The sequence below is a fragment of the Limanda limanda genome, chromosome 19 (assembly GCF_963576545.1).
Source record: "Limanda limanda chromosome 19, fLimLim1.1, whole genome shotgun sequence".
Lineage (NCBI taxonomy): Eukaryota > Metazoa > Chordata > Actinopteri > Pleuronectiformes > Pleuronectidae > Limanda > Limanda limanda.
The window spans coordinates 1,287,597-1,409,019 of NC_083654.1; the positions used below are offsets into that span (position 1 = coordinate 1,287,597).

Sequence of the window (121,423 nt, forward strand, 5' to 3'; positions counted from 1 at the left end):
CCTCAGCCCCTCTAAAAAAAGAATAGTCTAGACACATCAGTAATGAACAATTCCAATACCATCCACATAAAAACAGATATTGGCTAAGTCTTAGTATTACCAGAGCACAGTGCTGCATTTGTCACAGGTAATTACACATCTGAGAGGACAAAAATAACATGTGGACTTCCTCAAGGCTCCATTTAAGGGTCTCTTCTGTTCTACGTCTACCTGCTCCCACTTGCTCAGATTATGGAAAACAACAAAATATGTTACCACAGTTATGTAGATGATACAAATTTACAGAATCATAAAACACGGGACGAGATGTTAAAACTGTCCATTGTGCCAATAGATGGTATGCACTCACATGAGATTTGCCGTGATGTTGACAGAGTGGCATGGGAGGTTTATTTCTTAGACTGGGTTAAGATGTCAATTTTGGGACACATCCTCAGTAGTGTGCCTTCAAATCAGTGGGTGTTTCGGCCTTTAATCACTAAACACTCTCATCAAAGGTGGCCAGCTAAAGGGTGATCAAGCCTTAGCTTGTGTCCCATGCCCAATTAAGATTTCCCACCGGACCTTGCAAGGCAGGGGCGTCCTCTTCCCTGAGCCAGCCCTACAGCTGACCGCATACCTCATATGCCCTCCTCAAGTTGGAGGGATCTGAATTGGGTTCTCAGGTGGGGGTGGGGGGTCATGAAGTTATAGCCCAGCAAGGGTCCTTCCGTTTGATCCAGATCCACTGGCTGCCTCTTTCAGCTGCGTGAGAAACTGCTCTGACGGTCTGTCGCAGAGCCTGTCCATGGATTACAAGTTCTTTCAGCAACCTGATGGTGGAAGAAGCCACGAATCCTCTGCATCCCACTTCAACTGGCCAGACTTTTGCATTCCAGCCACGCTGAGTTGCGTCTGCTGCCAACTCTGTGTAACGCAGTTTCTTACGCTCGTAGGCCTCTTCAACAGAGTTTTCCCACGGGATTGTGAGCTCTATGATGTACACAGCCTTTCATGAAGGAGACCAGAGTACCATGTCTGGCCTAAGGTTGGTAGAAGCAATCTCAGGTGGAAAAATTAGTTGCTGGCCAATATCGACAAGCATCTTCCAGTCCCTGGCCATGGCTAGGTGTCCAGTTTCTGGCTTCGTAGGAGGATGCTTGGGCCTTTTCTGTCCCTCCTGGATGAATGTTGTAGTTTTGACGGGATTGCTTGTTTTTGGAGGTAATGAATTAGTTGCACTCCTCTTGGTCTCAAGTGCTGCAGCCAGGCTCTTGAGGACCTGATTGTGCCTCCAGGTGTAGCGGCCTTGTGAGAGGCTGGTCTTGCAACCTGTCGTTATATGCCTGAGAGTCGCTGGAGCTGAGCAGAGGGGGCAGGTCGGGTCCTCGCCATACCATTGATGTAGGTTTTTTGGTGATGGAAGCACATCATAAACAGCTCTTATGATGAAGCTGATGTTGCTTGCCTCCATTTGCCAAAGCTCACTCCAGTTGATCTTTCTCCTCTCCAAGCCTTCCCACCACGTCCATTGCCCTTGTTTAGCAAGAGAGACAGCCTTTGCACTTCTTGCAGTCTCCTCCTGTCTGCGCACCTCCTCGACCACCACCTTCCTGCGTTCAGATGTTGTTGCCTTATGAACCCCTGGTGGTATAACTATACCACCAGGGCGCTATTGCCCAATAGAAATATTAACTAAGTGCATTGAACAAACCAATGACTGGATTAGTTAGATTTTTCTTTAGTGAAACCAAAATAAAACTGAAGTAATTGTTATTGGCGAAAGGGGCGGATGATTAAAAGTTAGCACTCAGCTTGTATCTAAAGTTAAAAACCACAGACCAGGCCAGGTGTAAAGTCATGGACTCAGACCTTAATTTTAACAGCCACATGAACGCAATTACAAAGTAAGCTTATTACCACCTTAAAAACATATTGAGGATTAAAGGATTTATGTCTCAGCAGGACTTGGAAAAAATAAACCATGCATTTTTCTTCAGTCGACTTGACTATTGTAATGGCCTGTTCACGGGTCTCTCTAAAAACTCATTCAGAAAGCTGCCGTTGATCAAAATGATCGTGTCCTCACTAACACCAACAAAGTGGATTGTATCACTCTAGTGCTGATATCTTTACATTGACTCCCTGTCTGTCAAAGAAATTACTTCAATTCCTGCTGTTGGTTTATAAAGCACTGAACATTTTAGAGCAAAAATATATTTCTGATCTATTGCTAAGTTACTAGCGATCCAGACCCCTCAGGTCGTCTGGAACAGGTTCTGCTTTCTGTCCCCAGAATCAAAACTTAACATGGAGAGGCAGCTCAACAAGCTCCCAGAGACCTGAAGGTCCACCACAACTCTTCTGTTAAATCAGTGATGAAGACTTAACCTGTTTGCCCCTGCCTTTCATTAAATCTAACACTGCACTCTTACTTTCACTCTTTATATTTCGTTCGTATTTTTCATATTATTTATTTACATTTTATTCTCAATGTACCTTTTTAAATTTCTTTTAAAAGGCTTCTTTTTATATTGTCATATGTTGCTTTTACAATTTGTCATAATCCCTTTTAAATTGTATGGAAAACACTTTGAATTGCCTTGCTGTTGAAATGTGCTGTACAAATAAACTTGCCTTGTCTAGAATTAAACGTCTCTTAACTTTGATAAACAGCTTAGTAGTGTTGTGAGGGGTAATTTTCATCAGGTTGACCAAGTAACAGTCATCCACGCTTTCATCACCCTGTACATGGAGTTGACCAATTCTACCCTCTCTTGATTATAAATGGTTCAAATTCTGCCGAGAGACTTGATCTACAAAAACTGGTACAAAACGTCAATAAACAACTTCTTTATATATGTATATATCTACTTTCTTCTGATTCCACTATCTGCTCCCAGGTCACTCATGCTTTCTTAACAACTCCTCCACTCTCATCTTCAAACACATGAGCATTATTTATCTTTTGGTGTCCACGAGCTCTGCAATATTCTTCTGTCCCACATGACATCCTGTCCTATAGTTAGTATTTCCTCTATGTTTTATAAAGTCTTACTCTACTTTTTTATCTGGCTTTTCGGTCAGTCTGAGTTGGTGTCCTGATGTAACACATAAAACTGGTCACAACTGAGGATATTTTCCAGTAGATTTTTATTGAGCAAATATGAGAATCTGTTTAATACTTAAGATCACGCCTGCTTGCACCAAGATAATAATAATGCTGGTATAGGAACATCAGTTCTCCTGCTTATTCATGCAATTATCTAATCAGGCAATCATGAGGCAGCACTGCTATGCATCAAATCCTGCAGATGAAGGTCAGATGTAGACTAAGAGCTTTAGTTAAGGTTCACATCAAACATCAGATTTTCACACACCACATATCTCTGGAGTTCAGGGCTCAGGAGATCTGGGATCAAACCACTATCCATAGTGACAGTGGTTTGATCCCAGTCTACAACTGGTTTCATGAACATGACAGTGAGTTCAATGAACATCAGTGACCTTCGCAGTCACCAGATGTCAGTCTAGTAGAACCCTTAGGATGTAGCAGAACAGGAGATGTGCAGCTCACAAATGTACGGATATGATGGGATACAGTTGTGTGAACTCGTGTGCTTTTCAAGTGTATAAGTTAGATATAAATTGCACATTTGTTATTCATATATATGCATAAGTGAGAAGCAATTATTTGTTACAATATACAATGACTTTAATTCTGGCCAAGTGTCAACTTGGTACATATACATTTTAAAGGTGAAATATTTACTTTTGTCTTTAGTAATGACTTTGTCCTACTTCCTATTGTATTCTATACAATAAATACTATCAGTCAGTAACAGACAGCCATGCAGTGAAACAACAAGTATCCAGCCAGCAGTCTTTGTCGTCTCTCAGAGGTAGTGGAAACACAGACTATCAAAGCTTAAGGTAAATATTGTTGGACGTTCTTTTATGTACTCTTTTCTGACACTGAAATAATAAGATAGACATCAATTTTCATATCTGTATATGGTTAGCGTAGAAATGCTCAGTAAATACTTCTTAGTATAGACTACATAGAGGCTACATCTATTAACAGGCATCTACACTCTGTTGAGGCCGCATTACGCATGTAAGGGGGAAAAAAAGCCTGGAAAAAATGTAGGTAATTGCATATTGATATGTATGAGGAGATCATCTCTAAGCACTGGTAAGGATCAATACAGCGGTGCGGTGGATGTCTCAGAAGGCTACTGAAGATCAGCCTTCATGTACTGCAGTGAACTGCCGGCATAGCTAAAAACAGCTATAGAGTTCAAAAGAATCACTGAAGAATTTGTTTGACTAGACAGCAAATACACTGATAAAGAGTCATTTTAAAATAAATTGTTGAAGCACATCATTAGAAGCAACGAAGAACTTCTAAAGGCAATCATCAGAAATTGCAGCAACCATAAGCATACAACATGGGAGACATTGAGGAAGCTTTACTCTTCATATCACAGCTCCACAGCTCAAAGAAATCTATCAAAATAGAAGTTGTTCCCAATCCAATAATGTGCTCATGGAAGGCCTTGAGAAAACAGCTGACATTAAGGACATCTGGTATATTGTGAGACTGCTTAACTCCTCAGGGTCAAATGAATACTGTCTAACTTGGATTGCCACTATGCTGGTTTGAACTCGGGTCAGACTCCATCTCCCCAGCAGCTCCAGCTCTGCGACAAGACAGATGATCCACAGAGCGAGGTGAGGCGTTGTTGGCTTGGTGACCGCAGCAGCACGCCACCACATCAGTGAGGTCGGCCCGGAAAGACGGAGTGTAGAAGCCATAGATGACAGGGTCACAGCACGTGTTCAGGTTTCCAAAGACAAAAAGTATGTGATGTATGTACTCAGGTGTGCGTTGGATAATTGCTGGTTGGAACCAGTACCAGATCCCAAGGATGTAGTAGGGTGTCCAACAGATGACAAAGGAGCTAACAATCACAATAGTCATCTTGAGGGTCTTCATCCGGGCTTTAGGTATCATGTCTGTCCCACTGCGTCTGAGGCATTGCTCACCATCTGCATAAACACATCATAGGCAATAACTGAAATATAGCAAATTTGATAATTCAAAGTACATAGGCTATCACTCTATGTGTGAGTGTGTGTGTGATTGGTTGGAACTGTAATGCTGATATTACCCCTTCACAGTTGGACATTCCTAAATCTTGCACATAACCAAGTGCAGCAATTAGCAGATTTCTGATGCAATGTGAAGATAGAAAACTTTGCGTTTATTGTACTTACTATGTCCAACTGAGACAATTAAAGATCATGTCTTTTATTTCTCCCAGGCTTGACTATTGCAATGCACTTTATTTGAGTATCATAATGCAAAACATTGAAAGACTTAAATTAAATTAAAATGCTGCTGCTATGCTTTTAACACACACTGAGAGAAGTGGTCCAATTACGCCAATCCTGGCTCTTTTTTCACGGGTAGTTTAACTGTGAGTTATAGAATACATTTTAAGATTTTACTGCTCTTTTTAAAACCCTGAATGGCCAGGCTCCATTCTATATATGTGACTTCCTAACCCTCTATCAGTCTAAATTCTGCCTGAGATTCTCCAACAGGGCCCTGCTAACAGTTCCAAAATCTTGATTTGCCACTAAAGGTGAGTGGGCCTTTGCTATCCACGCTCCACAACTTTGGAATTCAGTCACCAAAGTGCTTGCTAATTGTGGGAACTGTTTTGGGGACATTTTTAAAGTTATGACCTTCTATGTAAAGTGACTCGTGACTTTTTATTAACTGAATAGGCTTGGACCCTAAAAAGGGGGTGTGCCAACTTGGTATATATGCAAGATTGCTCCAGCAAGCTTCAACTATGACAGTATCATCTTTTCTGTGGTTAAAATACTATTTTTCAACACCTTCTACAGCTGAAGAGACGTGTAATGTTATGCCAGTTTTAAAGAATAGTTAATATAATACCACATTGGGTATTATATTTATACTTTTGTCAACCATTTCTATCAGTAACAGCATTGTACCCACCACGTGAATTGCTGAAATTTGGGAAAACAGTGAATTCAATCATGTATGACAGGTCAAGAAACATGAGCATTCAGACGATCACACTGTTAATAAACCAACAGTTAATCCAGATGATCTAAAGCACTTTATTTGAGTGTGCGCTGTCAGCAGCACAACCTATTGTGCTGATTATTCCTACTAAAACACAACCACACATATTTAGGTCATCAGCTACATCTTCTTCACCTGTTTTAACACTGTTTTAAAGGACAAGTCAAATCCATGAATCAGGATTAATTTGGGTAGAGGAAATCACTGCAGATCTTTTTAGATTTACTCTGTTGAACTGTGATATCACACTGACAGAGACTGACTTTCCCTGGTCCCTGAACTGAGCTCTATAATGTTATCATTAACAATGGGAGATGAGGAAGAACAAAACTAAAGCTAGTAAAGCTGTGATGCCTTTGAATGGGTGCAAAGGGGTAAATAGGGTTAAAACTTGTTTTAGACCTTCTGTCAGGTCACACACCTTTTCTCTTGTGCATCTGCCCATTGATCTTGATGAGGATGCGGGTGTAGCAGAAAGTCATGACAAGCAGGGGGAAGACATACAGCGTCACAAAGTGAAACATGTTGTATGCCGTCTCCTGCCAGCGATGCTGGAAACTTCCATGGGTCACACACTGAGTGAAGTCCACTCCATCAGCCTTAATGGCCCGAAAGATGAACAGCTGAGGATGAATAGAGTGTAAAGACATGAGCAATGCATGCAAAAACAAGTGTAGTTTGTATTCATTAAACAAACTTTTCAATCAATTTTGTTTATATTAGGACAAACTACACAAAAAGCAACAGGGTGAGGGGATGTCTTGGACTCCATGTTGTGCATTAAAGTCATTTGAATGCACTCTTAATTATACCACGTCACGAAAATGAGGTTGTCACTGACTGCTCTGGAAGCAGATGTAAAAGGTGAAGATAGTTAATTGGGTGGACATCATTAAGATGCTGAGGGAGGTTGGTTGGTAACAGTCTGCTGGATGTGATGACACTACTCTTGCTGAACTACTGAGCATTCAGTGGCTGTAAGTGGCAGGGCTGTGGGTTAACACACACACTTAGTGACAAGGATGTGGGAGAAAGCCACAGCTGCAGTGTGAAGAGTCACTGCCACACAACCTATCATCACTTGACTGTACTATTCTAAAAACAATGAGTGTATATTTTATATTTCTTATTGTCAACAATCAATGATTCAATCTGAACAAAGGAACATGTGTAATTATATTCTGACGCTGACTTAATTAAATTTGTTTATCTATTTATTTGAAAAAGGGAGTTGGTGTAGAAATAGTCATTGACTTAATAATTCAAAGGAGGATTTTGTTTTACCTAGAAAATGTCTAGGCTCAAACCTACCACAGTGGGTTGCTTTCACCATGTGTGCTTAGTTTTCACTCAGTTTTTTTGCTGTTTCACAAAACTAAACATTCCTTATGATAGGAAAGTAAGTAAACAGATGTGTTTATCAATCATATGATCTAGACTGCTTTTGTTTTGTTTGTGCACCAATATATAATCACTGTGTGTGTATTTGGTATCAGTGACTGTCTTAAACCAGGTGGCTGTCTCTGCAGTATAGGCAAACAGGTGATTTCTGAGCATGTGTTCAGTTTGCATTAACAAACTTCCTGTAAAACAAGTTTGAGCTGCTGAGAGACCGACACGTCTGACCTCTTAAAAGATAGTCCTGCATGGTCCTATAGGTCAGGGCTGGTATCTATAACGTTTATAATTTTCTAGCCACAAGGACAATATATGTAATGCCAGGGAATTAGTTGCACTAAATTGAATGATCTCAACACAAAGTGTGCTCCAGCAATATGTGCTGTTTATAACAATACAGCCTTCAACACTGTGAATGGCTCACTGATGATTCACTTTAACTCTGACGAATGCCATTTAAGGAAAAAAAAGAACATCTGATCAATGGCACTTTCACATACAATCAATACCTCAAATCTAATGTTGTAAGTGGAGCACCAAATAAACTATGTTTGTTACATAAACCTATAGACCATGTGTACTTAGACTGGTGAAAGTGATTAAGACCTAGCACGTAGTGTACCTGTGGAGAGGCCAGCAACACACTCAGAGTCCATGCCACAAGCAGCATGCGTTTGTTCCTGAGCCCAGCGTCCAGAGAGTCCAGAGGATGGAGGATAGCCCGATAGCGGTCCAGACTCACCACTACCAGTATGAATGCAGCTGAGTGCATGGCAAAGAGCTTGAGAAAACACAGCAGCTTACACATGACATCCCCAGCATACCACTGCACTGTGATGTTCCAAATGGCATCCAGTGGCATCACCACAAAAGTCATCACCAGATCAGCTGATGCTAAACTGGCAATGAGTGGCCGAAGGTGTGCTGGCAGGCGATAGCCTCGTCCCCAGCACACACTAATGAGGACTGACAAGTTACTGACAGCAGCAAACGCAAACAGCACCAGTGTGGCTGCTACACGGCAGCGGGCTGCCACAGTGAAGGAGGGAGCCTTCCAGGGTGGAGGAGAGGGTGGAGCAGACAAGTTAAACAGAGAGAAGACAGAAAAGTTCTGTAAAGGCTCAACAGGTGTGATATTCCACTGGGACTGGTTTCCTGCCATCCTGTGACAAAGAGAAACAGAAAACAAAGCATAATGCTGATTCAGTCACCATAAGTCTATGACATTGTATATTTTTATAGTATGGTGAATACTTGCAGAGCAAAATGTATTTAATGGGCCATTTGGTCTTTATTTCTAAGACAAGCGTGAAATGGAGAGAGAGAAAGAGCGTGGAGGACACACAGCAGAGGGCCAGGTCAGATTCTGATAAATTTTTTCTGGTTGTTCACCTCATGGACAAACATATGAAGTGATTTGTTCTTACTGCACTCCTAATTTAAAAGCACAGGCTATTTGGAAGAAAAATAAGCACACTGATGAACAACCTGAACTCTAGCAAGTTTTCCAAGACGTTTGGAACAAGCTACCTGCTTAGTGCTGAGCTTAACTGGAGCTTTGAAGGCAAAGGAGGGTAAATTAACATATAGTACTTTAACAACCACTCAAAGTTTCACACAACAAATCACATTCACTCACTCATAGCGTCACAGCCATCAGATGCAATTTGCGTTTCAGAATCTTGCCCAAGGACACATCACATCACTGTAGGGGCTGGAGATCGACCCACCAACCTTCCATTAGCATTAACAGTGGAACCGCTAACTCCTCAGCCAGTCACTCAAAATGCTGATTCAGCTCTTTACTGCACTTCGAATGAGGTTTAGATCCCTCTCTTCTACATGCAGAGTTGCTCCAGAATGTCAGCTGTAAACATCTCTCTGAGCTCACTCCGGAGCTTGGGTTGAGGTCTCAGGTCTGACTGGGCCACTCCAACATGTGGATTTTCAATCTGTCCAGGCCCAGAGTTAAGATGAAGCTGCAAATTGGTAAACTTTATGCACACAGTGGTGTTTCTGCTCTTTTTAAAAAAAAAGAAGTGTCTTCTCCTCCAACCCTGCCATGGCCTTGTTGTATGGTTGACTCATGAACAGCTCCAGTGACTCTTTAAACATTTACCTAATTCTCTGGGTATCTTCTTAACCAGTGGTCACTCTGCATTATTTCAGCTTGACACCCACATATAGTGAGAGCAGCTTCAACTAAATCATCTACATGTATGGAGTGTGTAAAACTGTGAACTAAATACAATTCTTGATCAACAGTCTTCTGCTAGCTTTAATTGTAAATGTCTGGTTCACATTAGCAGCGACAATATGTTTTGACTATTTTTCATAAATAAATTGTCTGATGATACATGGACCCCATACAAACAATTTGCATAAGTTTACTAGCTCCTGACTCCTGAGAGCTGAGCTGTTGACATACCATTCATTGTACTCAATATAATGAAATCTGTGTTGTTAGTTAAAATAGATTGTGTTTGTTCTCTTATTAAACTTAGAAATAAATATACAATTGCAAATAAATGCAGATAATTCCCAAGGTTTCACTTCCCCCTGTCATTTATACTTTTGGTTGATTTTCTATTTTTGAATCTGTGTTTTACCATTCTGCAGAAATTGTTTGTAAATGCTACATATGTCAAACTTTAGCTTGTAGCCTAATTGTTTTCTTAAATTAGAGCCTGTTGTGCACTCTGGGCCATAATACTTTTTCAAGGGAAGCAAAACTATAAATCTCAAATAATGACATCCCAAAAAGATAGTAACAAATGGGAAATTGAAATGTAAGAAAAATAAATAAGAATAGAGTCCATAAAAAGGAGAATATGAAAAAAAAATCCCAAGACATAAACCTGGTCAAGAGCTAAGCCAGAGTGTTGGAGCAGGAATGCCATCTGCTGACCAACCACGGTAGCTCTACCTGTGATGCTGCGCCAAAGAATGAATGAATGAATCACTGTAACAAGATACAGGTCTCTATTGAGACTCTCAAGCCTAATGTTTTCCTCGTCTGTGTTCTTCAGGATGGCGGTCTAAGCGGATGCCGTCTCTTCTTTCTATCCCTTTCCACATTTTCAGCTCCACATATTCTACTGCATTCCCCCGACACTGGGGTGGGCACTCACACCCTTCCCATGTGCACAGGCTGATACTGATTAAAACACACTAAAAACAACAAACTACCTATCTCAAATCAAATAAGCACTGGATCTCTAACACTTTGAAGCACAAAGGAGCAGCAGGGATCTCCTACCTCAGTGTGTTGGTGGCCACATGAAGAGAGAAGCAGCGGAGCGGAGCTGTCCAACGTGCTGGAGCATCACTACCTGCTCTGTCGTTTACATTCCTCACCGACTGACCAAACAGAGCTTTGCATGTGATCAATGATCGATGCGATCAGTCGAATTGCTCCAACTCACCTGCGCGCGCATACTTTGCACTCCACAGTGAGCATGGTGTGCATGAAGCAAAAAGGATCATTGCCGATTGGTTAATTAAGGTGGGTGACGCGCCCGGGGTGTTGCGGCGGACGCCACCTTCGTGACAGAGACATCCTGGGGAATTTCCAGTACATGTATGGACCCTTCGTGCAGAGGTGAGGACAGAGGAGCAGGAGCAAAGCATGATTTCATCACATCCAGTTTTCAGCGCGATTAATTGAAGAGATTCTGTCAATAATTCTGACCGCCTATTGACTCTGTCTTTGTTATGAATCGATTTTTCAATGATGATGTGTTCTCCACCGACAGAGTCCATTTGAAGGTTAAATGAATGAATATCTGCACTGTGTTTCCATGGGATCTGACATCAACAGAAATACCAAATGTTCAGGAGAACTAACAGTCTGAGCTGAGGTTGAACAAACGTATCAGAAACTATACTGTCATGTTTGTATGCATGTCAGATTAGGGTGCATTGATTCTGTAATGTCAAAAGCTAAATAATGACTGGTCCAGCACTTATTTAGATTCAAGCTTTTTGTATGTTCTCATGTCATTCATTATCAGCATAAGATATGGTCCTAAAGCTTTATGTGTGCTATTTCAGAAGCAAAACAGTCCAATTCTGAATTGTGTTTATTCAGAGTTTTCAAAATCATTATCTGTATAAGTCAAATATTGGGTGATTAGTGCTGGTATTTGTCTATAATCAGCACAGACAGAGTTCATAAAGGCACTATGGTATCCCATGACCTTGATTGCCTTCCACTTCAGCAGCAGGATGAGAATCTGCATCCTCAGGGCCACATACAGCCTGTGAGACAACTTATAAATATTTAAAAAACAGGTCACATGATATCATTTAAGTTTTGCAATAAAAAATAGCGTAAATCAAAAGACTAGTATGTCCTTCAGGGTGGTCTGTCTGTCATGGTCACAGTCAAGGGAAACACACACATAGCTGCTAACAAGCCTCACATGATGCCTGTCAGGACAAGAAAAATAGATGTTGTGTCTCAAATAGAGATAAACAAAGAAAAGAAAATAGATTAAGAGAAGCCATTTGGAAAAATTCCATACATAATTACAGCTGGACACATGAAGCTAAACTGGATGACAAATGAAGGACAAATGCTCTTATTAAGTTAATACTCTTCAGTGTTCAACAAGCAGCCCTCACAACGCCACAGTCTGACACACAACATCACACAGCCAGGTTGCATCATGAGCTGAGATGCTTTATTCAGAGGGAGAATTTCTGAGAGAGCCTTGTTGCTGCTGTGGACCTGCTGGAACCAGACAAAGTAAAACAATTCAAAAGTATCAGTTTATGCTGAAGACACAGGAGTTCACTACTCCAGCGGGGAGATGCTAAGCAGGAGCGGGATGGTCTCAGAATTTAGAACCGGAGGCCAGCGTCACCCCTCTGGAGAATGACTGGGAGGCTTTGTATGATCTTGGCCCCTCTGGAGTCTGGCGAGGACACTGAAGGTCTGGAAAGGTGACTGGCCATCAGAAGGTTCAGCCTCAGGTCTTGTAGGTCGCTTGACAGGCAAAATATGCTGAGCTGGAGGTGATCACCTGAAAATAAGGATGGACATCAGCCGTTGAGATCTGGTAGTGGGTCAGCATGGATTGCTCACTGGTAATCGGGGAGAAATGTCAACATGGATTAGTAGTGGAGGTTTTGTTCTCTTGTTATGAACTTAACCTACCCAGATGTCAGAGATGCACCATAAATTACCATGGTGATTATGGATTACAAAATAATACAGAGGAAAAGTCATAATTCTAGCAGTCCCCTACTTTTATTTTTCAATTACCGCACAGTCCCCCACCTCCACTCCACCAACCCTCATGAGGACTGGAATATAACAGCAAGGCTCTGTTTTATTAGTGTACAGTTTAAATGTCAGTGGGATTTTGAATGTTCATTTCTGGAACAGGACCCAGAATAATTTTGTACTCTGCGGCTCTCTGTGGGGCCCAAATCAAGTTATGGACCAGAGGCCCCTCAGGAGGTTTATCTGGCCTTGGCTACTACAACCAATGTAACAGTGTTATTGTTGAAGAGGAGAACATGTGAAAAGCCACTTCTCTATTTATATGGCACTCTTAAAAAACGGAATAAAAAACTAACAAACCAGTTGGTTTAAGGGTTTTGTTGTTGAGTTGTGCATCTTCGCTAAGATAGACAATCTTTTGGTCCAAGCTACCGCAGTGATGAACCAACCATATGCAGTGGGCGGGGTTTGTTCTAACTTGTGTTTCCGGCACACACACAGAAACACGCGCACATGACCTAGAAGCTGTGTTTGGATGCTGCTCCGCTCTCTGCTGACTCTCTACACACACAGGTACATTTATATTCGCATTTTTACCCACAGGCAGTGACATGTGTTGTGTTTTGTGCGACGAGGTTTCATCTTAGATTTGCCGTCGGCCTCAGCCGGCAGAGTTACCCTGCTAAGTACTGACAAAGCGGCTGTGCTAGCGGCTCGGCTAACTAGCAGTATGTTCATCTCGTTTCAGTGCCTACGTCAAACTCGGCTTCCTGAAGAAGTGCCTGCCACTGTTCAGCCTCTGGAAGACGAGACGTGTCGCCCCGAGCCTCAGTTATCTGTTCATATCTCAACTCTACAAAAAGTAAGTTGATGCTAATATTTGCTAGGCCACTACTGCCTTAACTCATGGCAACACTGCAGTGCAATATTCGCTTGCTGTTCTCAAACATCACTACTAGTCCAGGCAAAGTAGCGTTTTACGACCGACTAATTGTAAAATTATTTTTTTCAGCATAGATCATTTCTATGAGGTGTCTAGAACAACATACTAAAAGTCCTAAGAAATCCTAGTTGAGGAAATATGTTTAATTCTCATCAATTTGTGCCAATAAGGCCAGGCAACAATACACCCCAATGGGGCTATTTTTTTCCTTTACTTCTATCAAAATGACACTTTGCACAATGAAAGTAAAAAAAAAATGACTTAATGAGTTATACACTAATCGAATATGCCCAAAGTACGCCCAAATAGGCTTCATTTTTTCCTTTACTCCTACCACAATAAAACTTGACATAGTAAAAGTATAAATGAATAGTAACTTTTTTGTATTAAAAGTTTCTTTTGAAATCAATTTGAATATGCACATGAGCTCAACACTTATTGGATATGTCCTAATTTGCATAGGCAGAAACACCATTCATATGTACGACAAATACATCGGCCCAATCTTCATCCAATCATCCTACTGCCAATGGGTGATAGCAATGCTGCTTTTAGACTGGCCTCTAACCTGAAAACCGCCTGGCTTGGTAGTAACTGCCAGGGGTATATCCCCGCTGGTATATTTTAGATTTCAGGAAGTTCTTTTCAGTAGAACTTGTAAAACACATTAACTGTACTTTGTTTGAATTAAAACATTTTTTCTCCCTCATCTCCCAGCTTGGCTCTGATGGCTGAATCCAAACCTGTGTCTGTCCAGGTTGGAGAGAAGAGAGGCTGTCTCGAGAATAAAGAAGACACACCATCAAAGAAACCCAAAGTAGAGAGTGATGACGAAAATGGAGGTGATCCCCACCAAGATGAAAAGGAGGAGCCTGAGGGGGAAGGGAATGATGTTAAAGAGGAGGATGGCGAGACCTTTGCTGATATGATGAAGCATGGCCTCACAGAGTTGGATGTGGGCATCCTGAAGTATGTCAGTGAACATGAGGGCTTCTCAGGCATCCTAAAGGAAAGGTTTGTACTCAAAAGTTAGCAATTTTGTTTTGCAGAATTTGCCTCGAAAACTACTGTTTGTTTGTTTAACATATGTTTTTTTGTGGTCTGTTCTCAGATATTCAGATTTTGTGGTGCATGAAATCAGCAAACTTGGAAAGATAGTGCATTTGGATGACCTCTCTATCCCTGCAGAGCCTGAGGTAAGGTATTCATTTCAATTTCAATCCCCAGTCTCACTGTTCTTTATTATTAAGACTTCAGCAACATGGCTAATCATTTCAATTGTTCTATTATTTGTTGTTGAATCCAGTCAGAAATATCTTAACCTTGTCTGCAAGTCTCTTATTTATCATACATTCAAATTTGATGACTTGGTGATTAAAAGGAAAGTGGTATTTGTGATATTTATACTGTTTGCAAAGATAATGCTTTCTGAAGTTTTGTGTTTCTTCCATTTCAGGAAGTACAAGAACCTGAGCAGCAGCCAATGGACACTGACGTATTGACTGAAGAGCAGAAAAAACTTCTTGGAGAGCTGCAGCTCTTCAAGAATAAAGAGGACAATGTCTTCATTGAGGTGAGTTTATTTTCACTGCACCACAGTATGACATCACTTAAAATTCCATCCAGAGTTTTACATAACATCTTTACCCTGCTCCTCAACTTTTGTAGGTGATGGATGACACAAAAGAGAAAAGGACACTGGTCCACAAAGCCATCAAGACTCTGTTTCCTGGTCTGGAAACAAAGACAGAGGAGAAGGAAGGTCACAAGTTCATTGTAGCATATCACGCTGCTGGGAAGAAAGCACTTGCAGGTACGTGGAGAGGAGACAGAACCAAGTGCTCGTATGAAAATGCCTGGATAGATGTATAACGATCATCAGAGAAATAATTTATTGCATGTCTGTGTTATCTGCTGCAATGCATGTGGTCACAGCTGAATTCGACCATTAAAATGTAACGCATGCACTTGAGCATGAGCACAATCAACACGCCTGCATGATTCTGCACCAGATCTTAACTCACTGGTTTTTCAACCATTGGTTTTTGGTTAAAGATGGACCTTGTTTTTCGGTGGAATGCTCTAACCATGACACGACTATGACATGGTTTAGTTAGACAGAAACTTTATAGATCACAAGTAAAACTGCAATACCATGGTTCTTTGAAAAAAGCAACAACACCATTGTTGCATATACTATTTTAAATACCCCGCTCCACTCGCAGGCCTGTGCATGAGATCTCACCTCTGACTACTCTTCCAATCGTGTGTAATCATATCTTTCTTAGTAACATTATTCTATCCTCCTTTTGCTCTTCTCTGGGGGATAGAGGGCAAAACAACTACAGGTAAGAGCCTATTCTCCACACACGGAGTTAGGTGTTGGTAACTATACAGGGTTAATATACTCTTCAAATTGTAAAAAGCTGTTAAAACCTTAATTTGTTTCCATCTTTTATTGTAATATAGTGATTGAACAGAGGTGAGAAAATGGTCTTAATTAAAAGCTGAGGTTTTTGGCACACGGTTAGCTTTTATTGAGGTAAACATGCTCAGAAACATTTTTAAGGAGAAAATCCCTATGGAGGCTTTCTAACAGATTTTTGTCTGAATCATAACAATTCTCACTTCAGTAAAACTACTTCTCTGTGTCCATAAAAGCTCCTAGGAAACACTTTTGGCCAAAAAACCGTGGCTGCTTTTGCCACTTTGTCTTATACAAGGAGAATAAAGACACTATGGATGCCATCAATGTGCTTTCAAAGTTCCTCAGGTATGATTGCAGTCCTACAGTCTTGTTGTCCAATTAGCTGTTCGTAGTGAAGAACTGTCTTGTGTATAATGATGCATGTCATTCTAGGCTCAGACCCAACATGTTCTCATACATGGGAACAAAGGACAAGAGAGCCATCACTGTGCAGGAGATTGCTGTGCTCAAGTGAGTGTGTGGTTTTGTAAGGAAATCACTTGTGCTTGTAAATTGTGCTCTGAATGTGTTTGGTTGTATCAGTGGTTGATGGGTTTCTGCTGTCTTTATGCATATGATAACTGCATGAGCTTGTTGCAAAGGATCAGTAATGAAGAAAATCTTTCCACTGTGTCCCGTCAGGATCACAGCGGAGAGATTGGCTCATCTCAACAAGTGCCTCATGAACCTCAAGCTGGGAAACTTCTGCTACAAAAACCATCCTCTGAAGCTGGGGGAGCTGCAGGGAAATCACTTCACTGTGGTGATCAGGTCAAGAGATGTTAACCAATGTTTCAAATGACTTTTGTTAACCCTGTGGTAGGCTTGTCACAATACCAAAATTATGACTTCGATACTATACCTGCCAAAATATCACAATACCCGATACTTTCGATACGATACCACAAATACGATACTGGTATATTTATCTATGATAGTAACAAATAAAACATCTGTAGGGTTCCCTTTTTTACCAGCTTGTTCCTGCCCAGCTTTTTGAACACTTAACAAATGGCATTCATATTAGTATTAGCCTACAGCAAGATATTAATTAAATCTACATGTGACATCATAGTATTGATTATACACGGCTATGTAGGCCTACATAGTTTGACAGAGAATCACTTTCAACAAGCCAAAGACGGTCGGCACAAGCTTGTGCACATGAGGCCATGTCTCCCCTGAGATCGCTCGCTGTGAGTGAGGGCTGCTGCATGTGTGACAGTTGGGCAGCCCCGCCCCTTGCAGTCAATGCGTGACAGGGAGCGGAACAGTGAGTGCGCTCTGATTGCGTGCTATTTTAATGAAGTGCCAGTACTAAAAAGATGGTTAACCGTATCGTTTTCAACGTAAGGGTACCGTGGTACCTTTTTAGTACCGGTACACCGTGCAACACTACCCTGTTCCTTTGATTTGTTGGGATTGCTGGTACACTGTAAACTGGACTATATCCCACAGAGCTGTTAAATCTTATTCAGGAAAAGTTAACTGTTGCTGTTTTTGTATATCAGGAACATCTCAGGAACAGATGAGCAGGTCCGTCAGGCCCTGTCATCCCTCAAGCAGACAGGTTTCATCAACTATTATGGCATGCAGCGCTTCGGCACCACGGCTGTTCCTACACAAAGCGTTGGCAGGTAGGGTTGTAACGGAGAGATACTGGCATGAATTATAACAAAATGGTATATTTAACTGTTGTTTTCTCCTTTTTGTTTGGGGCAGGGCCATTTTGAGAAATGACTGGAATGAGGTAGTTGATTTGATATTGAAGCCCCGTCCCGGAGGTAATAAAAAAAGGAAGAAAGAAATAACTCTCTTCTTACATATGTGAAGTATTTAACATTTTCCCCATCTTTGCTTTTTTCAGCAGAGAAAGAGTTCCTGGTCCGCTGTAGGGAAGAGTGGGCCAAGTCTCAGGACCCAGAGGCTGCTCTGAAAAAGCTGCCCAACAAACGCTGCGTGGAGGGCCAGCTGCTACGAGGCCTATCTATGTATGGCAGGAAGAACATCGTCACAGCCTTCGCACTGGTTGGTTTTTTGTTCTTAATGCCATAAGGTTGAAAATGATTGCAAATTGACCAAACAATATGACTGATATTTTAACTAAATTAATGAGTTCTGGGTTTTGGAGGCATACACCATCTCTCCATTTAAGTTGAGACTTTTTGATAAAGCTTGTAGTCAGGGCTGTCTCAGGTAAGCCCTGAGCCATCCCTTAGTTATGCTGCTATCGGCCAAGACGGCTGAGGGCAACTCCCATCATGCAGCATAACCAGTCTGACAGAGCTTAGATGTGACACAACTGTTTTTGGTCACTTTTCCACCTACCTCTCCTCACCCAATTTTTCTCCACTCCCCCCAACTGGTAGAGGCAGGTGGCTGATGTAGAAGACACTGACTGTGTGGTCTTTGTGAAACAAACAGTTTTACTCTAATTATCAGGAACCTGTGTAAAACACTGAATCAACTTTCCCAGGAAGTTGACTTGCGGGAATTCTTTCTTGCTTGCATGCAAGACAATACTCTTCTCTGTCTGATGGCTCCTGTTTGTTTATTTTATTCTAGATCCCCCGTAACAACCGTCTGATGTACATCCACAGTTACCAGAGCGTGGTGTGGAACACTATGGTGAGCCGCAGAATTGAAGCCTTCGGCCTGAGGGCTGTAGAGGGGGACCTGATTCTCAGAGGAAGTAAGTAATTCCCTATTTCCAATGTTTCTGCAACACGTTCCCAACAGTTCACGTCACATTTTACATACATTCATGAGCATCGTAATAATCTTTTCATTTCACTTTTAGCAAGACTGCAAATATTGATTTCTGATAACTTTAAACTATCAATTTAGTCAGCTAGGGTTAATAATCCTGGAAAAGCTATGAAGAGAAGGCTGCACTTTCAGAATATTTTGCTGCAGATGGATCCCGAACAGGGAGGTTGTTGGGGACAGGTTCGCCAGCCAACCATTTAATTTGGTCTGAAGGAAATTATTAGTCGTTTTTATTTAATTGACTGAGACAAACATCAATCGTGTGAAAATGCACTCTGCGTCATTCAGTGTCCCTGTAACCGCATTCTCAGTCTTGTGGTGTGATGAAGTCAATGCTGTGTACTGATTTTTCTCTGATATGTTCATGAAGCCACAGCACATGTGCTGTCTGCAGAGGAGGCTGAGAATCACACCATCCATGATATTGTGATGCCTTTACCTGGGTTTGACGTCATTTATCCCACCCACCATGGTAGGAATTAGCTGTGTGCTATTGTTTAGTTTTTTTGCTTGTGACTTAAAAGTATAACCACTAATTTTGTACATGAAAATGGGCACACACTTAAAGTAGAGCTGGACATTAACCGAAAATGTATAAAAAAAATATAAAATAAGTTCAACATTTTGTGCCAGGCAATTAGAGTTAAAGTGACCAGAACAATCGTATTAAATAATTGTTCATTAATAGTTATCAAGGTAAAAGTTTGAATACCACCCAGCTTGAATGGATACAAATATAAAAAAGATGCTGTTGAAAAGCTTAATAAAATAAATACTCAACAAAATAAACAAAAGGGGGAATATAAATAAAATAGTAAACCTAGAATAGAATTATCTCAGACTTACATTTTCCTTATCATTTAATTTTGTTTTGTGTTTGTGTCAGTGGGTAAAGGTTACAAAGAGCTGCTCACTGCTGACGGGCTCGACATTGACAACATGAGACACAAAGTGAAGGACTACTCTTTGGCTGGAGCTTACAGACGTATCATTATCAGACCCAGCGAAGTCAGCTGGTAAGGCCTTTCACTGCATGAAATATAAAGTATTAGTACAAAAGCAGTTTATCATGATAACATTCACTGTTACTGTTGCATCAGACCGTTCTACTGTCTAACACTGTTAAAATATCAAGGCTGTCACTAGCCTTAACTCTGCATAGCACATTAAATAGATGTGTTGCGATGTTTTTGTGTATTTGTTGCAGGGAGGTGATTCAGTACGACGACCCCAGAATTTCCCTGGTGCACACTGATTTTGAGAAAATGGAGAACAAACCTGCCCCGGTCTTCAAAACAGGTCAGATGGGTCTTAGTTCTACGGAGTCAATCTGTGGACCAATGCTTTGCAGTTAAAACCATTTCTTGGGGCATTTATTACAATTGTAGAGAGTTAGTGAGGAAAGAGGGACTCACCTGAAAAACAACAGAACTTGTAAACTTAGACACTGTATGGAGAGCCGGAGGAGATGGTGGGGCGTGCTCTGTTTGTCTTTACTTAATTGTGAGCGGATTACCTGATCACAACGACCAAATTCTTTAAACAGAATTTGAATAGGAAAGCTTTTTGATCCATTTAAAATGTTGATTATTATATCCGTGATCACTATGAGAGGTTTCCACTGTATTATTACACGTGTAAATTTAGAAAACAGAATATGTTCTCAGCAGGTTACAGTAAATAAAACAATAATTGTGAAATAAGTTTTAGAACAAAATTGTTAAGTGATACAGCAAATAGTAAACAATAAAGAATATTTTCCCAAAGATCGGTAAAAATATGCCTACACCTTAAAGGGGACATATTATGAAAATTCCACTTTTGTAGTGCTTCTACACGTTAATTTGGGTATCTGGCATATCTACCGTCCCAAAAACTCTGGAAAAAAACAACTCTAGAGTGCGTCCAATGGGATTACGACCACAATACACTTCATAGTCACACCATACCCATGTAGGGAGCCTCGCTACATGGCCTTGGACCACCATCGCCATCATCACCACCGGAGCCGGTGAGATGATGGTGGGGGGTCACCATGATGAGTCAGGTGGGCTGAAGCCTGGCTGCGAGAGTCCCAGCGCAGCCCCGCAGTGGGAGCTTGAGCTAACGTTAGCTCGTGACCCGTCAGACATCTAAGTGGCCGCAGTGGCAGAGACACGTCCACCAGCAGCGAGCCGCTGACGTGGAGCCAGCAGCCAGAGGACAGCGAGCCCGAGCACCGTGATAGGAACGCCTCGTGCTGAGGAGGGGGCTGTGGCTCCTAACTTACCCCGGTCGCCAACTCTGCTTCTCCGCCAGACCTCCGCCTCTAACCCCGCTCCCCGGCTGGTTAGCTTCCCCCTCGGCTAGCTTCCCAGCTAACACCCACCGCCCTGGGGCCATGTAGCGAGACACTCATGGAGCTCAACCCAGAGCTCGCCATCATCACCATCATCTCACTGGTGGGGGTCACCCCCACCGCTGACAGCCCAGGGCGGCCACATAGCTCTATAGCAAAACATCTGTCAAGGTTGACTCTGATAAAATGGTCTTTTTGACGTCTGATCTCATAAGTCAGATTTTCTTTTAAGCTGTCTTTTAGGGGTCCTTGGGACATTTTAATGTCATGAAATCTTGAGGGCAAACTCTTCAATTTTTTCAAATTCAGTTCACATTTCATATAAGGGGTAAATAGGTCCTCTCCTCCTCACAAACGAGGCAGGGTTTATACAATGCCATTGCTACTTTTGCCAACTCAGACTTGCAGTACATAAGAACTGTTATCAATACTGAACAGTCGTCCAGGAATAAGGATTTGTCCAACTGCAAACAAAAATCAGTTCTGAATTTCTAAAATGTTGCGTTTTGTGAATTGCTGTTTTTCCTAAATGTTTTCTGAAATTCACGTTTGTAGCTCTAGGTGTCTGATATTGTACTCCCTCTACAACGCCTAACACAGTATAACTTTCCTTTACCCACCAGAGGGGAAGCACCGGGCTCTGCGTATGGAGTTCTCCCTGCCTCCTTCAACCTATGCCACAATGGCGATCCGAGAGGTTCTCAAGTTGGACACAAGCATCAAAAAACAGACGCAGCTCAACACAACCTGGTTCAACTGAGACCAAAACACACAGAGCAGACTGCTTCTGGCTGCAAAGCACCTGTCTACTGTGGCTACTTTAAGTGTAGTGTGTGTGTGTGTGTGTGTATGAGCAAATGATCGGGTTCTACATGGATCTATGTATCTTTGTAGAGCAACAAATACTATTATTCAACCTTTTTTAAATAATGTTTTTACTTGCTCTAAAATATTTTCTGTGCTCAAAAAGAATAATTTGACAATGATTTAATAACCATTCTGATTTCAGGGTGCTCTCACATAGTGACTCTTGCTGCACAGGGTGATCTGATCTTTGTATAGAAATCAGAATTTTTTTATTTTAAACTTAATGAAAAAAGCTTGAAGATAGAAATTAAAATCATTTCAATGTTGAGTTTACCATGTGCAGTCATTGTTTATTGTTTGTGGGGCTTTGATTGGTTGAATTGTTTACTCCATACAGAGAGGAATGTGTGTCTCCCCAAGTTTTGACCATTAATATATGATGCAAACACTGTCTCCCTCTACTGGCCATACGAAACAAGTGTCTTCCCAGTGGATGATCTGATCTGTATTTTGAGCTCTTTAACAGTCTGCTGCTGGTCAAAATGGGAACTCTGGAGGCAACCAGCGCCTGCAAACCAAACACTTATCATATTATTCACTATGGTCTACCTTCCTACTTTTGGATCAGTTCTGTTTTGAATGGTAAAGTTAATACATTAACACATTTCCCACTGGATTCTGAGGAACAACATGAATAAAGTCACCTTAAAGACTCCTGGGTAAAAAAACGTTTTTATTATTGTTACATGCCACTTTAATTTGGCTTTGGCATTCACATTTAATTTCATAGTTTGTAATCCAAATGTAACCAAGCACTGAAACCAAATTGAGCTTTTTTCTATTCTGATTAGCTCAGAAACATCCTACCTCATTGGGTTAAAGAAGCTTTGCTTAAAGCTTTAGTGTTTCAGTTTGTGTCAAACTGTAGGACTAATCTGTGTGCTGAACAAAAGGCCTACGCAGACAGGTGTCGTTCCCAGTCCTAAAGAGGGTAAGTGAGCATAAGATAAAGTGAATGGACGGTACAGCAGAGTACAAGAGAAGGCCAGAGAATACATGGGTTACTCATGGCAAGTTCAGGCATTATAAAATCTTTTTCACTTTTTTTACCATCAAATCCGACAGCAGAGATGGAGCTTTCAAAAGAGATTTTTTGTAATAGTACAGTATATTTCTTCACAAATGAAATATACAGTGCAAATTAGGAGAACAATTATTAGTTTAGTTATTGAGCAATTATTGGATGATCACAGAAGGATGAATACATCAGGCCCCAATTACATAAAAATAATTGACTATTTACTGATTTTTTTAGGGGAACATTTAAAAATAATATATTTTAAAGTTTTATTTACCCATGAAAATTGCAAAATTAAGAATAAATCGGGTTGAATGAATATTGAATCAAAGGATTTATTCCAAATCACTTCCAAACTGTTGTCCAAAATTCCAAAATTAAGCTATACTTGATCTGATGGTCCATCTTCATGCTTTCAGTGTAGGGCGCTGTTAACACTATTAGGAGCCACACAGTTGTCGTAGAAGATCTGAAAAAAAGTTCAGATCCTCTTCAGGAAGTCCTCCAGCTGCTGCACCGTCATTTCCTGAACCTTGTTATTCTGCCTGTCGTTTAGCCCATGAGCTGCAAATGCAGGGAACTTCGAGCGCTCGGAGGAGGGGGAATTGTGGTCGAAATCAATGCAACAGTAGGCCGACCAGAAATAGCTGGGGATGCCCAGGCGTTTGATGTTCTGGCGGCGTATTGTGTGACCTAATGTGGTGAATCCGGTGACCATATAGGCCGTGCCTCTGCAGTAGTTGTTGAGACGCCTACGTATGATGTGCTCATGCTTTTTCCAGGGGCCCATGTTGAACTCTTCCACCTGAGGAACCACATTGGTCAGAGTGTAGGTGGCTGCTTTGTCATCAGGATGGGCCTGGTGCTCATCTGGATTGAGTTGTCCACGCTCGAAGATCACAGACTCAGAGTAGTCATCGAGGACAGCCTGTCAAGCTTCTAAAGATTTTGGAGCATTTTCTGAAGGCAGCTGCTGCATTTCCCTTGAGCCAGACACTGTGGACAGCTGCCAAGATAAACAGTTTCATTATTGCAATCTCAAAATAATATAAACTTAAACTAGATATCAAGACCAAATAAGACTAATTCCTGAAACAATTCTCTCTGTTTTCCCATAAAAACACTCTCCTAAGTAGGTTAACTGTCAAATCCAGAAACCATTCCTACCTGTGGCTCATACATCCAAGGCACATCAGCCTTCTTGGAGCCATCCGAGCGTTTGAAGGTGTACGCAGAATAAACAGGGATGTGGCTGAAGGTGTCGTACAGAGTCGCAAATCGTGGTTTTCCCTCATAGAACTGGCAAATCTTATTGAACGACTGCTCTTCAAGCCCTCGAGGCAGCGTGCCCATGTACAGGAACTGTTTACATCCAGGAGATAGATTTTCCTTCACCTCTGCTCCTGCCATCATGACTAGCAGATATATGAGGGATTGATGTGCTCTGCCGACAATCATGATGAAACGTGAACCACTGTGCATTCAGTCCCTCTGAAAAGCTGTCGTGCTGTGTGGACTCTGTCTGCTCTGTGTGCGTCATACCATCTCAGGTTTATCATGCAAATGCTTATCTCCTTTAGTGCACAATCCATTACTCTGTTTGAAAAGTAACAAGTAACCAGAAGCCCTCACGTTATGGTGGGAATTATAATAATAATAATACATTTTATTTAAAGAGTGCTTTTCACAGTACTCAAAGATACTTTACAAACGTTAAAATTACTATAGAAAGCTAATACTAAAAACATAGAGCACACAACACACATCGCACATTCACACAGTAATTCTGAAAAGGTGAGTTTAGATTTTTTTAATTGGACATTGTTATATTGGTGCAGTCTCGGATGTGTTTGGGGAGAGAGTCCCAGAGGGAGGGGGCAGCTACGGAGAAGGCCTTGTTGCCCCAGGTCCGGTGCTTGGTCCTGAGTGGATAGGACAGGAGGTTAGCATTGATGAGTGAGGAGAAGGACTTTGTATTGGAATGCGCTGTGGGACGGGGAGCCAGTTGAGATTCTGGAGAACAGGGGTGATGTGATCACAGGAGCTGGAGTGGGTGTTCTGAATGACCCTTAGTTTATTTAGTACTTTGGATGATGTGCCATAGAGAATGCAGTTGCAATACTCGATTCTGGAGGTGATGAAAGCGTGGATCAAAGTTTCAGCAGCAGAGCAGGAGAGTGATGGGCGTATACAGGCTATGTTTTTTAAGGTGGAAAAAGGCAGTTCTGGTGATTTGGTTAACATGGTGTTCAAAGATGACTACGAGGTTGCAAATGTGTGGGGAGGGAGAAAGAGTGGAGTTGTCGATGGGGAGGCAGAAGTTGTGACTGGTTTTAGTGATGTATTTGGGACCGATGATGATCATATCCGATTTGTCAAAGTTTTGTTTGTGGAAGTTGATTTGTATCCATGATTTAATGTCAGTGAGACAGCTGGTCAGAGTGGAATGATGGATTTAGTGGAGATGTAGAGCTTGACATATCAGTGGAAGGGGGGGCCATGTTGACGTATGATATTACCTGGGAACAAGTAGAGGATGAACAGGAGAGGACCAAGCACTGAACCGTGGGGGAGGCCTTTGGAAAGAGGAGGAGTGGAGGAGGTGCAGTTGTTGATCAAAATGAAAAAGTGTATTAAGAAATCTGTATGGGCTGATTCACTTGACCAGTAACTCCTTAAGAATCAGTAGAACTTCAAGCAAGTTTCAAGGACTTAAAAACCTGGATGAAAATTTGAGCAATTTTCTCTTATTAAACTCGGATAAAACCGAGGTTCTAATACTTGGTCCTAAACACCTTAGAGACACATTATCTAATGATATAGCTGCGCTAGATGACATTGCCCTTGCTTCCAATGAAACAGTCAGGAATTTGGGAGCATTCTTTGATCCCCATTTGTCCTTTAATTGTCACTTAAAACAAATTTCTAGGACTGCCTTTTTTCACTTGCGTAACATCTAAAAAATCAGACATGTCCTTTCTCAAAAAGGTGCAGAAAAACTAGTCTACACCTTTGTTACATCCAGACTAGATTAATATAATTCCTTATTATCATGCTCCAGCAGTAAGTCGTTAAAGACTCTGCAGCTTCTCCAAAATACTGCAGCACGTGTCCTGACGAGAACCAAGAAAAGAGGACAAAATTCTCCAGTATTAGCTTCAAACTGGCTTCCTCTTAAATCTAGAATGGAATTTAATATTCTCTTCCTCACCTTCAAGACCCTTAATAATATGGCACCATTATACATTAAAGAGCTCATAGTACCATATCAACCCACTAGAGTACTACGCTCACAGAACTCAGGCCTACTTGTCGTCCCTGATGTCTCTAAAAGTAGAGTAGGAGCCAGAGCTTTCAGCCATCAAGCTCCTCTCCTGTGGAATCATCTCCCACTTTCAGTTCGGGAGGCAGACACCATCTGTACGTTTAAGAGTAGGCTTAAAACCTTCCTTTACGATAAAGCTTATAGTTAGAGCTGGTCCATGCTTGTCTTAGACCTGCTCTTAGTTATGCTGCTATAGGTCTAGAATGCCAGGGGACACATGACACACGGAGCTTCTCTTCCCAGCTTCTCCTTCCTCTTCTCAATCTTTATCACATTGAAGAAAGGAATGTCTCACCAATACATGTTACTGACTTGACTTCTTCCCCAGAGTCCCTTTGTCTTATCGTCCGCAGACGCAGGGCAGCGGCTGCGGACACATCGTGGATTATGATGGAGGATCACAAATCAGAGCTCGTGATAGTAATGGTGGATCCTGTATCGTGTTGGCATCTGATAATGGTGGTGGACCATTATCAAGTAGGCAGCTGATGGTGAATCCTAATGGCGGCAGAGGATCATGATTGTGGACTATGGTGGCATCCAATTGTGATTGTTGAGGAAATTTTGACCATCCTCACACATTACTGTATATGCCACTATACATAATGTATAGTGTACTGTATATTATATTATGGTACAGGAGAATAGCCCCTGTGTAATTCCACAGATACTCCCTTCTCTCTCTAAGCAGCACCCAAGGTCAGGTTATATGTTGAAAGTGATGTTGCAGGGCTTTGGCACAAGTTCACATGTCTGTTTGCAGACCCTAACAATTGTTTTATTAATGAGAATTGTAAACTCTTGATGTAGTCTGTAAGAGTCTGTCCTCTCTGCAGTGAAATTGTCACCCTGTTGTTTCCCACAGTGATGCTCAGCCTGCTCTATTCTTCCCAATCTATCACTTGTATTTACTCTTTCATTCTTCAGTATGTTTTAGTGAGTGAAAAGACCATTGACCTTACAAATATATTTTTCCGTAACAACAGTGTGACCTCTACTCTTGTGGAAACAAACACTTCCCGTATCTATCCTTCCATTTTAGTGACTACTGTGGTCAAGAAACATAACTTTTGAAAAAAGAGTAACAGTGGAGATGAGGAGGAGCTGACCATGAGCATTGTAGAGCATAGTGAAATGTACAGTATTTGCCTTTGGAATGTGGTAGACATAAGATATAAAGTTGCATAAACTTAAGATGCTCAAGTCTAAACCAGCTAGTGCTGTTCCTTTAATGTATGGGTTCTCTTAGTATTAATGACAAAAGTCCCCTGGGAGTCAAAAAAAGATAATATCATAATATCATTGCAATTTAACAGCATTGAATGAAGAATAGTAACACAAGTCACACTGTAGCCCTACACTATAAGTGAAGTTCAAATAGAGAGCACTAGAGGGCTCAGTCTGCATGGTAGTGGCTATGAACAGCTGCTACCAGCAACATCTAACTTCATTCATTGCCAGTAACCAAGGATATCCAAATGTGTATCATGGCTGCACTGTGCCTCTAGATGAGTCCTACAGCTTCTACTGTGGTTTATCATATGGTCAACAAACACTACTTCCCATTCCCAAAATAAGCTGTGGAAGAATGTTATCATACGAATAAAAGCTCGTATGAATCACATGACACGCAGTAACTGCTGGAAAGAAAAAAGGATCACGTACAGAAAAAATAACCATTGTAAGGTATATGATGGATTATTTATTATATCCGGTATGCAAAGTAGTTCAGGATGTCTGGCATCTTATTTGTGATGACTCCATGTTGTCCGTGCATGGAGGGCCGCAACTCTGTGAAAACCTATTTTTACCTCACAGTTTTTTTTTTACATTTAAACACCTCCAGTTATGTCCATGTATCACCTTCCGCTCCCCATTTGGGAAGTGTGCTATAGTTACGGCGTTGCAACTATGTTGCATGCCTGTCAGAACACAAGGACAGACAGTGGAGACACAGATCTAATGCTTTGGGCAGCATCAGTTAAGTGAGACCGATGACGTTTCCTGTCACAGCTGTTAGCTTTGTTGGGTCTTTGTCATGTACATGCGTGCACAGGGAGCTGTTAGAACCCCGTTCAAACAAGAAACCGGGTTTCTCTTCCTGATACCAGTCAAGAAACTCAGCCAGGTAAAATCTACGCGGTTGAGTGGACATCTTCTAACAATCATTTAGTGAGTGGGTGCAGACCTCCTCATTGTTTCTTTAGCCCCATCGGAGGTAACATGGCTCCATCCAGACTCAGACAACAACACTAGTAGCAACCAATCAGTCGTTGTCTCCCCCGCGGAAACCAGCGACCAATCAGCTGTCTGAGTGCGTCAACTAATGCATGCCGTACGACCAATCAGCTGTGTGTCTGGGTCTGCTGGGGAAACAAATGGCCAATAAGCTGCCTGTCTCCTTTACACGGAGCGACTGCTGGACCAATGAGCCGCGTGTCTGGCTGCACCGACGGGGTGAGTGTGTGTCGAGGCCCAATCAGCGGTTTAGTGCTGCCTGCCGGTGCCGGGGACTGGTGGTGAGGAGACTCTACAGCGCTGTCAGGACCGGACCGTGAACCCGGAGACGGTACACACTGAGGCGAAAGGAGACACAGGTGAGTCCGAGGATGTTCGCGAGGCCTGGCTCCGGCTGAGGATGTTTTGAAGTGGCAGCGATGGGGTTTCTATGGCGGCAGCACGGCGAGTAGTGCCGTTGTGCAGCCGATGGATACGCTGATGTGCTGATAGACAATAGAGCGGCTTCTCTTCGCTATTTATTGATGCAGACTGACATGTCTGCGACCAGCAGCCGTCGCCGCGAGCTGTCCATCCACATTGAAATGTCTGGAAACGTAGTAGGAACATTTAGGTTGGTCCAAATCCTCCTTGGGTCTCCGTGTTTCGATAATAACCGAGCTGTTACCGGAGATGTTTGAATTACGGTGTGATGGGAGCGTTGAGCTGAATGCCTCCAGTCGGTTTCATTGTTTGATCCAGAGTCTCTAGGGGTTAACAGACTAGAGAAAGAGGCAACCTTCTCCAAATACTTGGTAATGCTCGTTTAAAGGGCACCGGGATGAGATGGGATGTTAGGACGGTTGTAACTGGCTAAAGCTGTGTGAGGTGGCGGATTAAAAGGCGTTAGGAGGAGGCCGGGGCTACTGATGGCTCCCAGCAATTAGGAAGAAAATTTTGAAATGCATCAGCCATTTACGTAGAGACTCAACTGGCTTCATATGCGCCTAAATGGCTGCCTGGCGCCTGACAGCACAACCAACGCGTTACTGGAAGGGCAAGGCTTTATTCAGGCTGCGCGGCGGATTAACGGAGGTAGATGTCTGGATGACGTTAGAGACAAAACGGGAATCAATATTTAATGTGTGCTGCCTATTATTCTGCAGTGTAGAGGAGCTCATTTTGTGTCTGCTGCTGCACTGCTCCTCCACATTTACATGAGTCACAGGCAGATGGATTCGCATCTGACTGCTATCACTGTCTCTGCCGTTCTGCTATGCAGCCTTTACCGTCTTTGAGGTGGAGATAGGTTCAATGAGGTGAAGAGAGAACAGCAAATTATACCGTCCTCCATTGCAAGCCATTAACAGGAGCTGGTCATGCCAGGCTTCAGTTAGATATATTGATGTAGTGTCATACACAGCAACTGCAGGTAAGGTAAAGTTGCCTTATAAAAACGTGTATTTTTGTCACTGGGAAAGTTGACAGACAGCAGCATGGTCACTTTCACCCTGCTCAGCAGTGTATCACTTTCAACCAGCTGGTTGTTTCTAGTGGTGTCTCCTTCAGGACACAGTGCTCACTTCACAGATGTGAGCGTGGAGGTACAGCAGCCCCACAGCCTTTGGTTGTGAGATAAAAGTTGGCAGACCTTGACAAACTCAGCCCTCTACTCACATAGTAAAAGTGGGTCCATATGAATGAAAGGTCCTTGCAGTTGAAGAGTGTGAATGAACTGTAGTATTCTCAATGGTGGAGTCCTTCCATTTCCTATTTCCAGCTCAGAGTCCCCTGGCAGCCCCAGCAGCATACAGATGAAGCTCATCGTACTGTATGACAGATTTTACAGTGCGTGTAGAGTAATGCAACATCAATTTTGATTAATATACAGTCAATGCAATTAGTTGTCCATGTTTTTAATCCCCTTTAACTGGTCCTGGTTTGATTTTGTTTTTATGGGTATATCAGGAGACTGGATTTTAATCTATCAATCAATAAAATTGTATTTGTAAAGCCCATATTCACAAATCACAATTTGTCTCACAGGGCTCCCTCTCCCAGGACGGACAAAAGTGCAATAGATGCTGCGTGTAACTGAACACATCAACAAAATGATTTTGCGGCATTGACTAGAAGAAACAGTTTGTTACATAATGGAGAAGTGTATCATTGTTTAAAGATTTTATATATTAGAAAATGTCTGATAGAGATGAAGGGAGCAGCAATGACAACTGAATTAAGGAGTTGTTGTCAGTAATGGTAGAGTATGTGAGTAGACATATTGTATATGAAGCAATCTTGTTGTAATCATAGTCCATGATCAGTTGCTACCAAGATCAGGATCCCCCACCACAATCAGATGCTCCCACAATCCACCATCATTAACAGGCTGTTAATGCTACTACTCGTTTCTACAATGGTAAATGGTTTTGTATTTATATAGTGCTTTTCTAGTCTGATGAAGACCACTCAAAGCTCTTTACAGTACAGTTTCACATTCACCCATTCACACACACATTCATACAGTGCATCTACTTGCAGCACTTTGTTATTCTATGGGGGGCTATTGAGGGTTCAGCATCTTGCCCAAGGACACTCGGCATGCAGATGGTTCAGACTGGGGATCGAACCGCCGACCTTCAGGTTGGAGGACGACCGCTCTACCCCTCAGCCGCCCTCAATGTAAATGTGTTGCACACTATATACTTATTATTTACTTATCACTGGCAGCTGTCTCTGAGACTCCCATCCTTAAAGTTGTAGTTCACCCAGTAAGGTAAATTCACTTATCTACTATGCCGTTGCAGGGGTGTTTGAGTCCAAAAAACACTTTTGGAGTGTCATGACTAAACGGTGTTGCAGCAGAATCTAATACAATTGAAGTTATTAGTGACCAAAGCTTCAGATAAAACAAGAAAAAAATACAGAAAAAAACCTAACATGCCTCCATACTGCTCCTTTGGTGTCATCTTAGTATCTGCAAGCCCGGACATTCAAATTCCACTTGAAACTGTTATTTCCACCGTGTTACAGCCTAATTGTTCGCTGATATCCTCTGACGAGGTGCATTCAGGGACCGTTGGAAATGCTACGGTCCAACCTCTGGTGGACTTTAATTGCTTAAAACATTGTGTACATGACCTCTTTTCGAGTCAAATATGAATGTCGGGGCATGCAGACACCTGGATGACAACACAATAGCAGTATGGAGGCATGTAATGCTTTTTCTGTTTTATTACGTCTGAAGCTTTGGTCAGTAGTTACTTCAATTGTAATGGATTCTGCTGCAGCACTGTTTACCCCCGAGACTCCTAAAGTTTATTTGATTGTGATAATAATGGCGGATCCTGTATCGTGTTGGAATGTGATAATGGTGGTGGACCACGATTGAGGTGGCAGCTGATAGTGGATCCTGATGGCGGTAGTGGACAATGACTGTGGACTATAGTGGCATCCCATCTGGAAGGTGGATCCTGATTGTGGTGGCTGCTGACCATGGACTATGATTACAACTGGACTGCTTGATATACAATATTTCTCTTCAGATACTCTACCATTACTGACAATGTTGCATCAATTCATTGACCTTCCATTATGCTACAAAGTGTTTATTCTAATCAATTCTGCAAATACCCTTATCTTTCTAATGTTCTCCTTCACACGTGTCATCTATTGCACTTCTGTCCGTCCTGGGAGGGTAATCCCCTACATGTGGCTCTCTGAGGTTTCTATGTTATTTTTACCATGTGTAAAGGTTTTTTTTTTGTTTTGTAGTGTATCCTTGTTGAGGGTTAATGGCAGATGATGTCACACCTTGTTAAAGCCCTATGAGACAAATTGTGATTTGTGAATATGGGCTATACAAATCAAATTTGATTAATCGATCTTTGGAGGGTCGCACAGACCTCCATGTCATAGCAAATGGTTTCCTGACTGCTGTTTAGTCCCGGGATGAAATTCTCAGAAATATTGTATGAACTTATGCTTGTGCAGTGGGCCATGGGTTCCACCTGGTCCAGGACAATGCTAGGCCATACACACTACTGAGTCCCATTATGAGTTGCCGTGATGAAATTCACGCAAATTGGATCAGCCCATGATTAAAACATTTTACTTTGACTTTCGGTGTGGTTTTGACTCCAGCCCACAATGGGTTGGTGGTTTTGGTTTCCATTGACCGTTATGTCATTTTGTTCTCGATGTAGTTGCCCAAAAGTTAGCAGGTTTCATTTTCAGTCAGTCAGTGAAGGCTGCATGTCAGGTTATTAATCAGTGTATTGATAATATTATAGTGTTGTTATAACAACGTTATTATTCAAATAGAGGTTCAACAGAATTCAAATTAGATCAGAGAAAATTACTAAAGTCACTTTTTGTAGCATTCAGCGGTTATTCACTGTTTATGGCATCAGCCACAGTGAACTCAGAAAGAGCTGCAGGATCAGGTGAAATAGAGTTTGGTTTGTAAGACACAGATGGACAGCACTTTTTCACTGCCAGAACAGTATGTTATAAATGGTTGATGGTGCACATGGTAGATCAGAGATAAAGTCCCCTTGGCTTGTGATGTGGACCAGCCACGTGTACCATACAGAGGTGTATACCAAGCTTAAAGCTAATGTTTGCAATAGACTTCAGAAGTGAGCATTATGGTTGAAACATGTTCTGTATGTGTTTTTCAAATTCTTCATTTTTTATGTACAATAAGCACATTTGTAAAATATGTATACTTAAGCTAAAATGTAATATTTTGTGATTCATGTTTTTCATTGCTGCTGAGGAAGAAAAGCATAATGGCCAGAGGAGGCCTAATGTTAAGCCCTTAGTAAGCTCAGAACCAAGTACTTGTCAGATCACCAGACAGCATCTGGAACCTCCCTTCCAAGGTCTTTATTATACAGGCTTTTTTGATTCGTCACACATCTACTACATGTGAACAACTGATCACAACGGACTTAAAAGATGAGCTATCTAGATGAATGTGTTTAAGCCCCATTCAGTTGTAACATAGATAACATACAGTTAATTCACACAGAATTTTTGTAGAGCAGTTAGGGGAGAAGTGGGATACAGCGTGCGTGTGCGTGCGTGTGTGTGCGTGCGTCTGTGTGTAACATCTGCCTGAGGCTATGGCCAAGCTAATAGGTTCTACTTTTAAAAATGCATCACTTTTCCTTTGTGTAAGCCTGGCATCCACACTACTCTGGACATCAGACAATTGGAAACACATTGTAGTTTGAAAACCTTTTAAAACAAACAATGACTTAGGAAAGGATGGAAATAATGACAGACACCCACTTTCACTTCCTGTTGGGATCTTATCAGTCACGAGTCAACTACCAGTGGTGAACAGAACATGGATAATCAATTACAAGCATTGCGAGCACTTACTTTCATGAACAGTTCAACCACATCGTCAGTCCAAGAAAAGCAATCCCTGCTCTTACTTTTCACCATTGCTGTCCATTATACAACTAAGCAACCATGTGTAGAGTAGACTCAGACTGTCTGCTTCCTGTTTACACTGATAGCACAAATACCCAGTGTATGTGAATGTGTTAGTATGGACAGGGGGTATAATGGGCTGATAACAACTCAAAGTGTCACTTACCATGATGGCCTGTTGGACGCTGAGGACTGCTTAGTTGGAAATGGCCTAAAGGCTATAGGAAGCTGTAGCCGCTACACAATAAGTGATGCATCAGACAGTCAGTCGACAGTTTGAAGTTGCTTACCTTTTATAGGTCTTTTTCACCGTCGACATTTTGTCATTTTGTTACTCATAACGTTAATGATGGCTGTACTCTTTTCTCTTTGGCTGCTAAATGCGCCACCATGTTCACCAGCTACTCTTTCTGACTGTCTGCTGAGCAGGTATCGTACTGGAAAGTGGCTTCATCAGCGTCTGTAGCCTGTAGCTTATTTTCAGCTGGAAGCAGATTGTGTGGGCTGTTTAACTACACCTAGCTAAAAGAGGCTAAATGCTCAATAAATGTAGATAATAATTCATCAGAGATTCATTGCTACAAGTTTCACCTTTTACATCACAAACAGCTGTTTGATCCCTTGCATCATATTGATTATAGCACATGTTCAATATGATAGACTGAGGTGACACTTGATTGTATAAGCTTGTATTAAGCTTCCACAACAGGCTGAGTCATCTTCTCACCTGTCATGTCAAACCATTTCAGTTCTAATTTTATAATTTAAAACGATCAGCTTTACAATCTTACAGTCAGGACCTTCAGTATTTTTGATCAAGAAGCTCTTAAAAAACGTGTGCCAAAGTCTGTAGGCTACAGTCTTTATATCAGTGTGTCAGAATCACATTTAATACTACAGATCTGCTTCTAAATATAAGTGTTATTGTATTGGACTCAGCATATACATAATATCAAAGGATTCAGATTAATACTGAGGTCAAACACACTTAATCAGGCCACCCCTTGCAAAGGCTACATCCATGCGACTACTACATACATGAAAATACCTATCACATGACCACAAGCATACACTGGGCAAGCCGATGTAGACTGAAAGGCATTAGTTTGCCGATGTACACAGGAATTGCTCAAATATTTGCTTGTGTCCCATGCATGCAAGTAGCTGTATCGTTGTAAAATGCAGAAGACAACAGAGTCAGAAACACTTGTAATGGATTATCCATGTTGAATTCTTCACTGATGTTGGTTGGTTATTTATGAGATGGGGTCATGTGACGGGAGCCTTGTGAATCGGTGAAGGCTAAGTCATGAACAAAAATAACCATTCAACAAGTGTCTAATGTGATTGTTTCCAAAAAATTGCAGTTTCTGCCTGTCCAGACTAAAATTCTGCCCCGCAGTGTTGGTTAGCAGCGTTTCCAAACCTCTATGTTTTAGCAGCTTTAAACATCCAGTAGTGTGGAGTGGACACACTTTGGCATATACTTTGGCACTAATTGATTTGTGTAATTTGAATGAATGTGTAAAGCAGGGGAGTGGTATGTGTGGTTGAAGGAAGAGTTTCATTTGTCTCGGTTGTAGAAGTGGCCCAGCAGTCAGAGGCAGTGCAGATGTGACTAATCCAGCTACTGAATAAGCAGTGTGCACATCATTGCTGCATTGCTGTGCTGCTGCATTTAGCCAGGTGCTGCACAAGGTCACCTCAGTCAACTTGTCTGAATACAATTCTCCAAATGCTCCCTTTACATTGAAGGGCACTTCCAACAACATTAGGACTAGGTGTCATTCCCATTTGAGTCAAAGCGGCATTGGAAGCAGGAATTTAGTACTGGTACCTTTTTCAGGACTTAAATGTAGCACTTTGATCTAATGTTATGGTAAATGGCCTGTATTTATATACCACTTTTCTAGTCTTGATGACCACTCAAAACACTTTATAGAACAGGTTTTGCTATTCATACACACACACACACACACAGTGTATATATGGGTAGCACTTTTTCTATAAGACTGGCACATGATGGCAATTTGGGGTTCAGTATCTAGAGTAGGACCCGCTCTACCCGCTGTAGAGGTTGCATAGTGCCAATTGTAATGTTTTGCCATAGTATGCCATAATATTTGTTCGATAGTAGGGTTTCAGACTTGCTGAAACTCGCATACTAAATAGCATGTCGATACGAAATTTCAGACACTGCCAGTGGCTCAGGGTTAATGAAAGCTAATGTCAACCAAGAAGGTTAAAAAAGCCCAGTTATCTTTAACAACCACTGGTTGTTGGACTAATATCCGACTGTCATTTAGGCTCATGAGGAGGTTAGGTGGGATGTTTCATCATCAGTCGATTTAATATGTGTGTATGTTCATTTCGGACCTAAGGAAGACAATCTGTGGTTGACACATTGTCTCAGTCATGTTAACAGGAAATATAAGTTGTCTGTAGTAGTGGTGAAGCATCATAGTGTGTGTGTGTGTGTGTGTGTGTGTGTGTGTGTGTGTGTGTGTGTGTGTGTGTGTGTGTGTGTGTGTGTGTGTGTGTGTGTGTGTGTGTGTGTGTGTGTGTGTGTGTGTTATTAAACACAAGAGACACACTTACTCTGTCAGCATAGTTCTCTCATGTACTGACCTCAGAACAGTGCTGACAGCCGGTGCTTGCTGCACCCTTGGATGTGGTCTGTTAATATTAGCTTTCTGAAAGCCAAACTACAACAGTAGAAGAGGAACAGAGTGAGGCCAAGGATGTTTTGTCTATTGCAAATCTCCTGCTGTGGCCTCAGTCATTCCTCTGCTATGAACCGAGTAATGAGGTTATGATAAGATAAAAGGCACCAATAATGAACCTCATAAAACAATGAGCATAAATGAACAAGAATTTTTAGTTAGTTTCAGTTAGTAGCTTTTCCTTACTCTTGTTGAAGGTTAAGGGCAGAGGATGTCACACCTTGTCAAACCTCGTTAAAGCCCTATGAGACAAATTGTGATTTGTGAATATGGGCTAGACAAATAAAAATTGATTGATTGATTGATATGCCTGCAGTGTTCCCAACCCTTACTCAAATGACACAATCCGCTCTAAGTTAAAGAGAATAACTGTAAGTTGTTACTATCCACCTCTGTCCACATTTTTCCATTCATTTAAGTTGTTTTTAGTCACAGTTCTGTAGTACTGTGTACCTTAAATAACTGATATTTGGCCTGTGGGATATGACCAAAATATCATGTCTGTATAAAAAAAGAGATTATGATTCGTATGCATGTGTCCTTCTTAGGGTTGCAAAGGGGCGGAAACTTTCGGGAATTTTGGGAATTTAAAAAAAAATAATAAAAACTACACAAATTAAACGCTGAGCAATAAAAACATCATTCAAAACTCTATTTTAAAGATGTATGGAATGCAGTTCACACTGCACGTTGAATTTCAACCCTCCACTGTGCATTCTTCCATCATGCCCAGATAATTCCCAGCATCCTGCACACTACAGCAGGGCGATTGAGGCCTGCTGTAGAGTGCAGGACTAGTCAGGTAAGTTTCGATGATATGACTAGGGAAAATATATTACATGCTGCTTGAGGATTGTTCATCTTTTCATCTAGCCTATTTCCATTAATTTATCCATCAATTGTAAAATATTTTCACAGACGATTCCAATTGTTTGGCTAACTATTTATATCTCTTGCATTGCATTAGTGTTTTTTTTACAAACTTTTTTCTCATCTTATTCTACAGAACAATGCCATGTGCACTATCTCATGTGTGGAGACATTTCACCCCATCCAATGTAGAAGGAAAGGCTGTGTACATTTGCAAATACTGTGCAAAGACCTATGTTATGAATGACACAAAGATGCAGAAGCATATAGTCAAGTGCCCAAAGTTTCCTCAGGGCTCAAATCAGCCTATAACGAAACAAAATGTTTATATTTATGTCTGTATATGACAAGGTAAATACAGTTAGTATAAATTATCCACAAAATTTTCAGTTTATTCCCGTTAATTCCTGTTAATTCCCGTATATTCCCGTTAATTCCCATAGAAATTTTCCAACTTTGAATATTCTCGGAATTTTGCAACCCTAGTCCTTCATGTGTCTTTGTCGGGCCTCAACTAAAAGCCTCTTCAGCGTCTGAGTCTGGGCTTTGTTTTGACCGCTCAACTGTACTTTTATGTGTATCATCTGTTGACTATGTACTGACATGATTCTTGTGTAGGTGCTAAAAGAGGTCAGTGGTATTTCAAGGCTCTTGTGTGGACTGGTCTGTGGTTATTTTCTGGTCAGTGTCAGTCTTTTCAGACCCAAATCCTGTCCATAGACACCCTTTCTTTAGGTACAAGCTCCTTGTTCTGTCCGCACTGGTCACAGTCCTTCTGTTCTGAATGACCTTGTTGTGTGTCACATTCACTCTCCTCCCTGTTTGTTTTTGTTCGCTTCATGCAGATTCCCTGCCTGCATCAGTGTTGTGTGGAAGAATGCAAAGATCCTTCCTTTAGAAAAATTGTTAAAGAAAGTGATATGTGGAACAGTGAAATTAAAGGTAGATGTTTGTTGTCGCACAATATATCTGGTCTTTTTGTACAGGCATATTGTCACATTTGCTCCACATTGTCTGCAAACCAGCACTAGCATCCAGCAAAGATGCAGTGGCCCTTCAACTAGTCCATAATGCAGTGTAATGGGATGGTGAATTTGGTCTCTACTCTAGGTTTGTGTAATTCACTGATGGAGTCTGTCAGGGATTAGTATATGTAATATACTGTGCAGATGAGAGTTGTGTTTTAACATGTATGTGCTCATCTGGTTCTTCTTATTGTCTGTGCCGTGTGTTGATACTCCTCCTGGCTGCCATGTTCAGCCCCATTTTAAAATGTCTGTCTACCTTTGTGTGCTTCGCTCTGACTAAATGTCTCATGTTCCCGCTGCTTTTTTTCTTTCTTCTTTTTTCCTCTCATTTGGCTGGTGAAACAGTGCATGCCCCACCCTGTGGTCTGAAGTTCTGCTCTCACTCTTTTCTTGTCAAAGTGCCAGCTCCTGAAGAAAGAGATTTTCCTCTTTCTGCTCTGGAAACACCGTGCTTGCTCCTCCCACCCTGGCTCTCTCTCTCTGACTGTCTTACTGTGTGACGTCTTGACCACTAACGGCTACATATTAAGAGATAATTCCATACCCTGAGGTTACAAACCGGCTCAGACTGGCTCAGTGCGTTTTGACTGCGCTTTGTTCCCTGGGTTAAAATAAGTGCATTAAAAAAATGGAGAGAGAAGAAAATTACGTCTGTGCCTTTGTTGAAGGAACACAAGACTAATTTGCAGCAGTTAAACACCGACAAGAAAACACACACCTCTGTCGCCTGACAAGAAGGAATCATCTGCCACCATTTTCATTTTTTTCTGATGGTGGCTTTTGATAAAGGAAACACAGACAGACTTCTACAACACAAAGGATCACATTGGTCCACCTGACTGCTTCATGATCAACAAATATGATTTGGTGCTATTAATCCACAAATACAGGTTACTCTGTTTTAACCAATCTTATCAGTTTAACTGGTTTCCCCACATTGTAATAGAATAAATTGGAAGTCCAATTGTTCCTCATTGTTCTGACTAATTTTTTATGACAGCAAACGAAATGTGCCTGCCACTTATACATAGAAAAAGTAATAATTTATAGGTATGCTTGGGTTTCGTAATTTTATTGATTGTTATTCAGCTTATCAATTTCGGTTCTCGTTGATTCAGGTTTTCGATTTCAATAAAAAAGTAGGGCTGGACGATAATACAAATTATCTCAAGATAATTAGTTTATTTCAGCCATTTTTGTTAACTATCACAATAAGTGTCACGTTAAGATTTATTTTAAGTTGAAAGAGAGATTTGTTTGCTCCTGAGGGAAGGTTGTGGTTTGAACCCTTCTTTATGGTAGAGAATGCAAAACACTTGATTAAAACCAACAAAACAAATAGTAAATGGGCCAATTATATGATATACGTCCTGACTGTGCTTGAACAATGTATAAACGAGGCAGCTGTTGCTCAGGAGATGGTATCAGTATGTCAGTGGTTTGATCCCCCTACCCCACATCCTGCGTGCTGAAGTGTCCTTTGGCAAGATACTGAACCGGCTGTGCTGGCAGTGGGTGAGTGGCCTATGAAAGATAAAGTGCTGCACATAGATGCACTGTATTAATGTGTGTGCGAATGGGTGAAGGGCAAAATAGTATTGTAAAGCGCTTTGAGTGGTCATCAAGACTTTGTGGTGAAGCACTATATAAATACAGGCAATTTACCATATCGATATTATACTTTTGTTATATTGCTATTGCCACTGACGAAAATTGTAATGCAATGGTTATCGATTTTGTTTTATTGCCTAGCAAAAAGTGGGTCAAATGATTAGATAACAAATTATATTAATTCTCTTAGAAGTAAAAATATGAGTAAAGGGACAATTGCTGAATCAAATTCTCAGAAGCCACTGCTTCTTTGAGGTTGATTACCACCTCAACATTCAAACATAGTTTGTATTTAATGTCGGCTTTTTTAGGGTTAGGGTTAACCCTAACCCGACACTGAAGTGTTCCTACACAGCAGACTTAAATGATGAGGGAGGGTCTTCACACTCCTTTTTGTCTGCGGTTGCTATGACCACGAGCCTACAGCACATCTGGTCCTTCACCAAAGTTGTCCCTCAGAATTTTAGATGCAAACAGATAAGCTCTGCACTTGGACTCCCTGTCGCAGAAATTTCCGTTTTGGATACATGTACCATTACACCCCCTACGGTATATTAAGAGAGATTTGGCCACTCAAAGTCGAAGAGGCCCCCAAAAAGTAAAAACTTCATTAGAACTATCTCTTTTAATTAGCATCCGAGACACATTCAATTTTAATTCAATAGATTTCCTATGTGTCCAAATCAGTATGAAAAATGTCATCAATATCTGTGACAGTACGGGCCAAAAGTGGGATGATTTGACGGTGAATACAGTGATAACTGAACTTAAACATAACATCACATGCATTTGATGCGCTACTTCTTGTCTTATGTCGTATTCATAGGAAATCTTCAAGCCTTTGTTAAAGAAAAATACAAATAAAACCTGTCAGTGAGAACTCAAGTGCATTCAGTGCAAAACACCTACCTGGTGTCTCTCAGATCAATTTCCCTGCCTCTGCTTGAGGGACTGGAGATGCTTGCTGGCTGAGCAGGCTGACACAAGCTGCTTTCAGACATGCACTGGACTCCGCAGATGGCTCCACCTGGCCTCGTAGTACAAAGTCCGTAGAAACACAGGAGAAGTCAATGAAATCATAAAACGTAAAGAAACAAATATCTCCCAAGAGAGGTTGTGGTGATAAAAGCTGAAGACGGTGTCGGGGTGCTGTAAACGAACAACCTGTGAATTGATGGAATGAAACTGTCCTAATCCAGTTCGAAAAAGCTTACAGAGACAGAAAGCTGTAGCTATTTATTATTTATTATGAAAATAATGTTTAAACATTGTTAGGTGGTTTGTTGAGTGTAGCAAAAACGCCAGTTTTAGTTCATTTATTTCCCTAATTTTTTCAGAAGTTCAAGAAAAGCAATAACTGTGAGAAAGCAGGAACACAGGAGCAGTATGAAGGAATTTTATGGGGGTTTTTCATTGTTTTCCCGTTTGAATAAGTGGTTTCCATTAACTTCAATTGTATTGGGTTTGGCTGCGTCGCTGTTTACCCTTGAAACTCCGAAAGTGTTTTGAGGACTCACATATTTCACCCAACCCTCCGTCAGCATAGTGGTGAGTAGATGATGAAGGAATTTTCAATTTTGGGTGAACTATCCCTTTAACTCAGGGATGCCAGGGTGAAATTGGACAGGGGGCCAGATTTTTTCAAGCAAGACCTCAGGGGGCCGGATTACACTTTCGGACTGAAAAGGCCAAACACTGACTCAACACATGGATAGGTAGGTTATTTGAAATTATTCATGAAGGCCTACACATCAATAAGAAATTGCATCGGCACCAAAATAGCCTCACAATGAGGCCTAAAATTACATAGCCTAAAGCAGGAGACAGTTACCCTCTAAAAACGTTACATTTTCCTATCCATGCAAGTAGCCTACATTTATAAATTAGAAATGCAACAAAATAGACTAGGTGCCAACAAAACACATTTCCTATAAATAACACAAGTGTAAACTGTTAATTACTTTTATTATATTTATTGAAGGCTTGCACATGAAAACAAGTCAATGCAAAATAACGCCAATTAAAAGAAGGCCAGGCCAAGTAGGCCTAAACGAGTCACAGAAAGAAAGCGCCAGAATAAAGTAGTCCAACATTAGACCATGTGATTGAATATCCAGTAGGAATTAGTAAAACAAAACGGTTCTTGAAAAAATAGGCAAATATGAGCTATCTAAAAACTAAATTGGCTCAATAACAGATGAGGCACATTAACTTTGCCAGTCATCACCAGTCACCAACCCATATTTCCACACACCCATGTGCCTTTATGGCACTAGCCTGGCTATCAGTCAACCCCAGCCCCTTTTATTCCCTCCCCCCCATATCACACTGGAAATTATAAAATATATCATACTCTCTGTATATTCTTTGTATACATAAGTCTATATACACATATTTATACATGTGTACATGTTATAATTACTATTATTATATCACTATTACTATTATTAGTATATATACTGTTGCTGCCATTATTACTATATACTGCTTTTATATTGGTATAATTACTATCATATATAAATATATATTATGTTATATTATATACTATATATACTGTACTATTCTTATATACTGTCTAACAATAACATTACCATCTGTTTTTTATTCTTTCTACCTCAATATTTTTTATTTTATTCTATTGTATTGTATTTTTGTATTTTATTGTATTCAAATGTACCGGCTGCTATGACAACTTAATTTCCCTTCGGAAAGTAATCTATCTATCTATCTATCTATCTATCTATCTATCTATCTATCTATCTATCTATCTATCTATCTATCTATCTATCTATCTATCTATCTATCTATCTATCTATCTATCTATCTATCTATCTATCTATCTATCTATCTATCTATCTATCTATCTATCTATCTATCTATCTATCTATCTATCTATCTATCAACACTCGTCTTCTCCCTCCACTTCCTCATTCACCCCTGACACGCCAACGAACCAGCCAATGAGAGCCTGTCATCCCACACAGCCATTGGTCAAGAACTGTCACATGTCCGACCCCGACCTATTCACAGACACTCAGGACATCTCAGTACTTATTCAACACGGTGTACTTAGCGGAACATTCATAACAACCACATATCAAGCAGTCAAACAGAACAGAACTCAACTATCAGTTCGTTACAATATGTATTAAAATAAAACGAACCTTCGTGTGTATCTCGACATTTGGAGAATACGGCTTGCTGTTTCTGTAGCGATGATGCTAGCTCGTTTAGCTTTTGAGTCCGGAGTTGCCCTGTGTACTCGCCGTATTTCTCGGCGTGGGTCTCGTAGTGTCGTTTGATGTTGTACTCCTTTAGTACAGCCACTTGTTGACGACAGATAAGACACACGGGTTTGCCTCCTACTTCCCAAAAGAAATAATTTTCTCTCCATCTATCCTGAAAGATGCGAGCTTCAGTGTCGACCTTCCTCTTCTTTGACAACATCTCGATCAGCACTACCGGCGCTGCTGCAGCTGAGGCGGGCAGCAGCAACAGACCGACTAACGGAGTCCACCGAAAATTTTAATTTTTTTTTTTTTTTTTAAATTCCATCAAAATTAAATTAAAATTTATATTCTCCCCTTATCACCCTCGGGCCGGATGTGATGTACAGTCGGGCCGGGTCCGGCCCGCGGGCCGTAACCCTGGCATCACTGCTTTAACTATTGGCTTTAGTCTCTTTTGCTTTCCAGCCACTTCCAGGTTTGCAAAGTTCCAGACAATACATATGTGATGGCTCTCCTCATAAGAATGTCCTTTTAAAGCAATAATTGTATCACTCTTGAATAATGCAATTGCAATACTGTTAATTAAATAATAGATTTAATCTACATATTGAGCAATTTCTATTAAGTTTATTTTTCATTTTAAATCACGTGGTTGAGGTCATGAAGCAGGGCAGTAGCTGTAATGAGCAAAAACCAGATGCCAACCACAATTAGTATTTTTGTCACCCTTTTTACCCACGACAAGTTTTCAGATCTGAATAATGATGATAATAATAACTGATATCAGTGTGAATGCTATTAATAAAATTACACACAAAGGGTGCAAAAAGTGAGGGTGTCTATACACTGTAAAATGCTAATGTAGATTGTTGGTAGATTGATTTAAGTTGGCTACAACAGCTTGAAATCACTCATGAGCACTAACAGCTTAATAGGAGTGCCTCACCTGCTTTACCTTAACTCAACACAGTAAAGAAATGTAGCAGAGTACAGTGCAGTAAATATACACAGCAGAGTTCAGTAAAGGAATGTAACAGTGCAGTAAAGGAACGTAAAAGTGCAGAAAAGGAACGTAACAGTGCAGAAAATGAACACATTAGAAAGCAGTAAAGAAACTCAGCAGACTGCAGTACAGTAACGGAATGCACCAGATTTCAATAAGGAATGGATTGTATTTAGATTTTTCTTTATATCAATTTATGCAATCTGTTGAAATATGCCAAGATTAGCTCCAACACTGATTGTTTGGATCAGCTTGGTAAACCTCTAGCAGCAACTAACATAGTTAAATTACAGATTTATGTTTTAAGTAATGGATTCATTTTTGTCAATCAAATGTCAAAAGTAATGGCAAATTGAAGTGAAATCTCATGAAACTTCTTGAGTCTGACAACCAGTCCACAATAATGTGGAACAGTTTTCATGATGTAGAGGCTGCAGCCAGTGAATGTTTGACAATAGTGAAAAAACTGTTATCAAGATGATCACCAGAATAGATCTGTGATGCGTGGTTAACAGACGAATGATGTGAAACATTCTCAGTAATGTAGATGGCGACCTCTGTGGTGTGGAGTGTATTGGTATGAAATGAATCCTCCACAAGGTTTCTTTCTTTCACTTCCTCTGCGATGCTCTTTGTCTCCAACGGCACACTAAACCCTCCTCCTCCTCCTCCCCTTTGCCCTCTACCACTGCCCCCCTCCCCATTCATCAGTACTCTCCACCCTCACACGCACATGCACACCACCACCCCTCAGGCGACAGCAGAACAGGAATTGATTAGCGGCATGGCATAAAAATAGACGACTGGTTGTCATAGCAACGCCCACAATGAGCCGTTGTCTTGTTTAATAAAGAGCTGTGTTGTGTCTGAGCACTAGGTTGAAGGTGTGTTGCCTTACTGCTGTCTATCCAGGCACGAGGTGGAGGTGTGTGTAATTATCACACTGCAGTCTTGGTGAATGAACCCTGTGTACTAAGTCAACACACCAGTCACTTCATCCAAAAACAAAGCGCAACCAGCGTCCTCCTCTCAGCTCTCATTGGCTCTAAATCTGCATCCTACAACCGCTCCACATGACCAATTACAACTCTGTTGCTATGGGCTCCATTCTGATTGGCCTCATTAGTATCAAAAACTAGCCATATGCAAATTTTGTTCATATTCCCAGCAGCCCAGTCATCAACATCCTTTACTGTGTGTGTGTGTGTGTGTGTGTGTGTGTGTGTGTGTGTGTGTGTGTGTGTGTGTGTGTGTGTGTGTGTGTGTGTGTGTGTGTGTGTGTGTGTGTGTGTGTGTGTGTGTGTGTGTGTGTGTGTGTGTGTGTGTGTGTGTGTGTGTGTGTGTGTGTGGTGCCCATGCACACTGTAGCATCAGCCACTGCCTTCTGTCTTGACACAGGGAGTGGTTGTTCCTGGACATATTTAAATCATTTCTAGCAGTTTACCTTTGGTAAATTTACTGTAGTTATATAGCCCTTCTTTAAGGGTATCCACCACATTATCCTACATGCCATTCACCTATTCATACACATATTCAGTAGCCGCTCCTAGTTGGTAATTTCCTGAAGGGTTGTGGTTAGATCAGCAACAATTTCCAATACACTGGTGTTCCTAATAAAGTGCTTTCTGAGAGTAGCACTGAGTAGCATGGTTGTTTCACCTGTCTGTTGTTAATGAAATGCACTTTCCACAACATCAAGTCTGGGATTCCTGTAGACATTTTGTATGACACCAGAAAAGCCTTCTCTTGATGGAACTTGGCAATTTTGCTCCAGCGCTGGAAGCTACTTTAAAAAAAACTCACCTTGGACTATAGTTAAGGCTTGTGGTTCAGTTATTAAAGTAGCCAGTTGCCCTTGTTATTCTTTGTCTCTCACACTGATTTTTGGAAGAGGAGTGTCAATGATTTGAACAGTGCTATTTGTGTTTTTCAGTCCTTTCTCTTCTATTGGTCTTTATGGCAGTGTTGGGGATGAGTGCTAATATGGCCCCTCATAGATGATGAATGCACTAATTGTAAGTCGCTTTGGGTAAAAGCGTCAGCTAAATGACATGTCATGTGATGAAATGAGTTAGCTGTCATCTTTGGAGTCTAGCACTACTCACAGACATTCATTATTTCTTCACATTTTGCAGGAAAGCTGAAATACTGCCACACCCATGTCTTAAATGCAGAAAATTCACTTTCTATTTCTGTATTATGGCATCACCTCCTGCTGAGTGTTGGTCGTTTGACACTTTTGTGTGACAGAGGCAAATGTGTAGCCTGGGTGCCAGACGTACTTAGCCCCGCCCATCACATTTTCGGTTGGGAAGTTCGGTCTGGAGTCGCTCCGTTGGGGAGAAATTATCTCCGAACAGAAGCTGTTCGGACCAATCAAATTGTCAGGGCGGCCTTTATACGATGATGGACAGATGATCAACAGTTACGTAATCAACTACGTCATCAAAGAGCGCTTGGGTTGACTTTGTTTTCCACAAACATGCCTGCAGCTGGAGAGCTGAGATGTGTAGATGCTGCCATTGAGTCTGTTTTAGGAGACATCGACAGCGCATTAATTTTGAAAGAGGAACAGAGAAACGCGATCAAGGCATTTGTAGATCGAAAAGATGTTTTTGCCGTCCTTCCTACGGGATTCATACGTCACATACTACGTTGCTCTGATTGGTTGTAGGTCTATCCAATTGAGCGAAGAGGCTTTTTTTTTCCTGGTTCGGTTGAAACACGCCCCATAATCACGGCCCAATGGAGCGGTCTCAGACTTATATTCTGACTAGAATTCTGAGTATGACAACGTCAGGCTAGCAAATGTGCCCTTTGCACCAAACATACGGGCTGAAAAATATGTATTGTTGATGGCTATCGACTTATGTTCTGTTAACATTCAACTAGGCCACACAATACATACTGTAAGACCAACCAATACAAATAAAGGGTTTATAATATTTCGTTATTGCAAAATATTGGTTTTCAGTCCAGTTTTGCATTGCTGTTTAATAGAATGGAGTGCATTATTTTAAATAAATAAGAGCGGGCTTGGCAATCTTACAAATCTATATTTTTATAGATTTGTAAGATGTCCACCAACTACTTTGCCTGTGAATCAAAGAGATGGTGAGATATTACCATTGTATCATGGTCTGCTACCATATTGATGTATATCCATGCTATGTTCACAAACCAACAGAATAGTTAGATTGCTGTGCTAATTGGCCAAATTATAACACATGTCTCTATCAGAGGGTCTCTTTCATGCTTGATGTATTAAAAAAACTATTCCATATAAGTTGGCAGCTTGGAAGATGAAGAGCTGGTGCCAAAAAAATACTCTTTCGACTAATGATTATTTAGAGATCGATATATTTGAATTTGCACCTTTTTGCATGAAAACATACTTACTGTAACATACTGTTTGAGAAAATGAATTTGCCTTAAATGTTATTTTAAGTTAAAAGAGAAGATGGCTGATTATGTGAGTCACCACAGTCCTGTTACAGCGACATAAATGATTGCAGTCTATGTAGACCTTCCTCATTTTACAGGACTGCAGTGTCTCAGAATGGTCAGCTGATTCTGCTGATAGACTGAAAAAAAATCTGTTTGTTGATATTATATGTGGTTACAAGATGCAAGGCCGTGGAAGTCGACTGAACAGTATGTGAATACTAATTTATCCAGTCTGTCCCTGCTGGGCAGTAAATGCTGTCTGCAGATGTCAGGCTGATGTCTTGTCAACACAAACAGAGGAGAAGAGTAAGTGAGCAGTCTCACTTTTTGTATGTTGTATTGCTCAGTGTGATCATTACAGTGAATCTCTTTATTTAGTAGTTGCAGTACATACAGTTTTATAACCAAGAAGTGTTTACATTTTATTCAATAATGTTCACTTTTGCACTGAGTTGCAGTGTTGAATTTGGTGCAGTTTGAAAACATGTTATTTAAAATAAAAACAGCCAACCAGGGCTCTTTAGCAGCAGTGGCTGGGACTCATCAATGTGGTGTCGTCGATCATGACAACGGCATGTTCTCGGCAACAGTGTCATTCAAGACACCAATAAAATATATTGTGTCCAAATCACACCAATACAACACTGCACTTCCTTGGGCCCTTGACAATACACAGAGTGTGAAGCTGATAAAATGGTGCATAATATATATATTTTTATATATATATAAAATATGCAAGCCACAGATGGACAGTGATTTCTGTAATCAGTAGATAGATAGATTATACTAATCACTTCAAAAGTTAATATTTGGTCGGATTTATCAATTATTCTTATTCTTTCACCTAGGTAAATAGTTAATTTTCATTTGGCCTTCTATAGTTTCATGTCTGCATCTCCCACATATATGCAACACTTATGATATACACACACTCCCAACAATGCAACTATTACTGTGCTGGTTGTTGTGTGTAGGTGACTTTTGCTTTTTGTTTTCTATGGTTGTAACATGTCTGACACTAATTCCAAGTGAATGAGCATGGTGAACCACATATAGTCCACAACAGAGATGGATAAAGTTCACACCACCCTGCAACCAGCTGGTGGATACTGGATAATGTCAGACCATGATTTGGATTTTTCGGACTTTTCTGCGCAAATTCAGCATTAACAAGTGTTCCATCTCTGCAGTTAATGTGATACATGTAGGGGGATGGCTCAGACTTTTGTTCAGCTCCTGCTCTCATTTAAAAGCAACAAATTGAGAATGTCTTATTCATAAAAATTTAATACTGTCATGAGATTTTGGGGAATTGAGATACTTTTTTGTAGTCATGAACTGCTGTGTCGTCGGCCAGATCAAATGTCCTGGAGGCTGGGTGTCTGCCACCTCTGTGTTTAGCTGTAAAGCACCAAAGATCTTGGCAAAAACAACTCTTAAGCTGTGGCATAAACTATATAATAAACACATTTGCCGGAAAGCAGACACACCATTCTAAAAGTTCTCCAGTGGGCATTGAAGCAGTGATGGAGCAGCACAGCCGGATGCTATGTATGTTGAGAGTATAGATCTTCCTGCTGCTCACCCTGTGTGACCTCAGCACAAAGCCCAACTGTACACACAGCCTAAAGCTCTGCATTGCCACAGTTAACATGACCTATACTGGTGGATGCAGTCATGCTATATGTTACATGACATGTCAATGTTGGCTGCAGGTATCATGTGTCTTACTGGATCTGGTTCGGATTATGACACGGCAGCCATTTTGTTCCCAGCTTCAATTCAAACTTACTTACTTACTGTTTAACTGTTGAAAATTCACGGTATGATTGAATCAGTTACGCAAAGCAACAAACAGCCTTTTAACTCTCTCTTGTAGTTTGTTCATTTTCTTCCTTTTTTCTTTTACCCATGAATTATTAGATTAGACACGATTTTTGTGTATCTCAGTTATATTTATATATGTACAGTACATTGACTAATCATAAAATGCACAGGAATTAAAGGGTTACTGGTTTCATGGTAAACCACAACAAAAATATATTTTAAATTATCATTCAAAACTGTCACACATTAATCAAGGTCAACAGCAGTCACACAGATGTAGGTTCAACATGCAATCTGGGTATGGTTTGTAAGTTACAGCACTGTAAGCTTCTAAGATGAGCAAGTTGCACGTGTGTTCGAATTATGGTTTTATAAGTCAGAGAAACTGGCGTCACATAACGCAGAATGGCCCCTCATGGATGTTGAATGCAGTAACCGGAAGTCGCTTTCGGATGAAAGCGGCAGGTAAATGACATTTAAAAAATAGCATTTTGTGAAATTCTAAAGGCCATTTTTAACTGTTTGCTGATAATTTGCCTGAAAAGACTATTTTTATTGCATTGTAGCAAATGCGGATCCAGCGGTGTTGGAGTTTGACCTACACTGCAGGCCAAAAGTCTGGATCATTTAAATCTTCATTTTTAAATACTAAATGAAAAACAGTAAGGTCAAGACCTTAGAATTATAGAGAAACCCAAAATGTCCCCCAATGAACAAGCAATTTGGTTTTGGAATTAATCAAATCCTACACCTACATTTATTTTAGAAGAATTCTCCTCCTCTGTCATGATAATAGCACTGAATGTCCTTATGATTCCACTTTAAGAGTCCTGACTCTCAAACATAATCCATATATCTGTATTGGAATTGTTTTACTCCCTAATATCATTATTGGACCCCGAATTCATGCCCATTTTGTTTTTTGTTTTTTATACCCATCACCACCATTTTGAAGGTAGGATTAATGACACTACTGGAGGTGTTAGGTGATATTGCAGCACCGGATCAGTATTTGCAGCTTTTTTTTCTTGTTTTGTCTTTGGATGGGATGTTAGACATGACACATCTGGCTCCTGCACCTCAGGTATAAGCCTGACATCGATGAACTAAACAGTTGAGAAATTAACAGGATAATGCTTCCCTGGTTGTGTGTAAAAAGTCCATGAGGGGGAGAAGGTGGTTGAGAGACACATGGCAGACTGGGAGAATTGAATTGCTTCAGCCAAATGGATTGTCACGATGCATATCATGCATGAAACAAGCAGCAGAGTCCGCAGTACAGTTGCAAATGGCCTTATTACTATTGCACTCAGTCAGATGGCATTGGGCCCGTTTGGCAAACCCTGTTCACCTGGTGTTGAGCCACACAGGACAGAAAGGAAAAGACAAGGGCAGGAGGGTGCTCTTTGCTGTTGACTTGCAGTACGAGTGTGAGGAACACCACTGCATTTATTCTGAGGAGGACATTTTAGCTGCAGCCATCTGATCAGCTCTGTGCATAAAGAAGTGTGTGTGTGTGTGTGTGTGTGTGTGTGTGTGTGTGTGTGTGTGTGTGTGTGTGTGTGTGTGTGTGTGTGTGTGTGTGTGTGTGTGTGTGTGTGTGTGTGTGTGTGTGTGTGTGTGTGTGTGTGTGTGTGTGTGTGTGTGTGTGTGTGTGTGTGTGTGTGTGTGTGTGTGTGTGGGGGATGGGAGAAGGGAATTAAGAGTTGGCATTATGTCAGGAGAGAGCTGCCATCCCTGCCTCTTTTCTAGCCTTACACACACGGACACAGCCAACACACAAAGACTTCAGCAAGGATAGCACAAGATTAAAAAAAAAACTCTGTCTGCTTTCAGTGTGTCTTGCCTGTGTCACTCCTTTATTACCCGACATACACACACACATGCTCCTGCACACATGCCTACACACACTTCATATCCACTCCTGATTGGCCAGTGTAATATGAACAAATGAAGCCCACAGCTCTGGCTACATTTAAGGGGCCCCTGAAAGTAAGCATGTGTTTATTTTTACAGTCAAAGAGGGGGGGGAGGAAAAGACGGAAGGTTTGAGGAACTGGGGGAGGGTAGAGGAGCAGGGAGGATTTTCTTTGTGGTACTGTACAGCTGGAGCAGGAGAGGGGGTTACAAAATCCTGCCTTCTGTTGGAATGCTGTGCTGTAGATGGATGTCTGGACACAATCTATTTACTGTTTTATGATAGTGGGCTACGTCTTCGGTGCTCTTACTTTGTTACCAGCCGAAAGGGTCTTTCATAAGATTTATACATGTCCAACATTGTCTTGATGTTGGTTTTATGAAGTGTGATTATTTCTTTATGTGGAGCGGCATTCACCCTCTATCAACCTCCACCCAGTCTCCATCTCTCCATCGCCATGTCTCCTTTTCCTTTCTTTTCCATTATTGCTTTGGCCTGGCAGAGTGCCCAAAGCTAGAGGAGTGGGTGGGAGGTGGTAGGAGGGATTATGGGAATATGGGGTGGGGGGGTTAAAGAGAGAGTGTGTGGCTTATGTAGCAGCTGACTGAAACAGTCATTATATTATGTAAAGGCAGTCGGCGGCAGTGGCCAGGGAATGGGGGGGTTGAGGGGATAGGGGGTGCCAGTTTGTGACGCTCAGCACACGGCCAACCCTGATTGGCTCATCAGCTCCATTCTCAGCAGCACTCTGTGTCTCATAAAGGTGGAGGCTTGGCAGAGAGGTTGCAGAAGCTGCTTGTGTTTTTTCTCAGCAAATGGAGGCGACGACTGGGCCCCGCTGCTGCGTCACAAATTAATTAGAGAAGAAGAAGTGGCAGGTCGGGTCGTATTGTACGATCATTAAGACTCCTCCCTGCGTTAAAGAGGCTGCTGCAGATGAGAGGAGGATAACAGACGTTAAAGGAGGACAGAAAGAACCGATTCGAGCACCATGTTACAGAAGATGAGGGGAGACGATAGAAGGACAACAGCGGGAATAATCTGCTAATAGAAAGCTGATGAAGAGATAACCGGCCAATTAAGTCAGTCACTGACACTCCACCAAAATGGATTTTGTTTTTGTAATTTTTAGCGTTAAACCAGGTGGTGTTGTTGATGCCATTGTGCAGTGCTAGAAGCATCCATTTGCAGGTGGTCTGAACAGGATGTACCGTCATTATCAAAGGAGGAGTAGCCTGCAAATTCAGTTCCCACCACTTTAAACATGTGTAGATCTTGTTGTGTTTTAGAAGTTTGATGAGGGTTTTTGAAAGCACCATCAATGCCAGACCACCATTTTTTGACTCTTGAAACTTGCAGTAGAACTCTTGTGTAAGTCATTATTGGTTCAGCAATATTTGGGGCCAATAGAGTGTAATTCCCCAATTTTCCACCCAATTGACATTTCTGAAAATCCTTATAAAGAGGATTTTAAGAGGCCTATCAGCTATGAGATGAATCTTGACAGTAAAACATTTGAATCGGAGTAAAACAAAATTTTAAAATGGGGAAAAAAGGTAAAGAGTTTGTACATAAGAGTGAACAAAGGAACTACGCATCACATAAACCATCAAGAATTATCCTTTTCCAATGACTTCAAGTGCTCTTCATCTTCAATTAACCTTGTTGTTAATATAGTGTTGCAATATATTGTTGTTAGTTAGTTTGTGTCTTGTATAAAGCATTTCATATATTGAATAGTTAAATAACCTAGTGTTGACTAGCTAGTTACCCATTCTGCAAAACTCACTACAACCCTGTATGTCTTATCTTTCATCCTGGCCCTGACAGAACCCACAAGCTGGCCCAGGGCTCCATAACACGACACAACACAACAAAAATATGTCAAGTGCGACAAAAATTGTTCTTGGTCGCGCTGGTGCGCCAAACAGTTAGCCAGTGTGTCTCTGTATCTTATCAAGTCGTGTCGCTTCCTATTCTGTTTGAGTTAACACACACAGGCCTGGACTTGGCCCCACCCCTACACTCACACACAGACAGTGAGGCTTAGGCTCACCTGTGTGAATGTGTCCCTTTCCCACCCCTGCTGACCTGGCTCACTTAAACACAATCACTGATTGCAAGTTATTAGGACCTGAACAGTACTGAGGAGTTTGGTGGCGTATTTAAATTTTTTTGCGCACTGTGCGGACTCATAGACACACTATCGATTAATATGTAAATAAATGTGACCGAGACAAGCAGACACATATATTCTTGTACTTCTGTCTTATTGAGGACATTATTCTGCATAATGCATTTGCCAGCCCCTAACCCTAACCTCAGGCAAATTCAAACCCTAACCATGTGTCTTACCCCTCAAACAAGCCTTTGAAAAAGTGAGGACCTACCAAAATGTCCTCACTTTCCAAAAATGTCCTCATATCAATTAGGGAAATCACTGGCGATACCCAATGCCAAACGGCGCATTGCAAAATCTTAGGTGCACCTAAATTATGTGCTGGTGCAACTAAATGAAAAGGTTGGGCGCACCGTAGCAACCATTTTGTCTGGAGGAGGTGCATGTGTGAATGCAAAATTCGAGTGAGACGTTTTGCAGTTCTCGGACTTGATCCACCTGGCCTCCTAGTATAAAGTCCATAAAAATCCAGGAGAAGTTGATTTGCTTACACATTAGAGGATCCCCCGCTGTATTCACCATGAGCAGGTGGTTGATGGCGCTTCAAAAAACAAGCAAAAGGAAAACAAATGTCTCTCAGTGACACACAAAGCGGTGACACACACACCAATTAAGATGTCAAGAGTTTGCGTTCACTCCCGCCTCTGTCTGCTGCACCTGGACTTCTCCACCTCTCGCCTGAATGATGCAGTGGTATTGTTGCTGTTATGAACGTGTCTGTTCAGAGAACCTCCCACTGTGTTGTGCATGTGTGTGAGGCAAACTGTGGGTAAACTCTGTAGCCAATTCTCCGGATTTTACCTGCAGGTCATGTCTGGAAACAGCTATACACTACCTTCCAATACATGGCCTGACTTGTAGTGATGTTCACTCCTTAAGACTTTTTTCCTCATTTATAAAAAGCCACAGTAAGTTAAATAGGGAAATCATGTTTACTCTGTGGTAAAGGTGATGGAACACTGGACAATGCGATCATAGGCCACGTGATTTACGTGGTTGTGATAAAACATTTCCATGGTCACAGCGACCTCCACCAGTAAGAGATGTCGCTTTTACACCAGGGATGTGTGGGTTGTGTAGTACTTCTCCTTAAAACATTTTTTTCTTAAAACACAGTTGATATCATACAGATTTGTTGCTCCCATGAGCTTATAACATTGTTTCACAATCTCCTAGCTTGTGGCAAGTCTACATTGGATGGTTTCAATATAATGGCTGATAATCAAAATCTCCATTCAGAAAATGAATGGGATTTTTACTTACGAAACCATGCCATTGCGCTCTATTTAGATCACTGGGAGCTGCACTTACATTAACTCTACATCCTTACTAGCTAAAATAAGATGCCCCATGGTTCTGTAGTTAATTAACAACTGGCTGAAGACATCGTGGCAGGGGAGAGTTGTGTCTCTCTAAATGCTGCCAGCTCTGGAGGCAGCATGATCTGAAGACGTCATCCAGTGAGGGCAGGGAGTGGCCAATTATGTCCTGGACAGTGTTTATGACTCTGGAGAGCTGTCTGTTCAGATTTTGAACAAGCATACCACACTGGGATGCAGTACATTAGTAAGCTCTCTATGTAGAAGTTGTAAAATGGCACAAGTAACCTCATGGATGGAAGGGTTTTCTTAAATTCCCATTGAAAAAGCCATTGTTGTGCATTTTTTAGCAGTGAAGGTAGGGCTGGGCCACTAGTTGTATTTTGATTATGATTATGACTTCTAACGATTATAAAAACAAAGAAATTTACATAAAATTATTTTCTTCTTTTTGCGTTTACACTGCCTCTTCACTCAGGCAGTGTAAACACTCCAATCAGTTAACTTGGGTGCCGAAATGATTTATTTTTCTTTAAAGTTCAATAAGTACGTGGTGTTTGCAAAATCAATGAGTAATCGTGTTCAATAATCATGATTAAAATAATCACCAAAAATAATTGTGATTAATGTTTTTGCAATAATCGAGCAGCCCAGTGCAGATGTGAACCTGTGCATGTCCTCTCCATTGCTGTTCAGAGGACAGAGGTTATTGTGGTGTGTCCAAGTCTTTTGAAAGCATCATATTTCCAGTTTCCCAGTTTCCACCCTTGTAAGCTGTCTCGTGCCCTTTTGTCAATGTTGTGTCATCTTCAAACCAAATTTGTGTGTTTGTGGTGTGTGCAGGACAACAGTTTTAAGTGTAGATAGAGTAGAGGAGGGGACATGGCAAAAAGTGTTGTTGAGCACCAATGCTGAGTCAGGCTGAAGAAAATATATGTGTGGGAACCCTAAACTGCCCCCAACAGCTTCACAGACAGTGTCACAGTGTTGTGTGTGGTAGAACAGCAATATATTAAATGTGTGTGTGAATGTGACATGTAGTAACAATAACATCTGTCTCTGATGGTGGACAGCTCTAAGTACAGGTGTAAACACACCCAAGACGCATTAAGAACATATTTGGGAGCCAGATATAGCATGAAAATGTGGTTTTAAACTGACTAGATCCAAAAAAAAATAATACCAGAAGAAAAAGAATAGGAGAACATGGTAGCCATCTGTGAAACTGTCTTACTCTTTTTTCTGGTTTTTCGAGTGCTCCTCACTGAAGACTAAAAGCCGAAATATGCTACTCCGACCGCGTTGAGTGCGGGGGGACGCACGGATCGCGGACAGACTCTTTTTCATTTACGGTTCTCCAAACTGTGGGTGCTGAAAACAATTCACCGCCAGAACAGTAGGTGGCGTAACGTAAGACGAGCTTAGAGAAGCCTACAAATTTGTATGTAGAAGAAGTCCACGTTTGTTTATTTACCTCCTCCCGGCTTTCCTCACACACAGTGAACGATGGCAACTAACAAAAAAAGGCTGTTGATGGAGCTGGAGCTGCTTGACATGGAAGAGGACTTGCTTGTAACGTATTTTATGAGACAATAACAACAACAGAATCGTAGTTGTGTTTGGGTTTTAAAGTGGCGGTATTCTGATATACGGAATGAAACAGGAAGTTTGAGGTCCGGAAATGTGAGATTCCAGAAATGACGTTGTGCGGAAATGATTTCTTTAGCGGACCAATTACAGCCACGGGCTGACCCTAGGCTCTCCGAAATACCCACGGATATTTAGAAAAATCAGAGGTACACAAAGAGCTCTCCGAGGTGCTCGGAGAGGGTGTTCCTCTATCCGTGTCAGTCCATGTCAGTCAACACGGAGTAGCATATAGAACCTGTGTTAGCCTTCAGTTGTCATAAAAACTCAAAAGGTTGTAATTATGTCCAGTTTGGACAACTACAAGAAACATGGTAGCCTCCCATTCTACAGTAAAGAAAACAACAATTCGTATAATTTTTAAAGGATCACACACTAGCGAAAACATCACTAGGATTGTTTCATATCAAATTTTTGCCGATAGATCCCTTTCACCTAAATCTTACACACTGAACACTTAACTCATTTAAAATGAAAGAAGCCCTGATCTTAGACAGACAATTTAGTGAATCGGGCACTCAGAGGCTGGCAAACTGCTACGATGTTGCTGTGATTTGGTGGTGACACCACTCTTCCAACAACCACTTAAAATTGTAAATGTAGTACAGTATTAATTACAGGGTTGATCTAATGGACTCTTGAGTTTCCTGTTATTTTGTCCATCCTTGTATTAGGGAAAGTTATATAGTGAGATTTAATGTTGTACAAAGCAGTGAACAACAACCAAAAAGTGCAGAACTCAAGCATCAGGAGTAATGGCAGGCTGAGTATAGATGAGACTCCATACACACACTGTAGGCATCCCTTAGTGCTCTGTAACATCTCCAGAAGAATTTACAGAGGAACTGTATTTGAGAGATGACCTGCAGGAAGTACCTAGAGCGTTTGTGCTTTGTCACTCCCTTGTACAACTTGTGCTCAGCTGCAGAATTTGTTCTTCTCTTTGAGCACCCATGCTAAAGCTTGTCACATGACTAAGATGCTAAGACTAAGTGTTCATAAGATCTAGTTGTTCATCCTTTCTTGCTCACGTGGCAACACACGCATAGATTTTAAACATTTCTAAAATGTATTTGTCCCCACCAAGTAGAGAGATTCAGGCTATTCTTATAGACTACTGTGTTTAACCTACTTCCATCTGAATGAGCTTATAGTTGCTCAAATTGTCTGATTAATTCTTTATCCATCTTGTATTCTGGTGTGTCATTGCACTGATTCTCTGGCCACTGGTTATATTGATTCATGTAGACCATATATGGTGTGTGAACATATTTTGAACAGATTAAATATTGCATCTTGTCATTCTTGTTCATGTTTGGACTAAAGCCATTTTGTGGGGATTTGTCTCCAGTGCATATTACACCTGGTTATTATATCCATAGGTGGTGGTCTGGCAGATCAGTTGGTATTCTGATTGCAGTCCACTGTGTTTGCATTTACACCTGCATTACAATAGGCTTTGGTAATCATCAATCAAGTAATTCCATTATTTAACGTCTGTTTAGCACTTTGGTCAATAAAGCTCAACCTAGCCTGTCACCTACCTCTTTGAGTTCGCTGTATTAGCTAATGTAGGTATCGGATGCTTGATAGCTTGTGACTCAGACATGGTGATGTCTACCACCAGTTACTAGTAGCCAGAATCCTCAGTTTGGGATGAGTAGATCTGAACCCCAAATTGCTCGTTATGGCGGTGCCAGCACTGTTTGAATGTGTGATAGAGAAGGTGCTGTACATAGAAGCACTGTATGAATGTGTGTGGATGGTAAAACTGTAGTATAAAGTGCATTGTGGTATCATCAAGACTAGAAAAGCACTGTATAAATACAGACCATTTACTATAAAAGTGTAGTTAAGTAGTTTTTACGAAACTCACCTCACCACACCTCTACAAAGCTGACATATCGAAGACTGGGCTGGGTATGATGTCAGATTATCATTTTGGAAAGGCATGAGGTTTTGAAACCATTTGACCATTCCACAAGGTAAAAAATTGAATAGTGTGATTGTTGTTTAACTAGCTCTGTTTGATTTGGCGCTAACCCTTGTACATTCTCCTTCAGGATGGAGCGGATGTCTGAGGAGGCGCTGAGGCTCAACCTCCTGAAGCGAGGCCTGGAGTCCCCCAGCGAGCGAGAGGAGGCGCTGGCTAAGCGCCTCAAAATGGAGGGTCACGAGGCCATGGAGCGCCTCAAGATGCTGGCACTGCTAAAACGCAAGGACCTAGCTGACCTAGCAGCCCTGGAGGTCGCAGGGCCCCTGGGAGATGGGAAGGGCCCTGGAGCCAGCTCCCTCCACCACCAGAGCCTAATGGGTGCTGCTTATGAAGAGAAACTCAATGGGAGTCTAAGGCTGGGAGGCCATGGAGGCCATGGGGGCCATGGAGGCCATGGTGGCCTTGGCAGCCATGTTGGACCCAGTAAGCATGGGAAGGAGAACATCCTTGATGAGCCAGTGGATATGAGTGCTGGGAGACGATGGTGAGAATGCAGTATTTACACATGAAGAAGCACAATGGGTAGGAGGGGGGGGCGGTTCTAAGAGAAATCTGAATAAAGGAACCTTTTGAACCCTCTGAAACACTAGTTTGTACAGTGCGGAAATAAGATATCTGTTGGTAATCTGGGATTGGGAGGTAATGGGAATAAAGAAATCTTGATGATTTGAAAACTTGATTTTAGAGGTCATTTGTTTTATGAGATGACAAAATGTTTGAGGGGATCTTTAGACAGTTGACGTTTTCTCACTAAAGCTTGATAAATAAATCAAACATTTTATTCAGAATTTTCAAATCAAGATTTTCCTCATTCTGTATTCTGTCTGACTCGTGACATCCTCTGCCCTTAACCCTAAGTAACCCTAAGTAGAACATCTACCAAAAAAAAACTTTTAGCAGGAAAGAGACCATGAAAACTCAGAGAGAGCCGCTATTTTAAGATACATTTATTTATCCCACACACATGCACAGGCACACTCATGCAAGGGGAAATGTAACCTCTGCTTTTAACCCATCTGGTGCAGGACACACAGAGCAGTGGGCAGCCGTGTACGGCGCCCGGGGAGCAGATGTTAGGGGAGTAAGGTGCCTTGCTCAGGGGCACTAGACAGGGTAGGGAGAATCCTCTTGGATTCTTGGATTTTTTGACAGATCAATCCAGGTTCGTCTTTTTGTTGTTTCTCCGTGGAGTCGAACCAGAGACCTTTTCTGCCCATAGTCCAAGTTTCTGCCACTAGTCCACCGCCTCTTGAGGCTATATCCACATTACTTTGTCGTTTGAAAATGCATCAACTCTGCTACAGATGTGCCTGACGTCTGCACTACTCCAGAGTTTTAAAGCCGCTAAAACAGAGAAGTTTGAAAACTCCAGGGCTGCCTCTCAGTATAAGTACAGTTAACATCAACACTCACAACAGCTTGCTGATTGCATCAGTCTCTTATCACAATACCCTCTTCTGGAAGAAAACAGCCAGTATTAGCCTCAGCAACATGTTTGGAACCAAACATGGATAATCAATAACAAGTGTTGCTGACCCTGTTGTCTTTGCTTACAACTGTCCTGTAAACACCAGTACACAAATGCCCAGTTTACATGAGGGCTCATATGATATGTAATTTCAGGCATGTTAGAATGGACAGGGTTTAAAATTGATGCAGAGCACACTTGTGCAGACAGAGGTAGTTTTAGTTTTCACCATTTTACACAAATACGTAATAGTATCTATATGGCCTGCAGGAACAGAAGTGCACTAGATGTCATGTACATCACCAAAATAACATTTACAACATTCAGGAGAAAAGACATTGTCTAGCATAATTTGAAAGGTGTATTCATATTTAGAGTATTTAAACATAAAACTTATTTAATAAAAAATGTATTTATAAAGCACCAGACCATTTCATAAACACTTTACATAGCAAATAGAGGAACAAAGCAGTTCCCACAACAAGGAAGCACTTTGGCAACTGTGGAATGAGAAAACTCCCTTAATAACTGGATGAAACCTCTAACAGAACCAGTGTCAATGTGGTATCTGCCTCGACCGGTTGGCGTGAGTTGAGGACAATGGGTAAGAGAGGAGAGGATGGTGGAGTAGAGGGTAAAGAAGAAATGAGGGGGGGTGTGGAGAGACCAGTTGTGTTACTCGTATTATGAAAATAACATGAGTGATATTCATAGATGTAAATTAATGATTAGAGAGAAAGAGAATGGGAGGGAAACAATTTAGACTACTGGGACTACCCTGAAGTCTTGGCATATAGCAACGTAACCAAGAGCTGGTCCAAGGCAGATAAGATACCAGATATAAGAGAGGGAAGTGTCACACAAATCTTTCAAGTCCTAAACTCAGCAAGTGGCTGATCAACTCTCCAGTCTGCTGCAGATGTTCACACTCAATGTTTGAGTGATTGACATCAGTGATAGCACTTAAGATGTTCAACAAAATGAAAATAATTTTTCTTTTCTTGTTTTCCCATGAAGTGATGTGGAGCATGACAGACGAACTCCGTCTCCAGATGTTATTATCCTATCAGACAATGAAGCGTCCAGTCCCAGAACAACACCTCGTCCTGAGGAGCGCCTACACCAGGCCAACCTTGACATGTTTAAGGTAAAACTATCAACAGCAGTCACTGCACCAATGCACAGCTTAAAGATATACTCTCTCATGTCACAGACTGGACTGATGAAAGTCTCTGTGGGCAACCCAATAGCTGAATGGTAAGGTGCATACCACATAGGAATATATGCCTTGAGCCGCAGGTCTTGGTTGGACATTCGGTCAGCTGGACCATTTACTGCATGTCATTCCCTTACTCACTTACCCTGTTTCCTGTCTCTCCTGTACTTTCTCCATCTTAATGGCAAATTAAATTATAAATTAAAGGCAAAAAAGGTCAAAATATACTAAGAAAAATGAACATCTCTGAATTGATCAACATAATGAATGAATCCATTCACCGCAGGGCTTCCCCACATATCAATGACACATGGCATGGCTGCGTTTCATCCTCTTAACTGTTTACTTTGGCTTCAGCTCAAAGGTCTGTAATACGCTGCCTTAAATTTTCCATTTGGGTGTCACTGATTTTGCATGTGTGTGTTGATTGGCTTGTTTGTTCCAGGGGAAGACCGGAGAGGAGAGGCAGCAGATGATCAAAGCTCTGAGAGAGGAGCTGCGTCTGGAGGAGGCTCGACTGGTGCTGCTGAAGAAGCTCAGACAGAGTCAGATGCAGAAGGAGAACGTGGTGCAGAAGGTCAGCGCTACTAATGACTCCTCAATTACATTGACCATCACAGATCCGCAGCCAGTATCACTCAGCACACAGAGCGACACTCACTGTATAGTGTTTAAATGCAAATAAGTATATTTTCTTCAGTACTATAAGACAGGGACTTATATTCCTAGCTTACAGCACTGCACTCTGCCTTCAAGTTAGCTAACGGTTAGTCAAAGAATTGCTGTGATTTTAGTTGGTTAGACTGGAGTAGCCTTCTTGGGTTTTTGTAATAGTCACTTGTGGCAGTTGACCATGCCATGGGGTTTTCCCACACACAGCCAGAGACAGTTTTGTTGCTTTTCAGCATGACTTTATTAGCTCCACACAGCAGGAACAAACATGAATCTACACAAACCTATACTTGCCAGCTCTTTCAGCTGGCACAGCGGCTTTTCAGCTCAGTGTTGTCTCCCGTGTCTGAGTGTCCTCAGTGCGTGTCTGACCCTCTGAGGCAGCTCTGCTGCTCCCTTTTCAACCTGAGGATCAATCAGCTCAATGCTCTCACCTGCACTGACTGATCCTCATGTTCCTGCATTTTGTAGGCTAATATTGACGTATCAGTACGACTGCTATTACTTTTGGCACATTCAGTGTATGTCGGGGGTTAACTTGTATACTTTTACCTCAGGAAAAAAATGTAACGGATGAGTAGTAAGGATTAGTTTTAACATGGTATCAGTACTGTACTACACTGTAGCTGCTTTCAGACATGCACTGAGCTCCGGAGACTCTCCGCACTTTCTCCAGAGCAGTTTTAATTTTGGCAGCTATTTTTGAAAGCAGATCAGACTGGAGGCGAATACAGATACTGAAGCTCGGTAGAAACCAATTGCAGCCTCTGCTCTGATCAAGAAGCTGCGGCGCTGATCTCAGAGCAGCTGAGACAAGAGAAACTCTGTGTGTCAGTGTTTCCATAGTTAAGAAGCGGCCGGTCAGTCAGTGACCGGCCTGCTTCACGTGAACGAGCTTTGATCTCACTGTGTCTCTGAGCGAGTGCGCGGGGGCGGAGCCCTGGGGCCGTTGCGCTATCTGGGAGCACACACACACACACACACAGACACACACACTCGCCCGGTCTTGGTACTTCATGACGGCCTGATACGATGATGTTTTAAAACATTATTGTGACTTAGTCAACCACCAACATTTTCGTCTCGTCTCGTCAACGAAAGTTGAAATCGATTTAGTCATAGTTTTTATTTTCAAAGATCCGTTTTCGTTACGTCTTCGTCTCGGAAAAAGGTTGTTAACGAATATTTATCGTCATAGTTTTCGTCGACGAAATTAACACTGCTCCAGAGGAGGTGCATGTCTGAATGCAAATGTCAGAGAGAGAGCCTGCAGATTATATGTGGCCTTTCTGTGAATGTCCAGAGAGTTTGTGGTGATAAGAGCAGACACTGGTGTCTGTGTGTTGTCAAGAACATCAGGTGATCTCTGCACTGGAATTATTAGGTCACTTCCTGCCTCTGTCTTCTGCACCCAGCTGTACCACCACTCGCCTGAAAAATGTGGAGGATTTGTTGCTGATGTGAACACGTCTTTGCAGAGAACCTCCCGCTGTGTTGTGCATGTGTGAAACTGTGGGTAAAGTCCGAACCCCATTCTCTGGACTTTTCCCATGGGTCATGTCTGAAAACAGCTTGTGGGATTACCACCCATGATGCTTCTCTAGTGGAAATCATTGATATACACATATCACTAATTTTATGTTCTAGGCATCAGTTTGTGTCCATTTAGATCTGACTAAAAATATAGAATATTTCAAAGCATAGAAAAGTGCCTCTAAGTTGGTGTCATTTGGCAACCAGCCTTTAAGAGTCAGCAGCTTTCCATTAACAAACATGTATGAACTGGTCTTGTTCTGAGCGAGGTATGCTCACAGATGAGTTAAATTCTCATAAAAGTGGCTTTAGGTCAATTTTTGAATTTAGGTCAAATTTAAAGGAAGCTAGTATGATCTGAAGGTGTGACCACCAAGATATTGTGTGGAAGACCTGCGTTGGTATTCAAATTACCTTGACACCTGGTAGGCTTTACGGCCTTAAAAGCAAACTCTCCTGTGTACTTGAAATATACACTATGAGCCCGGATGGGCTTATGAGAGTGGAGTGACTGTTGCAGCTTTCATCCTGTGTGGTGTGTTTTATGACATCCTGATAAAAAGACAAACTGTCTTCTGTCTTCTTATGTTTTCCATGACGTTGACCAGTAGGAAAACAGGGTACCCACCTGTTGTTATAGAGAAATTATGATGTTGGAGCTGTCAAGTGGAACCGTGATGTTGGTACCCCAAGTCACAGCAACCTCTGACGGCTCAAGGCCCTGCAGGGTGCACTGCATTTTATTTAAGTTACAGCAGGAATAAATTACTCTTTGAGTCACTCCTCCTCTGACACATTGACCATGTGTATAGACTTGATATTGTGTGGACTGATCCTGGCATAACTTAAGCTAGTATGACGTGTTTGCACATTGATATTGATACTGTGTGAAAAACAATGGATCTCAACATTTAGATATTGAGCAGTATTGCATATACAGAGAAGTGTTGTTGTTTTTGTCCAGCCCATGTCAGGGTAGGCTAAATAACAGAAACCCCTCTCTATAATGCACTGCCGTTTTACAGCAACACGAACTGCAGACTTAAAATAATCGACACCTCAACTCAAACGGAACATTGCAAACTTCGTGGAGGATGATTTAGTGCAGGACTGTTGGATTCGACTGACTTTTAAACTGCCAAGTGAGTGCACAGCCATTTTCAGACATGATCTCTGGGTTCTCAGGTTGTCCTGAGTTTGCCTTTCACATATGAAGAACGCTTTCCGTGTAAGATGTGTTCATAAAACACACGAAAGTGGAGGGGTGACTAGGGGTTTAATCTGGGTAGACTATGTAGAAGGCAGAACATGATGTATTAATTCTGCTGTCATCAACCGCTTTAGTCTACAGCAAATCAAAACTGGCCTCAGCCCTTATCACCAAAAGCTCTCGAATCTCATTTTTCCAAGTTCACATCTTCATCATCCTCTATGTGCATGGCACCTCTTTTTCGTCTCAAGATATTTGTATTTTTTCATTTATGTATTTTTTGCTTAGCATCCGTCAAGTGTCTAAAGTGTAATCCACATGCCCACTCGCTCAGTGTTAATTTTGTGGGCTGGTAGGAAAAGTTCCAGAAAATGTAAAGAGCAACTGACTCTGACATTTGTGTTTATACATCTTCAAGAAAATGTCAGAAGTTCAGTGTATGTCAGAATGCAGCTGGTGTCATCGTTATTAAAATATTAATAATAATAAGTTTCTCACTAGCAAGTAAAGTAATTGTTGTGATTGTTTCAGACTGGCTGTTATTGTGATCAAATTGTAAATGTCTTCTACAATATGATCTGAAAAATACTATGGAATTTAAGTTAAACCTCTCGTAACACAACCACTCATGTTAGTGTCTCAAAAGTCTTGTTAATGTTGGCAGGTCCCGGTGGTCCAGAACGCCGCGTCCTCTGTTCAGCCTCCTGCCATCCACAGCTCTCCTGGCATGGGGAAGCTGCCCATGAGGCCGGGCCTTCACAACCCTGAGCCCCAGAACCTCCGTACTGCACAGGTCTGTGTGTGTTCATATTCATACATTTTACCTCTGAACCACCACTCTAAGGTTGTGATGACTATCTTCTTCAAAGATGTTAAAGTATAAAGAGTGAACTGGATATCAATGTGACAATGACACAGAACAGTCATACAGAGCTCTTGAGTAGAATAATGTGTATATTGTTATGTGTAGTCACCAAAAAATTTGCTGTTTTGGATTTATATATGTTCAGACCTTGTCTTTAAGTAGAGCTCCATTACTTTTTATTTTAAAGGGACTGAAATCAGCATTTCTGGGACTGCGCTGGTCAGGCCAAGACCACTCTTTAAAAACATAAATGGCTTCTGGTAGGCCCCCTCATTGAATTGAAATTTGGTTTTACATCAATGAAGGATTTCTCAAACATGGATATAGAAGATGACTTTCTTTGTCAGTCTCTTGAGTATTTAATTCCTATTTGACTAAGTTTTGGTCCTGACTTTTTGTGATAACCCTGGCATTCCATTTGGACGCACAGAAAAGGAATGATTTTTGGGGGAAGAAACAGATGATCTGTTGCATCAAGGTAAAATCAGGCGTAGACTTACATTAGACCTGGGTTTGTTGAGGGAATAAGTGTTTGGTAGAAGGTTTGTTAGACTGTCTCCTGATGGGGGCTTTTGTTCATAATGACATAGCTGAGCTCCACCATTACATGTTGAGATGGTATTAAATATGCAGCACATCTCTATCTTGTGTGCCTGTGTGTGGTCCGTCTCATCAGCTTGTTTTGTAGCATTGATGATGTTTGGCTGGTTTGTAGCCATCAAGCAACTGCTGCCCTCTGCTGGCTCCACTGTGTATCATGTCTCTCTAAACAATAATCAGTGGGTTTGTCTACATTGCTAATATTTTTCATCACCTGGTTTTTATTACTGATGGGAGACTAAAATATTTCAATCATCTATTAGTGTAACACGTTAGAGCCTCGTTCAGTGCAGGATTTACAATGTGTTAGTTTAAACTTGGTGAATCTGATAAGCTGGACCTTGAATGTACTCTACTGAGGTACATTGAAACTGAAGTGCTGGACCTCCATATTTCCTCAATTGGATATTTTGGATTCTGCTTATCACAAGTTTTTATGAATGTGTCAACTCTGTTCTACTCAAATTAAGAGATGTTGATGTTAGTCAGCTGTTGATGTTAGTCACAATAACTATCATATAGTAACAAATCAACGGATTGGGGATCTGCGTTTTAAGAACCAATTAACCCAAATGAGAATTAACAGGATCTTGTTAGCCTGATAACATTAAATCTGTGTGTGAAAAACAGAGCCTAGGTCTTCTGTAGAAAGAAACAATGGTAAGGATTAATCCCTCCTTTGTTATTGATGGACTGCAGAAATCTGTTGCTGATATTGGACACCAGCTTGGAAAGAGGGGATCTGACTGATATTAACATGCAAAGCACTGCTGCATGATGACAGTTTTGTTCCTTTCTGTAGGGTCATACTGTCATCAGGTCAGCAGCCAATGCCAACCTGCCACCAATGCTAATGTCCCAGCGGGTGATAGCCCCCAACCCGTCCCAACTGCAAGGCCAGAGGATTCCCTCCAAGCCTGGGATGTCACGTTCTAGCTCTGGCAGCATGGCCAATGCTGTCAGCTACCAGCAGGTATGGATTCAAACCAATTCAGACTCACTCCCTTGCATTGCACTGATGTCACACACTCTAATGTACTACCGCAGAACAGGGCATGGTTTTCAATGTTATGAGGATTTCTTCATGATTTTCCCTCAAACCTCTGCCCTCTCTCTCTCTCTCGAACAGCTGCTCATACAGGTTTTCTCTGTCCCTGCTCTAAAGCGCTTGTCTGCACTCAAATACTGAGCTGCACAAATCCTGTTAGACTCCTTTGAGTGCTACAATCCCAGGGCTGATGTTGACCTCAATGTGAAATATATAAATTGTGTTCTCAAAAGACCCTGCTCTTAAATATAGATAGGAAGAAAAACGAATAGATTAGTGGTGAGTATTGTGGTTTTGATTTGAAGTAACGCACTTCAGAAACAGTTAGAGAGCAGCACATTCAGGCCCACAGCAGCCATGCTGATTTAGGTATCCGAGTTTCAACAGTACAGATGAAACATGGTTTTGCAGTGTAGCGTGGTAAGATTCCAGACAGTTTGTTATACTGATAAATTCTTTAATTACCGTGGGGATTTGGTTCATACTTTCCAGCATTAACCAAAGTTATCAAGTCTTCAAGACAAAGGCACAGAAAGCAACATGCATATGTCATGTGTTGCAGAAAGAACAGCAAGCAGTGTCAGAGCTACAGATTTATTTCAGTTGTCAGAGCTGTGCTTTAGAGGGGCGGGTAGACTGGGGATGGGAACAGCAGGAGAGTGGCTACAGCGCTGACCATAGCTAGCAACTGTTTGAATCCACTGATATTTCGCCCCGATGACTGCATTTAACATAACAAGTTGTCGACCTGTTTCTCCTCTGCTCCCTGTGCGTCTACATTACACACAACCACACAGAGAACAGAGATAAACTTGACTTAGATTGACTACAAACCACTCACACACTGAGCTGAAATGAAATGACTGAACCAGACATGTTTCTTACTAGACAAGAAAACACTGATGTTTTAACCAGTTTTTTTCCTCCTGCTCTTGGATTTTCTAGTGTGACTTTGACATAACTATGTATTTGTCTGAGGTTGAATCAATGTACTCTAGCCTTGAGTAAGTAAGTCTACTTAGCTGTCAGGGGGAACTGAACTTTGGAAAAAACTGCTACTTAATTTGCCGTCTTCAGCATTATAAAGATATTCTGGGAAGTATATTTAGGAAGCTAAAGGATTCCTTCTACTATGTTAATGTTGCACATTTTATGTGGTGTCATGTGGTGCTTTATTATTTGTATTTCTTATGAAACACTGGAGACACAAGTGGAGACACATTCTAATGTCAGATGTAAACTGAAGTACTCTGGTCTTGTGAAATTGTAATGACATTTTCCTGACTTTGTTAAACTGTGATAACATTCAAAACTTAGAAATCTGACTTTAAATAATGATATGATGATGGTTTTGCTGATAACCGCAGAATGTGTGTGTCCCTTCAGGCAAGCCAGCAAGTGGCAGCTTCTCAGCGCTCAGGCTCCAGTGCCATGTACATGAACCTGGCCCACATGCAAGCAGCAGCAGCGGCCGGCGGGGTGGCAGGCGGCCTGGGTGGAGCTTCAGCTGTTAGCCCATCAACCATGTCCGGTTCAGCCAGCGGAGGGGTGAGCTCCATGGCCGACCAGGCCAGCAGCCAGGCAGCAGCCAAACTGGCCCTCAGGAAGCAGCTGGAGAAAACCCTGTTGGAGATCCCTCCACCCAAACCCCCTGCCCCGCTTCTCCACTTCCTACCCTCTGCCGCCAACAGCGAGTTCATCTACATGGTGGGCCTGGAGGAGGTGGTGCAGAGTGTGCTTGACAGTCAGGGTGAGCAGCTAACACTCAGAGAAGCATAACATAATCTGTGAGGTCAAACAGTAGACTACTTGACAAGAACCTTTTTGTTTTGTCTTACATTTCTTCACAGGGTTAGTTTGTATGAACATGACATGTCATATTCAGCAAACCCTTCTAAACTCAGACAAGTATGTAAATCACCTGAGTAAACATGACTAAAGTCACCTGTACATACTTGTGCGAACATGCACCAGGATAGCAAATTAGCATTTATGCATAAAGCTATTGTCTTATATGCTATTATTGAGGTCAGAATGTTTATTTAATGAAAATGACATGAGGAAAAGAAAAACCATCCAAGTTTAGAGATCCAAACAGAAAAGTATGTCATTTTAGTTTCAGCATCAGCAGTGCAATTAAGAGACTGTTAAAGCAGTGCAGTCACCTGTGGGTCGGACTGTCACTGACATAAATAATGGAGTTTAAAAATATTGCTGTAACATTATAGGATTCACATTATGCTAAAATAATTGGACGTACCCTCTCCAGCATGTAGAGTAGCCACTTGCTGAGTCGAGGCACATCCACCTGATGTTCACAACAATAACATTGTGTTCTACCTTGGCACAAGTGCACATGACACTCATATGCACTTTATGGACATCACAGATCTTTTCTTTGTTTTGAATCACTAGGGTGAGTACACTGAAAAGACAAGTGAAAAAGACAGAATCACCAGATCAGACAGTCTCAGTCACTCACCAGGGACACTAAAGTTCGTTAATTAGCAAATTGAGAACGGACAATTTAATTTGATAAGTCACAGTTCTGAGACACTTATTAATATTGCAGGACTCCATCAGGCCAACTACTACCGGGCTCCCTTCAGCAAGTGTATCCTTAAAATGTCCAAAATGATTCGTTCTTTTGAAAAAAAACATTTGCGAAAGGCACAGCGCTAATATGAGCGCTCCTGTCTTGTCTGGACATTGACTGGCAGTGTCATGAGCCAGGAAATTAAAGCATGAACTCTATCACCTGCAGACAAATTGGGAATTTTTGCTCAATGATCTGAAGGACAGAGGATGTCGCGCACCTTGTTAAACCCTATGAGACAAATTGTTATTTGTGAATATGAGCTATACAAATATAATTCGACTTAATAATTGATTGAAAACTTCTGGCCATGGTCTCTGCATCACTGCGACGGCCAAAGACATTTTACTTTTTTTTGCAGACATTTCTATTTATTGATAACTATAGGGACATGAAGAGGATTTCAACAATTAAGATAAAAAGTGCTTCAGAACTATCTAACCCTCAACAAATCTGTTCCTTTCAATGGTTTCCAAACCTTTCTAAATACGAAACTAAAACTACTAAGAATTTTAAGATTACTGAAGATTTTCGTTAACTTTACAAATCAGTCTTGCTGCTGTTTCCAAAGGTAAAGAGTGTTTCTGAAAAATGATCAGCTGTAGTAGGTTCGGTGGTGTTTGAGGTCTTAACCTTCTATTCAGGGGTAAATGTCAGACCCTTACCTTTCATAGTTTGGTAGAAGAAAGAGAATGTGCCTATCATTGTTGGAAATCACTGTTGTGAAAAAGTGACCCCTGTATGCTTACATCATACAACATATGACCTGCGGGTATAGTCCGCAGAATTGGGATTTGGACTTAAACCACAGTTTGCATTTTACACATGCCCGACACAGCGGGAGGTTCACTGCACAGAGATGTTCACCACAGCCACAAATCCTCCACATAATTCAGGCGAGTGGTGGTGCAGAATGAGGCAGACAGAGGCAGGAGTTGACATATTAATTCCGCAGTAGAGATCACGTGATTTTCTTGACTACACACATACACCGTTGTTGGCTTGTATTTTTTTATTATTTTATTTTTCGCGTGTTAGTAGCATCATCAATCCCCCCACTCGCTCGTGAGGGATCTCCTTCTGTGTTCTCACGTCACATTATACTGACTTTTGCAGACTTTATACTAGGGGGCCAGGAGGAGAAGGTCCGCAGATAATCCAGACCTCTCTCTCTTTTGCATTCACACATGCTCCTCCTTTGGAGAAAATATGGAGGAGAAGCAGAGTTCATTGCATGTCTGAAAGCAGCTCATGTGTGTGGGGCTTCACACTGTCACTGTGGCTGTAAGCACTTCTGATGGCTGAATCTTCTCTGTAGGTAAACTCAGAGGGACACTGGCCCGCATGGAGCCCTTCTTCTGTGCTCAGTGCAGAACTGACTTCACCCCTCACTGGAAGCAAGAGAAGAGTGGGCGAATCCTCTGTGAGCAGTGCATGACGTCCAATCAGAAGAAGGCTCTGAAGGCGGAGCACACCAACAGGCTGAAGAACGCATTCGTGAAGGCCCTGCAGCAGGAGCAGGTCAGGACCATTGTGCCTCTCAATCACGCCGGCCGTATTCTCTTTCTCATATTATACCACATTATATTGAAGACATTATCATTTTGCTAGCCAGCCCTACAGTCAAGTCTCAATCTGAGTTTTATTATAAATCGCACATGAGTGCCTTTGAGGATACAGTGCATTTAGAAAATATTATGGGATATGTATTAACAATTACTTCACTGTGGGTTATTGAGTGTAGATTGAAAAAATTGCTGTTTTGGCCATTTAAACGAAATCTGCAATGTACTGTGCGACAAGTGAAAAAGGTGAAAGGCATTTCCAAGCCACAGTAAGTTGCTTTCAAAACACAAAGGGCCACAGAGAATAGATGAATTAATGCATATCATGGATGTAATGATCTATTTTAAAGTTTTAAGTGTGTGTGTGCGTGTGTGTGTACGCAGGAGATTGAACAGAGGCTGCAACAGCAGGCAGCCCTCTCTCCCAGCTCAGTTCCTACAGGCCCCAACGCCTCTAAGACTGATACCATTATGCGACATCATGCCCTTCGCCAGGTACACATGTTTCCTGCCCAAGTATGTTTTTAACTGTATCCAAAAAATCTCTCTCTTGCATGATAATGAACTAAGTAATATGCCACTGTAATGTAATGGTGTAATTAGTGCTGCTTAAGTTTATGGCATGGCTGTTCCCTCAGGCTCCCCAGCCTCAGGCCTCCATGCAGAGAGGTCTGTCCAACTCGGCGCGAGGTGTTCTTTCAAACTTCGCTCAGGCCTCCCAGCTGTCAGTGGCCAGCAGCCTAATGGGAATGTCTAGTGCTAAGCACTGTGGAAGTGGTGGAAGCAGCAGCAGTAGCAGCAATAGACTGCAGCATGACAGCCGTCGCCAGATCTACAACATCCCAGGTATCTACTGTAAATGTTTTTGTGACACATTTATCTAATGCTCACCAAGGATGTCCCAGTCAAGAGTTGTTGTCCTGATCCTGATCAATATTCTTATCTCAAAAACTAATATTCCTTGCAATATGAAGTGAAACCTGGTAAGTCACTGACCTTTAGGGTTTGGTTTTATATAAATATAACACATACACATTGGTCTGTGACCTACAGAACTAATGATGTTTATATGCACACAGTGTTTAGTGTTAAATGTTATCATGCTAACACAATAAACTGAAATGGTGAACAATATACCTGCACATCATCAGCATGTGTCAATATCAGCTGATGGTTTACACTCGGGAATACTAAGATATGCTAAGATAAGACACTCAGGTGAACCTATTTCACATAGACTGATAACATGTACAGCAGATGCTCCCACTCACTTAAAATGTTACAGAGTGGATCCATATGGAATGAAAAATATAGTTTTCTAGCATATAAATTATAATTTGGACATGAATTAAATGGAAGCAAGAGAAATTCTCTAAAATCAAAAAATGCATTTGCAGATTAACCATTATCCATATAACTGTTTAATAATAAACAATAGAAAAGACAGTTTTACTCATAAACACTCACACAATCTCTGGTTTTGTGTGCTGTCAGACAGCTACACACAACCTCACATTGTCTTTCTCCCTCTTACACTCCCCCCTCTGTACGCACTCAACTTTGCCTGCACAAACCTTGACAAAGCATTACAATTTGAGCCACTGAATCAACTGTTTGATGTCTAATTATATTGCTAGAATTTTTATCAACTTTATTCAAATTGTATGATATAATAGAAAACAAACATTGCATGGAATATTGGAGAAGCATACATTAGGAAAATATTTAGTAATGAACCTAACATAAGAAAAAAAATCATCTGATCATGTATTCCATAAGAGTCATAATATAAGTTCAATATAAAACCAATTTTATAGAAAATGTGGGTGGATGTGAATAAAACCCTTACAACTAAAGCTGAAGTAAGCAGTTGATAGTCTTCACAGCTGTCTCTTAATATGTGTGTCATCTCCCCACAGGGTTAAATATTGCATATCTGAACCCAGCGGCAGTTGGAGCGCATAAGAGCTCCAGCTTAGCAGACCGGCAGAGAGAGTACCTGTTGGACATGATCCCACCTCGATCCATATCGCAGTCCATCACCGGACAGAAATGAGCCCAGACCAGCCCTCCTGCCCCTCTGATGTCACACCCATCCTGCCCCTCTACCCCCATACTGAAGCACTCCCAGATCAACCAACATCCCCAAACCCCACCGCATGCAGTGCCTGTCCGTGTGCCTACCTTAAACCAACCCATGAAAACCCACCAAGTCGGACAAAGACACTAAACTGTCAGTGCATCTCCAATGTTCTTATGATAGTAAAAATCGTCTTCGTCAGCTTTGTTTAAGAATTATAATTCCCATTATTATCGCTGTTGGTAGCACTATTATTATTATTATTATACCTGCAACTACCGTTTTTGCTTCAGTTACTATTACTCATTATGCTTTTTTCTTTTCCAAGTGTTTGGTCCATTTTTTGTTTCTCTGCTGTCTCTTCTTCACTTTGGGGAGTGACGGTGAATCATTGTAGGGTCGCTTTAGGCCACAGTCGATTAGGATTACTTTTCTCCTTTTAATTATAATGCTTAGATGTGACTATTGCTAGTAACAGAAGATCAAAAGGTTGCATTCTGGTTGCTATGCAACATAAAGTTTAACAACTTAAGCTTGCTAAGTTGAAAATACTGATAGGAACAAAAACAGACAAAATTAAGTTAGTGACTGCTCTTGAAAAGGCCTGTTCTTGAAATTAAAATGTGAGGGGGGCTGAAAGGTCAAAGCAGAGCATCTCCACTTGTATCATCACGTTAAAAGGGTCAGATTCAAAGGCTGTTTTTGCACTGACACAGTTCAAGTCCAACCTGGCGTCCAGGGCAGCATCAGAGGTGCACATGTGTACAAAAGTGAATCTTGTGTGAAAAGCATTTGGAGAAGATTTTCCTTTGGTATTCGGCTCCCACATTCCTCATCAAGAGATCTTCATCGGTTTCTTCACTTCAGATGTCAGCTTCTTGTTACAAATTTGAATAGTAACCAGATAGATGTAACCAGGATTTCCTGCAATTGTATTTATCAGGACTGGCAGACACCATCAGCGGACCAGCAGTCTATATAGACTCTAATGAGCTGACGGGGGACGGGAGGATGTTCTCTACAAGTTAAGCCAATATTCACTTCCCAGGGGGCAATGGTCTGTCAGGGAGGAGCGCATTGATTGTCTTTCCTGGTTCCATCCCATCTCACTACCTCCCACTGACCTCCACCATGCCCCCCTCACAACCATTGTTCATCCAGTGCACAGACTGAAGCTTTTGTATCCAGTAACTCCTCTTTGCATCACATAGAAGGTGAAACAAACTCAAATCTGAAGGTGGAATTACAATTTGTGTGTCCAAACCTCAGATTCTCTACCTAGAAACCTACAATCTGGGTTCCTTTGCTTCTTCTATTTGGGTTTTTAGGTTTTTTGATTGTTGCCCCCACCCCCAAACTTTCTGTGCTTTATTTTGATTAGTTTATCTGGATTTTTGTTTGTTTATTTTTTTTTCGGCGTCTCTTAATGAATTGGTGGCGAACCTGAGAGGTATTAGCCCCTGGAGACGATAATAATCAACATAGCTTAAAACACAAACTATTGAAATATCTGTATGGATTATGTATAGATATCTAGAAAAAAAAAAAGGTTGAGGATTTTATCTTTTATGGGAGAGACATGGATCAATCATTGTGTGCATGCTCTGCACACAAGTTCCCTCACTCCAGAGGAGCACTTTGCTTATTTCCAATTGGAAAAACTTTTTTTAAAGAAAAAAGGAACAGAATGTCACAGTTGAGAGTGGCTAAGTTCTAGAAGCTGGCTGATGGCTGACCAGAGTAAGGGGGCATGTCACCAAGTAGCGTTCTAATGGCTGATGAAAAGTTCAATTCTAATTTACAATGCTTAATGTTTCAGTTTCCACTTTCACGGTGTGCTCGGTTAGAGCCAGACTGTGTACTCGGTACATATAAGCTGCTGCTGGCTGGAGTACACCAGAGTATATGAGTACCTGAGTACATATAACAGCATCGGCCTCACTGTCTGATAAACCCAGCAGTAACTGAAACTTTAAAGCAATCCCACCTCTTAATTCTTAAGTCTGAACTACATGACTTTGGACCAAATCCTCAACTGATGGGGGATCTGCTTCAAACAGTTTGATATTGCAACACTGACTCACACACAGAAACCAGGTCCTGAATCAAGATACAGGACTCAGACAGACTGTGTGAACCCCAGTACTCATGGGAGAGTGATGAGACATTCACATAAAAGTTAGGATGAGAAAATGTCTCTCCTGTGGGGAGTTCAAACTTTACACGTGTGAGGTTAGAATGGCTCAATAAATCCCACTCCCTACTTTTTCCTATACTCAATGTGACTACAGTGGAACCTGTTGTTTGCTCCAGGCGTGTTAGTGTCCCCAGCACTCTGAATGTTACCACTTGATACGGTTAAATGATGCTCTTAATGCAAACCAAATGTAAAAACCACATTTCTACCTGTTTTTCAACTGCTGTTGCATGTTCAAATGTTCAAAAATCTGTTTCCTCTTGTTTTCCAGCTGTTTGACCAGATCATGGATCAACACAGAGTGCTGAGCTCACAAATAGAGCCATAATTACCCAAACATATTTAGCACAGACATTCACTCAGTGACTTACCGACACACACTGCTGCAGGAACACAAACCAGTATCATCTTTACATCTGGTGATTAAGACTAGTGTGGATTTTTCTTCTCAGATGTTGGCCACTCAAGTGATGCCTATTACATGCAGGCTTTTAGCTGTTCACTGCTACAGAGAGTCCTACAATGATATTTGTCTTGCTTTGCACATTTAATTCACTGAACTGTTGAATCTGTTCAGTTGTGTACATTTTTTCATTTGGAGGCAACAATGTCCCATGAGTTTCTTCAGTCATGGACACTTAGTGAGCCTTGAGACCCAGAGAGTTCAGACCCGTGCAGTTCACACAGAAATTCATCTTGATCTTCTTTCGAGGGTTCTGCTGCACTAGCTTAACAAAAGCATATGTCCCAATCAAGTCTACATTTGCAGTTCCTGGTAGTGGCTGTCAGTCTCCATATTGGCTGAACTCTGATGTAAAAAGAAACAACTCATCACTGGTTACCTCAGACGTCTGTACTACGGAGCAGGATTTGTGGTTAGCAAGATTGCTTTAGGTTTAAGCCTTGTTTTTCAACAAAACATCTTATATCAGAGACTGACTGAAGCACATAAACTTGTACCAATAAGATATGAAAGTAAGCCTACTTACTACTTACATTTATTTCTTATATTTATTTGCATCTGACAGCTCTGGGGTAGTAGTTAAGAGAATAAGGCTAAAAAAATACAAACATGAAAATGATATCCAGATCTACTTGTGCTGTAATGACTGAACACTGATGTTATCAGCACATTAAGTTACACATTCACACAGTTGGTGATATTAGGGCTGCTGTCCTTCCTGCATTTGGCAGCTGCAGCTGTTTTTTTAAAATCCTGGATCATGTGTTAAACCAATTCGTATTGTTCCTTCCTCTGTTTGCCGCTCTGCTGCCAATAAACTTGTCACTGGTCATGTCCTGCACACACTGCCCTTTATATGTGAAGGTGCTCAGGAACCCTGGGTTGACTATCGAGTTGATAATCACCGTCATATGACATTTTTGAGCTTCGTGGAGTCAGATAACAAAGATATCTTGGGTAGGTTGAGCCTGCTTTGTAGTACAAGGCCCTGAAGTGCTGATTTCTTGAGTTTGCAGTAGCAAATCAATCATTCCAAGCAGTGTTTCAGTCAGTGTGCAATGTTACTCATTGACATGGTGACTCCTTACAGGAGAGCTGAGGGGCTATGAAGTCAGTTTGGGGTTAGAGGCAGGAGAACCAGCCAGTTGACTGACTGAGTAGCTTTGAGTGGGCTGTCAAACAGAAGGTGAAGAAAAGGTCTCACACTTTCACCCTTATTCCACAAAATCTTTTTAGTGACTTATTTTAGCATGACATCCAGTCAATGTCAGACTTTATTTAGGCTTGTGCACATACAGTATACTGATGCAACATACACAGATCCATTATTGACCTGAGCCGGCCACTGTTACAGAGTGGTACAGGTGGACTAACACGGCTTCTGGTAGCAATGTTGAATTCCAGCTCAGGTTTCTGTGCAGTTGACTTTAGTACTTGGACAATATCTGGTTTTTGGCTTTGTAATCATACGACTGGCTCCATTACAGTCACTTCATTTTGAACTCCTACTCACCTTTTATCAGACACCAGAATTGGATTCTGTTCACTTCTTCGGTTGTTGAGCAAATACTGTACTTACAAAATTAATGATATTCAGCTTCAACTGGCCCTTTACCAAAGCCAGTAAACATTTTAGCTTCTCACAAAAAAATAAAATGGAAAGAGAAAGTAAAGCACTTCATATGGAGGAGTGTGTGTGTATATGTGCATGTCTTTCTATGGTTGTGAGGAACAAAAGCAGCAATGTGAGGGCATTTTGACTTGTGAGGACCGAGCGTTTTGAGGGTTTAAAGGTTCTGATTAGAATCATGTTTAGGTTAGGGTAATGGTTGGAATTAGGCTTTCAGTTGTGATGGGTAAGGTTAGGGTAAGGTACAAAGGAATGTCTAAAGTCAATTAGTGCCCTCACAACCATAAAAAGACAAATGTGCGTGCATGTGTGTGTCCTGGCAAGTCTTGTGTATGTACAGTAGTAGAAGCTAGCAGCAGTAGTGTTCATATCATTGTTGAATTAGCCCAGCAGCTAGTTAGCTAAAGTAGCTAACACAGGCCACCTCTGTATTCACTCCTGTTCCACTTATTGCTCTGTGTTGTCTTTCATTGACGGCTCCTATCTTCAGCTAAAATATAATACTGAAGTTAGTATCAGGTCTTCAGATAGTGAGCAAAATCATGACATTAACCTTGTTGCAGGGAAGCCGTCATTTTAACAGGAAATCGGATGACTTTGTTTTTGTAGCTGGTGCTGCAGAAGAGTATTTGATAGTTTGAGCCTTCATGGGGAAAAACACATCATACGGCCAAAGGTCAGGGAGGCACAGGTTCCGAGACCATTTTGGACAAACCCAAGACCGTATCACAGTAGGCTGTCATTACCTTTAGTCAAAGCCAGTCTCTTCAGGTGTGTCTGACTGTGTCCAGGAAAGTCATTGAAGGAGGTTGTCGGTTGAACTGTAAGTTAGTTTGTTGTGAACTCTTCCAGCCAGACTGTGTTCTGGTTGATCGTATTCTCCTGCCCAGTGAATAGAAGACTTTGGCCACGACTATGAAACTACCTAGGGCTAGATTCATCATGAATTTTTAACATCTGGGACAATTTTTACTTTATGTTTTTGACATGCATCTCCTTTAGCTGCCAAGCTGAAGCCGAAGATTAAAAACAAGCTCCTGTCTCTCTCCTGCTCTTTTGCAGATGCATCCTCACACCTTTTGTATTTGAACTGCAGATTATTTTCAAACGTCAATTTTTAGATTTCAAAAGTCATTATTTTCTGACGTCTCAAATAAGTTCTCTTTTCTTTATATTGCAGTTTTAAAAAAATGGAAAAAAAATGTATTGACTATGAAATAAATGACACGATATTTGCTAGGTTTGAAGTAATAATGACTTATTGTACATAAGCATTTTTTTCCTCCCTTGTACTGAAAAAATAAATTAAATGGTTGTATATTGTGTAGAAAAGCAAAACAAAAAGCCATGAATATTGTGAAGCTTGTCATTTCGTTTTGTGATCACTGTGTATTATTGTGTAACTAATGTGCAAAATGTTTGGGATACTTTTTTTCCCCTCCCCTGCTTGTTGAAGCGATCTCCCTGGATGCATTGCTTTGGTTTTGGACTAGTTCGAGTTTGCAGGAAAGTGCTCATTGGTTCAGACAAAAAGGTTCTGCCATCATACTACACACCTCAACATTACTTTGTTTATTTTAGAATGGTTTCCTGAACCTGCTCTAGATAAAAGCACTTTGATGCTTCACTGTGTGTGTTGAATTAAATGGACCCCCATTATATAATGGTTTGATGCAGGATCGGGCTGTTGCATCCCTTTTCTGATTCCGGCCTCTCACTAAAAGAAGCAGACTGGTGTTTTTTACTATATGACATAACAGCTGACCACTTGCACATGTCCACACATCCGGGCAGTCTTTGGCTTCCTTTAAACCACAAAGACATTTCTAACAGCTGAACTGGACACTGGAGGCTGAATCATTTGTGCTGCTTGCTCACTGTAATGAAATATAAGAATCCATAGGACACACTGGGCACAGTTGTCATGAGAATGATGTCATTGGCAGATAGAGATATCATTGTTTCACAGTGACTGAGGTCAATAATGACATTGATCCCTGTAATCCTTCAGTGCTATGATCTCATAACTTGGACAAATGAAAGCAGAAAACATCATCTGTATGCTCATACATGTAAATTGTTTTCCTCACTAAGAAGAAGGCATTTCTGGAGGTAATACAAAGAAGTGTAACTTTTATACAGAATTTTGCCACAAGATGTTTCAGGTATGTGTCCATGCAAAGCTCTGACATCAAACCTGGACTAACTTTATAAGATCAGCTACTGCTCAAGCTGAGAATTACAGACCCTGAATCAGTGATCACTTTTCCTGCCAACACCAGCATACAACATGTATGGTCCTCTACTGTTTGGCTTTATATTCTATACCTTGTTATAGCTAATGCAGGGGAGCATTTAATTGCAAAATCAGTTTTATCAATTTTTGGATTTACCAGTAGAAGCGTTTCTTTTTGTCTAATGATGACAGTGTTGAAATAAACATCTGGGAAGTAGAAACAGAAGATGAAATTGACCAGATATTAATTGAAGTCCTTTTGGTTTTGCTTACATCAATCCTGACCTTTTGCACATACTTGATATTTAACGGTCTTCAAAAGAGTAAAAGAAAATAATGCTGTTTGAATACTGCCAGTTGATTGACAATTATGCATTGATTGAAAAAATAAGCTAATTTTGGAGGAAATAACTTTGTAATATTTATCTCTTGCAAGCTATGTTTAATAAAGGTTGAAACATTTGCTCCAAAGTGTGGCTTCATTAACCTTTTAGGGTCTGTTGTGTTCAGCAGCCTTGGACATGAGCGGAATGGTCAACTCTCAGACACACACAACACTGAGAGAACACAATGAAATTGTCTTTGGGCAGTCCTGATATATCGCATTCACAATAATGAGGTCACGTAACCTTAATCTTTTGACCTTTTGAAAAGCCAGCACTTCAGTTTGGCTTCAGCTTTCCGCTTTTAGTCCCTAAAATTAAGTTTTTTCCAGTTTATGTACTCATTCTGTAAAACATTTGTATAATGTCTTCTCTTGTCCTGAATTAGATTCGGGCCATTTTGGAAAGCAGGTATCTTTTCGTTAATTTAAAACAGTAAAGACCATAGTGTCATGTACTGAACTTGATCTAGATGTATCAAGAAAATATCAACATGAGGTTAAATATTATCTTTTACATAAGCAACATTTAAATTTATTTAGTTTTACTCTAGCATGATACACATTTATTTGATCAGATGGTTCGAGTGTCATATGACGTCTTAACATAAATCTGCAAAGTTCGCAATTGCTAGCTACTGTCGCTTACTGTACATTTTGTAATTGCTATTGATAAGGACAGCAAAACTTGTGTGTGTGTGTATCTAGCTACTTAGCTATTGACCTTTATGACCATAAAAACTACAAAAAAAACCTTTTAACAGGGTAAAAAGAATGTAGAAACCTCCGAGAGAGTCACATGTGAGGGATCCGTCTCCCAGGACGGACAGAAGTGCAATAGATGTCAAGTGTAAAGGAGAACATCAGTAAGATAAGGGTATTTGCAGCATTGATTAGAATAAACACTTTGTAGCATAATGGAAGGTAAATGAATTGATGGATTATTTTCAGTGATGGTCGAGTATCTGAGTAGACATATAATATATCAAGCAGTCTTGTTGTAATCATAGTCAATGGTCAGCAGCCACCACGATCAGGATCCACCATCAAGATACCAACACGACCATGGTCCACCACCACTATCCACACTCAGATGTCAACACGATACAGGATCCACCATAAGTGAGCCTGAATTCTGGGAGCCCAGTGCTCTAGTGGGGTGATATGGTACTATCAGCTCTTCAAGGTGTGATGGTGCCATATTATTAAGGGTCTTGTAGGTGAGAGGGAGGATCTTAAATTCTATTCCAGATTCAACCGGAAGCCAGTTTGAAGCTAACACAGGAGAAATATGGTCTCTGTTCCTGGTTCTTTTCAGGACACGTGCTACAGCATTTTGGACGAGTTGAGTCTTTAACGACATTCTGCTGGAGCCTGATAATAAGGACTTATAATAATCAAGTCTGGATGTAACCAAGTCTGGACTAGTTTCTCTTTTGAGACAGGACATGATTATTGAAATGCTGAATCCTGAGACAGATGACAGACTGGATACCTTGGATAAAGACAAGGAAGTAGAAGACAAGGGATTCCATGCAGACAAACACCTGATCATACTGTGTCAAAGCTCCTTCAGGACTGGGACAGAATTGACAGCTTGGCAGAGCTAAGGAACCTTCTCTCTCTGGCCCTCACCATCCAGCAGGTAAGGGACATATATTGTCATGCTAATTTCCCTCTGTGCCCTGTCATACCTGTTCACTCCCTCTAATGTTTTTGGCTGATGCTGTGTTCTCTCTTTGCTTAGGTGAGTATCATTGTTGCTCTGTGGCAGAACCTGCTGGACTACGATGAGCAGAGGGTGGTCGGCTGGTTACAGGGAAGTTCACGTTTCCTATGAATGGAGTTCCCTCCAAGGGCCAGGAGTGTGAGGAGGCATGTACTTACCACCATTGTCCCGCTTACCCTGTGGCCAGATTGCTACCACCTTAATGAGAACATATTTACCAGACTCTCTGATCAACCTCCTAAAACCCAAGAGGACTGTGACTGGCACAGTGTCAAGATGGATCTCATCATACAGAAGGAAAGATTTTGAAAAATATTACAAATCAGCCTTCTGACTAATGGGACAAGAGGAGGGTGGATAGGCAGGTCAAACCCCTGCATCTCCACTCGCCAGTGGTGGCCCTCCCTGCTACTAATATGCGCTCCCTATGTGCACCCACCCGGCCAGGCCAGGCACAGTGCCCTGCATCACCATGGGGTAGGCAAAGGTAAAGAGGAGGTCCTGCCCACAGTCACAATCCTGGCAACTGTGAAGCTGCATCTCCAGTTGAGCGGGTGTCTGACCTGCAAAGTGAAGTTAACATGCAGTTAATGTCAGCAGAAGAGTCTGTACACAGCCGATACAATAATAGAGCTAGTGAATACTGTCCCTCTGTAGAGGCTGTAATCAGTCCTTCCATCAACATGTACACTGTTAAATGAATGTATTGAGAGGGTGCCTTACAGTTATGGCTGGTTGAAAATAAAAGGTTTGGTCACAGCAAACCTATACTTCTTGCCATTGTTTCATGGTGGGTTTTGGATAACTGTCTGATAAATTTTAACATTCTCTCCAGAATTATTTATATATGGTAAGTGGACTGCATTTATGTAGCACTTTTCTAGTCGTATTGATCACTTAAAGTGCACTTTATAGTATCAGTTAAATATTTTTTACACACTGCCTACACTGCCTACTCTGCTCTACCTTTTCCCCCATCAGGAACAAGTAAGATAATGTTGATAGTCAGTAAAATCGGGTGATTTACAATTATTAAAAATACTCTTTTTAGTACAAAAATTAAACCTCAATTTCTGGCAGCTGGAACTGGACTGAAAGAACAGCTAGAACTGACGTGGAAGGTGAAATGCTATGTGATCCCTGTGGCAGTAGGAGCATTAGGGGCTGTGACCCCCAAACTGGGAGAGTGGCTCCAGCAGATCCCAAGTACAACATCTACAACGTCCTATGTCCATAAAAGCATAGTCCTTGGAAAACCTAAGATGCTGCACTGATCCCTGTAACTCTCAGGACCCGAGCTTGAGAAAGACATACCACCCAATGTCCCATTTGTGAGGTCCAAGGGGTATATGGGAAGTCTCAATCGTCACAGTATAACACCAAGCAGGCTGCGTGTTTCTGATCAAACTGTCAGAAACCATGAGGGTGGTATGGGGGCCCGACGCCCTCTAGTGGGACCTTTGCTCACAGTCCATCACTGTGTAGCTCGATTGGCGTTCTCCAGAGAACACCAGAATTGGCAGATCCGTCACTGGCGCTCGGTTCTCTTCACAGATGAGAGCAGGTTCACATTGTGCACATGTGATAGACGTGAAGAGCCTGGAGATGCTGTGGTGAACAATATGCTGCTTGTTACATCATCCAGCATGACCAGTTTGGTAATGGGTCAGTGATGGTCTGGGGAGGCACACTGTATATTACCTACATGTCATAGCAAATGGTTTCCTGACTGCTATTAGGTTCCAGGATGGAATCCTCAGAGAGATTGTATGACCTTAGGCTGGTGCAGTTGGGACATGGGTTCCTTCCTGCTCTTTCTCAATGAATTTTCCCAGTGTTCTCCTTGCTATTTTATTTTTTTACAGGCCTTGGTGATTCTTCTATTCTGTTCTTCATTTAAAAGAATCATCGCAAGAAAGTGTTTCTTATTTATTGAACCTATAGTGACAACTGGTAATCATGCAGAGTCATTTGTGTCACACGCAGTTATAATGTGGTGTAATTCTGTCCACAGCGCATCATGTGACCAGTGATTAAGACAGCGCCCAGACGAGAGTATTTCCTCTTTGGAGACTCAATGAACTCAGAGGAGGAAGGAATGTCAGATTTTTCATGTAACTATGTCTCATTTAATTGACCTTTAAGTTTTAGAGAAGACTAATGGTCTATTCCTAACACGTTAAGGTCATCAACACTGGAAGCCAGATTCTTTTCTGTTCTTTCAGTTCTGTTGTTGTAATACTCACTTAAGCCACACAAGGCTTAGTGCACCACTACCCCAGCACTGAAAGCATTCATGTTTTCTTTCTAGTGATTTCTTCATGCACTCTACTCACAAGGGACATATCTTGTGTGTTAGTAAGTTGTGATTGTCAAGTCTTTCTTTTGGTCTAGCTACGGTGAGTGGATAACTGAAACACAAAACTCTTAAACAATTTTTTTGACTTTAGTGGGGGGTTTTTTTTCCTTTATTTTTATTTAGTTTTTAATTTCTGACGGATATAAAATACAAATAAAGTCGAGCTGCAGATAATGAACATGAGTGTATCAATTCAATTTCAGACATGCACTTAGTTTTAAGGATCATTACAGATGTTGGACTCTGTGGAACACTGAGTTATACTGTATCATTCAGTAATGAGAGTTATTCTTGTGCCCTTTTAGGATTCAGTATCTTGCCAAGGACACATCGGCATGCTGTATGGGGAAGACTGATATCAAACTGCCAACCTTCTGGTCAGAGGATGATCACTGTACCCTCTGAGCCACAGCCACCGCTATCATGGCTCTTAAAGCATTTGTCTCATTGAAGTCTCTGGCATCTTTGCAGGCATGCAGCAAAACCAACAGTGGCACGTCTGCAGTGTGTAGACACATTACACAACACAAAGACAGTCATGTGATCTGTGAAATGAGATCGTAAACAACATGAGGGAGGACAGACGTGCTCTACGGTACAAGACGTGACAGTAGTTGGGGCGTGCACTCTGCGGAACACTGTTAAACATGAAGTTACATGACTGTTTACCCAAGTCTGCCTCAAGGACAGGCCCAACAGCTGGAGGAGAGCTGCCTGCAAAACAACATGGAAATAAAAAAGTGATGTTTATGCTGCTGATGAGGAGTTCAGTGTTGTTATGAACGTGTCTGCTGCACTTTTATTTTCTAGTAAATGCAGCAAACTTTTTAGTTTTCTGGCCTCAGACTGCCGGATGTTTTCTTTCAACTGAATCTCAGTCAGATATATTGTTACATGTTACTTTTTATTTATTTCCATTGTTAATAAACTCCAAAAGTTGCTGTGTTTTTTACTTTTTGTTCAATGCTTTGTAAATGTGTAAACTAATTCTGTTGCTCTCTGTGTTTCCCAGGACATTTTGAAAATAATTGTAACGCCCGTGGGGCGCTTCCAGGGTATGGCTCTGTTTAGCTTAGATTTGTGAGTAATCCTACTGTGGAATAGTTTGATAGTTAATGGAAAGATGGCCTTTGTGTAACTGGTGGACATTACGATATTTCTGTGTCTTAGGGTTATAATAGGGTATTGTTATTACCCTTAGTGGATAAAAGTGTGTTTTCCTCAGCAGGCTCAAGGATAACTAATAACTAATGTAAATTGTTGAAAAAACAGTTTTAAATATTGTTGGTGTGTTTCACACTGGCTCTGGTTGAAGAGGGGGGGATGAGTGGTGCAGTGCGCTACCTGAACACAAGTCGGTGCATGTTCCTTCTATGTAGCCTGTGTGAAGGTGTCTAATGATCTGTCACAATTAATGACCCTGGGGTCATCACAGACGAGGTGTCCAGGTTGCACCTCAGGTTCTACCATAGGGTGTGAACTTGACTAATCAAGGGGTCTGTGTGACAAAAGGTGAACTCAACTCATGATGTCCTTGAAAGTCTAATTTACCATTCAATGTTCTTCAAACTTATACCAATTTGGCCTATCATTTCAACACCTCTGCCAATGTCATATCTCCATATCCATTGGTGGGTTCTGGTAAATTGAATCCCCTTGTAAGGAAGAAAGCTTATATCATTATAGCATTAAATATCAAGAGAAACAAATAAATCAAGAACTTATTTATTGACATTATACATATTCCTACCATTGTTTATTAAGTGGCTTCATGGTTTCTTCCATTCATTCATCTCAGATCACATGACTCTTACAATGTCAGGGGGGACTATTTTGTTAGGTCATGTCAGAAAAAAGGTAGTTAAAAATCAAATCAAATGACCGAGATCGTCATCTGTGCAGTCAACTCCCTAATATGATTAGGAAACAAAATCCAAACACTATCAAACCCCAGTTCCTGAATAAGAGCAGTTTCCCAGCCTGTAGAGAGAACACAGGGGTTGGATTTCACACATAGCCACACAGCTGACTGGGTGGTTGCAGGGAGGAAGTTGGGGTCAGGTGGCGGTCATGAAGTGTCCTCATGAAGCTGGTTTTGCCTCTTTTTTTTGCTTAGTGTGCAAAAAACATTCCACATTGTGGTGTGGCTATTGCGCAGGCGGTAGAGTGGGTTGTCTTTGATCAGATGGGTGGTGTTTGATAACCAGCTCCTCGAGTTTGCATTCTGATGTGTCCTTGAGCAAGTCTCTGTGTTGTTCTCACATGCCCCTACAAGGACACACACACGCACCCACAACTGCATCTGCTCAGTCTCTAAGAAACTGCAGTTTGGCTCATGTCCCAGTCAAGGAAGCTATGAAGCTATGACTGTTGGGGTGGAGAAGCTGTGTATACAGAGGTGAAAATGTCTGTGGTGGTGAAGTGGATGTGTGTCAAGGTGGAGAACATGTGTGTGGTGGTGGAGAACATGTGTGTGGTGGTGGAGAACATGTGTGTGGTGGTGGAGAACATGTGTGTGGTGGTGGAGAACATGTGTGCATGGTGGAGAACATATGTGTGTGGTGAAGAGGATGTGTGTACATCTCTGCATTGTATCTGAACTTGTATTTGATTAAACTTTTCTTCATTGTAAAATTTTGGGTCATTGTAAAATTTGGAAAAATGTGAGTATTGTACAGTATCTCTTTAATGTCCTCATTTTGAATCGTTGATGCTCAATAAACATACTATAAAAAAAAAGAAAAAAGATTCAATACATTGTCATCTGGGACAATGTGTCATTCCACCGCTCTGCTCTGGTCCAGAACTTGTTTAAACACCATCCACAGTTTACAGTACTATACCTTCCACCATACTCTCCGTTTCTAAACCCAAATCAAAGAGCTTTTGATTTGATCTCTCCTTCTAGCTCCTGTCAGCACTGCATTTTACTTACTGTTTGTGAAAAGCTGCAGGATAACAACAACAACAATTATTGTTATTATTATTATTATTAATTATTATTATTAGTAGTAGTAGTAGAAGCAGTGTTAGTAGTAGCAGCATTGTTGTTATTTATAATACTTATAATTAATTAATTATTATATGAACTGTTGCTGCTGTCATTAATAACATCTTACACCCTTTTATAATAACTAGATTGGTGAAACCTGATGCTGCACAAGTGTTCCTGATCTCCCTCTCCTGTCTCTGCACCTCTCCTCCCCCTCCCCCCTATCTCTCTCTCTTTTTTCCAGTTAATGAGGGAGTTTTTTCTCTCCACAGTCACCAAAGTGCTTGCTCATTTTGGAAACTGTTGGGTTTCTTTATAAATATTAAGGTCTTGAACTTCTATGTAAAGTGCCTTTGAATAATGTATATTATGATTTGGCGCTTTTATAATATAAAAAAAACATGTAAACCTGAAGTTTACCTTGATAACCACAGATTCCTCTTAATAGTAGAGGCCTATAAAACTGTAAAGCTGCTTTCAGACATGTTCTGAACTGCAGAGATCCTACGCATTTTCCCCAGAGGAGATGTATGCATGACTGCAAATGTCCACCTTGCAGAAAGTCTGCAGAAAGTCCAGAGCAGCCGATCTGAGAACACAGCAAGAGATCACCACTGGATTCACAAAAAAGTGCTCCACGTAGATGCAGTGTATGCATTGTATGTGTGAATGGCAATAAAACTGTACTGTTAAATGATTTGAGTGGTCATCAAGACTAGAAGAGTGCTCTATAAATACAGACCATTGACATTACCAAGTGGGGGGGTTGATGATGCTTCTAGCACGTCACAGACGCAAAGAGGGAAACGAAGATGTCATGAGAGTTTGTGGTGATAAGAGCTGATGTGTTGATGTGCTGTAAACAAAGTCACGTGGTCTCTGCAGCCAAAAGGAAAATGTGACATCGTGCCTCCGCCTGCTGCTCCACCTCTCACCTGAATCCTTGTTGTTGTGAACATGTCTGAGCAGAGAACCGCTGTGTTGTTTCATATGTGAAAGGCAAAGTGCGGAGAAAGTCTAGACCGGAGGATCCTCCACAGGACAAACTGCAATAAGGTGACCTGCAAAAATTGAGCCACTGTAGAGACTGGCTGCGGGACACAGTCCACAGATGTGAGGGTTTCGTTTAGAGGAACCAAATTCACATTCACTACTTTTAGCCATAAGGACACACATGCCAAGTGTGAAGCTGATAAGATGAACAGTTCTCGAAGTATGTAAGTATGTGTGTGTGTGTGTGTGTGTGTGTGTGTGTGTGTGTTTGTGTGTGTGTGTGTGTTTGTGTGTGTGGCTATTAAACTCTCAATCAATCAATCAAATGTTGGAATGGCCCATATTTACAAATCACAAACTAGCATGTTTACTTTAAAAAAAAAGTTTGACAGCTAACGGAAACCTGAAGACTGAAGATGAAAGGATCAGGTTCTGTTCCATGTTAGTCTTTCTTGGAACTCAGATGGGCAGAGGACATGTGTGAAGTATTTTCCATGCCCATGTCAGTCAGACACTAACTGGTCACTCCATTTGTCGACACTTGTCACTTGCTCTAAATGTGACTGGACCCACCCGGTGGCACCACAGATGGAAAATGTTTGTGTGATATAAAGTAAATAAAGCCAGTCAAATTTGTTCTGTTTGAAATATTTTGCTACAGTAAGACAAGGTTAGAGTCTGAAATGGAACCCATCATTAAGGTATGAAAGTCTTGCTGAAACACTGACACTGACACATTTGTGTTCTTAGAACCATATGAATATCCACAATAACTTTCCTTGAGGCATTCCTGCAGCAGTGACGATACAGGCCAAGAGAAGCAGCCCCCTTCCACTCAGTGACTGTTTCCTTATCTGTCCACACCAGCACCAGTAACTGCTGAGAGCAGCTGTGTCTCACTTTGCAACCTCCACACTCACACTAGTTATTTTTAGTGTATGTATGTCAACATGCAGGGCAATGTAAGTACCGGGATGATACATACAAAACAGTCAACTAAAATAATTAAATAACTATATTATACAAATAATAAAAGTCACTGATCATACTTCGATGTTTGCTCTGCACTATATTGATGGTTTTCACAGGAGCTGGGATCTACTGAAGAAAGGTAGAGGCAGAAAATCTGGGATACATCCATGCAAATCAACGTGGCTGCAACCGTCCAACAGCTCTTAGATTATTTTTGCATTTCCCTCAGTGTCTCTGTCTCAGCATCTGGTAAACTGCTTGCATAAACCGAAAAGAATCTATTTAATTTCAAGGAAATGTTCTGATTTGTGTTAAATTCCAGAAAACCTTCAAAGTAATCTGCTGGATATCATCCTCTCAATATATGTGCTGGACCACCATATCCAAAGTATTTATAAAATGAGTCATTATTCTCTCCACAAATGTGGCGACGCCAACGAGCTAGTTCTGGCAGGCAACTTGAGCTGCGCTGTGCCAATCATGTCACATACATCATGTGACATACCTCACTCTCCTCAACCATCTATATTACACACCCACCTTATCAGCAGTGTTGGTCAAGTTACTTCTAAAAAGTAATTAGTTACAGTTACAAATTACTTCTCCCAAAAAGTAATTGAGTTAGTAACTCAGTTACCACATTGTTAGAGTAATTAGTTACTCAGCAAAGTAACTGTGGCGTTATTTTTCATGTTTTATAACGCTGTTACGTTCTGTAATATCTTTAACGTCAAAGATGTTTATATTAACTGATTGAAGAATAAAAACACTATATACAGTATTTTAGAACATTTGGTATTTATTTGAACTCAATAGATTGCAGCCTGCCATATGATGCATAGAATTAAAACATATAAAAATAAATATTGAAAATAAAATTCAAGTGCAAATGTAAACTTGGGTAAAAAGAAACAAAGGAAAATCTGGCCATTAAGTAGTGTGAGAAGTAGTGCCGGTACTTCCAGTTATTGAACGCTACTTTTGAATTTCCCTGGCTCGTCGCCATTGTCGCTGTCTAGAGCTGTAGTCAGAGCGTGCAGTGAGACAGCTCTCTCCACGCAGCTGGGGTGTAATATTGTAACGGATCGAGAGACCCCCCCCCCCACCAGAGTGTTGTTTGACAGCCGTCGCCGGATGATGACGTAGCGAGCGACGTCAAGCCTATTCATTGGTGGAGAAGGAGTCGCAAGGGACAGGAGAAAGCGGAAGTGCGGAGGAAGCCGGCAAACAGCGTCGGGGACTGCGGAGTCGCTGCCGGTTGAGATCGCCGACTGACCGCTTCATTCAACCAAATTGTAGTAACGCGCCACTTTACATTATCAATAACGATAACGGCGTTGTAACGATGACAAAAGTAATTAATTAGATTACTCCGTTACTGAAAAAGAACTCCGTTAGTAACGCCGTTATACTTAAACGCCGTTACTCCCAACACTGCTTATCAGGTGGTCTATTTAACCAGAGAGACATTTCCCATCAACCCCTCTTGCTCGCACTGCTGCTGCAGGATTGCCACCAGTTGCTTCAGCCCCTCCACCACCCCAGCATCCACCTGTAGGCTCCAACGGGAACAGGGGGGGGGTTACAAGTATTTGCTCATCACTCCCATCATTCCTATGTAATCATATGGAGGAGTGATTAAGTTAAACACTAAATCTGTTGTAAATCTGTCGCCAAACACTAAATCTGTTGTAATGCTGCAATAAATGTTCAAACGTGAGTTGTCTGACTGAAATGTTCCGTTCTATTTATATGATGAACATTTATAAGCCAGCGACTCAACAATTACATCCTCTGGCTCCTTCAGGAAAGCCCAGGATATTCCCAGGTCAGATGGGATGTGCAATCCAGCCAGCATGTTGTGGATATTCCCCTGGACCTCTGCACAGCTGGACTAAGCCTTTTCATTTGAAACAGGACCAAGAGAGCAGATACATTCCAATCATTAATTTCAGTCATTGGGAAGGAGGACTGTTTCTTCAACTTGTAGCATTTCTGTTTAATATTACAGAAAGTTAATCCAAACTGTGTATCAAAATGGGGAGCCTTAGACTCCACCAGCATAATTTTATTTTTGGACAAAATCTTAACAGCTTCAGACTTCATGTCTCTTTCATACACCTTCTTGGTCCTATGGGGAAGACTGAAGCACAGCCTGACATCTAAAAAGGGAGGAGTGGATACACAGATTATTTTTCAAATTTCTTTAATAAAAAACTCACCCATAGGGTGTCATAGAAAAATACTTGTAAGTATCAAGGATGCATTGCAAACATACAGTGATTTTCTTTGCGTCTGAGAGAACAGAGGTTGTGAAACCAGCACAGTGGAGATCTCCCACTGAAATGTTGTCTAGGACAACTGTAGATTATGAACAATGATAATCCTCACATAAGGTGCTTTCCATGATATCAGAGCATTGTATTCGTAACAATCATGTTTTGCACTTTCACTGGAAAGAATTTACAGCCAATGAAAGTTATATGTGAGGTGGAGTGTTTGATCTGCTCACCACAAGTCAATCATTGTTCAAACCACTCTAACAGAAACTCTTGCAGGCAGTAATGAAAGAAAATGCGTCAAACAAAAAGTGCAATATAATACAGGAATAACCACATTTTCTCAACACTGTTACAGGAGAAATATGGATGCAGCATGAGATTCATCCAGGAGGATTGTCCTAGATGCTTAAATTCTCAAAGGCAACAAAATTAGTTAGATCAGTACAAGCTGACTGGACTTAAGTGACAAATAGAATGGTTTCTCTAGTGAAACCCACAAAATATGGGGTTTAATTGGAATGACATATCATCATGATGAAAAAACTAACCCCAAAAAAGCTAAGATGTCACAACAGGCTGGGGCTAACGCAAATGCTTGGCCCCAATAATTATAAAAAGTCACAAGGTGGCTGTGAATGGACAGTGAGACACAGACGGTTTGAGTCTCAGGAAGGAACAGCTTATTGAGAAATGTAGCAATCCACAGGCTCTGTGGTTACACCTCCACCTCTTCAACCTGAGGAGCAACAGGACGAAGTCAGAAGATCAGCTTAGCTGATGAAGCCTGGTGAAGACAGCTGACAGAACAGGTGAGCATCTTTCTGTCCACCTCCACAGTTCTGGCTTTTCTTCTCCATCCATCACATCCTCTCTGGAGTTTGAACCTTCTGCTCTTTTTCAAGTGCCATACATGAGCAGTCCCTGAAAGCTGGACCACTGATTCATGATCCCTGCTTGACTTCAGCAGACTGGCAGCATGCGGGCACTGCCACTGAACTCTTCGTCAACCTGAAAGAATACATTTTACTTTTATTATCTGAATCATCATCTTATCTGATCACCAAAGGTAATTTCTCATTAGCTTGATCAAGAGTTAATGTCATTTGGCTGGGACACCTACCTCAGTGTAAACTGGGGGCGGTGGAAAGTTAAAGGTTGGTGCGTTCATGAAGATGGGGCTCTCGTCTCCGTCAAAGTCATCCAGGAGTGGCGTGAGGGGCTGGTCCAGGCGGCAGTCGCTGGTGATGTCGGCATAGCTGGGAGGCCCAGAGGGCATCCTGAGGGACACCCAGCTTTGAGAGGCATTACTGACCGAACCCTCCTGGCTGCTCACACTGTTACTGCGGCTGCCCAGACCAGCTGTTCCAATGACCAATGGCAGCTCCAGGATCAGCTTCTCACTTCCAGGGATGTGGACATAAATCTGAAAGTAGGATCATGACATAGGCATTAACACTGATGTTAAATTCACACCTAATTTACAGCCAAAAATGTGTTGTGTGCAGCAGAACCTCAAGGCTTACCATCAGAGCATACTCCACACGGATTATGTTGCAGCCCAACATAGATGGTTTTATCTTCGGCACCCTGATAGTCTTTCCCTGCCAGGCATCACACATACCGGAGATGATGTGGTTCCCACGCACTGCGGACAGCTTCTGCCGAAAGACCTTGGTACGCCCATTAGCCTGGTAGATGTGCTTAGCAATGATAGCGGCCTTGGGCACCACAATCCGTGAGCAGGTGTTCTCAAACTTTGCATTGATACAGATATCTTCACCTTCACAGAAACCACGGCGATCAATTTTTGCATTCAGTGACACCTGGCCATCAGGGATGAACATGCAGGTGACTTTCTTCTCCTTCATGCCACCTGTGGGAGACTGAGGAGGAACAGGAGGGTGAGACCCCATGTCAAACTAATGCAGCATCATGTCATTATTCAATAATAGACATTACAGGGCTCAAAATATTTGAGCAGTCTGTTCCACAATATGTAAAGGTGAATTAACTCACCAACAGGTCTGGAGTATTGACATCCAGGGGCTCCTCCACCTCGAAGGGTTTCTTGCACTCCAGAGTGGGCTGATGTGGCCTCTCGATTAGGGCCTTAACATAGTATTGGACATACCCAAACTTCCCCTTGTATGACGATACCAACTGCCTGTGATAACAAAAGTATGGAAAATGTTAATCAAACGTGTTCTATAATATACAATTGACTGAAAAGCCATGCAACTACAGACAATGTGATGTTATCAGAAATGAGAAATTCTGCCTTACCCTTGCTGCGGGAGCTCAAATCTAAAGGTGTATTCGTATTTGTTGCCAGGCCTCAAGACGACTGATCCATCGGAATCTGGAGAGGAAAATGAAGTCTGTTCATTTGACACTCTCAGTGAATTGCTTATCATTCTATCATGTTGCTTTGGCTAGTGTATCTTATATAACTGTTGGACTCTAGCAAATCGTATCATCAATGTGGGCAATCATTTTCCAGCTCTGCATTGACATGGTGAAAGCGATGCTTTGACACACTGACACTTCGTAAAACACAGCAGGGAAGGGCCATTCGTTACAACACAAGGTGCATTCTTATGCCACTGATAGCTCTATCACAGCCTTATTCAATGTAAGGGCAGAAAGGCTGGGATAGGCGACTGTCCATACCTGTCGGCTGGTCGTTCAGTTGCAGGACCTGCTCATATCGGAGGTACTCGGCCTCCTGTCGGCAACGCTGCTTGCCTTTCGCGTATTCCACTTTGGCGCAGCCTAGACCCAGAACCCTCACTGCGGAAACACGAGTCACCTCGTTCACTTCCACTTCTATCCGGCCACACAACTCGTCTCCGCCGCAATAGAAAGTCTTGCTGGGATCCATAAAAATGATTTGGAAGGTTTTCACCCTCTTCGTCATGGCCACCATGACTGCTTCTGGCTGGTGTGGAAGACAAATGTAAAAACTGAGAAGCACTGACGCGCTCACCGATGTGATCCCTGGTTGACTCTGATGTAAACAAAGGCTAGGTGTTGCTTTTATATGACGAGCCTCGGCAGGACACGAGCAGCCAGAATGAACAGCGTGCCTCAGCGCATGCACACCGCTGCCATTGGTGCAAAATCTTTGTTTTCGTCAGCTCTAGCCAATCAGCGCCCGAAAACGACGCGTGGACACCGCGTGGCTGCGAGAATGTAGGACGTGCTGAGAAAATGCACAGGAAGTGGAAGACTTGTAGTAAACAGACAAACTATAGAGGCTTCAGTCTGACGAACCTCAGAGACACACTCATACAATACAATACATGGTAGTTTAGGGCATTTTTCATCTTCAACATGTTTGAAAATATAGAGGTGGGTATGGACTTAAACTTAAACCCTTCTGAGTCTTAATACTGTTCATTTGTTTTGTTTTTGTGCTTTGATGGTTGTAAGATATTGTACTGGACTAATTGTGGCAACCTGGCACATATACAGTACCTCCAAGACACTGCCTTTGTTACTGTACATTTATTTATTATTTTCCTTTGCTGTCTTACATTGTGCATTATTAGCCAAACTTAACTCTTAAGGGGTTTTGTGCATATGCAGTATACTATACTTTATAGTATACGACACAATACTTTGTTAGTAAGATACAATTTGATTACATTTTATTCAGCATTTAAGACACACTGGATTTGATTAAAAAAGAGTGAAGGGGATGGTAAAATTAAACAGTAGGAGTTGAGTCTTGAACTGGACCTGGGAAACTGCATTCGACAAACTAATTTAAAGTCAAGGTCCACTTACAAGCTTTTGAATGTATGACAAAGTACATGCTAGTGAGTTTCCTCTGTTGCCACAATTTAAAAGAAGAAGAACTGCGCAAGTGATTGATTCTGTGGCCTTCACATCCACGACGACTTCCACACTCCTGACGTTAGAAATGGCAGTTGACAAAACATACATCTATGTAACAACTATCATGCTCCAAATGACCATCACACTTGTTCTAAGGCAAGATTGGATCCCTAACTTACTGTGGCAGTGATCTGCACTGCAGGAGCTCTGGCAGATCTAGACTCACTCTGCATCTGACCATTGGTGCTGATTTTGTTGAATCTTTGACTAGGACCAATTATACTATCAGTTGATATGATTTGGGTGGATCCTGCTGTAATACCTGATCTTCCATACAGCTGATCTAGGGCCAGGCAAGGGAAAGCTGTACATGCTACAGAGTGGCTGGGATGGGCTGGTCATATCTTTTACCCCAGGAAAGAAACACAAAGTGAAAGGGTCCATTATTAAAATATTAAATATACAGTATGTTCATACACAATATGATGCCTTGTACAAAGTAGTAACAGTTTAAGGTGACTAGTTTTATTGTGTGTATGTTTGAGCTAAAAAAAATTATGTTTGTGCAAAGATAGTGTTATTGACTGGGCAGTTTTCAATGCATTTCTACATAGTTACAACGTCAGTTCACCAAATTGACCATCAGTCTGTCCTTGGCTCTGGCTGGCTGACAGCACACAGACACACACACATAGAAAGGACATTAAATACCCCAAATTGTCCCTTCTCATAGAGAAAAGTGCTGGACATAGATTCACTGTATGAATGGGTGAATATAATACTGTAAAGCACTTTGGGTGTTCATCAAGACTAGAAAAGCACGATATAAATCCAGATTTATTATGACCTTTAACATATCTACAGGTAACATCATATAGAATAAACATCTCTTAGTGGTTACTGTTGATTATCTAGAATATTGTAATGTCTCAACTAAAATGTATGTTGTGATTGACAAATTAAATTAAATTGAACATAAACATGACTTTGTGAGGGCTTGCGTTATAATATGTAGGTTATATATACATATATGTGCGAATCAGAATGTTTTAGAGATCAGCTAATATGTATGACACAGGTTATTCCTTTTATAGTTTTACAGCTGTTTCATTTGCAACGTTTGCAGGGTGTCTTGTGACCTGCACAGCCCTCTGTTGTTGCTTCGCTCCCTTCAGTGAACCTTCCCCCGGTTCTTTCTAGATGTCACACCACAAGGAGATTTTTCCACCATTAAATCTTCTGAGGGTTTTTGCGTCCAAGAGTTCTGGTTCACCCACAAGAGGCTGCAGGAAAGACCCCAAACCACTTCAAATAACATAGTTGGGTCTTGCTCCTGTGTAGGTGTGGTATTATAACATAAGTGTCTAATGATTGGTCCATGCCTGTCATGAACAGAAAGATGGTTTTCAAATGTTGGCAGCTTATTTGTTTACTGATTAGGGATGTTATTACCGCTCCATAGGTGAACTGCATTCCTCGTTCAACATTTACCACATATGCACCTGTAATTTCAACAATACATAAGGTCTACTATCACATACATAAAGACTGACCTCTGGGAACAGGTAGTAACTACTAACTGCATTTTAATGATTGGGGAGATAGAGTAATTTCCTTGGGAGGCACAGTAAACAGCTCCGTAAAACCAATGGATGAAGTGGGTGCACGGTCATCAGCCAGTGAGTCAGCTGGGGAAGGGACTCACAAATACAACAGCTGCAGGTGGGTGCTGTAATTTGCAATGAACAACCTGTTTTAAGAGACCAATAGGTAATACATTTTAGGATTTACTGTCTGAAGGAAAAAGATAAGAGCTAAGGATTTTCAAAAAATTGGCATTGTACATCAGAGTAGAATTAAGGGATTATTTTGTGACCCAATGAAAATGGCCCCATCTCAGGTCACTGTTATTGAAATCATGCTGCTCCTTTGTAGAGCTGTTATGGTGTTACAAGTGTAGAGCTGGATATGTCTGAGTCAGTGGGTCCCTCAGCAGATCTTTAAAAATCTGAATATTTACTACAGCCACAATCAGTTGTGCCCAAATGTATCATTCTCAAGTAAAATGCCAATATCCTTCAATCCTGTGCAGATTAAAGAAAATCTTTGGCACGGCTCTTGTTCATATTAAGTGAAGCTGTAGTTTACCATAGCATCTCTGTACATCGTAAATTGGCTCTGAACTATGATCAGAACCATAGCAGTTCTTAACCCCCTATGGTTCTGACCACAGCTTGTTGCAGGAAATGTACTATACCTTTTAATACATTCATATAGACAGTGATTTGGATAATGATAGTTTATTGAGTACACATACAAATCAGGCTAAATAAACTGCTACATTAAAAAATAAGGAAAAACTTAAATCACACATCAGATCTTGATGAACCACCTATTAAAGTTGAAAATCTGTGTGATTTGTTTAGAATGAAATCAGTGGAAACCAAAATCATCAACACATTGACAGACGGTATCAAAACTACAGTGAAAGTCAAACATTTAAACCACAAGCTGCCACAACTCATAATGGGACTCAGTAATAAGTATGGCCTCTGCCTGCCTTACAGTCCTGACATCTGGGCCTGCTCCTGTTGAGTTGGCGGATTGAGTCTTCCGAATCTCCTCCCAGACCTGGATTAGGGCATCAATGACCTCCTGGACACTCTGGGGCAGTACTTGGCAGCATCGGATGCCTGATACATAACGCCTCATTGGTTCTCAATAGGATTTAAGTTAGGGGAACACGAGGACCACATGCAAACATATTGCCTTCTTGGGAGTGGTCTTGCTTTAACCTCTCCATTACACCGCTTGCCATTTTCATCAAAGTAGGTGAAATTGATTTACCATTACTTGTGCTTCCTAAATAGACTGATATCTCTGAAGTTTAACGGACTTTGTGTTATACTGTGACAATTAAGTGGTTTTTTTGGCTGTGTATGTTGCAGTGCTGGGAGCTGATTTTAGGTGTACGATTCTCAGAAGCAACAGTTATTTTTATTCCAGGGTGAGTGACAGCAGCTTAGGGTCAACAGGTGTCTGTCCTCGCAGCTGCACAATCTTGCCATTTCTGAAAATTAAGCAAAAGGTTACGCTTAGATAATTGGACACAACTACTACCAATGCAGTACTTTCATTTCACAATGATACATACCAAATAAATTGCAAACAGAACCATAAAAGAGTTAGTAGAGCAAAGTTCATGTTCCCAGCAGGTGTTCTCAGCAAGCTGCTGCAGAAGCCCACTGGGGTGGAGTTTGTTTTCTGGTCAATTCCACAGCAAGACAGGAATGAGTAGTCCTGAAAGCCTTGGTATATGACCACCTCTGTCACACACTCACACCACCTACCTTATAGTGAAAGGCTGCGGCTCCTCAAGTCATCCCTTGAAGATTCATTCTGAAAGAAATAAACTACATTTCAATTCCTTTACACAAACTCATTGTACATTCTTAGTTTCAAATTCGTTGATTAACAATGTCAGAACAAAAAGTGCAGGAATGCCCGATTGGTCAAGTACTCAAACATTTAATTTCATCAGGTCATTCTCTGCATTAGCGTGACAAATCTAACTCCTAAAATTAAAGAAAGCTTTGTGTGAATACGCTTGTTATTTGATATATAGTCATGGTTTAGTCTTCAGCATTGCTGCCACCAAGTGGACTGGAGTGGAACTGCTTGCTGTAGTTGGTTGCTTACATAGCAAGTTAATTTGCGTAACCTTCCTCCTGCAGTGAAAATATAGGTGAACAAAGGTCTCCAGTAACCTTTTTACTTCATTATAAAAGACTATCTGATGGTCTGTCTTCTCATATGGACTGGGGACTGATCCCTGCCCCGTTGCATCTTAAAACCCGAAAATGAGCAAAGAAACCATTTCAAGACAAAGGGCACCGTCCATCGGCTACAAATCAAACTTGTAGAATACAATCACATCGGTTAATCTTGTCCTGTAGTAATATCCCTCCATGCTCATGGTATTGAACATGTGGGTAAAGCGTAACTACAGATTTACTCTCTGAGGCATTTCCAACGACATGGCCCTACAGTTCAAGGTCTGTCGGGATAGACCTCAGTATTCATTGTTGGCGAGACAACCAGCTCCAGCTACTTTCACTTCACTCACCGGCTGTTGTTGAAGCCCTGCTCAGGTCTGGGATCAGAAGGCCATTCTTTGTTGCAGCTTAAACCTGGAGAACAGCCAAAATGGTAAGTGTCTGAACATCAGCTCTGTTTATCACCGAGCGATTCTTAAAAAAACTGAGCTTGTACAAAAGATCCTCCTATGTGTGTAAAGTTTGCTCAGAGCTGAAACCACTTTTACTCTCAATATTGTTGGGGTGCTTCACTGCAAACACAGGTATTTGCTGGAAATACATGAATATGCAAACATCGACTTAAGACTCAAACAACTTTATCTTAAGATTGTTTCAACGAATATACCGGGACTCCAAACACAGGCAGAATGGAGACCAACGATGCCAGATGTTGAGTTTTTCTAGCACTGACTTTTGAACAAACCAGCTGATCAAACAACTGGCTGCAGATACCATACAGTGCTGTCCCTGTGAACATTTAATCACTGGCCAGATACGATAATCGCATTCATTGGTGGTGACGATGATCCAATCACTTCCAGCTACCTTCACTTCACTCACCTGTTGAAGCCCTGCTCATTTTTGTCTGGGATCAGGAGGCCATTCTTGGTAGCATCTCAAACCTGGAGAACAGCCATGTTTGAGAATCAGCTCACGCAGTTTATCCAACAAATCATCATAGGACAGACAACTAGAAAAGCATATCTCTGGCTACGTCTGTAGCCGGTGTGAAGGCATTCAAAAGAAACACGTGGTAGAGACAGTTTAAGAGACAGGCTACTGGAATAAGCACTAACAGAATGGGGATTTGTGCATTTTCCCTTTAAATAGCATACTGTCATTTTTACCTAGCATACAGTTTCACAAATAGTTCCTAGAAGGAAAGATGGATATTTCCTCCTCCGAGTTATCACCCTTGTTTTAAAAACACACAAAAAATGTTAACTTTACATCTATGTACAATCAGTATGATTCTGAGGTAAGTGTTTCAATGAATATACCGGGACTCCAAACACAGGCAGAATGGAGACCAACGATGCCAGATATTGAGTTTTTCTAGCACTGACTTTTGAACAAACCAGTTGATCAAACAACTGGCTGCAGATACCACACAGTGCTGTCCCCGTGTACACAATCCTACAAACATACCTGTATATACCTAAGAACTCATGTAATACGACAACACAACAGAAATCTTTTATAAATCCAAATGACCAAACAGAAAATGTTCAGCCAAACTCCTGCCATGGAAATGTATTAGTCAATGTAAATTCTACTTTTATGCACCACTAAAGTGAGCAGGCTATTATCACAATTAAATGTCAATAAAGTTGATCATTTTCATGCATCATTAATATTGATTATTGTATGTAGTCATCTGGAGGCCATTTTATTTTTATATTTTCAACCAATTAGAATTCAATTAACTCAGTAGTCCTGTTTGGTAGAGGTCTGAGCTGGCACATTCTCTCATAATGTACATACATGGTTATAGCCGAGCATAAGGTGCTTATTTTTTGGCAGATTCTCAGTTGTTAGGGTAAAGTTAATGTAACCAGAGTAAACATTATTGCCCCATGTACTTACATGGTGTTGCTATATTACCGCTGAAGGCCAGGGCGGTGAGGAAGCCTGCAGGAGTATGCATAGGTAGAATAATGTGAGAATGCGTTTCCAAGACCATCAACATAATAAGTGTTAATTCAAGCAGTTTCATGTGTTCAGAAAGGCACTTGTCAATCACACTTCAGAGCAGTTGAACATATTTAGCCAATCATCATAACACTTTAACAGTTGTCATTCTATAACTTACCCAGTTGGCCCAAGGTCTTCTGTAGTACCTGCATGACATTGACACAAGTTTAGATTCACTGCTTTAAATAATGATTTAAGAGATGTCAGTTCCCATTAGTAACACTGCCGTAGTTCAACAGCAGTGGGTTGCAAGAGAATGAATTACTTTATGCACTGTATGCCCTCAACAGCCCACCGGAGAGGACCAGAGCACATACTGTGCAATTAATAAAAACATTTTTCACTAAATGAAATGTGTATCCACTGTCTGAGTTCTACATAGTTTCAAGTGTTCCCCACACCCTTTGGCTCTTTTCAGACCTAATATTAACATGCATCTCAGGTGATCGAATGATGTGGTCACCAGAGACGCATTCTAATAAGGAAAGAAAAGCACATTAGTATTTTATTTTATTATTAGTTTATTGTCCACAAGACACTCAAGCTGCTTATTCAGGGGTTATAATATGAGGATGCAAATCTTGCTACCAGGTCTGAACGTCTCTGTGGCCAATTCCTGAACCTCAACTGGGAGCTCTGAACATAAGGCGATACTGAATTCAAGTTGCAGGTACTTTGAGTTCTGGATGCTGTAAAAGAGTAGACAGTACATTTGGAGCAGTGAGCAGCCTGTGCCACCATACATCCCAGTCTTGACTCTAAAGGTTATCACTCAGTAATTGTTTCCTTCAAAGACTACACACCAACAAGTTATCAAGAAAACACACACTAACCTCATTTCTCAAAAGATCAGCGGTGTTGGTGTATAACTACTCCCCCATCAAATTGAGCAATAAGGTCATAACCTGCAACGGAAAGAAGAAAGGGTTGGCTTACATCGGTTTAAACCGGAAATTATTATATGTCTGTCATGCACATTGTAACCAATCAGGAATACAGTGTATTTTCAAGGCATTTCTAAAATGAATTTTAGGGGGTGAATGTACCAGATCTCATTGTCACCGTTCAACAACCAGCAGTGCAGAGGTGAAAGCAAAATCTGATTTTCTATAGCCAACGCTGTCTTGGGATCAGCCCACTGCATAAGACTGTCCCAATGACTGGTCTGCACTGTGGCGGTGGTTTAGGACGCTGATGCACCAGACTGATGACGTTTACAAATAATTTTCTGACTAGAGACATTCGAGCATGTTATGCACATTAACAACCATAGCCGCAGCGAGGATAGACGTGGTTTATTGTAAGTATAACACGACGACCTGGGCAATCGACCGAAAATGGAAGGGTGTATGGATGATCCATGCAGGAACATTTAGTACGTTTCGATTACACTTGGATACTTAATGTATACACCCATTACAAATGGACACCACATGAAAGTTAAGCTGCTGAAGCGGAGAAACAAACAGGAACATGCCAGCCTCAACTGCTCACTGTTTAAACGGAGCTTAATGGTGGCTTCCCTGTTGGGGGATAATAGACTTTGAGTGAAAAAGACGTTGCAAACTTGAGGTAAGGCCGACTGGGTCTACGGGTGGGTGAGAAGCATCGAGTTAGCTAGTTAGCTAGCATGCTAAATGAGGACAACGTGGTGCAGATAGAAGGACGACGTGGTCCAATAAAACCAAATGTACCACAGAACGGCGACCATGTGTTCACTTATCACTATTTTCTGCTCTAGGTTTGTTGAGAGTCCAATTAACAAATAGTTACTTACGACTATCTCTCGCGTGTAGATCCATGTCTCCCACACAGCCAGGGGCAGACTTGAGAAAGAAAGTCTGGGAGGGTCGAAAATGTTTTTATAGGGTTGCTTACGTCAGTTGAAGCTGCTTTATGGCAATCAGCATCGCGTCACGGCAACTCGGAAATCTTAAAGGCAGACGTTCTATATTGACAAATAATAATCCGGACTCTCCACCTGAATCTAGCCACAAGTCTTTTAAGTATGGGAATAAATAATATCACCTCGTGTAGTTTTTATAATGACAAAGATTTAAATACACAGTCCAGGCACGTGCACAGATAGACCCCTAGTGGTGCTCAAGCACCCCCCCTTTTGCCCTGGAGGAGAAAAGTGCCCTTCTGCTGGAGCCCAATTTTTTCCTCATTCATCAATATTTAAGAATAAAAATTACTCTCTCTGTCGTCAATAGGTAATGACGCTGTGTGTGCAATTTTTAGCGCCGCTGAAAACATTACGTCGCAACTGGTCCGACATTTCATAAAAAATAAACTAACAAAAAACTCACGAAATCCGTGACTTCAAAGCCTTTCAAGCTGTTTACTGACGTTTGCATGTTTAATGAGGAGAGAGAGGGAGAGATACAGGCAGACAGGCATAAAGACAGACAGACAGGCAGACAGACAGACAGACAGACAGGCAGACAGGCAAGCAGGCAGAGAATTTAAAGGCAGTTTTACTGTTCTACAAATAAGACAAGTTCACTAGTTTTGTTTCATTTAAAATCGTAATTATTGAAATGAAAGGTAGGTCTTAAGTTGAGCTACGTGAGGTATATTGTGGTATATTATTAGTGTAATGCTGCTTATACTTCAACTCTGTCAGAAAACAGTAAACAAAAATGTGTGTGTACTGTGTTGTCAGCTTTATAGAGATTATGTAAGTCACTCTTGATTATTATGCACAAAATTGATTTATCTCATTTACAAAATTTGCAGCATAATGCCAAGAAAAGACAGACTCCAAAAGCAGAAGGATAGGGAACTGCAACAAGCAGCTCAGGGTAGCAGCTCTCTTTTTTATTGGATCAGGCCATCAAGTAGTCAAACAAATTAGGGAGAATCAGTAAGTTTTTATTCATTTATTATTATTATTTTTAATTTCATAAATAATTTTGGCGATGGGTGCCCTTTTTTGGGGTTTGAGCACCTGCCCCCCAAAATGTCTGTGCACGTGCCTGACACAGTCCATCTTCGAGATCATCGAAAGGACCAGGGGCCTGATTTATATACATTGTGTATGCATCTGTCAGGACCCATTATGTGCGTACGCCGCTTCTCACGCAAACAGTGGGATCGACAAGTGCACATAGGAGAATATGTGCACTTGTGCGCATCTCTGACCCATGCGCTCCACGATTTGGAGACAGGAAAGTGGCGATGCAGACGTGAGGAGGTGAATTGAAGCCAAATCATCGATCCACTTCATTATTCCACATTAAAAGCAACAGTGTTATTTGTGATCGTGCGACATAACTGTTCCATAAGAGCCTTCAATTTTAAAAGATATAACACAGCTTAAAGCAAATTACTGCCAGATAGCATAAAAACCAGTGACAGAACCGAGTTATTCACATATATTTTAAATAATATTCTCTATAACACTGCACCTGCATCACCAAGTACGACTTCAGTTTCCAAATATTCACCCCTCTTGGACTTTTCTACATTTTGTATTACCACAGATTCAAATGTATTTAATTTTGATTTTATGTAATGGACCAACTCAAAATAGTCCATCATTTGGAAGTGAGGGGAAATATTACATGGATTTCCAAATTATTTCCAAATAAAAATCTGAAAAGTCACCAAACAGGTCAGGGATACAGTTTTGGAGAGGTATAAAAAAAATATCCCAAGCTTTAAACATCTCACGGAGCACCATAAACTCCATCATCAGAAAATGGAAAGACAAGGTCGTCCACCAAAACTGACAAGCCAGACAAGGAGACAATTACTCAGAGGAGCAACAAAGAGGCCCATGGTAACTCTTGAGGAGCTGCAAAGACCACAGCTGAGTTGGGAGAATCTGTCCACAGGACAACTATTAGTCGTGTAGCCTATGCCAAAAATCTGGCCTTTATGGAAGAGTGGCAAGGAGAAAGCCGTTGTTGAAAGTGGACCATACGAAATCCCATTTGTAGTTTGCCACAAATCATGTGGTAGACACGGCAAACATGTGGAAGAAGGTGCTCTGGTCAGTGCAAAACGCTATGTGTGGCGGAAACCCAACACTGCCTATCGCCCTGAGCAGACCATCCCAACAGTGAAACATGGTGGTGGTAGCATCATGCTGTGGGGATGCAGAATGAGGGAAAGATGGATGGAGCCAGGGCAATCCTTGAAGAAAATCTGATGCAGTCTGCAAAAGACTTGAGACTGGGGAGGAGGTTCATTTTCCAGCAGAACAATGACCCTTGACCTACAGCCTGAGCTACAATGGCATGGTTTAGATCAAAGCATGTTAATGTCTTAAAATGGCCCAGTCACAGCCCAGACCTAAATCCAAATGAGAATCTATGACCAGACTTGAAAATTGCTAGTCTCCGTCCAATCTGACTGAGCTTCAGCTTTTTTGCCAAGAAGAATGGACAAACATTTCCATCTCTAGATGTGCAAAGCTGGCAGAGACATACCCCAAGATTTGACTCAGGGGGGTGAATACTTACACATCCAACATGTCAATGTTGATCAAATGAGAAAAAGTCTATTTGAATTCCAGTTTGTAACAGTACAAAATGGGAAAAAGTCCAAGGGGAGTGAATACTTATGCAACGCACTGTAGTGTGTGTGTGTGTGTGTCACTGCAGTGAACATGACAGTGCTGGCTGGCGCACAGGGTGCATCGCAAAAACAACTCACAAAAAGTGAACCCTCCATCTTCAATTTTAAAATAATGTCCCATTGTAGAGGTTGGGACACGACCAATGTGTGAAGTAATCCAACACAAGAACTCCCCACTCTGGGTTCACTAGATGACAGATGTGTGATATAATTAACAGTGTGTACCATTTACCTTTCTCTAATGATGTAAGTTGATGTTGTATTTGGTGACAAAACATCACCATTAAAACAACAGAGCCTGGACATTTCTCAGTGTGGTTTGGTGGTGCAGTCTTGTATCAGCTGTTTTCTGTTCTGATCCTCTCACATCTTTGCTGCAGAACCTATTTCAACGCGTTCATGTGCAGTATTGGCAGAGGTGAAACCGATAACTGCCTCACCACTTTACCAGCTGATGATCATCCTACAGATGCCTATTAATGTATTAAAATCTGCAAGGTCTGTCCTTTTAGAAATGCAACAGGCAGCGGTTTGAGCCCACTTTGTCTGCTCAAAATGTTATTTTTATCCAGACATGAAAGCAGACAGTAAACCCTTGTGCAAACTAATTGTGTATATAGTGTATAAAATACTGAATAATTTGACATTTTCCATCCCAGATGACTTAAAACAGGAGAAAAATATCCTCCTCACCAATATACAGTGCTATCAACAGACATTACTGGCTAATTTAATATTAACTCTGAAATGAACATTCCAACTTAGTACATTTTTTTGCAGTGTGCATTTCACTCAGGTTCATTTGAAAATCTGAAGTCATGAAACAAACCAACTTTCATTAAAACATAACTTTACTTGCTTTGGGTTATGTCATACAAATGTTCTCAAGTACAAGTTCAGAATGCCAACACTCCAATAAAGAATGCAGACGAGTGGAAGATTCAGCGGAACTAAAGAGGTCCAAGTACTACATCTTTCAGATACAAAACAAACACAAATGGATACTTGGCTCAAAGACGTTTTGCTTACATTCTTTTTCAACAAATTTTGGAAAGTTTTGTATTGCAGATATCAAGATCAGCCAAAGGATGAATTCCCAAAGGTCTTAGCACACAAACACTAAAATCAAATTTAAAATAAAAGGCTTTTTGAAAAATAAAAAATGTAATTCAAAACTGCTTTAAAAAAAGGTTAACACATTTCTTAAATCCTGGACAAGTGCCCCCCCCCCCGTCAAAAACAAAAAAAAACTGTTTCAGGACAAGTAGGTTATTACAAGATAATGAAAATGTGTATAAACAGCAGGGTTTGTAATGTTTAAAAAGGTCCCTTCACACAGTTATTCCAGAATGAAAACTTCTGCAGGGAGCTGGTTGATGCAGAATTGACTGGTGGTCAATGCACTCAGATGACAACTTGGATTTCCTACTCCAAGTCCTGGACGTTCACCAATCTCATCTAAATTATGATCACAATCATTTCTCACCACATCAACACTACACTCTATGCGAGTCCAGCTGTACAGATCTGCGGTGACTCTATATGTGCTTCAGGTTCAGAGTCCTGCATGGTCACTCCATACTGTCTGGGTCTGCCTGAGCCATGTAGGCATCCAGTTCAGCATCCAGGTGACCTTTGGTCTTTGACATGTAGGCGTCCAGCTGGTTGTCCAGTTGTTCCCTGGTCACAGGTGAATGGCCAACCCCTCGGCCCCGTCCCCTTCCGCGACCACCTCTACCAGCAAAACCACCCCGTCCACGTAGTGCACCACGGCCTGTAAATACACATGCGTGTGCACACGCAGTCAGGTGACAGACTGTACTGATCAACAGTCAACAAATACATAGGCTTGGAGTTTTTCCATTTTATAGGCTGTGAAAAAAACAACTTCTTTTTGTAAATTTAAATATTAAATAAACTTAAACATTATTAGCCTCTGACCTCTGAGTGTTACTCCTCCTCGAGCTGCTCCTCGTGACAGGGCCCCTCCTCTGCCAACAACTCCTCCACGGTGGCGGCCTCCTCTACGCATTGCCAGACGGCCAGCAAAGCCGCGGCCTCTCATGGGGACACCTGTAGACACTCTCTTCCCTGGGAAATACAAATCATATCATCATTCTGGGAAAAATCTAGAGCTATGAGAATGATCAGTTTGGGTAAGAGCTTTGTTCATAGGCGAGATGGATAACCACCTCTCAGGGACAGCGCTCCTCTCATTACGCCTCCTCTGGCTCGTCCTCGGAGGTTTCCCCTGGGCATCCCTCGCAACCCTCCTCTTCCTCCAACTGCTCCTCCACGGATCAGAGCCCCAATGGGTCGGCCCAGTCTGGCCTGGATGTTGCCCTTCCCTAGGCGCTGCTTTAGGCTCTGATGCACATTATTGATGGATGCAGTTAGAACAACATTCAGTCAGACAAACATTGGAGCCAATATTGAGGAAAGGTACAGGTCAAAGGCAGTCAGCCTAAGCCCACATTAAGATCAACAGTGAATGGTCTGCATTTATATGTAGCGCTTTTCTAGTCTTGATCACTCTAAGCACTTAACAGTACGTTCAAAAATTCATCAAAAAAGATGCTGCGCTGGCCAATCTTACACTACTGCAGTGCCCATTCCAAACAAGCAGGTTTGGAATGGACTGCTTTCTGAGACTGTGGTAATGTTATGGAGATTACTTCAAAAAAATATTCTCGCCATGAGTCTTCAGTGAAGATTTTATTGTCAATATTTTTCATAAAATTAAACTAAATCAGCTTTATTACTGTTCATGTGTGTGGCTCATACAAGTTTGAATGATTGACTTAACTGCTCAATTTTGAATGCATCCCAAATAACGTGCTCCTGTCTTAGCACTGAGAAGCTTCTTCTAGGACAAACAAGTGGAAGGTCCATGGTACAGACATCCGTCTGCCTGGTTACACAGTATTGTGTAGGTCAGAATACACTAAACACAGTTAAAAGATCCGCCTACTCAGCTCGTCTGATTTTCGACCTCACCTGCTTGTGATTCAGAGCAGCTTGAACTGACGGCCGGTTCTCCATCTGCTGGGCCAGCCGGCGATTGCGGGCACTGGCCAAATGCTGTTGTTGCATGGTGGCTCGAATGCTTACCGCAGCGGGCTGCTTGTTCTTCAGCATGTTAGTGAAGCTTTAGGGGTGGGAGGGAAAAGAGGGAGGAAGTAAAAGAAGGGGACAAGGGATATAGAGAGGAGGAGGAGGAAGCAGGGTTCCATATCAAGTCATTTCTCATATAACGGATGGAGCCACACAGACTGGTGGCTCTTTTGTCATGCAAGACTCATGTTCCACTTCTTGGCACTCTCTCTCTCTCTCTCTCAATGAAATGACAATAGAGAATTCTTTATACTCGAATTTAGCACGTGTTTTTAAATAAGCACAAGAAGACGGGGAATAGAATCTCCAGAGGTGAAGGACAGAAGCAGGAGAAGGTGCCAGAAGAGGTGCACAATTTGTCACTTACAGGCCTCCAGCTGACTGGCTGGGATGTCATCATGCTGCAGCAGCAGAGGCCCTGGACGTGAGGAGTGCTTGGCCACCCAGCCACTTACAGCATGGACCGTGACTTATGGTTCAACCACTGAGAGACTCAGAGCAGGGAAGGAGAGATGGGAGAGGTATGGGAAGCTCTTTGTCACGTCCAAGCTAGGACTGAGTAACCAGTGTCTTATAGACTTAGAGAAGAGAGGAGAAAGACGTTGAAAGAACAGGATAAAGGTTCGAGTGCTGCACTTGCAATGGTTTAAGAGAGAAAAGTTTGAGAGGCAGAAAAGTAAGGGGTGTCCCATCTCCCTGGTGTAGCTGAAGCCTTCCTCTCCACTTTGAATGAGTATACTTTATGTATACTGTAGTGTAACATTAACAGGGAGCAGTAGTGCCAAGGCATTTGTAGGACAGTGGTCCGGTCTAGCATAGGCTTACCAAGGCTTACCAAGTATGACCACTACCCTCTCCCCTTATGCATGTGTGCACTGCTCACACAAGATCGTTGACCGAGGTGAGGCTCTTTTGATCCAATCATATTTAACTCTGCGGGTAGCTCAACAAGTGTTGGCAATAAAGTTGAGCAGGCAGTGCACACATTGAGGACAGTCAGAATAGCATCCGTGTCAGGTCCGGTCCCCAACAGAAGCCTTCCATAGAGAGCCCTAGAACCTTCGCAAGCCAAGGCTGGCCCTTGCATCTGGTGTTTAAATGCTGACGTGGTGCGTGGCCTCTCACCGCTCATTTAGGGACACTTTGGTGGTGCTTTTCAGGACAACTTTTTGAGAGGAGGGTGCACTCATTTTGACAGACTCCGCTTTCAGGCTCCTGGGAAAAGACAGGACAGAAAATAAAACAAGGTCAACTCGTAGGTCAGAAAAGAGTGGACATTTCACTCAACAATACATTAAAGCTGTTTCAGACAAACTCAGAAGGATGTCTGCAGAATTGGATCCAGAATTTCTCAGACCGTTGACTTGCACACATTTCAGTGAGAGATTCTGTGCTAATGTTAATTCCACAGCAGAGCTCACGTTTTTGCTTGCAGCCCATCCAACACAGATGACACACTGGTGCCTGTGCTCAAAGATTATTTGGAGAAAAAAAACTTATAAGAGAAACAATCAATAAAATTTTATTTGTATAGCCCATTTTCACAAATCACAATTCGTCTCATAGGGCTTTAACATGGTGTGACATCCTCTGTCCTTAACCCTCAGCAAGAGAAAGGAAAAACTACTAAAAACCCTCACAAGAATCACTCACTAGTGTTTCCAGGCTTTCCGCTACATACATTTTGCAGAAATAGCCCACACTAGTTTGATGGGCTCCCAGGCCACTAGACAGTATGCATAAAGAAACATTTTGTATTCCTAATTTTCAAGCTAAATGTAAAATTTATTGCAAGCCTACATTTGAATGTTGAGGTGGTAATCAACCTCTAAGAAGCAGTGGGTAATCTGCTTTGCTGCTCCCGGTCTTTGATGCAGCAATTGTATCTTTGCTTAAACCTCTTCAACTCCCCAAGGACGCCGACGTCCTCACACCCGTGTCTTCTTTTGGTTGTCCCCACCTCACTGAATGACCAGATTCAGGAGATTTTCTTCTTCTTTTATTTTTTATATATTTTAAAGAGCAGCCTACAAAACACACTGAACAAATTCGTTGATACAGCTGAGATGTCGGATCTTGCTGTATTTCGATGGCAAAAGTGACAGGGGGATTATACCAGATCTTACAAGTGGATTTTAAAGCATGGATCTAGCATTTCAGAAAAGGTAAGCACTGAATTATAAACCCCATTTTACCTGACAAACCCAGCCTTGAAACTGAGGCAATAATGTTGCTTTTAATGTTTTGCTGTATTCTGTGCCTGAATGACTTTGGCTATCACAATCACACTTGTTTCCAATGCGGTCTGTGCCTAACAGACTCACAACGCACCCTCCCCTATGTGCAATTACACAACTCACCACGACTGAGAAGTACACAAGTGTTTAGAAATACTGTAATGCCTAAAAATACATGATATTTCGATAGTTATGAGACCTTTTGGCACCAGTTACTATAGGCAATTATCTAAATATTATGTTTACAAATCGGTTTCTTTTTGTGTCTTGATGATGACTGGCAACTAGCACAGTCCTGAAAGAAAAGGAAGTCATGTTTACCCTAATTCAGATTTTTTAAGCCAGTGTTCTAGGTTGAGAAATGGTTATGTTCTCATACTTTCTGATTTCTACTTTTAGCAATACATCTGCTCAACTTGGAGTGAAATATATATTTTGATGGTGCTTTTTACACAGTTATGCATAATAGTATGTTTGTGTAATATCAAAAACAAGTTAAAAAGTCCAATGTTGCAAATATACAAGAATTTTCACTGCAACTGATCAAATTAACAAAATGCTAACTTCTCAAGTGTCCATTTAGAGCTCTGCATAGATCTTGTAATAGGGAAAAAAAACTTGACTATTTATACTTCGTGCCATCTTCTTTGAGACAGGTGTTCAGTGTGGAAACACAAACTTACTGTTACTACTCTCGATCGAAGATATTCATATACGATGAATAAATCTTATTAGATTCAATAAGGAATGTTACAGGATTTAGATTAGAAAATACTATCAAACCCTGACCCCAAGCTGTAAGCACTACTGATGATTAATATGATGAATGGACCATAAATAAATAACATAAAAAAATATCCCATGAGCTTGTTTATGGTTATTTCTCTGAGTGATTTCATTCCCCTCAGTTTGGATACATGTCCAAACTCCTCATACATTTTGTATGTTATCTTGAAAGTTTTTATTCAGCAATTACATTAAGCTGTTCCTACAGACAAGAAGATGGATCACCAAGCAAGTAGCACGGTGCTAATATTAGCATGGTGGCGTCTGTACAGTGATTATCACTGAGCTAGGGGTCGGTATGGATGGGCTGCTGGTCACATAGCACACAGACGTACACGTGCAGCAGAGCCTGGACAGACAGCACAGGTGCTTACTACTCATGTGCAATCACATTGATCATTGGTAGCTTTTATTCAAACCCACCGTCTGGTTCAGGCTCTGCTGAAGATGAGGCCATGTTAGATACTGCTAACAGTATCCGCCACACAGACGGACGACTCAGTCAGTCAGGATGACTGTTATCAGGGGGATGAAATGCTTTAGGGTCCCTAGCAGAGATGATGATCCCAACACACCGGCTAAACAGAACTATGAGCTGGTCAGAGGGGCCACTCTAAACTCCACAAGCCAAACGCTGTGCATTTATACAGCACTTTTCTCGTGTAGATGGTCACACAAAGCGAAAGCCCACATCCTTGGTACAAATCAATGGGACTTCTAAATGTACTTGTTACACAAGAACAGAACTAAAATTGAAGTATGTTTTACTTACAGTGAATGTTGCGTCGGTCGAAAGAAAAGCCTTTCAGCTGTTGTTAGCTTTAGCAGCTGTATAAGCGGCACGGGGGGCCGTGTGGCTTGTCTTGTCTTTTTCTGCTTGAACACAATGCGTTGTGTTAGCTTCCTAACTGAGCAGACGTAGGCGAAATAACTCTAAATCACTGGAGACAGACTTCACCGACGCGTGCCCCTAAAATGGTGCTGACCGTCTGCCTCGGAGATCCTGGGGAAGAAAATGGAGAGGCTTTTATTACTCCAGAATCCGTGACGTAGCTTCCTGGCTGGCTGCTTGTAATGCCTTAGAAAATGGCTGCTGCGACTGTTGTGGACGCGTCCCCTGGTAAAGATGTGGTCGCTGAGGGGCTGCTCGACCTCCTTAAGCCCGCTATTCAGCAGCTCGACCTTCATGTTCACTCAGTCAGGTAAATACTCAATTGATGATTTGTTAGTGTTTTTCTTGCATTACTCTTCACCTCCGAACTGGCTTAATGCCTTGTGTGACTGTCTCGTGACTGGTGCTAGTCCAGTTCTACAGTTGACATGGAGCTGATGTTGAGCTGATTACTGTTAAGACAGAATGTTACACATGTTGTTCATCTTAATGTTACTGATGCAACCAGAGACGTGCACGGCAAGCATGCTTTCTATGCTATTTGTTTATTTATTTTGAATAACACACACAATAACGAGTAAAAAGGGACTTAATTTCAGTGTACCTACCTACAATTCCCTTCTTTCATTTGAGGGAGGGCTGTCTGTTTCATGTATTGATAAAGATCTGTCAGCATACAACAACAAAAGTAGAATGAATATTTTAAATAATTTTAATAATTTTTAAATGAGGAGCCTACAATCAAAATTACGCAGTTACTGTTTAAGGACACTAGAGGCAAGAAGATAGTTTTTTTCTTGTAGGCCTACTGGTCAATTTGGAGATTTTGGTCTATTTTGCTTCCATCATGCCTTCTTTCACTTTAATGGAAAGACAACTTTCAAAAGTACACGTTCAGATTGCATTTGTCAGGACTGTTTACATCGACGAATACCGACGATTCCGCTTCATGAAGTGCCGTCCAAATTCACAGGGGATTCACAGGATTCCAACCACTACCCCTTGTAACTTTGTCCAAGGGGCACGATAACTAGAAAACTAGGGGTAGGGAGAAAGGGTGAAATGGGATTCCACGTCCCCTTCGCGATGCATCTTAGAATCGAGAAAGGTCCAAAGCTCTAGTGCTCACCACTGTGCAGGGAGGGAGCGTAGAGAGTCTAATCTCCCATATATTTCTTTCACAGGGAAGCCATGCACAAACAGGAATATAGCATTCATTTATATAAAAAATACACCCTTGAAAAAGGGAACTTTCTCTCGAGGGAAACAAATTACAGGGGCTCAAGCCCCCTTTGATGTCTATGTGTCCGCGTGCCAGGATGCAACATATTGTTACAGCTGTTACTTATGATATTATACCAACATTGTGTTACAGCTGTTACTGATGCAACAAAGTATGACAGCTGTTACTGATGCAACATGGTGTTACAGCTGATGGTCTTACTGATCTTACCCATGTCACTGATGCACTTCAATTACATTAGTTGATGTTATAACACACTGATCTTCAGTCACATCAGCTACTGGTGCAACATAATGCTACTAATGTAACCGATGTTATCGATACTTTTCATTTACAAATTAACATTATGATACAGGGTAACCAACAACCTCCTAATGGCTGCTAATGATGGCATGGGCTCAGTCCTTGAACTGCTGGAGTGCAGCACATGACGCAGTGGACCACAGCATTCTTTTTAAAAGACTGGAGCACTGGGTGGGGATATCTGGCCCAGTGCTGGAGTGGTTTGCTTCGTACCTGCGTGCAGTTAGTGAGTGAACTCAGTAAACTGTCTCAAAAATTAAGCCATGCAAGTCCAAGTACACACGGCCGGTACAGTGAAACTGCGAACGGCTCATTAAATCTGATAAAGATAATAATATATCTTTAAATATAAACAGCTGATAAATCATCTACAAACCTACATCTTCTATAAATTACACAATTTGTTAAACCAACATCTGCAATTTGCAGTAAATACTCAGGGTCAGAGAGAGAGAGATTGTGTGTGTCTGTTAAAAGTTGTCTCCTCATTTTCAAGTATGGTGTGTCACAGGGATTAGTCTTGGGGCCTATTTTATAATGGCGTCTCATTTCATTTTTATACTGACTATACAGAGTTGTACTTGCCTGACCCGGGTATGCTGCCTCACTCACTGCCTCTATGATATAAAAAACTGGATGTCTCTTAATTTTCTTCAGCTGAACACAAACAAAACAGAGATTATTGTCTTTGGGTCCCTGCACATGGCAAAACAAATACTGCCATCTGTTGGTTCCCTTTTTGACAACATAAAGCCTGTGGCATAAAATCTGGGATTCTGGTTTTACCAAAAGCTACGTTTTGAGTAGCACAACACGAAGCTTGAGCAATCCTGTTTTTATCACCTAAAATATTTCTAAAATACGATCCATGGTAACTTTTAAAAACACAGAGACCATTTTACACGCTTTTATCTCATCACGTTTGAATTATTGTAACAGCCGTTTTACCTGTCTGAGCTACAAACTCGATTGACCTACTCCAAATTGTACAGAACTCAGCTGCCGGGCTTTTAACCAGAACTAAGAAAACATTATCACACCAGTTCGGTTTTAGCGTCTTTACACTAGCCCCCTGTATCTTTTAGAATAGATTTTACTGATCACTTTTAAGGCCCTTTATTGCCTCGCTCTCTGCTCCATTGCTGACCTTTAAGAAGCATACACACCAGTGCACGCGTGAGATCCTCGGCTGGAGGTCTCATGTTGGTTCCAGCGGCCTGGCTAAAAACTAAGGTGGACACAGCATTTGCAGTCCGGGCCCAGAGGCTCTGGAACAACCTGCCTGAGTAGATCAGGTCAGCTCACTCAGTAAACTCTTTTAAGTCTCTTCCTAAAACATACTTTTATCGGAGAGCCTTTCCCTGATTTTACCTGAGTCTTAACTTTCTTTATATCTGTCTTCTTATTTATTTTATTGAGCATTTTACACAGCAATGTTATTTTTGCACTAATTTATTTTGCCTGCTTTCTTCTAAACCTGATGTTTTATGACCTGTCTGTTTAAACTTGATGCCTTTGTAAAGAACTTTGTAACTTATGTTTTGAAAAGTGAATAAAGATTATTATACTTACACTGACGCTATTGATGTTGCATGTCAGTTACATCACTTTTGTAACATGTACAACAGTGTTGTTAATGATTTAATGGATACTGACTGTTTTTAAATTAACCATACAGGTTGTATCATCTGTTTCCTCTTAGACTAATTACATTTTTTTTTCCTTTACAGAGAAAGCCAAGTAGAATTAAGAGAACATATAGACAACCTGGCCACAGGTAATTAACTGTCAAATGTAAAATCATTTTTTCTCATTGTCTATATTTTAAGCATAACATGAACCTTTTAAAATATATATTTATTAAGAATATTCAATCATATGCCAATGAATATTACAACGTTCGCTTTGCTAATGGATTGGTTTTGTGTGTCTTGTAATCTACATTCTTTTCAGAGTTATGCAGGATAAATGAACATCAGAAGGTAGCACTTGACCTGGATCCTTATGTCAAGAAGCTGCTGAATGCAAGACGTAGAGTAGTACTAGTAAACAACATACTGCAGAATGCTCAGGTCAGTGTGGGGTTTCTTTTCTTTGCACTATCACTATTTTAACAATGGATATGTTTAATATCCTTATGTTGCTTATACCTACTTACCCACAAATAACTCTCCAGTTCCTTTAGTTCTATAGTACAGACAGATGCAGTTTAAGACCAGCTGGTGAACATGGAGGAAAATGTAGCAGCAGCTGAAGAGCCAGATATTTATTGAGAATTCGAACAGTTCTTAGTATCACTCAATTAGGAACGGAGTAAGCTAAATTAAATGAAGTTTCTGAACTTCTTCTCAGTCACTTTAACCCACCCCAGGCCACACTGAAAGTCATAGTCTGAAGCCCATAGCTCTACACCATCTGCAAACAGCAGAAAATAATTTATAATGCTCCCAAATTGGATACGTTCCTCCCTCTAGCTGTGCTTTGACATCTTGTCAATTATGATCACAAAAAGGATTGGTGACCAGGGTGAACCTTGGTGTAGGACAATAGCCACTGGGAACTTCCTTCCGAGAATACAAATACTACTCTCACTTTTATTGCACATGGACTGGATGGCTGGTAACTATGGCTGCGGAAACCCATATTCTTACAAAATCCCCCAAGGGATTCAGTCATAGGTCTTCTCCAAGTTCACAAAATACATGTAGAGTCAATTAGCTTCTCAAGGGGAAGGAGTTGTCTCCCAGCGAAGAGAATGGTCCTGTACACGCCTGGTATTAACATTTGATGTTTGTGATATGATCTCAAGACGACAGCTGTAAGTACAGGTGTGAATGCACTCAGATAGCGATACGATCAGGCCAGTCCCAAGGTACTGTTCCCCAAATTACCTCTGACTGCTGTTTTGGCAGTAAGTGAGTGATGTATAATAGAGTGCTGCACATATACCCACTGTAGGAATATGTGTGGTAATTGGTGAATGGCAAAACTTTAATGTAGAGCGGGGCAGCGGTGGCTCAGGGGATAGAGCGGGTCTTTCTCTAACAAGAAGAACAGTGATTTGATCCCAATCATCCTGAATGCTGAAATGTCTGTGGGCAATACCCTGAACCCAAATTTCCTTGGTCGGTTGTGGCGTTTCCAATAGAAAAAGTGCTGCCCATACTTGCACTGTGTGAAAGGCAAAACTGTGCTGTACTGTGCTTAAAGTGGTGATCAAGACTAGAAAAGCATTTACAAATGGGTCAATGACATGACACTCATTTCTTTGTGTCCATATTTTTTACAAAAATTAAAAATAGACTTACAAATGACTTGCATACATTTTTTTTTTAAATACAGATAATTTACAGTTACTCTTACTTGTAGTACTACACCAAATACTTGCAGCAGTTTAAGTTGTAGTACTACACTGGCTACGCTGCTACTACATCTTTCACTATTATTATTGGTACTACTACTGTTTTCAGACATGACCTGGTAAAATCTGGAGAACTGGTTACTTGGTTTGTCCGGGGCTGTCTTTCCCACATGCACAATGCAGCGAAAATTCTCTGCACAGACATTTTCAGTACAGCAACAAATCCTTAACACTATCCAGGTAAGAGATGGAGCAGCAGGCAGAGGCAGGAAGTGACCTATTAAGTCTGCTGCGTAGATCACATGATTTTGTGTACAGCACCCTGACACCGTCATCAGCTCCTATCACCACACACTCTCTTCACATCTTCATTGACGTCTTCTACCTGTGTGACACCACTTTTCACCGGGAGATATTACTTTTTTAAATGTTTGCGTCTGTTGTATGTTAAAAGGGTCATCAACCCCCCCATGCACACATACTCGCTCGTGGTGAATCCAACGGGGGACCTCTTGCTGTGTTCTCACATGGACTTTTCCTGTATTTCTACGAACTTTATATAACGAGGTTTCTTTAGAAACTGCGGACCGTCTCACTCAGACATTTGCGTTCATACATGCACCTCCTCTGGAGAAAATTCGGAGGAACTGCAGAGTTCAGTGCATGTCTGAAATCAGCTAACTTTATCACCCCTAATACCATTATACTGCTACAGTTACGGCAAGAACTACTATTATCACCAGCACAATTACCAACCAGACAAGTTTAAAACATGTGACAGAAAGGAAACAGGAAAACAATATATAAATAGCAACATAACCTAAATATTCTGTCCCCAGGAACGACTGAGGCGCCTCAACCACAATGTGGCAAAAGAGACAGCACGAAGAAAGACCATGCTGGAGGCTTCAGGAGTTTTTACGTCCCGCTCCCCCAGTAAACCCTGACGCCTCTCCTGCTTTTCACAGGAATACTGTGTATTGAACAGGAGGGACATGTCAGTACAGGAAACTGTAACATGAGGAGGACAAGTCTTACTTTGATATTTATTTAGCTGTTTTTCTAATCACATGCTGATGTTCTGCATTGGTTTGTCTAATGTCATCACTATAAATACAGGCTACTATCTGCTTTATATTAGGTAAATGGATTATTGTCTAATTCTCTGACAAAATGCCTGCTTTTTATAGTATCACAAATTCATACATTTTGTATTGCAAACATGTTGCCATTAAAAAAAGTGGTCATCCACATTTATTTTAGTTTCTGTCTTGATAAAGTGTTCGAATATCACTGAACTCTCCCTCTTTGTGTTCCAAATTGTGTTTATAGGTGCCTCTGGGTTCTCTATGAAGCTCTGCTGACATAAATGTGTTGTAGCAAATCACACAACATAAAGCATAATGTTATGAAATTGTTTTTATAGTAGATGATGAAAATTAAACTTTCTTTGTATGCAAATTTAAATAAAGCAAAGATTTAAATGTTTATTGCACCCCACAAAATAAAGGTCAGAAGCACAAAATGTTGATCTTTGATGAGACTTTGATTTATCCTGGTTTTGGTGCTTTATTATCAACAGAGTGAGGACAGCCTACATAGTCCTTTTACCTGCTGCAGTTTTTCATAATGGACTACGTTTTTACACACATTGATTTGATGTATTTGTTGCCACTGCTACAGAATACACAATATAGATTTTCATCTCCACTAATGACGTTATGTTTTTTTATCAGTATTTCTGTGTTTGCTTGTTTCTTGTCAGGATTATGCTAAAACTACTTGACGGATTACCATGAAAATTTCCGGAAGGTCGTTGTTTTAGGTCAGGAAAGAACATTTCAATTTTTTGGGGGAAAAAGGATTCAACATTTTGAATTAAGTGTTTTACAATATTTTCTTTGATTCCAAGAGTATAATTCATGGATATTGATGAAAAAAGTAAATCAAGGATTTAGGGGTTTAAGAGTATCTGAGAGTGTTGATGCTTTGACTTACTCCTAGCTTATTCCATCAGTGCAGCTCAATACACCATTTGGAGAAATATAAACAACCATTTATTCATCATTATAAGAGGAGGATATTTTACTAGGCTGTTGTATGGGGCTCTTTTTTGTGGAAATATTAGATTTCTTAGGGAGTTCTCTTTTTTGGGGTCAATTTCTTATTGACTCAAATTGCAAAAGTGAGAGTGCTTTGTATTAGCCGAAGGTGGTGCATTTACATTTTTTGAATCTGTTGGAGGAAATTTAATTTGAAAGTCGTCTGTTGTAATTTGTCAAACATGTCAGGTGTTTTCGTCAACTAAAACTACAGAACGATGTTTTTGATTTGGTTTGTCTAAGACTATAAATAAATTTCAAAATATGAGTTTTAGTCAGTACAAAAAGCTAAGGATGATTCAAAATGTCTTAAATTAGCATGGACCTAAAGTAAAAATAACCAATTAAGTGGTTGATTAGCACCAAATGTTGCACAGAGCCACACCGCTCAAAGAGGAACAACTGTAAGAAGTTTGGTGTTATATGCATCACTGTTTTGCTGATATGCAACACTTACTACCTTGTTTTTCCTCTAGGGTGAATTTGGGTAATCAAGGAAATGTTAAGCAATTTTGACTTCTGCTATAGATCAACATATCTTACCTTTCTGAAATTATAAAGACGTTCTCTAACCACACCAGAAGAAAGGATGAACTAGAACTTACTTAGAAGATACATGGCTCAACTTTTAGTGTTCGTTGTGCCAACAAAGGGGACAGGACACCTGAAGGTCGGTAATTATTTTAATAAAGAACCCCAGCCTAATGAAATAAACTTGATGTCATAACCTGTTAAAGGTGTATCTTTAAAAAAAAAAAATGTAATATCAATTAATAAATAAATTAAATCAACAGCAATCAAAAATAACTTGTGTGTGTTAATGTCTTTATTTGTATTTTAACTGGGAGAGTGAGGTCTGATCACATGTGATCACTGGAGACCCATTTTGAGACAACTTCTAATGCCAAGTGTGAACTGATGGTTGTATGTTGGGATCACCAGAGATGTTAATACCGGGTCTGAGCAGAGACGGACCAACAACTGACTCTGAGTCGGAGTCATCTCCCTCCGTCTGGAATAAAAACTATAAAACTGAGTTTCCCCTAAACTCATGTTCAGCAAACTGAGAGTTTTCACTTAATTTGCTTTCGTTAACTTGTTCCCAAAAGAGTGTTGCTTGATATTATTTAAGTGTGCGCGCGAGTGTGTGTGTGTTTGTG

At 41.2% G+C, this 121,423-nt stretch overlaps 7 protein-coding genes, 1 long non-coding RNA gene and 4 other non-coding genes across 14 annotated transcripts; 3 read left to right on the forward strand and 9 right to left on the reverse strand.

Annotated features, from left to right (window-relative positions):
• Window positions 1-4,615: 4,615 nt before the first annotated feature.
• LOC133026071 (gonadotropin-releasing hormone II receptor-like) lies at window positions 4,616-8,663 on the reverse strand. Its single transcript, XM_061092903.1, has 3 exons — window positions 8,124-8,663; window positions 6,525-6,726; window positions 4,616-5,031 (listed from the first exon to the last, which is right to left on the reverse strand). Exons 1-3 carry the CDS (start codon window positions 8,661-8,663, stop codon window positions 4,616-4,618), a joined length of 1,158 nt encoding a protein of 385 aa, XP_060948886.1.
• Window positions 8,664-13,234: 4,571 nt separating this feature from the next.
• pus7 (pseudouridine synthase 7) lies at window positions 13,235-22,388 on the forward strand. Of its 2 annotated transcripts, none has more exons than XM_061092704.1 (17): window positions 13,235-13,304; window positions 13,480-13,593; window positions 14,392-14,688; window positions 14,786-14,870; window positions 15,131-15,247; window positions 15,343-15,487; window positions 16,336-16,447; window positions 16,535-16,612; window positions 16,784-16,912; window positions 17,653-17,778; window positions 17,864-17,925; window positions 18,009-18,169; window positions 18,707-18,833; window positions 19,281-19,382; window positions 19,797-19,926; window positions 20,118-20,209; window positions 21,872-22,388. In XM_061092704.1, exons 1-17 carry the CDS (start codon window positions 13,267-13,269, stop codon window positions 22,006-22,008), a joined length of 2,052 nt encoding a protein of 683 aa, XP_060948687.1. In that variant the 5' UTR covers window positions 13,235-13,266; the 3' UTR covers window positions 22,009-22,388. The 2 variants fall into 2 exon arrangements, with proteins under 2 accessions (XP_060948687.1, XP_060948688.1); XM_061092705.1 differs by having other exon boundaries at window positions 18,012-18,169.
• Window positions 22,389-23,548: 1,160 nt separating this feature from the next.
• LOC133026409 (endonuclease domain-containing 1 protein-like) lies at window positions 23,549-24,543 on the reverse strand. Its single transcript, XM_061093308.1, is given in 2 exon segments — window positions 23,549-24,139; window positions 24,301-24,543. Coding segments are annotated over 2 exon segments (834 nt in total).
• Window positions 24,544-28,984: 4,441 nt separating this feature from the next.
• Window positions 28,985-80,760, forward strand: gatad2b (GATA zinc finger domain containing 2B). The gene is made up of 11 exons (XM_061093246.1): window positions 28,985-29,055; window positions 58,986-59,402; window positions 61,404-61,533; window positions 62,048-62,179; window positions 65,682-65,810; window positions 67,285-67,455; window positions 68,917-69,280; window positions 71,445-71,647; window positions 72,076-72,186; window positions 72,330-72,537; window positions 73,611-80,760. The coding sequence occupies exons 2-11, from the start codon at window positions 58,987-58,989 to the stop codon at window positions 73,745-73,747; spliced, it is 2,001 nt and encodes a 666-aa protein (XP_060949229.1). The 5' UTR covers window positions 28,985-29,055; window position 58,986; the 3' UTR covers window positions 73,748-80,760.
• An 11,153-nt stretch (window positions 80,761-91,913) lies between these two features.
• Window positions 91,914-95,031, reverse strand: txnipa (thioredoxin interacting protein a). Its single transcript, XM_061092249.1, has 6 exons — window positions 94,677-95,031; window positions 94,290-94,365; window positions 94,023-94,170; window positions 93,530-93,889; window positions 93,127-93,429; window positions 91,914-93,014 (listed from the first exon to the last, which is right to left on the reverse strand). Exons 1-6 carry the CDS (start codon window positions 94,930-94,932, stop codon window positions 92,967-92,969), a joined length of 1,191 nt encoding a protein of 396 aa, XP_060948232.1. The 5' UTR covers window positions 94,933-95,031; the 3' UTR covers window positions 91,914-92,966.
• A 3,099-nt stretch (window positions 95,032-98,130) lies between these two features.
• Window positions 98,131-103,478, reverse strand: LOC133025729 (uncharacterized). The gene is made up of 8 exons (XR_009683161.1): window positions 103,416-103,478; window positions 102,472-102,543; window positions 101,757-101,784; window positions 101,531-101,575; window positions 100,505-100,566; window positions 99,973-100,036; window positions 99,197-99,245; window positions 98,131-98,916 (listed from the first exon to the last, which is right to left on the reverse strand). It is a non-coding gene; the product is annotated as an uncharacterized LOC133025729 (long non-coding RNA).
• Window positions 99,790-99,923, reverse strand: LOC133026541 (small nucleolar RNA SNORA18). The gene has a single exon (XR_009683207.1). It is a non-coding gene; the product is annotated as a small nucleolar RNA SNORA18 (small nucleolar RNA).
• On the reverse strand, window positions 100,270-100,407 carry LOC133026535 (small nucleolar RNA SNORA8). The gene has a single exon (XR_009683201.1). It is a non-coding gene; the product is annotated as a small nucleolar RNA SNORA8 (small nucleolar RNA).
• Window positions 100,937-101,062, reverse strand: LOC133026534 (small nucleolar RNA SNORA8). The gene has a single exon (XR_009683200.1). It is a non-coding gene; the product is annotated as a small nucleolar RNA SNORA8 (small nucleolar RNA).
• On the reverse strand, window positions 101,659-101,731 carry LOC133026531 (small nucleolar RNA Z40). The gene has a single exon (XR_009683197.1). It is a non-coding gene; the product is annotated as a small nucleolar RNA Z40 (small nucleolar RNA).
• A 3,580-nt stretch (window positions 103,479-107,058) lies between the features above and the next one.
• On the reverse strand, window positions 107,059-113,393 carry chtopa (chromatin target of PRMT1a). 2 transcript variants are annotated; one of them, XM_061092539.1, is made up of 6 exons: window positions 113,135-113,392; window positions 110,465-110,554; window positions 109,223-109,373; window positions 108,418-108,592; window positions 108,167-108,316; window positions 107,059-107,999 (listed from the first exon to the last, which is right to left on the reverse strand). In XM_061092539.1, the coding sequence occupies exons 2-6, from the start codon at window positions 110,527-110,529 to the stop codon at window positions 107,797-107,799; spliced, it is 744 nt and encodes a 247-aa protein (XP_060948522.1). In that variant the 5' UTR covers window positions 110,530-110,554; window positions 113,135-113,392; the 3' UTR covers window positions 107,059-107,796. The 2 variants fall into 2 exon arrangements, with proteins under 2 accessions (XP_060948522.1, XP_060948523.1); XM_061092540.1 differs by lacking the exons at window positions 107,059-107,999; window positions 108,167-108,316 and having other exon boundaries at window positions 108,520-109,136; window positions 113,135-113,393.
• A 55-nt stretch (window positions 113,394-113,448) lies between these two features.
• snapin (SNAP associated protein) lies at window positions 113,449-119,649 on the forward strand. Its single transcript, XM_061092541.1, has 4 exons — window positions 113,449-113,564; window positions 116,531-116,577; window positions 116,754-116,872; window positions 119,001-119,649. Exons 1-4 carry the CDS (start codon window positions 113,449-113,451, stop codon window positions 119,106-119,108), a joined length of 390 nt encoding a protein of 129 aa, XP_060948524.1. The 3' UTR covers window positions 119,109-119,649.
• The last annotated feature ends 1,774 nt before the right edge of the window (window positions 119,650-121,423 follow it).

Bases quoted from the DNA above. Each gene is read 5' to 3' on its own strand.
- LOC133026071 (XM_061092903.1), bottom strand. From the start codon at position 8,663: ATGGCAGGAAACCAGTCCCAGTGGAATATCACACCTGTTGAGCCTTTA. The intron at 6,727-8,123 runs GTACACTACGTG...ATTCATCCTCAG, and splicing joins TGTTGCTGGCCTCTCCACAG to CTGTTCATCTTTCGGGCCAT. The intron at 5,032-6,524 runs GTGTGTGACCTG...GTGTTTATGCAG, and splicing joins GCAGATGCACAAGAGAAAAG to ATGGTGAGCAATGCCTCAGA.
- pus7 (XM_061092704.1), top strand. From the start codon at position 13,267: ATGCTGCTCCGCTCTCTGCTGACTCTCTACACACACAG. The intron at 15,248-15,342 runs GTGAGTTTATTT...CAACTTTTGTAG, and splicing joins AGGACAATGTCTTCATTGAG to GTGATGGATGACACAAAAGA. The intron at 16,613-16,783 runs GTGAGTGTGTGG...GTGTCCCGTCAG, and splicing joins CAGGAGATTGCTGTGCTCAA to GATCACAGCGGAGAGATTGG.
- gatad2b (XM_061093246.1), top strand. From the start codon at position 58,987: ATGGAGCGGATGTCTGAGGAGGCGCTGAGGCTCAACCTCCTGAAGCGA. The intron at 67,456-68,916 runs GTATGGATTCAA...GTGTCCCTTCAG, and splicing joins ATGCTGTCAGCTACCAGCAG to GCAAGCCAGCAAGTGGCAGC. The intron at 72,538-73,610 runs GTATCTACTGTA...ATCTCCCCACAG, and splicing joins CCAGATCTACAACATCCCAG to GGTTAAATATTGCATATCTG.
- txnipa (XM_061092249.1), bottom strand. From the start codon at position 94,932: ATGGTGGCCATGACGAAGAGGGTGAAAACCTTCCAAATCATTTTTATG. The intron at 94,366-94,676 runs GTATGGACAGTC...TTTCCTCTCCAG, and splicing joins ACTGAACGACCAGCCGACAG to ATTCCGATGGATCAGTCGTC. The intron at 93,890-94,022 runs GTGAGTTAATTC...GTTCCTCCTCAG, and splicing joins TCAATACTCCAGACCTGTTG to TCTCCCACAGGTGGCATGAA.
- chtopa (XM_061092539.1), bottom strand. From the start codon at position 110,529: ATGAGTGCACCCTCCTCTCAAAAAGTTGTCCTGAAAAGCACCACCAAA. The intron at 108,593-109,222 runs GTGAGGTCGAAA...AATGTGCATCAG, and splicing joins CTGCTCTGAATCACAAGCAG to AGCCTAAAGCAGCGCCTAGG. The intron at 108,000-108,166 runs GTCAGAGGCTAA...GTGTATTTACAG, and splicing joins AGGAGGAGTAACACTCAGAG to GCCGTGGTGCACTACGTGGA.
- snapin (XM_061092541.1), top strand. From the start codon at position 113,449: ATGGCTGCTGCGACTGTTGTGGACGCGTCCCCTGGTAAAGATGTGGTC. The intron at 113,565-116,530 runs GTAAATACTCAA...TTTCCTTTACAG, and splicing joins CTTCATGTTCACTCAGTCAG to AGAAAGCCAAGTAGAATTAA. The intron at 116,873-119,000 runs GTCAGTGTGGGG...TTCTGTCCCCAG, and splicing joins ACATACTGCAGAATGCTCAG to GAACGACTGAGGCGCCTCAA.